Consider the following 144,179-nt stretch of genomic DNA (forward strand, 5'->3'; position numbering starts at 1 on the left):
AGTGTTGGAACAGACTACTTCTCTTTCAGAGAAACAGATATGAGTTTTTTGTGAATGCTTGTAAGTAGCTTAAGGCACTTTCAAAGGAAAGTGATTTCCCCTGAAAGGACAGCATTTAGAAAGTGAAGCAACAGTCCATTCAATTCGCACAGTGAATTGAAGTGTTGGAACAGACTGCTTCTCTTTCAGTGAAACGCATGTGAGTTTCTTGTGAATGCTTGTAAGTAGCTTAAGGCACTTTCAAAGGAAAGTGATTTTCTCTGAAAGGACAGAATTTACAAAGTGAAGCAACACTCCATTCACTTCGCACTGTGAATTGAAGTGTTGGAACAGACTGCTTCTCTTTCAGAGAAACGCATGTGTATTTCTGTTGAATGCTTATGAGTAGCTTAAGGCACTTTCAAAGGAAAGTGATTTTCTCTGAAAGGACAGCATTTAGAAAGTGAAGCAACACTCCATTCACAACGCACAGTGAATTGAAGTGTTGGAACAGACTACTTCTCTTTCAGAGAAACAGATATGAGTTTTTTGTGAATGTTTGTAAGTAGCTTAAGGCACTTTCAAAGGAAAGTGATTTTCTCTGAAAGGACAGCATTTAGAAAGTGAAGCAACACTCCATTCACTTCCCCCAGTGAATTGAAGTGTTGTAACAGACTGCTTCTCTTTCAGTGAAAGGCATGTGAATTTCTGTTGAATGCTTGTAAGTAGCTTAAGGCACTTTCAAAGGAAAGTGATTTTCTCTGAAAGGACAGCATTTACAAAGTGAAGCAACAGTCCATTCACTTCGCACTGTGAATTGAAGTGTTGGAACAGACTGCTTCTCTTTCAGAGAAACGAATGTGAATTTCTGTTGCATGCTTGTAAGTAGATTAAGGAACTTTCATAGGAAAGTGATTTTCTCTGAAAGGACAGCATTTATAAAGTGAAGCAACAGTCCATTCACTTCGCACTGTGAATTGAAGTGTTGGAACAGACTGCTTCTCTTTCAGAGAAACGCATGTGTATTTCTGTTGAATGCTTATGAGTAACTTAAGGCACTTTCAAAGGAAAGTGATTTTCTCTGAAAGGACAGCATTTAGAAAGTGATGCAACACTCCATTCACAACGCACAGTGAATTGAAGTGTTGGAACAGACTACTTCTCTTTCAGAGAAACAGATATGAGTTTTTTGTGAATGCTTGTAAGTAGCTTAAGGCACTTTCAAAAGAAAGTGATTTTCTCTGAAAGGACAGCATTTAGAAAGTGAAGCAACAGTCCATTCAATTCGCACAGTGAATTGAAGTGTTGGAACAGACTGCTTCTCTTTCAGTGAAACGCATGTGAGTTTCTTGTGAATGCTTGTAAGTAGCTTAAGGCACTTTCAAAGGAAAGTGATTTTCTCTGAAAGGACAGAATTTACAAAGTGAAGCAACACTCCATTCACTTCGCACTGTGAATTGAAGTGTTGGAACAGACTGCTTCTCTTTCAGAGAAACACATGTGTATTTCTGTTGAATGCTTATGAGTAGCTTAAGGCACTTTCAAAGGAAAGTGATTTTCTCTGAAAGGACAGCATTTAGAAAGTGAAGCAACACTCCATTCACAACGCACAGTGAATTGAAGTGTTGGAACAGACTACTTCTCTTTCAGAGAAACAGATATAAGTTTTTTGTGAATGTTTGTAAGTAGCTTAAGGCACTTTCAAAGGAAAGTGATTTTCTCTGAAAGGACAGCATTTAGAAAGTGAAGCAACACTCCATTCACTTCCCCCAGTGAATTGAAGTGTTGGAACAGACTACTTCTCTTTCAGTGAAAGGCATGTGAATTTCTGTTGAATGCTTGTAAGTAGCTTAAGGCACTTTCAAAGGAAAGTGATTTTCTCTGAAAGGACAGCATTTACAAAGTGAAGCAACAGTCCATTCACTTCGCACTGTGAATTGAAGTGTTGGAACAGACTGCTTCTCTTTCAGAGAAACGAATGTGAATTTCTGTTGAATGCTTGTAAGTAGATTAAGGAACTTTCAAAGGAAAGTGATTTTCTCTGAAAGGACAGCATTTATAAAGTGAAGCAACAGTCCATTCACTTCGCATTGTGAATTGAAGTGTTGGAACAGACTGCTTCTATTTCAGAGAAACGCATGTGTATTTCTGTTGAATGCTTATGAGTAGCTTAAGGCACTTTCAAAGGAAAGTGATTTTCTCTGAAAGGACAGCATTTAGAAAGTGATGCAACACTCCATTCACAACGCACAGTGAATTAAAGTGTTGGAACAGACTACTTCTCTTTCAGAGAAATAGATATGAGTTTTTTGTGAATGCTTGTAAGTAGCTTAAAGCACTTTCAAAGGAAAGTGATTTTCTCTGAAAGGACAGCATTTAGAAAGTGAAGCAACACTCCATTCACTTCGCACAGTGAATTAAAATGTTGGAACAGACTACTTCTCTTTCAGTGAAATGCATGTGAATTTCTGTTGAATGCTTGTAAGTAGCTTAAGGCACTTTCGAAGGAAAGTGATTTTCTCTGAAAGGACAGCATTTAGAAAGTGAAGCAACACTCCATTCACTTCACACAGTGAATTGAAGTGTTGGAACAGACTACTTCTCTTTCAGTGAAACGCATGTGAATTTCTGTTGAATGCTTGAAAGTATCTTAAGGCACTTTCAAGGGAAAGTGATTTTCTCTGAAAGGACAGCATTTAGAAAGTGAAGCAACACTCCATTCACAACGCACAGTGAATTGAGGTGTTGGAAGAGACTACTTCTCTTTCAGAGAAACAGATATGAGTTTTTTGTGAATGCTTGTAAGTAGCATAAAGCACTTTCAAAGGAAAGTGATTTTCTCTGAAAGGACAGCATTTAGAAAGTGAAGCAACACTCCATTCACTTCGCACAGTGAATTGAATTGTTGGAACAGACTGCTTCACTTTCAGTGAAACGCATGTGAATTTCGGTTGAATGCTTGTATGTAGCTTAAGGCACTTTCAAAGGAAAGTGATTTTCTCTGAAAGGGCAGCATTTACAAAGTGAAGCAACAGTCCATTCACTTCGCACTATGAATTGAAGTGTAGGAACAGACTGCTTCTCTTTCAGAGAAACGCATGTGTATTTCTGTTGAATGCTTATTAGTAGCTTAAGGCACTTTCAAAGGAAAGTGATTTTCTCTGAAAGGACAGCATTTAGAAAGTGAAGCAACACTCCATTCACAACGCACAGTGAATTGAAGTGTTGAAACAGACTACTTCTCTTTCAGAGAAACAGATATGAGTTTTTTGTGAATGCTTGTAAGTAGCTTAAGGCACTTTCAAAGGAAAGTGATTTTCTCTGAAAGGACAGCATTTAGAAAGTGAAGAAACACTCCATTCACTTCGCACAGTGAATTGAAGTGTTGGAACAGACTGCTTCTCTTTCAGTGAAATGCATGTGAATTTCTGTTGAATGCTTGTAAGTAGCTTAAGGCACTTTCAAAGGAAAGTGATTTTCTCTGAAAGGACAGCATTTAGAAAGTGAAGCAACACTCCATTCACTTCGCACTGTGAATTGAAGTGTTGGAACAGACTGCTTCTCTCAGAGAAATGCATGTGAATTTCTGTTGAATGCTTGTAAGTAGCTTAAGGCACTTTCAAAGGAAAGTAATTTTCTCTGAAAGGACAGCATTTAGAAAGTGAAGCAACACTCCATTCAATTCGCACAGTGAATTGAAGTGTTGGAACAGACTGCTTCTCTTTCAGTGAAACGCATGTGAATTTCTGTTGAATGCTTGTAAGTAGCTTAAGGCACTTTCAAAGGAAAGTGATTTTCTCTGAAAGGACAGCATTTAGAAAGTGAAGCAACACTCCATTCACTTCGCACAGTGAATTGAAGTGTTGGAACAGACTGCTTCTCTTTCAGAGAAACGCATGTGTATTTCTGTTGAATGCTTATGAGTAGCTTAAGGCACTTTCAAAGGAAAGTGATTTTCTCTGAAAGGACAGCATTTAGAAAGTGAAGCAACACTCCATTCACAACGCAGAGTGAATTGAAGTGTTGGAACAGACTACTTTTCTTTCAGAGAAACAGATATGAGTTTTTTGTGAATGCTTGTAAGTAGCTTAAGGCACTTACAAAGGAAAGTGATTTTCTCTGAAAGGACAGCATTTAGAAAGTGAAGTAACACTCCATTCACTTCGCCCAGTGAATTGAAGTGTTGGAACAGACTGCTTTTCTTTCAGTGAAAGGCATGTGAATTTCTGTTGAATGCTGGTAAGTAGCTTAAGGCACTTTCAAAGGAAAGTGATTTTCTCTGAAAGGACAGCATTTACAAAGTGAAGCAACAGTCCATTCACTTCGCACTGTGAATTGAAGTGTTGGAACAGACTGCTTCTCTTTCAGAGAAACGAATGTGAATTTCTGTTGAATGCTTGTAAGTAGATTAAGGAACTTTCAAAGGAAAGTGATTTTCTCTGAAAGGACAGCATTTATAAAGTGAAGCAACAGTCCATTCACTTCGCACTGTGAATTGAAGTGTTGGAACAGATTGATTCTCTTTCAGAGAAACGCATGTGTATTTCTGTTGAATGCTTATTAGTAGCTTAAGGCACTTTCAAAGGAAAGTGATTTTCTCTGAAAGGACAGCATTTAGAAAGTGATGCAACACTCCATTCACAACGCACAGTGAATTGAAGTGTTGGAACAGACTACTTCTCTTTCAGAGAAACAGATATGAGTTTTTTGTGAATGCTTGTAAGTAGCTTAAGGCACTTTCAAAGGAAAGTGATTTCCCCTGAAAGGACAGCATTTAGAAAGTGAAGCAACAGTCCATTCAATTCGCACAGTGAATTGAAGTGTTGGAACAGACTGCTTCTCTTTCAGTGAAACGCATGTGAGTTTCTTGTGAATGCTTGTAAGTAGCTTAAGGCACTTTCAAAGGAAAGTGATTTTCTCTGAAAGGACAGAATTTACAAAGTGAAGCAACACTCCATTCACTTCGCACTGTGAATTGAAGTGTTGGAACAGACTGCTTCTCTTTCAGAGAAACGCATGTGTATTTCTGTTGAATGCTTATGAGTAGCTTAAGGCACTTTCAAAGGAAAGTGATTTTCTCTGAAAGGACAGCATTTAGAAAGTGAAGCAACACTCCATTCACAACGCACAGTGAATTGAAGTGTTGGAACAGACTACTTCTCTTTCAGAGAAACAGATATGGGTTTTTTGTGAATGTTTGTAAGTAGCTTAAGGCACTTTCAAAGGAAAGTGATTTTCTCTGAAAGGACAGCATTTAGAAAGTGAAGCAACACTCCATTCACTTCCCCCAGTGAATTGAAGTGTTGTAACAGACTGCTTCTCTTTCAGTGAAAGGCATGTGAATTTCTGTTGAATGCTTGTAAGTAGCTTAAGGCACTTTCAAAGGAAAGTGATTTTCTCTGAAAGGACAGCATTTACAAAGTGAAGCAACAGTCCATTCACTTCGCACTGTGAATTGAAGTGTTGGAACAGACTGCTTCTCTTTCAGAGAAACGAATGTGAATTTCTGTTGCATGCTTGTAAGTAGATTAAGGAACTTTCATAGGAAAGTGATTTTCTCTGAAAGGACAGCATTTATAAAGTGAAGCAACAGTCCATTCACTTCGCACTGTGAATTGAAGTGTTGGAACAGACTGCTTCTCTTTCAGAGAAACGCATGTGTATTTCTGTTGAATGCTTATGAGTAACTTAAGGCACTTTCAAAGGAAAGTGATTTTCTCTGAAAAGACAGCATTTAGAAAGTGATGCAACACTCCATTCACAACGCACAGTGAATTGAAGTGTTGGAACAGACTACTTCTCTTTCAGAGAAACAGATATGAGTTTTTTGTGAATGCTTGTAAGTAGCTTAAGGCACTTTCAAAAGAAAGTGATTTTCTCTGAAAGGACAGCATTTAGAAAGTGAAGCAACAGTCTATTCAATTCGCACAGTGAATTGAAGTGTTGGAACAGACTGCTTCTCTTTCAGTGAAACGCATGTGAGTTTCTTGTGAATGCTTGTAAGTAGCTTAAGGCACTTTCAAAGGAAAGTGATTTTCTCTGAAAGGACAGAATTTACAAAGTGAAGCAACACTCCATTCACTTCGCACTGTGAATTGAAGTGTTGGAACAGACTGCTTCTCTTTCAGAGAAACACATGTGTATTTCTGTTGAATGCTTATGAGTAGCTTAAGGCACTTTCAAAGGAAAGTGATTTTCTCTGAAAGGACAGCATTTAGAAAGTGAAGCAACACTCCATTCACTTCGCACAGTGAATTGAAGTGTTGGAACAGACTGCTTCTCTTTCAGTGAAATGCATGTGAATTTCTGTTGAATGCTTGTAAGTAGCTTAAGGCACTTTCAAAGGAAAGTGATTTTCTCTGAAAGGACAGCATTTAGAAAGTGAAGCAACACTCCATTCACTTCGCACTGTGAATTGAAGTGTTGGAACAGACTGCTTCTCTCAGAGAAATGCATGTGAATTTCTGTTGAATGCTTGTAAGTAGCTTAAGGCACTTTCAAAGGAAAGTAATTTTCTCTGAAAGGACAGCATTTAGAAAGTGAAGCAACACTCCATTCAATTCGCACAGTGAATTGAAGTGTTGGAACAGACTGCTTCTCTTTCAGTGAAACGCATGTGAATTTCTGTTGAATGCTTGTAAGTAGCTTAAGGCACTTTCAAAGGAAAGTGATTTTCTCTGAAAGGACAGCATTTAGAAAGTGAAGCAACACTCCATTCACTTCGCACAGTGAATTGAAGTGTTGGAACAGACTGCTTCTCTTTCAGAGAAACGCATGTGTATTTCTGTTGAATGCTTATGAGTAGCTTAAGGCACTTTCAAAGGAAAGTGATTTTCTCTGAAAGGACAGCATTTAGAAAGTGAAGCAACACTCCATTCACAACGCAGAGTGAATTGAAGTGTTGGAACAGACTACTTTTCTTTCAGAGAAACAGATATGAGTTTTTTGTGAATGCTTGTAAGTAGCTTAAGGCACTTACAAAGGAAAGTGATTTTCTCTGAAAGGACAGCATTTAGAAAGTGAAGTAACACTCCATTCACTTCGCCCAGTGAATTGAAGTGTTGGAACAGACTGCTTTTCTTTCAGTGAAAGGCATGTGAATTTCTGTTGAATGCTGGTAAGTAGCTTAAGGCACTTTCAAAGGAAAGTGATTTTCTCTGAAAGGACAGCATTTACAAAGTGAAGCAACAGTCCATTCACTTCGCACTGTGAATTGAAGTGTTGGAACAGACTGCTTCTCTTTCAGAGAAACGAATGTGAATTTCTGTTGAATGCTTGTAAGTAGATTAAGGAACTTTCAAAGGAAAGTGATTTTCTCTGAAAGGACAGCATTTATAAAGTGAAGCAACAGTCCATTCACTTCGCACTGTGAATTGAAGTGTTGGAACAGATTGATTCTCTTTCAGAGAAACGCATGTGTATTTCTGTTGAATGCTTATTAGTAGCTTAAGGCACTTTCAAAGGAAAGTGATTTTCTCTGAAAGGACAGCATTTAGAAAGTGATGCAACACTCCATTCACAACGCACAGTGAATTGAAGTGTTGGAACAGACTACTTCTCTTTCAGAGAAACAGATATGAGTTTTTTGTGAATGCTTGTAAGTAGCTTAAGGCACTTTCAAAGGAAAGTGATTTCCCCTGAAAGGACAGCATTTAGAAAGTGAAGCAACAGTCCATTCAATTCGCACAGTGAATTGAAGTGTTGGAACAGACTGCTTCTCTTTCAGTGAAACGCATGTGAGTTTCTTGTGAATGCTTGTAAGTAGCTTAAGGCACTTTCAAAGGAAAGTGATTTTCTCTGAAAGGACAGAATTTACAAAGTGAAGCAACACTCCATTCACTTCGCACTGTGAATTGAAGTGTTGGAACAGACTGCTTCTCTTTCAGAGAAACGCATGTGTATTTCTGTTGAATGCTTATGAGTAGCTTAAGGCACTTTCAAAGGAAAGTGATTTTCTCTGAAAGGACAGCATTTAGAAAGTGAAGCAACACTCCATTCACAACGCACAGTGAATTGAAGTGTTGGAACAGACTACTTCTCTTTCAGAGAAACAGATATGAGTTTTTTGTGAATGTTTGTAAGTAGCTTAAGGCACTTTCAAAGGAAAGTGATTTTCTCTGAAAGGACAGCATTTAGAAAGTGAAGCAACACTCCATTCACTTCCCCCAGTGAATTGAAGTGTTGTAACAGACTGCTTCTCTTTCAGTGAAAGGCATGTGAATTTCTGTTGAATGCTTGTAAGTAGCTTAAGGCACTTTCAAAGGAAAGTGATTTTCTCTGAAAGGACAGCATTTACAAAGTGAAGCAACAGTCCATTCACTTCGCACTGTGAATTGAAGTGTTGGAACAGACTGCTTCTCTTTCAGAGAAACGAATGTGAATTTCTGTTGCATGCTTGTAAGTAGATTAAGGAACTTTCATAGGAAAGTGATTTTCTCTGAAAGGACAGCATTTATAAAGTGAAGCAACAGTCCATTCACTTCGCACTGTGAATTGAAGTGTTGGAACAGACTGCTTCTCTTTCAGAGAAACGCATGTGTATTTCTGTTGAATGCTTATGAGTAACTTAAGGCACTTTCAAAGGAAAGTGATTTTCTCTGAAAGGACAGCATTTAGAAAGTGATGCAACACTCCATTCACAACGCACAGTGAATTGAAGTGTTGGAACAGACTACTTCTCTTTCAGAGAAACAGATATGAGTTTTTTGTGAATGCTTGTAAGTAGCTTAAGGCACTTTCAAAAGAAAGTGATTTTCTCTGAAAGGACAGCATTTAGAAAGTGAAGCAACAGTCTATTCAATTCGCACAGTGAATTGAAGTGTTGGAACAGACTGCTTCTCTTTCAGTGAAACGCATGTGAGTTTCTTGTGAATGCTTGTAAGTAGCTTAAGGCACTTTCAAAGGAAAGTGATTTTCTCTGAAAGGACAGAATTTACAAAGTGAAGCAACACTCCATTCACTTCGCACTGTGAATTGAAGTGTTGGAACAGACTGCTTCTCTTTCAGAGAAACACATGTGTATTTCTGTTGAATGCTTATGAGTAGCTTAAGGCACTTTCAAAGGAAAGTGATTTTCTCTGAAAGGACAGCATTTAGAAAGTGAAGCAACACTCCATTCACAACGCACAGTGAATTGAAGTGTTGGAACAGACTACTTCTCTTTCAGAGAAACAGATATAAGTTTTTTGTGAATGTTTGTAAGTAGCTTAAGGCACTTTCAAAGGAAAGTGATTTTCTCTGAAAGGACAGCATTTAGAAAGTGAATCAACACTCCATTCACTTCCCCCAGTGAATTGAAGTGTTGGAACAGACTACTTCTCTTTCAGTGAAAGGCATGTGAATTTCTGTTGAATGCTTGTAAGTAGCTTAAGGCACTTTCAAAGGAAAGTGATTTTCTCTGAAAGGACAGCATTTACAAAGTGAAGCAACAGTCCATTCACTTCGCACTGTGAATTGAAGTGTTGGAACAGACTGCTTCTCTTTCAGAGAAAAGAATGTGAATTTCTGTTGAATGCTTGTAAGTAGATTAAGGAACTTTCAAAGGAAAGTGATTTTCTCTGAAAGGACAGCATTTATAAAGTGAAGCAACAGTCCATTCACTTCGCATTGTGAATTGAAGTGTTGGAACACACTGCTTCTCTTTCAGAGAAACGCATGTGTATTTCTGTTGAATGCTTATGAGTAGCTTAAGGCACTTTCAAAGGAAAGTGATTTTCTCTGAAAGGACAGCATTTAGAAAGTGATGCAACACTCCATTCACAACGCACAGTGAATTAAAGTGTTGGAACAGACTACTTCTCTTTCAGAGAAATAGATATGAGTTTTTTGTGAATGCTTGTAAGTAGCTTAAAGCACTTTCAAAGGAAAGTGATTTGCTCTGAAAGGACAGCATTTAGAAAGTGAAGCAACACTCCATTCACTTCGCACAGTGAATTAAAATGTTGGAACAGACTACTTCTCTTTCAGTGAAATGCATGTGAATTTCTGTTGAATGCTTGTAAGTAGCTTAAGGCACTTTCGAAGGAAAGTGATTTTCTCTGAAAGGACAGCATTTAGAAAGTGAAGCAACACTCCATTCACTTCACACAGTGAATTGAAGTGTTGGAACAGACTGCTTCTCTTTCAGTGAAACGCATGTGAATTTCTGTTGAATGCTTGAAAGTATCTTAAGGCACTTTCAAGGGAAAGTGATTTTCTCTGAAAGGACAGCATTTACAAAGTGAAGCAACACTCCATTCACTTCACATAGTGAATTGAAGTGTTGGAACAGACTGCTTCTCTTTCAGAGAAATGCATGTGAATTTCTGTTGAATGCTTGTAAGTAGCTTAAGGCACTTTCAAAGGAAAGTGATTTTCTCTGAAAGGACAGCATTTAGAAAGTGAAGCAACACTCCATTCACAACGCACAGTGAATTGAAGTGTTGGAACAGACTACTTCTCTTTCAGAGAAACAGATATGAGTTTTTTGTGAATGCTTTTAAGTAGCTTAAGGCACTTTAAAAGGAAAGTGATTTTCTCTGAAAGGACAGCATTTAGAAAGTGAAGCAACACTCCATTCACTTCGCACAGTGAATTGAAGTGTTGGAACAGACTGCTTCTCTTTCAGTGAAACGCATGTGAATTTCTGTCGAATGCTTGTAAGTAGCTTAAGGCACTTTCAAAGGAAAGTGATTTTCTCTGAAAGGACAGCATTTACAAAGTGAAGCAACAGTCCATTCATTTCGCACTGTGAATTGAAGTGTTGGAACAGACTGCTTCTCTTTCAGAGAAATGCATGTGTATTTCTCTTGAATGCTTATTAATAGCTTAAGGCACTTTCTAAGGAAAGTGATTTTCTCTGAAAGGACAGCATTTAGAAAGTGAAGCAACACTCCATTCACAACGCACAGTGAATTGAAGTGTTGGAACAGACTACTTCTCTTTCAGAGAAACAGATATGAGCTTTTTGTGAATGCTTGTAAGTAGCTTAAGGCACTTTCAGAGGAAAGTGATTTTCTCTGAAAGGACAGCATTTAGAAAGTGAAGCAACACTCCATTCACTTCGCACAGTGAATTGAAGTGTTGGAAAAGACTGCTTCTCTTTCAGTGAAACGCATGTGAATTTCTGTTGAATGCTTGTAAGTAGCTTAAGGCACTTTCAAAGGAAAGTGATTTTCTCTGAAAGGACAGCATTTACAAAGTGAAGCAACAGTCCATTCACTTCGCACTGTGAATTGAAGTGTTGGAACAGACTGCTTCTCTTTCAGAGAAACGAATGTGTATTTCTGTTGAATGCTTATGCGTAGCTTAAGGCAATTTCAGAGGAAAGTGATTTTCTCTGAAAGGACAGCATTTAGAAAGTGAAGCAACACTCCATTCACAACGCACAGTCAATTGAAGTGTTGGAACAGACTACTTCTCTTTCAGAAAAACAGATATGAGTTTTTTGTGAATGCTTGTAAGTAGCTTAAGGCACTTTCAAAGGAAAGTGATTTTCTCTGAAAGGACAGCATTTAGAAAGGGAAGCAACACTCCATTCATTTCGCACAGTAAATTGCAGTGTTGGAACAGACTGCTTCTCTTTCAGTGAAACGCATGTGAATTTCTGCTGAATGCTTGTAATTAGATTAAGGCTCTTTCAAAGGAAAGCGATTTTCTCTGAAAGGACAGCATTTAGAAAGTGAAGCAACACTCCATTCACTTCGCGCAGTGAATTGAAGTGTTGGAACAGATTGCTTCTCTTTCAGCGAAACGCATGTGAATTTCTGTTGAATGCTTGTAAGTAGCTTAAGGCACTTTCAAAGGAAAGTGATTTTCTCTGAAAGGACAGCATTTACAAAGGGAAGCAACAGTCCATTCACTTCGCACTGTGAATTGAAGTGTTGGAACAGACTGCTTCTCTTTCAGAGAAACGCATGTGAATTTTTGTTGAATGCTTATTAATAGCTTAAGGCACTTTCAAAGGAAAGTGATTTTCTCTAAAAGGACAGCATTTAGAAAGTGAAGCAACACTCCGTTCACAACGCACAGTGAATTGAAGTGTTGGAACAGACTGCTTCTCTTTCAGAGAAACAGATATGAGCTTTTTGTGAATGCTTGTTAGTAGCTTAAGGCACTTTCAAAGGAAAGTGATTTTCTCTGAAAGGACAGCATTTAGAAAGTGATGCAACACTCCATTCACAACGCACAGTGAATTGAAGTGTTGGAACAGACTACTTCTCTTTCAGAGAAACAGATATGAGTTTTTTGTGAATGCTTGTAAGTAGCTTAAGGCACTTTCAAAGGAAAGTGATTTTCTCTGAAAGGACAGCATTTAGAAAGTGAAGCAACAGTCCATTCACTTCGCACTGTGAATTGAAGTGTAGGAACAGACTGCTTCTCTTTCAGAGAAACGCATGCGTATTTCTGTTGAATGCTTATTAGTAGCTTAAGGCACTTTCAAAGGAAAGTGATTTTCTCTGAAAGGACAGCATTTAGAAAGTGAAGCAACACTCCATTCACAACGCACAGTGAATTGAAGTGTTGAAACAGACTACTTCTCTTTCAGAGAAACAGATATGAGTTTTTTGTGAATGCTTGTAAGTAGCTTAACTCACTTTCAAAGGAAAGTGATTTTCTCTGAAAGGACAGCATTTAGAAAGTGAAGAAACACTCCATTCACTTCGCACAGTGAATTGAAGTGTTGGAACAGACTGCTTCTCTTTCAGTGAAATGCATGTGAATTTCTGTTGAATGCTTGTAAGTAGCTTAAGGCACTTTCAAAGGAAAGTGATTTTCTCTGAAAGGACAGCATTTAGAAAGTGAAGCAACACTCCATTCACTTCACACTGTGAATTGAAGTGTTGGAACAGACTACTTCTCTCAGTGAAATGCATGTGAATTTCTGTTGAATGCTTGTAAGTCGCTTAAGGTACTTTCAAAGGAAAGTGATTTTCTCTGAAAGGACAGCATTTAGAAAGTGAAGCAACACTCCATTCAATTCGCACAGTGAATTGAAGTGTTGGAACAGACTGCTTCTCTTTCAGTGAAACGCATGTGAGTTTCTTGTGAATGCTTGTAAGTAGCTTAAGGCACTTTCAAAGGAAAGTGATTTTCTCTGAAAGGACAGAATTTACAAAGTGAAGCAGCACTCCATTCACTTCGCACTGTGAATTGAAGTGTTGGAACAGACTGCTTCTCTTTCAGAGAAACGCATGTGTATTTCTGTTGAATGCTTATGAGTAGCTTAAGGCACTTTCAAAGGAAAGTGATTTTCTCTGAAAGGACAGCATTTAGAAAGTGAAGCAACACTCCATTCACAATGCACAGTGAATTGAAGTGTTGGAACAGACTACTTCTCTTTCAGAGAAACAGATATGAGTTTTTTGTGAATGTTTGTAAGTAGCTTAAGGCACTTTCAAAGGAAAGTGATTTTCTCTGAAAGGACAGCATTTAGAAAGTGAAGCAACACTCCATTCACTTCGCTCAGTGAATTGAAGTGTTGGAACAGACTGCTTCTCTTTCAGTGAAAGGCATGTGAATTTCTGTTGAATGCTTGTAAGTAGCTTAAGGCACTTTCAAAGGAAAGTGATTTTCTCTGAAAGGACAGCATTTACAAAGTGAAGCAACAGTCCATTCACTTCGCACTGTGAATTGAAGTGTTGGAACAGACTGCTTCTCTTTCAGAGAAACGAATGTGAATTTCTGTTGAATGCTTGTAAGTAGATTAAGGAACTTTCAAAGGAAAGTGATTTTCTCTGAAAGGACAGCATTTATAAAGTGAAGCAACAGTCCATTCACTTCGCACTGTGAATTGAAGTGTTGGAACAGACTGCTTCTCTTTCAGAGAAACGCATGTGTATTTCTGTTGAATGCTTATGAGTAGCTTAAGGCACTTTCAAAGGAAAGTGATTTTCTCTGAAAGGACAGCATTTAGAAAGTGATGCAACACTCCATTCACAACGCACAGTGAATTAAAGTGTTGGAACAGACTACTTCTCTTTCAGAGAAACAGATATGAGTTTTTTGTGAATGCTTGTAAGAAGCTTAAAGCACTTTCAAAGGAAAGTGATTTTCTCTGAAAGGACAGCATTTAGAAAGTGAAGCAACACTCCATTCACTTCGCACAGTAAATTAAAATGTTGGAACAGACTACTTCTCTTTCAGTGAAATGCATGTGAATTTCTGTTGAATGCTTGTAAGTAGCTTAAGGCACTTTCGAAGGAAAGTGATTTTCTCTGAAAGGACAGCATTTAGAAAGTGAAGCAACACTCCATTCACTTCACACAGTGAATTGAAGTGTTGGAACAGACTGCTTCTCTTTCAGTGAAACGCATGTGAATTTCTGTTGAATGCTTGAAAGTAGCTTAAGGCACTTTCAAGGGAAAGTGATTTTCTCTGAAAGGACAGCATTTACAAAGTGAAGCAACACTCCATTCACTTCACATAGTGAATTGAAGTGTTGGAACAGACTGCTTCTCTTTCAGAGAAATGCATGTGAATTTCTGTTGAATGCTTGTAAGTAGCTTAAAGCACTTTCAAAGGAAAGTGATTTTCTCTGAAAGGACAGCATTTAGAAAGTGAAGCAACACTCCATTCACAACGCACAGTGAATTGAAGTGTTGGAACAGACTACTTCTCTTTCAGAGAAACAGATATGAGTTTTTTGTGAATGCTTGTAAGTAGCTTAAGGCACTTTAAAAGGAAAGTGATTTTCTCTGAAAGGACAGCATTTAGAAAGTGAAGCAACACTCCATTCACTTCGCACAGTGAATTGAAGTGTTGGAACAGACTGCTTCTCTTTCAGTGAAACGCATGTGAATTTCTGTCGAATGCTTGTAAGTAGCTTAAGGCACTTTCAAAGGAAAGTGATTTTCTCTGAAAGGACAGCATTTACAAAGTGAAGCAACAGTCCATTCATTTCGCACTGTGAATTGAAGTGTTGGAACAGACTGCTTCTCTTTCAGAGAAATGCATGTGTATTTCTGTTGAATGCTTATTAATAGCTTAAGGCACTTTCTAAGGAAAGTGATTTTCTCTGAAAGGACAGCATTTAGAAAGTGAAGCAACACTCCATTCACAACGCACAGTGAATTGAAGTGTTGGAACAGACTACTTCTCTTTCAGAGAAACAGATATGAGCTTTTTGTGAATGCTTGTAAGTAGCTTAAGGCACTTTCAGAGGAAAGTGATTTTCCCTGAAAGGACAGCATTTAGAAAGTGAAGCAACACTCCATTCACTTCGCACAGTGAATTGAAGTGTTGGAAAAGACTGCTTCTCTTTCAGTGAAACGCATGTGAATTTCTGTTGAATGCTTGTAAGTAGCTTAAGGCACTTTCAAAGGAAAGTGATTTTCTCTGAAAGGACAGCATTTACAAAGTGAAGCAACAGTCCATTCACTTCGCACTGTGAATTGAAGTGTTGGAACAGACTGCTTCTCTTTCAGAGAAACGAATGTGTATTTCTGTTGAATGCTTATGCGTAGCTTAAGGCACATTCAAAGGAAAGTGATTTTCTCTGAAAGGACAGCATTTAGAAAGTGAAGCAACACTCCATTCACAACGCACAGTGAATTGAAGTGTTGGAACAGACTACTTCTCTTTCAGAAAAACAGATATGAGTTTTTTGTGAATGCTTGTAAGTAGCTTAAGGCACTTTCAAAGGAAAGTGATTTTCTCTGAAAGGACAGCATTTAGAAAGTGAAGCAACACTCCATTCATTTCGCACAGTAAATTACAGTGTTGGAACAGACTGCTTCTCTTTCAGTGAAACGCATGTTAATTTCGGTTGAATGCTTGTAATTAGATTAAGGCACTTTCAAAGGAAAGTGATTTTCTCTGAAAGGACAGCATTTAGAAAGTGAAGCAACAATCCATTCACTTCGCGCAGTGAATTGAAGTGTTGGAACAGATTGCTTCTCTTTCAGTGAAACGCATGTGAATTTCTGTTGAATGCTTGTAAGTAGCTTAAGGCACTTTCAAAGGAAGGTGATTTTCTCTGAAAGGACAGCATTTACAAAGGGAAGCAACAGTCCATTCACTTCGCACTGTGAATTGAAGTATTGGAACAGACTGCTTCTCTTTCAGAGAAACGCATGTGAATTTTTGTTGAATGCTTATTAATAGCTTAAGGCACTTTCAAAGGAAAGTGATTTTCTCTAAAAGGACAGCATTTAGAAAGTGAAGCAACACTCCGTTCACAACGCACAGTGAATTGAAGTGTTGGAACAGACTACTTCTCTTTCAGAGAAACAGATATGAGCTTTTTGTGAATGCTTGTAAGTAGCTTAAGGCACTTTCAAAGGAAAGTGATTTTCTCTGAAAGGACAGCATTTAGAAAGTGAAGCAACACTCCATTCACTTCGCTCAGTGAATTGAAGTGTTGGAACAGACTGCTTCTCTTTCAGTGAAAGGCATGTGAATTTCTGTTGAATGCTTGTAAGTAGCTTAAGGCACTTTCAGAGGAAAGTGATTTTCTCTGAAAGGACAGCATTTACAAAGTGAAGCAACAGTCCATTCACTTCGCACTGTGAATTGAAGTGTTGGAACAGACTGCTTCTCTTTCAGAGAAACGAATGTGAATTTCTGTTGAATGCTTGTAAGTAGATTAAGGAACTTTCAAAGGAAAGTGATTTTCTCTGAAAGGACAGCATTTATAAAGTGAAGCAACAGTCCATTCACTTCGCACTGTGAATTGAAGTGTTGGAACAGACTGCTTCTCTTTCAGAGAAACGCATGTGTATTTCTGTTGAATGCTTATGAGTAGCTTAAGGCACTTTCAAAGGAAAGTGATTTTCTCTGAAAGGACAGCATTTAGAAAGTGATGCAACACTCCATTCACAACGCACAGTGAATTAAAGTGTTGGAACAGACTACTTCTCTTTCAGAGAAACAGATATGAGTTTTTTGTGAATGCTTGTAAGAAACTTAAAGCACTTTCAAAGGAAAGTGATTTTCTCTGAAAGGACAGCATTTAGAAAGTGAAGCAACACTCCATTCACTTCGCACAGTAAATTAAAATGTTGGAACAGACTACTTCTCTTTCAGTGAAATGCATGTGAATTTCTGTTGAATGCTTGTAAGTAGCTTAAGGCACTTTCGAAGGAAAGTGATTTTCTCTGAAAGGACAGCATTTAGAAAGTGAAGCAACACTCCATTCACTTCACACAGTGAATTGAAGTGTTGGAACAGACTGCTTCTCTTTCAGTGAAACGCATGTGAATTTCTGTTGAATGCTTGAAAGTAGCTTAAGGCACTTTCAAGGGAAAGTGATTTTCTCTGAAAGGACAGCATTTACAAAGTGAAGCAACACTCCATTCACTTCACATAGTGAATTGAAGTGTTGGAACAGACTGCTTCTCTTTCAGAGAAATGCATGTGAATTTCTGTTGAATGCTTGTAAGTAGCTTAAAGCACTTTCAAAGGAAAGTGATTTTCTCTGAAAGGACAGCATTTAGAAAGTGAAGCAACACTCCATTCACAACGCACAGTGAATTGAAGTGTTGGAACAGACTACTTCTCTTTCAGAGAAACAGATATGAGTTTTTTGTGAATGCTTGTAAGTAGCTTAAGGCACTTTAAAAGGAAAGTGATTTTCTCTGAAAGGACAGCATTTAGAAAGTGAAGCAACACTCCATTCACTTCGCACAGTGAATTGAAGTGTTGGAACAGACTGCTTCTCTTTCAGTGAAACGCATGTGAATTTCTGTCGAATGCTTGTAAGTAGCTTAAGGCACTTTCAAAGGAAAGTGATTTTCTCTGAAAGGACAGCATTTACAAAGTGAAGCAACAGTCCATTCATTTCGCACTGTGAATTGAAGTGTTGGAACAGACTGCTTCTCTTTCAGAGAAATGCATGTGTATTTCTGTTGAATGCTTATTAATAGCTTAAGGCACTTTCTAAGGAAAGTGATTTTCTCTGAAAGGACAGCATTTAGAAAGTGAAGCAACACTCCATTCACAACGCACAGTGAATTGAAGTGTTGGAACAGACTACTTCTCTTTCAGAGAAACAGATATGAGCTTTTTGTGAATGCTTGTAAGTAGCTTAAGGCACTTTCAGAGGAAAGTGATTTTCCCTGAAAGGACAGCATTTAGAAAGTGAAGCAACACTCCATTCACTTCGCACAGTGAATTGAAGTGTTGGAAAAGACTGCTTCTCTTTCAGTGAAACGCATGTGAATTTCTGTTGAATGCTTGTAAGTAGCTTAAGGCACTTTCAAAGGAAAGTGATTTTCTCTGAAAGGACAGCATTTACAAAGTGAAGCAACAGTCCATTCACTTCGCACTGTGAATTGAAGTGTTGGAACAGACTGCTTCTCTTTCAGAGAAACGAATGTGTATTTCTGTTGAATGCTTATGCGTAGCTTAAGGCACATTCAAAGGAAAGTGATTTTCTCTGAAAGGACAGCATTTAGAAAGTGAAGCAACACTCCATTCACAACGCACAGTGAATTGAAGTGTTGGAACAGACTACTTCTCTTTCAGAAAAACAGATATGAGTTTTTTGTGAATGCTTGTAAGTAGCTTAAGGCACTTTCAAAGGAAAGTGATTTTCTCTGAAAGGACAGCATTTAGAAAGTGAAGCAACACTCCATTCATTTCGCACAGTAAATTACAGTGTTGGAACAGACTGCTTCTCTTTCAGTGAAACGCATGTTAATTTCGGTTGAATGCTTGTAATTAGATTAAGGCACTTTCAAAGGAAAGTGATTTTCTCTGAAAGGACAGCATTTAGAAAGTGAAGCAACAATCCATTCACTTCGCGCAGTGAATTGAAGTGTTGGAACAGATTGCTTCTCTTTCAGTGAAACGCATGTGAATTTCTGTTGAATGCTTGTAAGTAGCTTAAGGCACTTTCAAAGGAAGGTGATTTTCTCTGAAAGGACAGCATTTACAAAGGGAAGCAACAGTCCATTCACTTCGCACTGTGAATTGAAGTGTTGGAACAGACTGCTTCTCTTTCAGAGAAACGCATGTGAATTTTTGTTGAATGCTTATTAATAGCTTAAGGCACTTTCAAAGGAAAGTGATTTTCTCTAAAAGGACAGCATTTAGAAAGTGAAGCAACACTCCGTTCACAACGCACAGTGAATTGAAGTGTTGGAACAGACTACTTCTCTTTCAGAGAAACAGATATGAGCTTTTTGTGAATGCTTGTAAGTAGCTTAAGGCACTTTCAAAGGAAAGTGATTTTCTCTGAAAGGACAGCATTTAGAAAGTGAAGCAACACTCCATTCACTTCGCACAGTGAATTGAAGTGTTGGAACAGACTGCTTCTCTTTCAATGAAACGCATGTGAATTTCTGTTGAATGCTTGTAAGTAGCTTAAGGCACTTTCAAAGGAAAGTGATTTTCTCTGAAAGGACAGCATTTACAAAGTGAAGCAACATTCCATTCACTTCGCACTGTGAATTGAAGTGTTGGAACAGACTGCTTCTCTTTCAGAGAAACGAATGTGTATTTCTGGTGAATGCTTATGCATAGCTTAAGGCACATTCAAAGGAAAGTGATTTTCTCTGAAAGGACAGCATTTAGAAAGTGAAGCAACACTCCATTCACAACGCACAGTGAATTGAAGTGTTGGAACAGACTACTTCTCTTTCAGAGAAACAGATATGAGTTTTTTGTGAATGCTTGTAATAGCTTAAGGCACTTTCAAAGGAAAGTGATTTTCTCTGAAAGGACAGCATTTAGAAAGTGAAGCAACACCCCATTCACTTTGCACAGTGAATTGAAGTGTTGGAACAGACTGCTTCTCTTTCAGTGAAATGCATGTGAATTTCTGTTGAATGCTTGTAAGTAGCTTAAGGCACTTTCAAAGGAAAGTGATTTTATCTGAAAGGACAGCATTTAGAAAGTGAAGCAACAGTCCATTCACTTTGCACTGTGAATTGAAGTGTTGGAAGAGACTGCTTCTCTTTCAGAGAAACGCATGTGAAATTCTGTTGAATGCTTGTAAGTAGATTAAGGCACTTTCAAAGGAAAGTGATTTTCTCTGAAAGGACAGCATTTAGAAAGTGAAGCAACACTCCATTCACAACGCACAGTGAATTGAAGTGTTGGAACAGACTACTTCTCTTTCAGAGAAACAGATATGAGTTTTTTGTGAATGCTTGTAAGTAGCTTAAGGCACTTTCAAAGGAAAGTTATTTTCTCTGAAATGACAGCATTTAGAAAGTGAAGCAACACTCCATTCACTTCGCACAGTGAATTGAATTGTTGGAACAGACTGCTTCTCTTTCAGTGAAATGCATGTGAATTTCTGTTGAATGCTTGTAATTAGCTTAAGGCACATTCAAAGGAAAGTGATTTTCTCTGAAAGGACAGCATTTAGAAAGTGAAGCAACACTCCATTCACTTTGCACAGTGAATTGAAGTGTTGGAACAGACTGCTTCTCTTTCAGTGAAACGCATGTGAATTTCTGTTGAATGCTTGTAAGTAGCTTAAGGCACTTTCAAAGGAAAGTGATTTTCTCTGAAAGGACAGCATTTAGAAAGTGAAGCAGCACTCCATTAACAACGCACAGTGAATTGAAGTGTTGGAACAGACTACTTCTCTTTCAGAGAAACAGATATGAGTTTTTTGTGAATGCTTGTAAGTAGCATAAAGCACTTTCAAAGGAAAGTGATTTTCTCTGAAAGGACAGCATTTAGAAAGTGAAGCAACACTCCATTCACTTCGCACAGTGAATTGAAGTGTTGGAACAGACTGCTTCTCTTTCAGTGAAATGCATGTGAATTTCTGTTGAATGCTTGTAAGTAGCTTAAGGCACTTTCAAAGGAAAGTGATTTTCTCTGAAAGGACAGAATTTAGAAAGTGAAGCAACACTCCATTCACTTCGCACAGTGAATTGAAGTGTTGGAACAGACTGCTTCTCTTTTAGTGAAATGCATGTGAATTTCTTTTGAATGCTTGTAAGTAACTTAAGGCACTTTCAAAGGAAAGTGATTTTCTCTGAAAGGACAGCATTTAGAAAGTGAAGCAACACTCCATTCACTTCGCACAGTGAATTGAATTGTTGGAACAGACTGCTTCTCTTTCAGTGAAACGCATGTGAATTTCTGTTGAATGCTTGTAAGTAGCTTAAGGCACTTTCAAAGGAAAGTGATTTTCTCTGAAAGGACAGCATTTACAAAGTGAAGCAATAGTCCATTCACTTCGCACTGTGAATTGAAGTGTTGGAACAGACTGCTTCTCTTTCAGAGAAACGCATGTGTATTTCTTTTGAATGCTTATGAGTAGCTTAAGGCACTTTCAAAGGAAAGTGATTTTCTCTGAAAGGACAGCATTTAGAAAGTGAAGCAACACTCCATTCACAACGCACAGTGAATTGAAGTGTTGAAACAGACTACTTCTCTTTCAGAGAAACAGATATGAGTTTTTTGTGAATGCTTGTAATAGCTTAAGGCACTTTCAAAGGAAAGTGATTTTCTCTGAAAGGACAGCATTTAGAAAGTGAAGCAACACCCCATTCACTTCGCACAGTGAATTGAAGTGTTGGAACAGACTGCTTCTCTTTCAGTGAAATGCATGTGAATTTCTGTTGAATGCTTGTAAGTAGCTTAAGGCACTTTCAAAGGAAAGTGATTTTCTCTGAAAGGACAGCATTTACAAAGTGAAGCAACAGTCCATTCACTTTGCACTGTGAATTGTAGTGTTGGAAGAGACTGCTAATCTTTCAGAGAAACGCATGTGAATTTCTGTTGAATGCTTGTACGTAGATTAAGGAACTTTCAAAGGAAAGTGATTTTCTCTGAAAGGACAGCATTTAGAAAGTGAAGCAACACTCCATTCACAACGCACAGTGAATTGAAGTGTTGGAACAGACTACTTCTCTTTCAGAGAAACAGATATGAGTTTTTTGTGAATGCTTGTAAGTAGCTTAAGGCACTTTCAAAGGAAAGTTATTTTCTCTGAAAGGACAGCATTTAGAAAGTGAATCAACACTCCATTCACTTCGCACAGTGAATTGAATTGTTGGAACAGACTGCTTCTCTTTCAGTGAAATGCATGTGAATTTCTGTTGAATGCTTGTAATTAGCTTAAGGCATATTCAAAGGAAAGTGATTTTCTCTGAAAGGACAGCATTTAGAAAGTGAAGCAACACTCCATTCACTTTGCACAGTGAATTGAAGTGTTGGAACAGACTGCTTCTCTTTCAGTGAAACGCATGTGAAATTCTGTTGAATGCTTGTAAGTAGCTTAAGGCACTTTCAAAGGAAAGTGATTTTCTCTGAAAGGACAGCATTTAGAAAGTGAAGCAGCACTCCATTAACAACGCACAGCGAATTGAAGTGTTGGAACAGACTACTTCTCTTTCAGAGAAACAGATATGAGTTTTTTGTGAATGCTTGTAAGTAGCATAAAGCACTTTCAAAGGAAAGTGATTTTCTCTGAAAGGACAGCATTTAGAAAGTGAAGCAACACTCCATTCACTTCGCACAGTGAATTGAAGTGTTGGAACAGACTGCTTCTCTTTCAGTGAAATGCATGTGAATTTCTGTTGAATGCTTGTAAGTAGCTTAAGGCACTTTCAAAGGAAAGTGATTTTCTCTGAAAGAACAGCATTTAGAAAGTGAAGCAACACTCCATTCACTTCGCACAGTGAATTGAAGTGTTGGAACAGTCTGCTTCTCTTTTAGTGAAATGCATGTGAATTTCTTTTGAATGCTTGTAAGTAACTTAAGGCACTTTCAAAGGAAAGTGATTTTCTCTGAAAGGACAACATTTAGAAAGTGAAGCAACACTCCATTCACTTCGCACAGTGAATTGAATTGTTGGAACAGACTGCTTCTCTTTCAGTGAAACGCATGTGAATTTCTGTTGAATGCTTGTAAGTAGCTTAAGGCACTTTCAAAGGAAAGTGATTTTCTCTAAAAGGACAGCATTTACAAAGTGAAGTAACACTCCATTCACTTCGCCCAGTGAATTGAAGTGTTGGAACAGACTGCTTCTCTTTCAGTGAAAGGCATGTGAATTTCTGTTGAATGCTGGTAAGTAGCTTAAGGCACTTTCAAAGGAAAGTGATTTTCTCTGAAAGGACAGCATTTACAAAGTGAAGCAACAGTCCATTCACTTCGCACTGTGAATTGAAGTGTTGGAACAGACTGCTTCTCTTTCAGAGAAACGAATGTGAATTTCTGTTGAATGCTTGTAAGTAGATTAAGGAACTTTCAAAGGAAAGTGATTTTCTCTGAAAGGACAGCATTTATAAAGCGAAGCAACAGTCCATTCACTTCGCACTGTGAATTGAAGTGTTGGAACAGACTACTTCTCTTTCAGAGAAACAGATATGAGTTTTTTGTGAATGCTTGAAAGTAGCTTAAGGCACTTTCAAAGGAAAGTGATTTTCTCTGAAAGGACAGCATTTAGAAAGTGAAGAAACACTCCATTCACTTCGCACAGTGAATTGAAGTGTTGGAACAGACTGCTTCTCTTTCAGTGAAATGCATGTGAATTTCTGTTGAATGCTTGTAAGTAGCTTAAGGCACTTTCAAAGGAAAATGATTTTCTCTGAAAGGACAGCATTTAGAAAGTGAAGCAACACTCCATTCACTTCGCACTGTGAATTGAAGTGTTGGAACAGACTGCTTCTCTCAGTGAAATGCATGTGAATTTCTGTTGAATGCTTGTAAGTCGCTTAAGGCACTTTCAAAGGAAAGTGATTTTCTCTGAAAGGACAGCATTTAGAAAGTGAAGCAACACTCCATTCAATTCGCACAGTGAATTGAAGTGTTGGAACAGACTGCTTCTCTTTCAGTGAAACGCATGTGAGTTTCTTGTGAATGCTTGTAAGTAGCTTAAGGCACTTTCAAAGGAAAGTGATTTTCTCTGAAAGGACAGCATTTACAAAGTGAAGCAACACTCCATTCACTTCGCACAGTGAATTGAAGTGTTGGAACAGACTGCTTCTCTTTCAGAGAAACGCATGTGAATTTCTGTTGAATGCTTATGAGTAGCTTAAGGCACTTTCAAAGGAAAGTGATTTTCTCTGAAAGGACAGCATTTAGAAAGTGAAGCAACACTCCATTCACAACGCACAGTGAATTGAAGTGTTGGAACAGACTACTTCTCTTTCAGAGAAACAGATATGAGTTTTTTGTGAATGTTTGTAAGTAGCTTAAGGCACTTTCAAAGGAAAGTGATTTTCTCTGAAAGGACAGCATTTAGAAAGTGAAGCAACACTCCATTCACTTCGCACAGTGAATTGAAGTGTTGGAACAGACTGCTTCTCTTTCAGTGAAAGGCATGTGAATTTCTGTTGAATGCTTGTAAGTAGCTTAAGGCACTTTCAAAGGAAAGTGATTTTCTCTGAAAGGACAGCATTTACAAAGTGAAGCAACAGTCCATTCACTTCGCACTGTGAATTGAAGTGTTGGAACAGACTGCTTCTCTTTCAGAGAAACGAATGTGAATTTCTGTTGAATGCTTGTAAGTAGATTAAGGAACTTTCAAAGGAAAGTGATTTTCTCTGAAAGGACAGCATTTATAAAGTGAAGCAACAGTCCATTCACTTCGCACTGTGAATTGAAGTGTTGGAACAGACTGCTTCTCTTTAAGAGAAACGCATGTGTATTTCTGTTGAATGCTTATGAGTAGCTTAAGGCACTTTCAAAGGAAAGTGATTTTCACTGAAAGGACAGCATTTAGAAAGTGATGCAACACTCCATTCACAACGCACAGTGAATTAAAGTGTTGGAACAGACTACTTCTCTTTCAGAGAAACAGATATGAGTTTTTTTGTGAATGCTTGTAAGTAGCTTAAGGCACTTTCAAAGGAAAGTGATTTTCTCTGAAAGGACAGCATTTAGAAAGTGAAGCAACACTCCATTCACTTCGCACAGTGAATTAAAGTGTTGGAACAGACTACTTCTCTTTCAGTGAAATGCATGTGAATTTCTGTTGAATGCTTGTAAGTAGCTTAAGGCACTTTCGAAGGAAAGTGATTTTCTCTGAAAGGACAGCATTTAGAAAGTGAAGCAACACTCCATTCACTTCGCACAGAGAATTGAAGTGTTGGAACAGACTGCTTCTCTTTCAGTGAAACGCATGTGAATTTCTGTTGAATGCTTGTAAGTAGCTTAAGGCACTTTCAAAGGAAAGTGATTTTCTCTGAAAGGACAGCATTTACAAAGTGAAGCAACAGTCCATTCACTTCGCACTGTGAATTGAAGTGTTGGAACAGACTGCTTCTCTTTCAGAGAAACGCATGTGTATTTCTGTTGAATGCTTATTAATAGCTTAAGGCACTTTCAAAGGAAAGTGATTTTCTCTGAAAGGACAGCATTTAGAAAGTGAAGCAACACTTCATTCACAACGCACAGTGAATTGAAGTGTTGGAACAGACTACTTCTCTTTCAGAGAAACAGATATGAGCTTTTTGTGAATGCTTGTAAGTAGCTTAAGGCACTTTCAAAGGAAAGTGATTTTCTCTGAAAGGACAGCATTTAGAAAGTGAAACAACACTCCATTCACTTCGCACAGTGAATTGAAGTGTTGGAACAGACTGCTTCTCTTTCAGTGAAACGCATGTGAATTTCTGTTGAATGCTTGTAAGTAGCTTAAGGAACTTTCAAAGGAAAGTGATTTTCTCTGAAAGGACAGCATTTACAAAGTGAAGCAACAGTCCATTCACTTCGCACTGTGAATTGAAGTGTTGGAACAGACTGCTTCTCTTTCAGAGAAACGAATGTGTATTTCTGTTGAATGCTTATGCGTAGCTTAAGGCACATTCAAAGGAAAGTGATTTTCTCTGAAAGGACAGCATTTACAAAGGGAAGCAACAGTCCATTCACTTCGCACTGTGAATTGAAGTGTTGGAACAGACTGCATCTCTTTCAGAGAAACGCAAGTGAATTTCTGTTGAATGCTTATTAATAGCTTAAGCACTTTCAAAGGAAAGTGATTTTCTCTGAAAGGACAGCATTTAGAAAGTGAAGCAACACTCCGTTCACAACGCACAGTGAATTGAAGTGTTGGAACAGACTACTTCTCTTTCAGAGAAACAGATATGAGTTTTTTGTGAATGCTTGAAAGTAGCTTAAGGCACTTTCAAAGGAAAGTGATTTTCTCTGAAAGGACAGCATTAGAAAGTGAAGCAACACTCCATTCACTTCGCACAGTGAATTGAAGTGTTGGAACAGACTGCTTCTCTTTCAGTGAAACGCATGTGAATTTCTGTTGAATGCTTGTAAGTAGCTTAAGGCACTTTCAAAGGAAAGTGATTTTCTCTGAAAGGACAGCATTTACAAAGTGAAGCAACAGTCCATTCACTTCGCACTGTGAATTGAAGTGTTGGAACAGACTGCTTCTCTTTCAGAGAAACGAATGTGTATTTCTGTTGAATGCTTATGCGTAGCTTAAGGCACATTCAAAGGAAAGTGATTTTCTCTGAAAGGACAGCATTTAGAAAGTGAAGCAACACTCCATTCACAACGCACAGTGAATTGAAGTGTTGGAACAGACTACTTCTCTTTCAGAAAAACAGATATGAATTTTTTGTGAATGCTTGTAAGTAGCTTAAGGCACTTTCAAAGGAAAGTGATTTTCTCTGAAAGGACAGCATTTAGAAAGTGAAGCAACACTCCATTCATTTCGCACAGTAAATTGAAGTGTTGGAACAGACTGCTTCTCTTTCAGTGAAACGCATGTGAATTTCTGTTGAATGCTTGTTAGTAGCTTAAGGCACTTTCAAAGGAAAGTGATTTTCTCTGAAAGGACAGCATTTAGATTGTGAAGCAACACTCCATTCACTTCGCACAGTGAATTGAAGTGTTGGAACAGACTGCTTCTCTTTCAGTGAAACGCATGTGAATTTCTGTTGAATGCTTGTAAGTAGCTTAAGGCACTTTCAAAGGAAAGTGATTTTCTCTGAAAGGACAGCATTTACAATGGGAAGCAACAGTCCATTCACTTCGGACTATGAATTGAAGTGTTGGAACAGACTGCTTCTCTTTCAGAGAAACGCATGTGAATATCTGTTGAATGATTGTAAGTAGAATAAGGAACTTTCAAAGGAAAGTGATTTTCTCTGAAAGGACAGCATTTACAAAGTGAAGCAACAGTCCATTCACTTCGCACAGTGAATTGAAGTGTTGGAACAGACTACTTCTCTTTCAGAGAAACAGATATGAGTTTTTTGTGAATGCTTGTAAGTAGCTTAAGGCACTTTCAAAGGAAAGTGATTTTCTCTGAAAGGACAGCATTTAGAAAGTGAAGCAACACCCCATTCACTTCGCACAGTGAATTGAAGTGTTGGAACAGACTGCTTCTCTTTCAGTGAAATGCATGTGAATTTCTGTTGAATGCTTGTAAGTAGCTTAAGGAACTTTCAAAGGAAAGTGATTTTCTCTGAAAGGACAGCATTTAGAAAGTGAAGCAACACTTCATTCACTTCGCAGCGTGAACTGAAGTGTTGGAACAGACTGCTTCTCTTTCAGTGAAATGCATGTGAATTTCTGTTTAATGCTGGAAAGTAGCTTAAGGCACTTTCAAAGGAAAGTGATTTTCTCTGAAAGGACATCATTTAGAACGTGAAGCAACACTCCATTCATTCCACATAGTGAATTGAAGTGTTGGAACAGACTGCTTCTCTTTCAGAGAAACGCATGTGAATTTCTGTTGAATGCTTGTAAGTAGCTTAAGGCACTTTCAAAGGAAAGTGATTTTCCCTGAAAGGACAGCATTTAGAAAGTGAAGCAACACTCCATTCACTTCGCACAGTGAATTGAAGTGTTGGAACAGACTGCTTCTCTTTCAGTGAAATGCATGTGAATTTCTGTAGAATGCTTGTAAGTAGCTTAAGGCACTTTCAAAGGAAAGTGATTTTCTCTGAAAGGACAGCATTTAGAAAGTGAAGCAACACTCCATTCATTTCGCACAGTGAATTGATGTGTTAGAACAGACTGCTTCTCTTTCATTGAAATGCATGTGAATTTCTGTTGAATGCTTGTAAGTAGCTTAAGGCACTTTCAAAGGAAAGTGATTTTCTCTGAAAGGACAGCATTTAGAAAGTGAAGCAACACTCCATTCACTTCGCACAGTGAATTGAAGTGTTGGAACAGACTGCTTCTCTTTCAGTGAAACGCATATGAATTTCTGTTGAATGCTTGTAAGTAGCTTAAGGCACTTTCAAAGGAAAGTGATTTTCTCTGAAAGGACAGCATTTAGAAAGTGAAGCAACACTCCATTCACTTCACACAGTGAATTGAAGTGTTGGAACAGACTGCATCTCTTTCAGAGAAACAGATGTGAGTTTCTTGTGAATGCTTGTAAGTAGCTTAAGGCAGTTTCAAAAGAGAGTGATTTTCTCTAAAAGGAGAGCATTTAGAAATTGAAGCAACACTCTATTCACTTCGCACAGTGAATTGAAGTGTTGGAACAGACTGCTTCTCTTTCAGAGAAAAAGATGTGAGTTTCTTGTGAATGCTTGTAAGTAGCTTAAGGCAGTTTCAAAAGAGAGTGATTTTCTCTAACAGGAGAGCATATAGAAAGTGAAGCAACACTCCATTCACTTCGCACAGTGAATTGAAGTGTTGGAACAAACTGCTTCTCTTTCAGAAAAATGCATGTGAGTTTCTTGTGAATGCTTGTAAGTAGCTTAAGGCACTTTCAAAGGAAAGTGATTTTCTCTGAAATGACAGCATTTAGAAAGTGAAGCAACACTCCATTCACTTCGCACAGTGAATTGAAGTGTTGGAACAGACTGCTTCTCTTTCAGTGAAACGCATGTGAATTTCTGTTGAATGCTTGTAAGTAGCTTAAAGCACTTTCAAAGGAAAGTGATTTTCTCTGAAAGGACAGCATTTACAAAGTGAAGCAACAGTCCATTCACTTCGCACTGTGAATTGAAATGTTGGAACAGAATGCTTCTCTTTCAGAGAAACGCATGTGTATTTCTGTTGAATGCTTATGAGTAGCTGAAGGCACTTTCAAAGGAAAGTGATTTTCTCTGAAAGGACAGCATTTAGAAAGTGAAGCAACAATCCATTCACTTCGCACAGTGAATTGAAGTGTTGGAACAGACTGCTTCTCTTTCAGAGAAACAGATGTGAGTTTCTTGTGAATGCTTGGAAGTAGCTTAAGGCAGTTTCAAAAGAGAGTGATTTTCTCTAAAAGGAGAGCATTTAGAACGTGAAGCAACAATCCATTCACTTCGCACTCTGAATTGAAGTGTTGGAACAGACTGCTTCTCTTTCAGTGAAATGCATGTGAATTTCTGTTTAATGCTTGAAAGTAGCTTAAGGCACTTTCAAAGGAAAGTGATTTTCTCTGAAAGGACATCATTTAGAACGTGAAGCAACACTCCATTCATTCCACATAGTGAATTGAAGTGTTGGAACAGACTGCTTTTCTTTCAGAGAAACGCATGTGAATTTCTGTTGAATGCTTGTAAGTAGCTTAAGGCACTTTCAAAGGAAAGTGATTTTCTCTGAAAGGACAGCATTTAGAAAGTGAAGCAACACTCCATTCACTTCGCACAGTGAATTGATGTGTTAGAACAGACTGCTTCTCTTTCATTGAAATGCATGTGAATTTCTGTTGAATGCTTGTAAGTAGCTTAAGGCACTTTCAAAGGAAAGTGATTTTCTCTGAAAGGACAGCATTTAGAAAGTGAAGCAACACTCCATTCACTTCGCACAGTGAATTGAAGTGTTGGAACAGACTGCTTCTCTTTCAGTGAAACGCATATGAATTTCTGTTGAATACTTGTAAGTAGCTTAAGGCACTTTCAAAGGAAAGTGATTTTCTCTGAAATGACAGCATTTAGAAAGTGAAGCAACACTCCATTCACTTCGCACAGTGAATTGAAGTGTTGGAACAGACTGCTTCTCTTTCAGTGAAACGCATATGAATTTCTGTTGAATGCTTGTAAGTAGCTTAAGGCACTTTCAAAGGAAAGTGATTTTCTCTGAAATGACAGCATTTAGAAAGTGAAGCAACACTCCATTCACTTCGCACAGTGAATTGAAGTGTTCAACAGACTGCTTCTCTTTCAGTGAAACGCATGTGAATTTCTGTTGAATGCTTGTAAGTAGCTTAAAGCACTTTCAAAGGAAAGTGATTTTCTCTGAAAGGACAGCATTTACAAAGTGAAGCAACAGTCCATTCACTTCGCACTGTGAATTGAAATGTTGGAACAGACTGCTTCTCTTTCAGAGAAACGCATGTGTATTTCTGTTGAATGCTTATGAGTAGCTGAAGGCACTTTCAAAGGAAAGTGATTTTCTCTGAAAGGACAGCATTTAGAAAGTGAAGCAACACTCCATTCACTTCGCACAGTGAATTGAAGTGTTGGAACAGACTGCTTCTCTTTCAGAGAAACAGATGTGAGTTTCTTGTGAATGCTTGGAAGTAGCTTAAGGCAGTTTGAAAAGAGAGTGATTTTCTCTAAAAGGAGAGCATTTAGAAAGTGAAGCAACACTCCATTCACTTCGCACTGTGAATTGAAGTGTTGGAACAGACTGCTTCTCTTTCAGTGAAATGCATGTGAATTTCTGTTTAATGCTTGAAAGTAGCTTAAGGCACTTTCAAAGGAAAGTGATTTTCTCTGAAAGGACATCATTTAGAACGTGAAGCAACACTCCATTCATTCCACATAGTGAATTGAAGTGTTGGAACAGACTGCTTTTCTTTCAGAGAAACGCATGTGAATTTCTGTTGAATGCTTGTAAGTAGCTTAAGGCACTTTCAAAGGAAAGTGATTTTCTCTGAAAGGACAGCATTTAGAAAGTGAAGCAACACTCCATTCACTTCGCACAGTGAATTGAAGTGTTGGAACAGACTGCTTCTCTTTCAGTGAAATGCATGTGAATTTCTGTAGAATGCTTGTACGTAACTTAAGGCACTTTCAAAGGAAAGTGATTTTCTCTGAAAGGACAGCATTTAGAAAGTGAAGCAACACTCCATTCACTTCGCACAGTGAATTGATGTGTTAGAACAGACTGCTTACCTTTCATTGAAATGCATGTGAATTTCTGTTGAATGCTTGTAAGTAGCTTAAGGCACTTTCAAAGGAAAGTGATATTCTCTGAAAGGACAGCATTTAGAAAGTGAAGCAACACTCCATTCACTTCGCACAGTGAATTGAAGTGTTGGAACAGACTGCTTTTCTTTCAGAGAAACGCATGTGAATTTCTGTTGAATGCTTGTAAGTAGCTTAAGGCACTTTCAAAGGAAAGTGATTTTCTCTGAAAGGACAGCATTTAGAAAGTGAAGCAACACTCCATTCACTTCGCACAGTGAATTGAAGTGTTGGAACAGACTGCTTCTCTTTCAGTGAAATGCATGTGAATTTCTGTAGAATGCTTGTAAGTAGCTTAAGGCACTTTCAAACGAAAGTGATTTTCTCTGAAAGGACAGCATTTAGAAAGTGAAGCAACACTCCATTCACTTCGCACAGTGAATTGATGTGTTAGAACAGACTGCTTCTCTTTCATTGAAATGCATGTGAGTTTCTTGTGAATGCTTGTAAGTAGCTTAAGGCACTTTCAAAGGAAAGTGATTTTCTCTGAAAGGACAGCATTTAGAAAGTGAAGCAACACTCCATTCACTTCGCACAGTGAATTGAAGTGTTGGAACAGACTGCTTCTCTTTCAGTGAAACGCATATGAATTTCTGTTGAATACTTGTAAGTAGCTTAAGGCACTTTCAAAGGAAAGTGATTTTCTCTGAAAGGACAGCATTTAGAAAGTGAAGCAACACTCCATTCACTTCGCACAGTGAATTGAAGTGTTGGAACAGACTGCATCTCTTTCAGAGACACAGATGTGAGTTTCTTGTGAATGCTTGTAAGCAGCTTAAGGCAGTTTCAAAAGAGAGTGATTTTCTCTAAAAGGAGAGCATTTAGAAAGTGAAGCAACACTCTATTCACTTCGCACAGTGAATTGAAGTGTTGGAACAGACTGCTTCTCTATTAGAGAAAAAGATGTGAGTTTCTTGTGAATGCTTGAAAGTAGCTTAAGGCAGTTTCAAAAGAGAGTGATTTTCTCTAACAGGAGAGCATATAGAATGTGAAGCAACACTCCATTCACTTCGCACAGTGAATTGAAGTGTTGGAACAAACTGCTTCTCTTTCAGAAAAATGCATGTGAGTTTCTTGTGAATGCTTGTAAGTAGCTTAAGGCACTTTCAAAGGAAAGTGATTTTCTCTGAAAGGACATCATTTAGAAAGTGAAACAACAGTCCATTCATTTCGCACAGTGAATTGAAGTGTTGGAACAGACTGCTTCTCTTTCAGAGAAACGCATGTGAATTTCTGTTGAATGCTTGTAAGTAGCTTAAGGCACGTTCAAAGGAAAGTGATTTTCTCTGAAAGGACAGCATTTAGAAAGTGAAGCAACACTCCATTCACTTCGCACAGTGAATTGAAGTGTTGGAACAGACTGCTTCTCTTTCAGTGAAACGCATGTGAATTTCTGTTGAATGCTTGTAAGTAGCTTAAAGCACTTTCAAAGGAAAGTGATTTTATCTGAAAGGACAGCATTTACAAAGTGAAGCAACAGTCCATTCACTTCGCACTGTGAATTGAAATGTTGGAACAGACTGCTTCTCTTTCAGAGAAACGCATGTGTATTTCTGTTGAATGCTTATGAGTAGCTTAAGGCACTTTCAAAGGGAAGTGATTTTCTCTGAAAGGACAGCATTTAGAAAGTGAAGCAACACTACATTCACTTCGCACAGTGAATTGAAGTGTTGGAACAGACTGCTTCTCTTGCAGAGAAACAGATGTGAGTTTCTTGTGAATGCTTGGAAGTAGCTTATGGCAGTTTCAAAAGAGAGTGATTTTCTCTAAAAGGAGAGCATTTAGAAAGTGAAGCAACACTCCATTCACTTCGCACAGTGAATTGAAGTGTTGGAACAGACTGCTCCTCTTTCAGTGAAATGCATGTGAATTTCTGTTGAATGCTTGTAATTATCTTAAGGCACGTTCAAAGGAAAGTGATTTTCTCTGAAAGGACAGCATTTAGAAAGTGAAGCAACACTCCTTTCACTTCGCACAGTGAATTGAAGTGTTGGAACAGACTGCTTCTCTTTCAGTGAAATGCATGTGAATTTCTGTTGAATGCTTGTAAGAAGCTTAAGGCACTTTCAAAGGAAAGTGATTTTCTCTGCAAGGACAGCATTTAGAAAGTGAAGCAACACTCCATTCACTTCGCACAGTGAATTGAAGTGTTGGAACAGACTGCTTCTCTTTCAGTGAAACGCATGTGAATTTCTGTTGAATGCTTGTAAGTAGCTTAAGGCACTTTCATAGGAAAGTGATTTTCTCTGAAAGGACAGCATTTACAAAGTGAAGCAACAGTCCATTCACTTCGCACTGTGAATTGAAGTGTTGGAACAGACTGCTTCTCTTTCAGAGAAACGCATGTGTATTTCTGTTGAATGCTTATGAGTAGCTTAAGGCACTTTCAAAGGAAAGTGATTTTCTCTGAAAGGACAGCATTTAGAAAGTGAAGCAACACTCCATTCACTTCGCACTGTGAATTGAAGTGTTGGAACAGACTGCTTCTCTTTCAGAGAAACGCATGTGTATTTCTGTTGAATGCTTGTAAGTAGCTTGAGGCACTTTCAAAGGAAAGTGATTTTCTCTGAAAGGACATCATTTAGAACGTGAAGCAACACTCCATTCATTCCACATAGTGAATGGAAGTGTTGGAACAGACTGCTTCTCTTTCAGAGAAACGCATGTGAATTTCTGTTGAATGCTTGTAAGTAGCTTGAGGCACTTTCAAAGGAAAGTGATTTTCTCTGAAAGGACAGCATTTAGAAAGTGAAGCAACACTCCATTCACTTCGCACAGTGAATTGAAGTGTTGGAACAGACTGCTTCTCTTTCAGTGAAATGCATGTGAATTTCTGTAGAATGCTTGTAAGTAGCTTAAGGCACTTTCAAAGGAAAGTGATTTTCTCTGAAAGGACAGCATTTACAGAGTGAAGCAACAGTCCATTCACTTCGCACTGTGAATTGAAGTGTTGGAACAGACTGCTTCTCTTTCAGAGAAACGCATGTGTATTTCTGTTGAATGCTTATGAGTAGCTTAAGGCACTTTCAAGGGAAAGTGATTTTCTCTGAAAGGACAGCATTTAGAATGTGAAGCAACACTCCTTTCACAATGCACAGTGAATTGAAGTGTTGGAACAGACTACTTCTCTTTCAGAGAAACAGATATGAGTTTTTTGTGAATGCTTGTAAGTAGCTTAAGGAACTTTCAAAGGAAAGTGATTTTCTCTGAAAGGACAGCATTTAGAAAGTGAAGCAACACTCCATTCACTTCGCACTGTGAATTGAAGTGTTGGAACAGACTGCTTCTCTTTCAGAAAAATACATGCGAGTTTCTTGTGAATGCTTGTAAGTAGCTTAAGGCACTTTTAAAGGAAAGCGATTTTCTCGGAAAGGACATCATTTAGAAAGTGAAACAACACTCCATTCATTTCGCACAGTGAATTGAAGTGTTGGAACAGACTGCTTCTTTTTCAGAGAAACACATGTAAATTTATGTTGAATGCTTGTAAGTAACTTAAGGCACTTGCAAAGGAAAGTGATTTTCTCTGAAAGGACGGCATTTAGAAAGTGAAGCAACACTCCCTTCACAACGCACAGTGAATTCAAGTGTTGGAACAGACAGCTTCTCTTTTATAGAACCACATTTAATATTCCTGTGAATGCTTGTAAGTAGCTTAAGGCACTTTCAAAGGAAAGTGATTTTCTCTGAAAGGACAGCATTTACAAAGTGATGCAACACTCCATTCACTTCGCACAGTGAATTGATGTGTTAGAACAGACTGCTTCTCTTTCATTGAAATGCATGTGAATTTCTGTTGAATGCTTGTAAGTAGCTTGAGGCACTTTCAAAGGAAAGTGATTTTCTCTGAAAGGACAGCATTTAGAAAGTGAAGCAACACTCCATTCACTTCGCACAGTAAATTGAAGTGTTGGAACAGACTGCTTCTTTTCAGTGAAACGCATATGAATTTCTGTTGAATGCTTGTAAGTAGCTTAAGGCACTTTCAAAGGAAAGTGATTTTCTCTGAAAGGACAGCATTTAGAAAGTGAAGCAACACTCCATTCACTTCGCACAGTGAATTGAAGTGTTGGAACAGACTGCATCTCTTTCAGAGAAACAGATGTGAGTTTCTTGTGAATGCTTGTAAGTAACTTAAGGCAGTTTCAAAAGAGAGTGATTTTCTCTAAAAGGAGAGCATTTAGAAAGTGAAGCAACACTCTATTCACTTCGCACAGTGAATTGAAGTGTTGGAACAGACTGCTTCTCTTTCAGAGAAAAAGATTTGAGTTTCTTGTGAATGCTTGTAAGTAGCTTAAGGCAGTTTCAAAGGAGAGTGATTTTCTCTAACAGGAGAGCATATAGAAAGTGAAGCAACACTCCATTCACGTCGCACAGTGAATTGAAGTGTTGGAACAAACTGCTTCTCTTTCAGAAAAATGCATGTGAGTTTCTTGTGAATGCTTGTAAGTAGCTTAAGGCACTTTCAAAGGAAAGTGATTTTCTCTGAAAGGACATCATTTAGGAAGTGAAACAACAGTCCATTCATTTCGCACAGTGAATTGAAGTGTTGGAACAGACTGCTTCTCTTTCAGAGAAACGCATGTGAATTTCTGTTGAATGCTTGTAAGTAGCTTAAGGTACTTTCAAAGGAACGTGATTTTCTCTGAAAGGACAGCATTTAGAAAGTGAAGCAACACTCCATTCACTTCGCACAGTGAATTGAAGTGTTGGAACAGACTGCTTCTCTTTCAGTGAAACGCATGTGAGTTTCTTGTGAATGCATGTAAGTAGCTTAAGGCACTTTCAAAGGAAAGTGATTTTCTCTGAAAGGACAGCATTTACAAAGTGAAGCAACAGTCCATTCACTTCGCACTGTGAATTGAAGTGTTGGAACAGACTGCTTCTCTTTCAGTGAAATGCATGTGAATTTCTGTTTAATGCTTGAAAGTAGCTTAAGGCACTTTCAAAGGAAAGTGATTTTCTCTGAAAGGACATCATTTAGAACGTGAAGCAACACTCCATTCATTCCACATAGTGAATTGAAGTGTTGGAACAGACTGCTTCTCTTTCAGAGAAACGCATGTGAATTTCTGTTGAATGCTTGTAAGTAGCTTAAGGCACTTTCAAAGGAAAATGATTTTCTCTGAAAGGACAGCATTTAGAAAGTGAAGCAACACTCTATTCACTTCGCACAGTGATTTGAAGTGTTGGAACAGACTGCTTCTCTTTCAGAGAAAAAGATGTGAGTTTCTTGTGAATGCTTGTAAGTAGCTTAAGGCAGTTTCAAAAGAGAGTGATTTTCTCTAACAGGAGAGCATATAGAAAGTGAAGCAACACTCCATTCACTTCGCACAGTGAATTGAAGTGTTGGAACAAACTGCTTCTCTTTCAGAAAAATGCATGTGAGTTTCTTGTGAATGCTTGTAAGTAGCTTAAGGCACTTTCAAAGGAAAGTGATTTTCTCTGAAAGGACATCATTTAGAAAGTGAAACAACAGTCCATTCATTTCGCACAGTGAATTGAAGTGTTGGAACAGACTGCTTCTCTTTCAGAGAAACGCATGTGAATTTCTGTTGAATGCTTGTAAGTAGCTTAAGGCACTTTCAAATGAAACTGATTTTCTCTGAAAGGACAGCATTTAGAAAGTGAAGCAACACTCCATTCACTTCGCACAGTGAATTGAAGTGTTGGAACAGACTGCTTCTCTTTCAGTGAAACGCATGTGAATTTCTGTTGAATGCTTGTAAGTAGCTTAAGGCACTTTCGAAGGAAAGTGATTTTCTCTGAAAGGACAGCATTTAGAAAGTGAAGCAACACTCCATTCACTTCACACAGTGAATTGAAGTGTTGGAACAGACTGCTTCTCTTTCAGTGAAACGCATGTGAATTTCTGTTGAATGCTTGAAAGTAGCTTAAGGCACTTTCAAGGGAAAATGATTTTCTCTGAAAGGACAGCATTTAGAAAGTGAAGCAACACTCCATTCACTTCGCACAGTGAATTGAAGTGTTGGAACAGACTGCTTCTCTTTCAGTGAAATGCATGTGAATTTCTGTAGAATGCTTGTAAGTAGCTTAAGGCACTTTCAAAGGAAAGTGATTTTCTCTGAAAGGACAGCATTTACAGAGTGAAGCAACAGTCCATTCACTTCGCACAGTGAATTGAAGTGTTGGAACAGACTGCTTCTCTTTCAGTGAAACGCATGTGAATTTCTGTTGAATGCTTGTAAGTAGCTTAAGGCACTTTCGAAGGAAAGTGATTTTCTCTGAAAGGACAGCATTTAGAAAGTGAAGCAACACTCCATTCACTTCGCACAGTGAATTGAAGTGTTGGTACAGACTGCTTCTCTTTCAGAGAAACAGATGTGAGTTTCTTGTGAATGCTTGGAAGTAGCTTAAGGCAGTTTCAAAAGAGAGTGATTTTCTCTAAAAGGAGAGCATTTAGAAAGTGAAGCAACACTCCATTCACTTCGCACAGTGAATTGAAGTGTTGGAACAGACTGCTCCTCTTTCAGTGAAATGCATGTGAATTTCTGTTGAATGCTTGTAAATAGCTTAAGGCGCTTTCAAAGGAAAGTGATTTTCTCTGAAAGGACAGCATTTGGAAAGTGAAGCAACACTCCTTTCACTTCGCACAGTGAATTGAAGTGTTGGAACAGACTGCTTCTCTTTCAGTGAAATGCATGTGAATTTCTTTTAAATGCTTGTAAGTAGCTTAAGGCACTTTCAAAGGAAAGTGATTTTCTCTGCAAGGACAGCATTTAGAAAGTGAAGCAACACTCCATTCACTTTGCACAGTGAATTGAAGTGTTGGAACAGACTGCTTCTCTTTCAGTGAAACGCATGTGAATTTCTGTTGAATGCTTGTAAGTAGCTTAAGGCACTTTCAAAGGAAAGTGATTTTCTCTGAAAGGACAGCATTTAGAATGTGAAGCAACACTCCATTCACAATGCACAGTGAATTGAAGTGTTGGAACAGACTACTTCTCTTTCAGAGAAACAGAGATGAGTTTTTTGTGAATGCTTGTAAGTAGCTTAAGGAACTTTCAAAGGAAAGTGATTTTCTCTGAAAGGACAGCATTTAGAAAGTGAAGCAACACTCCATTCACGTCGCACTGTGAATTGAAGTGTTGGAACAGACTGCTTCTCTTTCAGAAAAATACATGTGAGTTTCTTGTGAATGCTTGTAAGTAGCTTAAGGCACTTTCAAAGGAAAGCGATTTTCTCTGAAAGGACATCATTTAGAAAGTGAAACAACACTCCATTCATTTCGCACAGTGAATTGAAGTGTTGGAACAGACTGCTTCTTTTTCAGAGAAACGCATGTGAATTTATGTTGAATGCTTGTAAGTAGCTTAAGGCACTTTCAAAGGAAAGTGATTTTCTCTGAAAGGACGGCATTTAGAAAGTGAAGCAACACTCCCTTCACAACGCACAGTGAATTCAAGTGTTAGAACAGACAGCTTCTCTTTTATAGAACCACATTTGATATTCCTGTGAATGCTTGTAAGTAGCTTAAGGCACTTTCAAAGGAAAGTGATTTTCTCTGAAAGGACAGCATTTAGAAAGTGAAGCAACACTCCATTCACTTTGCACAGTGAATTGAAGTGTTGGAACAGACTGCTTCTCTTTCAGTGAAATGCATGTGAATTTCTGTTGAATGCTTGTAAGTAGCTTAAGGCACTTTCAAAGGAAAGTGATTTTCTCTGAAAGGACAGCATTTAGAAAGTGAAGCAACACTCCATTCACTTCGCACAGTGAATTGATGTGTTAGAACAGACTGCTTCTCTTTCATTGAAATGCATGTGAATTTCTGTTGAATGCTTGTAAGTAGCTTGAGGCACTTTCAAAGGAAAGTGATTTTCTCTGAAAGGACAGCATTTAGAAAGTGAAGCAACACTCCATTCACTTCGCACAGTGAATTGAAGTGTTGGAACAGACTGCTTCTCTTTCAGTGAAACGCATATGAATTTCTGTTGAATGCTTGTAAGTAGCTTAAGGCACTTTCAAAGGAAAGTGATTTTCTCTGAAAGGACAGCATTTAGAAAGTGAAGCAACACTCCATTCACTTCGCACAGTGAATTGAAGTGTTGGAACAGACTGCATCTCTTTCAGAGAAACAGATGTGAGTTTCTTGTGAATGCTTGTAAGTTGCTTAAGGCAGTTTCAAAAAAGAGTGATTTTCTCTAAAAGGAGAGCATGTAGAAAGTGAAGCAACACTCTATTCACTTCGCACAGTGAATTGAAGTGTTGGAACCGACTGCTTCTCTTTCAGAGAAAAAGATGTGAGTTTCTTGTGAATGCTTGTAAGTAGCTTAAGGCAGTTTCAAAAGAGAGTGATTTTCTCTAACAGGAGAGCATATAGAAAGTGAAGCAACACTCCATTCACTTCGCACAGTGAATTGAAGTGTTGGAACAAACTGCTTCTCTTTCAGAAAAATGCATGTGAGTTTCTTGTGAATGCTTGTAAGTAGCTTAAGGCACTTTCAAAGGAAAGTGATTTTCTCTGAAAGGACATCATTTAGAAAGTGAAACAACAGTCCATTCATTTCGCACAGTGAATTGAAGTGTTGGAACAGACTGCTTCTCTTTCAGTGAAACGCATGTGAATTTCTGTTGAATGCTTGTAAGTAGCTTAAGGTACTTTCAAAGGAAAGTGATTTTCTCTGAAAGGACAGCATTTAGAAAGTGAAGCAACACTCCATTCACTTCGCACAGTGAATTGAAGTGTTGGAACAGACTGCTTCTCTTTCAGTGAAACGCATGTGAATTTCTGTTGAATGCTTGTAAGTAGCTTAAGGCACTTTCAAAGGAAAGTGATTTTCTCTGAAAGGACAGCATTTACAAAGTGAAGCAACAGTCCATTCACTTCGCACTGTGAATTGAATTGTTGGAACAGACTGCTTCTCTTTCAGAGAAACGCATGTGTATTTCTGTTGAATGCTTATGAGTAGCTTAAGGCACTTTCAAAGGAAAGTGATTTTCTCTGAAAGGACAGCATTTAGAAAGTGAAGCAACACTCCATTCACTTCGCACAGTGAATTGAAGTGTTGGAACAGACTGCTTCTCTTTCAGAGAAACAGATGTGAGTTTCTTGTGAATGCTTGGAAGTAGCTTAAGGCAGTTTCAAAAGAGAGTGATTTTCTCTAAAAGGAGAGCATTTAGAAAGTGAAGCAACACTCCATTCACTTCGCACAGTGAATTGAAGTGTTGGAACAGACTGCTCCTCTTTCAGTGAAATGCATGTGAATTTCTGTTGAATGCTTGTAAGTAGCTTAAGGCACTTTCAAAGGAAAGTGATTTTCTCTGAAAGGACAGCATTTAGAAAGTGAAGCAACACTCCTTTCACTTCGCACAGTGAATTGAAGTGTTGGAACAGACTGCTTCTCTTTCAGTGAAATGCATGTGAATTTCTGTTGAATGCTTGTAAGTAGCTTAAGGCACTTTCAAAGGAAAGTGATTTTCTCTGCAAGGACAGCATTTAGAAAGTGAAGCAACACTCCATTCACAACGCAATGTGAATTCAAGTGTTGGAACAGACAACTTCTCTTTTATAGAACCACATTTGATATTCCTGTGAAAGCTTGTAAGAAGCTTAAGGCACTTTCAGAGGAAAGTGATTTTCTCTGAAAGGACAGCATTTAGAAAGTGAAGCAACACTCCATTCACTTCGGACAGTGAATTGAATTTTTGGAACAGACTGCTTCTCTTTCAGTGAAATGCATGTGAATTTCTGTTGAATGCTTGTAAGTAGCTTAAGGCACTTTCAAAGGAAAGTGATTTTCTCTGAATGGACAGCATTTAGAAAGTGAAGCAACACTCCATTCACTTCGCACAGTGAATTGAAGTGTTGGAACAGACTGCTTCTCTCAGTGAAACGCATGTGAATTTCTGTTGAATGCTTGTAAGTAGCTTAAGGCACTTTCAAAGGAAACTGATTTTCTCTGAAAGGACAGCATTTAGAAAGTGAAGCAACACTCCATTCACTTCGCACAGTGAATTGAAGTGTTGGAACAGACTGCTTCACTTTCAGTGAAACGCATGTGAATTTCTGTTGAATGCTTGTAAGTAGCTTAAGGCACTTTCAAAGGAAAGTGATTTTCTCTGAAAGGACAGCATTTAGAAAGTGAAGCAACACTCCATTCACTTCACATAGTGAATTGAAGTGTTGGAACAGACTGCTTCTCTTTTAGAGAAACGCATGTGAATTTCTGTTGAATGCTTGTAAGTGGCTAAAGGCACTTTCAAAGGAAACTGATTTTCTCTGAAAGGACAGCATTTAGAAAGTGAAGCAACACTCCATTCACTTCTCACAGTGAATTGAAGTGTTGGAACAGACTGCTTCTTTTTCAGAGAAACGCATGTGAATTTCTGTTAAATGTTTGTAAGTAGCTTAAGGCACTTTCAAAGGAAAGTGATTTTCTCTGAAAGGACAGCATTTAGAAAGTGAAGCAACACTCCATTCACTTCGCACAGTGAATTGAAGTGTTGGAACAGACTGCTTCTCTTTCAGAGAAACAGATGTGAGTTTCTTGAGAATGCTTGTAAGTAGCTTAAGGTAGTTTCAAAAGAGAGTGATTTTCTCTAAAAGGAGAGCATTTAGAAAGTGAAGCAACACTCCATTCACTTCACACAGTGAATTGAAGTGTTGGAACAGACTGCTTCTCTTTCAGTGAAATGCATGTGAATTTCTGTTGAATGCTTGTAAGTAGCTTAAGGCACTTTCAAAGGAAAGTGATTTTCTCTGAAAGGACAGCATTTACAAAGTGAAGCAAGAGACCATTCACTTCGTACTGTGAATTGAAGTGTTGGAACAGACTGCTTCACTTTCAGAGAAACGCATGTGTATTTCTGTTGAATGCTTATGAGTAGCTTAAGGCACTTTCAAAGGAAAGTGATTTTCTCTGAAAGGACAGCATTTAGAAGGTAAAGCAACACTCCATTCACAACGCACAGTGAATTGAAGTGTTGGAACAGACTACAACTCTTTCAGAGAAACAGATATGAGTTTTTTGTGAAGGCTTGTAAGTAGCTTAAGGCACTTTCAAAGGAAAGTGATTTTCTCTGAAAGGATATCATTTAGAAAGTGAAACAACACTCATTCATTTTGCACAGTGAATTGAAGTGTTGGAACAGACTGCTTCTTTTTCAGAGAAACGCGTGTGAATTTCTGTTGAAAGCTTGTAAGTAGCTTAAGGCACTTTCAAACGAAAGTGATTTTCTCTGAAAGGACAGCATTTAGAAAGTGAAGCAACACTCCATTCACAACGCAATGTGAATTCAAGTGTTGGAACAGACAGCTTCTCTTTTATAGAACCACATTTGATATTCCTGTGAATGCTTGTAAGTAGCTTAAGGCACTTTCAAAGGAAAGTGATTTTCTCTGAAAGGAGAGCATTTAGAAAGTGAAGCAACACTCCATTAACTTCACATAGTGAATTGAAGTGTTGGAACAGACTGCTTCTCTTTCAGAGACACGCATGTGAATTTCTGTTGAATGCTTGTAAATAGCTTAAGGCACTTTCAAAGGAAACTGATTTTCTCTGAAAGGACAGCATTTAGAAAGTGAAGCAACACTCCATTCACTTCACATAGTGAATTGAAGTGTTGGAACAGACTGCTTCTCTTTCAGAGAAACGCATGTGAATTTCTGTTGAATGCTTGTAAGTAGCTTAAGGCACTTTCAAAGGAAACTGATTGTCTCTGAAAGGACAGCATTTAGAAAGTGAAGCAATACTCCATTCACTTCGCACAGTGAATTGAAGTGTTGGAACAGACTGCTTCTCTTTCAGTGAAATGCATGTGAATTTCTGTTGAATGCTTGTAAGTAGCTTAAGGCACTTTCAAAGGAAAGTGATTTTCTCTGAAAGGTCAGCATTTAGAAAGTGAAGCAACACTCCATTCACTTCGCACAGTGAAATGAAGTGTTGGAACAGACTGCTTCTCTTTCAGTGAAACGCATGTGAATTTCTGTTGAATGCTTGTAAGTAGCTTAAGGCACTTTCAAAGGAAAGTGATTTTCTCTGAAAGGACAGCATTTAGAAAGTGAAGCAACACTCCATTCACTTCGCACAGTGAATTGAAGTGTTGGAACAGACTGCTTCTCTTTCAGTGAAACGCATATGAATTTCTGTTGAATGCTTGTAAGTAGCTTAAGGCACTTTCAAAGGAAAGTGATTTTCTCTGAAAGGACAGCATTTACAAAGTGAAGCAACAGTCCATTCACTTCGCACAGTGAATTGAAGTGTTGGAACAGACTGCTTCTCTTTTAGAGAAACGCATGTGTATTTCTGTTCAATGCTTATTAATAGCTTAAGGCACTTTCAAAGGAAAGTGATTTTCTCTGAAAGGACAGCATTTAGAAAGTGAAGCAACACTCCATTCACTTCGCACAGTGAATTGAAGTGTTGGAACAGACTGCTTCTCTTTCAGAGAAACAGATGTGAGTTTCTTGTGAATGCTTGGAAGTAGCTTAAGGCAGTTTCAAAAGAGAGTGATTTTCTCTAAAAGGAGAGCATTTAGAAAGTGAAGCAACACTCCATTCACTTCGCACAGTGAATTGAAGTGTTGGAACAGACTGCTCCTCTTTCAGTGAAATGCATGTGAATTTCTGTTGAATGCTTGTAAGTAGCTTAAGGCACTTTCAAAGGAAAGTGATTTTCTCTGAAAGGACAGCATTTAGAAAGTGAAGCAACACTCCTTTCACTTCGCACAGTGAATTGAAGTGTTGGAACAGACTGCTTCTCTTTCAGTGAAATGCATGTGAATTTCTGTTGAATGCTTGTAAGTAGCTTAAGGCACTTTCAAAGGAAAGTGATTTTCTCTGCAAGGACAGCATTTAGAAAGTGAAGCAACACTCCATTCACAACGCAATGTGAATTCAAGTGTTGGAACAGACAACTTCTCTTTTATAGAACCACATTTGATATTCCTGTGAAAGCTTGTAAGAAGCTTAAGGCACTTTCAGAGGAAAGTGATTTTCTCTGAAAGGACAGCATTTAGAAAGTGAAGCAACACTCCATTCACTTCGGACAGTGAATTGAATTTTTGGAACAGACTGCTTCTCTTTCAGTGAAATGCATGTGAATTTCTGTTGAATGCTTGTAAGTAGCTTAAGGCACTTTCAAAGGAAAGTGATTTTCTCTGAATGGACAGCATTTAGAAAGTGAAGCAACACTCCATTCACTTCGCACAGTGAATTGAAGTGTTGGAACAGACTGCTTCTCTCAGTGAAACGCATGTGAATTTCTGTTGAATGCTTGTAAGTAGCTTAAGGCACTTTCAAAGGAAACTGATTTTCTCTGAAAGGACAGCATTTAGAAAGTGAAGCAACACTCCATTCACTTCGCACAGTGAATTGAAGTGTTGGAACAGACTGCTTCACTTTCAGTGAAACGCATGTGAATTTCTGTTGAATGCTTGTAAGTAGCTTAAGGCACTTTCAAAGGAAAGTGATTTTCTCTGAAAGGACAGCATTTAGAAAGTGAAGCAACACTCCATTCACTTCACATAGTGAATTGAAGTGTTGGAACAGACTGCTTCTCTTTTAGAGAAACGCATGTGAATTTCTGTTGAATGCTTGTAAGTGGCTAAAGGCACTTTCAAAGGAAACTGATTTTCTCTGAAAGGACAGCATTTAGAAAGTGAAGCAACACTCCATTCACTTCTCACAGTGAATTGAAGTGTTGGAACAGACTGCTTCTTTTTCAGAGAAACGCATGTGAATTTCTGTTAAATGTTTGTAAGTAGCTTAAGGCACTTTCAAAGGAAAGTGATTTTCTCTGAAAGGACAGCATTTAGAAAGTGAAGCAACACTCCATTCACTTCGCACAGTGAATTGAAGTGTTGGAACAGACTGCTTCTCTTTCAGAGAAACAGATGTGAGTTTCTTGAGAATGCTTGTAAGTAGCTTAAGGTAGTTTCAAAAGAGAGTGATTTTCTCTAAAAGGAGAGCATTTAGAAAGTGAAGCAACACTCCATTCACTTCACACAGTGAATTGAAGTGTTGGAACAGACTGCTTCTCTTTCAGTGAAATGCATGTGAATTTCTGTTGAATGCTTGTAAGTAGCTTAAGGCACTTTCAAAGGAAAGTGATTTTCTCTGAAAGGACAGCATTTACAAAGTGAAGCAAGAGACCATTCACTTCGTACTGTGAATTGAAGTGTTGGAACAGACTGCTTCACTTTCAGAGAAACGCATGTGTATTTCTGTTGAATGCTTATGAGTAGCTTAAGGCACTTTCAAAGGAAAGTGATTTTCTCTGAAAGGACAGCATTTAGAAGGTAAAGCAACACTCCATTCACAACGCACAGTGAATTGAAGTGTTGGAACAGACTACAACTCTTTCAGAGAAACAGATATGAGTTTTTTGTGAATGCTTGTAAGTAGCTTAAGGCACTTTCAAAGGAAAGTGATTTTCTCAGAAAAGACAGCATTTAGAAAGTGAAGCAACACTCCATTCACTTCGCACTGTGAATTGAAGTGTTGGAACAGACTGCTTCTCTTTCAGAAAAATGCATGTGAGTTTCTTGTGAAGGCTTGTAAGTAGCTTAAGGCACTTTCAAAGGAAAGTGATTTTCTCTGAAAGGATATCATTTAGAAAGTGAAACAACACTCATTCATTTTGCACAGTGAATTGAAGTGTTGGAACAGACTGCTTCTTTTTCAGAGAAACGCGTGTGAATTTCTGTTGAAAGCTTGTAAGTAGCTTAAGGCACTTTCAAACGAAAGTGATTTTCTCTGAAAGGACAGCATTTAGAAAGTGAAGCAACACTCCATTCACAACGCAATGTGAATTCAAGTGTTGGAACAGACAGCTTCTCTTTTATAGAACCACATTTGATATTCCTGTGAATGCTTGTAAGTAGCTTAAGGCACTTTCAAAGGAAAGTGATTTTCTCTGAAAGGAGAGCATTTAGAAAGTGAAGCAACACTCCATTAACTTCACATAGTGAATTGAAGTGTTGGAACAGACTGCTTCTCTTTCAGAGACACGCATGTGAATTTCTGTTGAATGCTTGTAAATAGCTTAAGGCACTTTCAAAGGAAACTGATTTTCTCTGAAAGGACAGCATTTAGAAAGTGAAGCAACACTCCATTCACTTCACATAGTGAATTGAAGTGTTGGAACAGACTGCTTCTCTTTCAGAGAAACGCATGTGAATTTCTGTTGAATGCTTGTAAGTAGCTTAAGGCACTTTCAAAGGAAACTGATTGTCTCTGAAAGGACAGCATTTAGAAAGTGAAGCAATACTCCATTCACTTCGCACAGTGAATTGAAGTGTTGGAACAGACTGCTTCTCTTTCAGTGAAATGCATGTGAATTTCTGTTGAATGCTTGTAAGTAGCTTAAGGCACTTTCAAAGGAAAGTGATTTTCTCTGAAAGGTCAGCATTTAGAAAGTGAAGCAACACTCCATTCACTTCGCACAGTGAAATGAAGTGTTGGAACAGACTGCTTCTCTTTCAGTGAAACGCATGTGAATTTCTGTTGAATGCTTGTAAGTAGCTTAAGGCACTTTCAAAGGAAAGTGATTTTCTCTGAAAGGACAGCATTTAGAAAGTGAAGCAACACTCCATTCACTTCGCACAGTGAATTGAAGTGTTGGAACAGACTGCTTCTCTTTCAGTGAAACGCATATGAATTTCTGTTGAATGCTTGTAAGTAGCTTAAGGCACTTTCAAAGGAAAGTGATTTTCTCTGAAAGGACAGCATTTACAAAGTGAAGCAACAGTCCATTCACTTCGGACAGTGAATTGAAGTGTTGGAACAGACTGCTTCTCTTTTAGAGAAACGCATGTGTATTTCTGTTCAATGCTTATTAATAGCTTAAGGCACTTTCAAAGGAAAGTGATTTTCTCTGAAAGGACAGCATTTAGAAAGTGAAGCAACACTCCATTCACAAGGCACAGTGAATTGAAGTGTTGGAACAGACTACTTCTCTTTCAGAGAAACAGATATGAGTTTCTTGTGAATGCTTGTAAGTAGCTTAAGGCACTTTCAAAGGAAAGTGATTTTCTCTGAAAGGACAGCATTTACAAAGTGAAGCAACACTCCATTCACTTCGCACAGTGAATTGAAGTGTTGGAACAGACTGCTTCTCTTTCAGTGAAACGCATGTGAATTTCTGTTGAATGCTTGTAAGTAGCTTAAGGCACTTTCAAAGGAAAGTGATTTTCTCTGAAAGGACAGCATTTCAAAGTGAAGCAACAGTCCATTCACTTCGCACTGTGAATTGAAGTGTAGGAACAGACTACTTCTCTTTCAGAGAAACAGATATGAGTTTTTTGTGAATGCTTGTAAGTACCTTAAGGCACTTTCAAAGGAAAGTGATTTTCTCTGAAAGGACAGCATTTAGAAGGTGAAGCAACACTCCATTCACTTCGCACAGTGAATTGAAGTGTTGGAACAGAGTGCTTCTCTTTCAGTGAAATGCATGTGAATTTCTGTTGAATGCTTGTAAGTAGCTTAAGGCACTTTCAAAGGAAAGTGATTTTCTCTGAAAGGACAGCATTTACAAAGTGAAGAAACACTCCATTCACTTCGCACAATGAATTGAAGTGTTGGAACAGACTGCTTCTCTTTCAGTGAAATGCATGTGAATTTCTGTTGAATGCTTGTAAGTAGCTTAAGGCACTTTCAAAGGAAAGTAATTTTCTCTGAAAGGACAGCATTTAGAAAGTGAAGCAACACTCCATTCACTTCGCACAGTGAATTGAAGTGTTGGAACAGACTGCTTCTCTTTCAGTGAAACGCATGTGAATTTCTGTTAAATGCTTGTAAGTAGCTTAAGGCACTTTCAAAGGAAAGTGATTTTCTCTGAAAGGACAGCATTTACAAAGTGAAGTAACAGTCCATTCACTTCGCACTGTGAATTGAAGTGTTGGAACAGACTGCTTCTCTTTCAGAGAAACGCATGTGTATTTCTGTTGAATGCTTATGAGTAGCTTAAGGCACTTTCAAAGGAAAGTGATTTTCTCTGAAAGGACAGCATTTAGAAAGTGAAGCAACACTCCATTCACAATGCAGAGTGAATTGAAGTGTTGGAACAGACTACTTCTCTTTCAGAGAAACAGATATGAGTTTTTGTGAATGCTTGTAAGTAGCTTAAAGCACTTTCAAAGGAAAGTGATTTTCTCTGAAAGGACAGCATTTAGAAAGTGAAGCAACACTCCATTCACTTTGCACAGTGAATTGAAGTGTTGGAACAGACTGCTTCTCTTTCAGTGAAATGCATGTGAATTTCTGTTGAATGCTTGTAAGTAGCTTAAGGCACTTTCAAAGGAAAGTGATTTTCTCTGAAAGGACAGCATTTAGAAAGTGAAGCAACACTCCATTCACTTCGCACTGTGAATTGAAGTGTTGGAACAGACTGCTTCTCTCAGTGAAATGCATGTGAATTTCTGTTGAATGCTTGTAAGTAGCTTAAGGCACTTTCAAAGGAAAGTGATTTTCTCTGAAAGGACAGCATTTACAAAGTGAAGCAACAGTCCATTCACTTCGCACTGTGAATTGAAGTGTTGGAACAGACTGCTTCTCTTTCAGAGAAACGCATGTGTATTTCTGTTGAATGCTTATGAGTAGCTTAAGGCACTTTCAAAGGAAAGTGATTTTCTCTGAAAGGACAGCATTTAGAAAGTGAAGCAACACTCCATTCACAACGCACAGTGAATTGAAGTGTTGGAACAGACTACTTCTCCTTCAGAGAAACAGATATGAGTTTTTTGTGAATGCTTGTAAGTAGCTTAAGGCACTTTCAAAGGAAAGTGATTTTCTCTGAAAGGACAGCATTTAGAAAGCGAAGTAACACTCCATTCACTTCGCCCAGTGAATTGAAGAGTTGGAACACACTGCTTCTCTTTCAGTGAAAGGCATGTCAATTTCTGTTGAATGCTTGTAAGTAGCTTAAGGCACTTTCAAAGGAAAGTGATTTTCTCTGAAAGGACAGCATTTACAAAGTGAAGCAACAGTCCATTCACTTCGCACTGTGAATTGAAGTGTTGGAACAGACTGCTTCTCTTTCAGAGAAACGCATGTGTATTTCTGTTGAATGCTTATGAGTAGCTTAAGGCACTTTCAAAGGAAAGTGATTTTCTCTGAAAGGACAGCATTTAGAACGTAAAGCAACACTCCATTCACAACGCACAGTGAATTGAAGTGTTGGAACAGACTACTTCTCTTTCAGAGAATCAGATATGAGTTTTTTGTGAATGCTTTTAAGTAGTAAGGCACTTTCAAAGGAAAGTGATTTTCTCTGAAAGGACAGCATTTAGAAAGTGAAGCAACACTCCATTCACTTCGCACTGTGAATTGAAGTGTTGGAACAGACTGCTTCTCTTTCAGAAAAATGCTTGTGAGTTTCTTGTGAATGCTTGTAAGTAGCTTAAGGCACTTTCAAAGGAAAGTGATTTTCTCTGAAAGGACATCATTTAGAAAGTGAAACAACACTCCATTCATTTTGCACAGTGAATTGAAGTGTTGGAACAGACTGCTTCTCTTTCAGAGAAACGCATGTGAATTTCTGTTGAATGCTTGTAAGTAGCTTAAGGCACTTTCAAAGGAAACTGATTTTCTCTGAAAGGACAGCATTTAGAAAGTGAAGCAACACTCCATTCACTTCGCACAGTGAATTGAAGTGTTGGAACAGACTGCTTCTTTTTCAGAGAAACGCATGTGAATTTCTGTTAAATGCTTGTAAGTAGCTTAAGGCACTTTCAAAGGAAAGTGATTTTCTCTGAAAGGACAGCATTTAGAAAGTGAAGCAACACTCCATTCACTTCGCACAGTGAATTGAAGTGTTGGAACAGACTGCTTCTCTTTCAGAGAAACAGATGTGAGTTTCTTGTGAATGCTTGTAAGTAGCTTAAGGCAGTTTCAAAAGAGAGTGATTTTCTCTAAAAGGAGAGCATTTAGAAAGTGAAGCAACACTCCATTCACTTCGCACAGTGAATTGAAGTGTTGGAACAGACTGCTTCTCTTTCAGTGAAATGCATGTGAATTTCTGTTGAATGCTTGTAAGTAGCTTCAGGCACTTTCAAAGGAAAGTGATTTTCTCTGAAAGGAGAGCATTTAGAAAGTGAAGCAACACTCCATTCACTTCGCACAGCGAATTGATGTGTTAGAACAGACTGCTTCTCTTTCATTGAAATGCATGTGAATTTCTGTTGAATGCTTGTAAGTAGCTTAAGGCACTTTCAAAGGAAAGTGATTTTCTCTGAAAGGACAGCATTTAGAAAGTGAAGCAACACTCCGTTCACTTCGCACACTGAATTGAAGTGTTGGAACAGACTGCTTCTCTTTCAGTGAAACGCATATGAATTTCTGTTGAATGCTTGTAAGTAGCTTAAGGCACTTTCAAAGGAAAGTGATTTTCTCTGAAAGGACAGCATTTACAAAGTGAAGCAACAGTCCATTCACTTCGCACAGTGAATTGAAGTGTTGGAACAGACTGCTTCTCTTTCAGAGAAACGCATGTGTATTTCTGTTCAATGCTTATTAGTAGCTTAAGGCACTTTCAAAGGAAAGTGATTTTCTCTGAAAGGACAGCGTTTAGAAAGTGAATCAACACTCCATTCACTTCGCACAGTGAATTGAAGTGTTGGAACAGACTACTTCTCTTTCAGAGAAACAGATATGAGTTTCTTGTGAATGCTTGTAAGTAGCTTAAGGCACTTTCAAAGGAAAGTGATTTTCTCTGAACGGACAGCATTTATAAAGTGAAGCAACACTCCATTCACTTCGCACAGTGAATTGAAGTGTTGGAACAGACTGCTTCTCTTTCAGTGAAACGCATGTGAATTTCTGTTGAATGCTTGTAAGTAGCTTAAGGCACTTTCAAAGGAAAGTGATTTTCTCTGAAAGGACAGCATTTACAAAGTGAAGCAACACTCCATTCACTTCGCACTGTGAATTGAAGTGTAGGAACAGACTGCTTCTCTTTCAGAGAAACGCATGTGTATTTCTGTTGAATGCTTATGAGTAGCTTAAGGCACTTTCAAAAGAAAGTGATTTTCTCTGAAAGGACAGTATTTAGAAGGTGAAGCAACACTCCATTCACTTCGCACAGTAAATTGAAGTGTTGGAACAGACTGCTTCTCTTTCAGTGAAATGCATGTGAATTTCTGTTGAATGCTTATAAGTAGCTTAAGGCACCTTCAAAGGAAAGTGATTTTCTCTGAAAGGACAGCATTTAGAAAGTGAAGCAACACTCCATTCACTTCGCACAGTGAATTGAAGTGTTGGAACAGACTGCTTCTCTTTCAGTGAAACGCATGTGAATTTCTGTTGAATGCTTGTAAGTAGCTTAAGGCACTTTCAAAGGAAAGTGATTTTCTCTGAAAGGACAGCATTTACAAAGTTTAGCAACAGTCCATTCACTTCGCACTGTGAATTGAAGTGTTGGAACAGACTGCTTCTCTTTCAGAGAAACGCATGTGTATTTCTGTTGAATGCTTATGAGTAGCTTAAGGCACTTTCAAAGGAAAGTGATTTTCTCTGAAAGGACAGCATTTAGAAAGTGAAGCAACACTCCATTCACAATGCACAGTGAATTGAAGTGTTGGAACAGACTACTTCTCTTTCAGAGAAACAGATATGAGTTTTTTGTGAATGCTTGTAAGTAGCTTAAAGCACTTTCAAAGGAAAGTGATTTTCTCTGAAAGGACAGCATTTAGAAAGTGAAGCAACACTCCATTCACTTCTCACAGTGAATTGAAGTGTTGGAACAGACTGCTTCTCTTTCAGTGAAATGCATGTGAATTTCTGTTGAATGCTTGTAAGTAGCTTAAGGCACTTTCAAAGGAAAGTGATTTTCTCTGAAAGGACAGCATTCAGAAAGTGAAGGAACACTCCATTCACTTCGCACTGTGAATTGAAGTGTTGGAACAGACTGCTTCTCTCAGTGAAATGCATGTGAATTTCTGTTGAATGCTTGTAAGTAGCTTAAGGCACTTTCAAAGGAAAGTGATTTTCTCTGAAAGGACAGCATTTAGAAAGTGAAGCAACACTCCATTCAATTCGCACAGTGAATTGAAGTGTTGGAACAGACTGCTTCTCTTTCAGTGAAACGCATGTGAATTTCTGTTGAATGCTTGTAAGTAGCTTAAGGCACTTTCAAAGGAAAGTGATTTTCTCTGAAAGGACAGCATTTACAAAGTGAAGCAACAGTCCATTCACTTCGCACTGTGAATTGAAGTGTTGGAACAGACTGCTTCTATTTCAGAGAAACGCATGTGTATTTCTGTTGAATGCTTATTAGTAGCTTAAGGCACTTTCAAAGGAAAGTGATTTTCTCTGAAAGGACAGCATTTAGAAAGTGAAGCAACACTCCATTCACAACGCACAGTGAATTGAAGTGTTGGAACAGACTACTTCTCTTTCAGAGAAACAGATATGAGTTTTTTGTGAATGCTTGTAAGTAGCTTAAGGCACTTTCAAAGGAAAGTGATTTACTCTGAAAGGACAGCATTTAGAAAGTGAAGCAACACTCCATTCACTTCGCACAGTGAATTGAAGTGTTGGAACAGACTACTTCTCTTTCAGTGAAATGCATGTGAATTTCTGTTGAATGCTTGTAAGTAGCTTAAGGCACTTTCAAAGGAAAGTGATTTTCTCTGAAAGGACAGCATTTACAAAGTGAAGCAACACTCCATTCACTTCGCACAGTGAATTGAAGTGTTGGAACAGACTGCTTCTCTTTCAGTGAAACGCATGTGAATTTCTGTTGAATGCTTGAAAGTAGCTTAAGGCACTTTCAAAGGAAAGTGATTTTCTCTGAAAGGACATCATTAAAAAGTGAAGGAACACTCCATTCACTTCACATAGTGAATTGAAGTGTTGGAACAGACTGCTTCTCTTTCAGAGAAACGCATGTGAATTTCTGTTGAATGCTTGTAAGTAGCTTAAGTCACTTTCAAAGGAAAGTGATTTTCTCTGAAAGGACAGCATTTAGAAAGTGAAGCAACACTCCATTCACAACGCACAGTGAATTGAAGTGTTGAAACAGACTACTTCTCTTTCAGAGAAACAGATATGAGTTTTTTGTGAATGCTTGTAAGTAGCTTAAGGCACTTTCAAAGGAAAGTGATTTTCTCTGAAAGGACAGCATTTAGAAAGTGAAGCAACACTCCATTCACTTCGCACAGTGAATTGAAGTGTTGGAACAGACTGCTTCTCTTTCAGTGAAACGCATGTGAATTTCTGTTGAATGCTTGTAAGTAGCTTAAGGCACTTTCAAAGGAAAGTGATTTTCTCTGAAAAAACAGCATTTACAAAGTGAAGCAACAGTCCATTCACTTCGCACTGTGAATTGAAGTGTTGGAACAGACTGCTTCTCTTTCAGAGAAACGCATGTGTATTTCTGTTGAATGCTTATTAATAGCTTAAGGCACTTTCAAAGGAAAGTGATTTTCTCTGAAAGGACAGCATTTAGAAAGTGAAGCAACACTCCATTCACAACGCACAGTAAATTGAAGTGTTGGAACAGACTGCTTCTCTTTCAGTGAAACGCATGTGAATTTCTGTTGAATGCTTGTAAGTAGCTTAAGGCACTTTCAAAGGAAAGTGATTTTCTCTGAAAGGACAGCATTTACAAAGTGAAGCAACAGTCCATTCACTTCGCACTGTGAATTGAAGTGTTGGAACAGACTGCTTCTCTTTCAGAGAAACGCATGTGAATTTCTGTTGAATGCTTGTAAGTAGAATAAGGAACTTTCAAAGGAAAGTGATTTTCTCTGAAAGGACAGCATTTACAAAGTGAAGCAACAGTCCATTCCCTTCGCACAGTGAATTGAAGTGTTGGAACAGACTGCTTCTCTTTCAGAGAAACGCATGTGTATTTCTGTTGAATGCTTGTAAGTTGCTTAAGGCACTTTCAAAGGAAAGTGATTTTCTCTGAAAGGACAGCATTTAGAAAGTGATGCAACACTCCATTCACAACGCACAGTGAATTGAAGTGTTGGAACAGACTACTTCTCATTCAGAGAAACACATATGGGTTTTTTGTGAATGCTTGTAAGTAGCTTAAGGCACTTTCAAAGGAAAGTGATTTTCTCTGAAAGGACAGCATTGAGAAAGTGAAGCAACACTCCATTCACTTCGCACAGTGAATTCAAGTGTTGGAACAGACTACTTCTCTTTCACTGAAAGGCATGTGAATTTCTGTTGAATGCTTGTAAGTAGATTAAGGCACTTTCGAAGGAAAGTGATTTTCTCTGAAAGGACAGCATTTAGAAAGTGAAGCAACAATCCATTCACTTCGCACAGTGAATTGAAGTGTTGGAACAGACTGCTTCTCTTTCAGTGAAACGCATGTGAATTTCTGTTGAATGCTTGAAAGTAGCTTAAGGCACTTCCAATGGAAAGTGATTTTCTCTGAAAGGACATCATTAAAAAGTGAAGCAACACTCCATTCACTTCACATAGTGAATTGAAGTGTTGGAACAGACTGCTTCTCTTTCAGAGAAACGAATGTGAATTTCTGTTGAAAGCTTGTAAGTAGATTAAGGAACTTTCAAGGAAAGTGATTTTATCTGAAAGGACAGCATTTATAAAGTGAAGCAACAGTCCATTCACTTCGCACTGTGAATTGAAGTGTTGGAACAGACTGCTTCTCTTTCAGAGAAACGCATGTGTATTTCTGTTGAATGCTTGTAAGTAGCTTAAGGCACTTTCAAAGGAAAGTGATTTTCTCTGAAAGGACAGCATTTAGAAAGTGATGCAACACTACATTCACAACGCACAGTGAATTGAAGTGTTGGAACAGACTACTTCTCTTTCAGAGAAACAGATATGAGTTTTTTGTGATTGCTTGTAAGTAGCTTAAGGCACTTTCAAAGGAAAGTGATTTTCTCTGAAAGGACAGCATTTAGAAAGTGAAGTAACACTCCATTCACTTCGCCCAGTGAATTGAAGTGTTGGAACAGACTGCTTCTCTATCAGTGAAAAGCATGTGAATTTCTGTTGAATGCTTGTAAGTAGCTTAAGGCACTTTCAAAGGAAAGTGATTTTCTCAGAAAGGACAGCATTTACAAAGTGAAGCAACAGTCCACTCACTTCGCACTGTGAATTGAAGTGTTGGAACAGACTGCTTCTCTTTCAGAGAAACGAATGTGAATTTCTGTTGAAAGCTTGTAAGTAGATTAAGGAACTTTCAAGGAAAGTGATTTTATCTGAAAGGACAGCATTTATAAAGTGAAGCAACAGTCCATTCACTTCGCACTGTGAATTGAAGTGTTGGAACAGACTGCTTCTCTTTCAGAGAAACGCATGTGTATTTCTGTTGAATGCTTGTAAGTTGCTTAAGGCACTTTCAAAGGAAAGTGATTTTCTCTGAAAGGACAGCATTTAGAAAGTGATGCAACACTCCATTCACAACGCACAGTGAATTGAAGTGTTGGAACAGACTACTTCTCATTCAGAGAAACACATATGGGTTTTTTGTGAATGCTTGTAAGTAGCTTAAGGCACTTTCAAAGGAAAGTGATTTTCTCTGAAAGGACAGCATTGAGAAAGTGAAGCAACACTCCATTCACTTCGCACAGTGAATTGAAGTGTTGGAACAGACTACTTCTCTTTCACTGAAATGCATGTGAATTTCTGTTGAATGCTTGTAAGTAGCTTAAGGCACTTTCAAAGGAAAGTGATTTTCTCTGAAAGGACAGCATTTACAAAGTGAAGCAACAGTCCATTCACTTCACATAGTGAATTGAAGTGTTGGAACAGACTGCTTCTCTTTCAGAGAAACGCATGTGAATTTCTGTTGAATGCTTGTAAGTAGCTTAAGGCACTTTCAAAGGAAAGTGATTTTCTCTGAAAGGACAGCATTTAGAAAGTGAAGCAACACTCCATTTACTTCGCACTGTGAATTGAAGTGTTGGAACAGACTGCTTCTCTTTCAGAGAAACAGATATGAGTTTTTTGTGAATGCTTGTAAGTAGCTTAAGGCACTTTCAAAGGAAAGTGATTTTCTCTGAAAGGACAGCATTTAGAGAGTGAAGCAACACCCCATTCACTTCGCACAGTGAATTGAATTGTTGGAACAGACTGCTTCTCTTTCAGTGAAATGCATGTGAATTTCTGTTGAATGCTTGTAAGTAGATTAAGGCACTTTCGAAGGAAAGTGATTTTCTCTGAAAGGACAGCATTTAGAAAGTGAAGCAACACTTCATTCACTTCGTACAGTGAACTGAAGTGTTGGAACAGACTGCTTCTCTTTCAGTGAAATTCATGTGAATTTCTGTTTAATGCTTGAAAGTAGCTGAAGGCACTTTCAAAGGAAAGTGATTTTCTCTGAAAGGACATCATTTAGAAAGTGAAGCAACACTCCATTCATTCCACATAGTGAATTGAAGTGTTGGAACAGACAGCTTCTCTTTCAGAGAAACGCATGTGAATTTCTGTTGACTGCTTGTAAGTAGCTTAAGGCACATTCAAAGAAAGTGATTTTCTCTGAAAGGACAGCATTTAGAAAGTGAAGCAACACTCCATTCACTTTGCACAGTGAATTGAAGTGTTGGAACAGACTGCTTCTCTTTCAGTGAAATGCATGTGAATTTCTGTAGAATGCTTGTAAGTAGCTTAAGGCACTTTCAAAGGAAAGTGATTTTCTCTGAAAGGACAGCATTTACAAAGTGAAGCAACAGTCCATTCACTTCGCACAGTGAATTGAAGTGTTGGAACAGACTGCTTCTCTTTCAGAGAAACGCATGTGTATTTCTGTTGAATGCTTGTAAGTAGATTAAGGCACTTTCAAAAGAAAGTGATTTTCTCTGAAAGGACAGCATTTAGAAAGTGAAGCAACACTCCATTCACTTCGCACAGTGAATTGAAGTGTTGGAACAGACTGCTTCTCTTTCAGAGAAACAGATGTGAGTTTCTTGTGAATGCTTGTAAGTAGCTTAAGGCAGTTTCCAAAGAGAGTGATTTTCTCTAAGAAAAGAGCATTTACAAAGTGAAGCAACACTCCATTCACTTCGCACAGTGAATTGATGTGTTAGAACAGACTGCTTCTCTTTCATTGAAATGCATGGGAATTTCTGTTGAATGCTTGTAAGTAGCTTAAGGCACTTTCAAAGGAAACTGATTTTCTCTGAAAGGACAGCATTTAGAAAGTGAAGCAACACTCCATTCACTTCGCACAGTGAATTGAAGTGTTGGAACAGACTGCATCTCTTTCAGAGAAACAGAAGTGAGTTTCTTGTGAATGCTTGTAAGTAGCTTAAGGCAGTTTCAAAGAGAGTGATTTTCTCTAAAAGGAGAGCCTATAGAAAGTGAAGCAACACTCCATTCACTTCGCACAGTGAATTGAAGTGTTGAAACAAACTGCTTCTCTTTCAGAAAAATGCATGTGAGTTTCTTGTGAATGCTTGTAAGTAGTTTAAGGCACTTTCAAAGGAAAGTGATTTTCTCTGAAAGGACATCATTTAGAAAGTGAAACAACTGTCCATTCACTTCGCACAGTGAATTGAAGTGTTGGAACACACTGCTTCTCTTTCAGTGAAACGCATGTGAATTTCTGTTGAATGCTTGTAAGTAGCTTAAGGCACTTTCAAAGGAAAGTGATTTTCTCTGAAAGGACAGCATTTAGAAAGTGAAGCAACACTCCATTCACTTCGCACAGTGAATTGAATTGTTGGAACAGACTGCTTCTCTTTCAGAGAAACAGATGTGAGTTTCTTGTGAATGCTTGGAAGTAGCTTAAGGCAGTTTCAAAAGAGAGTGATTTTCTCTAAAATGAGAGCATTTAGAAAGTGAAGCAACACTCCATTCACTTCGCACAGTGAATTGAAGTGTTGGAACAGACTGCTCCTCTTTCAGAGAAACGCATGTGAATTTCTGTTGAATGCTTGTAAGTAGCTTAAGGCACTTTCAAAGGAAAGTGATTTTCTCTGAAAGGACAGCATTTACAAAGTGAAGCAACACTCCTTTCACTTCGCACAGTGAATTGAAGTGTTGGAACAGACTGCTTCTCTTTCAGTGAAATGCATGTAAATTTCTGTTGAATGCTTGTAAGTAGCTTAAGGCACTTTCAAAGGAAAGTGATTTTCTCTGCAAGGACAGCATTTCGAAAGTGAAGCAACACTCCATTCACTTCGCACAGTGAATTGAAGTGTTGGAACAGACTGCTTCTCTTTCAGTGAAACGCATGTGAATTACTGTTGAATGCTTGTAAGTAGCTTAAGGCACTTTCAAAGGAAAGTGATTTTCTCTGAAAGGACAGCATTTCGAAAGTGAAGCAACACTCCATTCACTTCGCACAGTGAATTGAAGTGTTGGAACAGACTGCTTCTCTTTCAGTGAAACGCATGTGAATTACTGTTGAATGCTTGTAAGTAGCTTAAGGCACTTTCAAAGGAAAGTGATTTTCTCTGAAAGGACAGCATTTATAAAGTGAAGCAACACTCCATTCACTTCGCACAGTGAAGTGAAGTGTTGGAACAGACTGCTTCTCTTTCAGTGAAACGCATGTGAATTTCTGTTGAATGCTTGTAAGTAGCTTAAGGCACTTTCAAAGGAAAGTGATTTTCTCTGAAAGGACAGCATTTACAAAGTGAAGCAACAGTCCATTCACTTCGCACTGTGAATTGAAGTGTTGGAACAGACTGCTTCTCTTTCAGAGAAATGCATGTGAATTTATGTTGAATGCTTGTAAGTAGCTTAAGGCACTTTCAAAGGAAAGTGATTTTCTCTGAAAGGACGGCATTTAGAAAGTGAAGCAACACTCCCTTCACAACGCACAGTGAATTCAAGTGTTCGAACAGACAGCTTCTCTTTTATAGAACCACATTTGATATTCCTGTGAATGCTTGTAAGTAGCTTAAGGCACTTTCAGAGGAAAGTGATTTTCTCTGAAAGGACAGCATTTAGAAAGTGAAGCAACACTCCATTCACTTCGCACAGTGAATTGAAGTGTTGGAACAGACTGCTTCTCTTTCAGTGAAACGCATGTGAATTTCTGTTGAATGCTTGTAAGTAGCTTAAGGCACTTTCAAAGGAAAGCGATTTTCTCTGAAAGGACAGCATTTACAAAGTGAAGCAACAGTCCATTCACTTCGCACTGTGAATTGAAGTGTTGGAACAGACTGCTTCTCTTTCAGAGAAACGCATGTGAATTTATGTTGAATGCTTGTAAGTAGCTTAAGGCACTTTCAAAGGAAAGTGATTTTCTCTGAAAGGACGGTATTTAGAAAGTGAAGCAACACTCCCTTCACAACGCACAGTGAATTCAAGTGTTCAAACAGACAGCTTCTCTTTTATAGAACCACATTTGATATTCCTGTGAATGCTTGTAAGTAGTTTAAGGCACTTTCAAAGGAAAGTGATTTTCTCTGAAAGGACAGCATTTAGAACGTAAAGCAACACTCCATTCACAAGGCACAGTGAATTGAAATGTTGGAACAGACTACTTCTCTTTCAGAGAACAGATATGAGTTTTTTGTGAATGCTTGTAAGTAGCTTAAGGCACTTTCAAAGGAAGTGATTTTCTCTGAAAGGACAGCATTTAGAAAGTGAAGCCACACTCAGTTCACTTCGCACAGTGAATTGAAGTGTTGGAACAGACTGCTTCTCTTTCAGTGAAATGCATGTGAATTTCTGTTGAATGCTTATGAGTAGCTTAAGGCACTTTCAAAGGAAAGTGATTTTCTCTGAAAGGACAGCATTTAGAACGGAAAGCAACACTCCATTCACAAGGCACAGTGAATTGAAGTGTTGGAACAGACTGCTTCTCTTTCAGTGAAACGCATGTGAATTTCTGTTGAATGCTTGTAAGTAGCTTAAGGCACTTTCAAAGGAAATTGATTTTCTCTGAAAGGACAGCATTTAGAAAGTGAAGCCACACTCAGTTCACTTCGCACAGTGAATTGAAGTGTTGGAACAGACTGCTTCTCTTTCAGTGAAATGCATGTGAATTTCTGTTGAATGCTAGTAAGTAACTTAAGGCACTTTCAAAGGAAAGTGATTTTCTCTGAAAGGACAGCATTTAGAAAGTGAAGCAACACTCCATTCACTTCGCACAGTGAATTGAAGTGTTGGAACAGACTGCTTCTCTTTCAGTGAAACGCATGTGAATTTCTGTTGAATGCTTGTAAGTAGCTTAAGGCACTTTCAAAGGAAAGTGATTTTCTCTGAAAGGACAGCATTTACAAAGTGAAGCAACAGTCCATTCACTTCGCACTGTGAATTGAAGTGTTGGAACAGACTGCTTCTCTTTCAGAGAAACGCATGTGTATTTCTGTTGAATGCTTATGAGTAGCTTAAGGCACTTTCAAAGGAAAGTGATTTTCTCTGAAAGGTCATCATTTAGAAAGTGAAACAACACTCCATTCATTTTGCACAGTGAATTGAAGTGTTGGAACAGACTGCTTCTTTTTCAGAGAAACGCATGTGAATTTCTGTTGAATGCTTGTAAGTAGCTTAAGGCACTTTCAAACGAAAGTGATTTTCTCGGAAAGGACAGCATTTAGAATGTGAAGCAACACTCCATTCACAACGCACAGTGAATTCAAGTGTTGGAACAGACAGCTTCTCTTTTATAGAACCACATTTGATATTCCTGTGAATGCTTGTAAGTACCTTAAGGCACTTTCAAAGGAAAGTGATTTTCTCTGAAAGGAGAGCATTTAGAAAGTGAAGCAACACTCCATTAACTTCACATAGTGAATTGAAGTGTTGGAACAGACTGCTTCTCTTTCAGAGAAACGCATGTGAATTTCTGTTGAGTGCTTGTAAGTAGCTTAAGGCACTTTCAAAGCAAACTGATTTTCTCTGAAAGGACAGAATTTAGAAAGTGAAGCAACACTCCATTCACTTCACATAGTGAATTGAAGTGTTGGAACAGACTGCTTCTCTTTCAGAGAAACGCATGTGAATTTCTGTTGAATGCTTGTAAGTAGCTTAAGGCACTTTCAAAGGAAAGTGATTTTCTCTGAAAGGACAGCATTTACAAAGTGAAGCAACAGTCCATTCACTTCGCACTGTGAATTGAAGTGTTGGAACAGACTGCTTCTCTTTCAGAGAAATGCATGTGAATTTATGTTGAATGCTTGTAAGTAGCTTAAGGCACTTTCAAAGGAAAGTGATTTTCTCTGAAAGGACGGCATTTAGAAAGTGAAGCAACACTCCCTTCACAACGCACAGTGAATTCAAGTGTTCGAACAGACAGCTTCTCTTTTATAGAACCACATTTGATATTCCTGTGAATGCTTGTAAGTAGCTTAAGGCACTTTCAGAGGAAAGTGATTTTCTCTGAAAGGACAGCATTTAGAAAGTGAAGCAACACTCCATTCACTTCGCACAGTGAATTGAAGTGTTGGAACAGACTGCTTCTCTTTCAGTGAAACGCATGTGAATTTCTGTTGAATGCTTGTAAGTAGCTTAAGGCACTTTCAAAGGAAAGCGATTTTCTCTGAAAGGACAGCATTTACAAAGTGAAGCAACAGTCCATTCACTTCGCACTGTGAATTGAAGTGTTGGAACAGACTGCTTCTCTTTCAGAGAAACGCATGTGAATTTATGTTGAATGCTTGTAAGTAGCTTAAGGCACTTTCAAAGGAAAGTGATTTTCTCTGAAAGGACGGTATTTAGAAAGTGAAGCAACACTCCCTTCACAACGCACAGTGAATTCAAGTGTTCAAACAGACAGCTTCTCTTTTATAGAACCACATTTGATATTCCTGTGAATGCTTGTAAGTAGTTTAAGGCACTTTCAAAGGAAAGTGATTTTCTCTGAAAGGACAGCATTTAGAACGTAAAGCAACACTCCATTCACAAGGCACAGTGAATTGAAATGTTGGAACAGACTACTTCTCTTTCAGAGAACAGATATGAGTTTTTTGTGAATGCTTGTAAGTAGCTTAAGGCACTTTCAAAGGAAGTGATTTTCTCTGAAAGGACAGCATTTAGAAAGTGAAGCCACACTCAGTTCACTTCGCACAGTGAATTGAAGTGTTGGAACAGACTGCTTCTCTTTCAGTGAAATGCATGTGAATTTCTGTTGAATGCTTATGAGTAGCTTAAGGCACTTTCAAAGGAAAGTGATTTTCTCTGAAAGGACAGCATTTAGAACGGAAAGCAACACTCCATTCACAAGGCACAGTGAATTGAAGTGTTGGAACAGACTGCTTCTCTTTCAGTGAAACGCATGTGAATTTCTGTTGAATGCTTGTAAGTAGCTTAAGGCACTTTCAAAGGAAATTGATTTTCTCTGAAAGGACAGCATTTAGAAAGTGAAGCCACACTCAGTTCACTTCGCACAGTGAATTGAAGTGTTGGAACAGACTGCTTCTCTTTCAGTGAAATGCATGTGAATTTCTGTTGAATGCTAGTAAGTAACTTAAGGCACTTTCAAAGGAAAGTGATTTTCTCTGAAAGGACAGCATTTAGAAAGTGAAGCAACACTCCATTCACTTCGCACAGTGAATTGAAGTGTTGGAACAGACTGCTTCTCTTTCAGTGAAACGCATGTGAATTTCTGTTGAATGCTTGTAAGTAGCTTAAGGCACTTTCAAAGGAAAGTGATTTTCTCTGAAAGGACAGCATTTACAAAGTGAAGCAACAGTCCATTCACTTCGCACTGTGAATTGAAGTGTTGGAACAGACTGCTTCTCTTTCAGAGAAACGCATGTGTATTTCTGTTGAATGCTTATGAGTAGCTTAAGGCACTTTCAAAGGAAAGTGATTTTCTCTGAAAGGTCATCATTTAGAAAGTGAAACAACACTCCATTCATTTTGCACAGTGAATTGAAGTGTTGGAACAGACTGCTTCTTTTTCAGAGAAACGCATGTGAATTTCTGTTGAATGCTTGTAAGTAGCTTAAGGCACTTTCAAACGAAAGTGATTTTCTCGGAAAGGACAGCATTTAGAATGTGAAGCAACACTCCATTCACAACGCACAGTGAATTCAAGTGTTGGAACAGACAGCTTCTCTTTTATAGAACCACATTTGATATTCCTGTGAATGCTTGTAAGTACCTTAAGGCACTTTCAAAGGAAAGTGATTTTCTCTGAAAGGAGAGCATTTAGAAAGTGAAGCAACACTCCATTAACTTCACATAGTGAATTGAAGTGTTGGAACAGACTGCTTCTCTTTCAGAGAAACGCATGTGAATTTCTGTTGAGTGCTTGTAAGTAGCTTAAGGCACTTTCAAAGCAAACTGATTTTCTCTGAAAGGACAGAATTTAGAAAGTGAAGCAACACTCCATTCACTTCACATAGTGAATTGAAGTGTTGGAACAGACTGCTTCTCTTTCAGAGAAACGCATGTGAATTTCTGTTGAATGCTTGTAAGTAGCTTAAGGCACTTTCAAAGGAAACTGATTTTCTCTGAAAGGACAGCATTTAGAAAGTGAAGCAACACTCCATTCACTTCGCACAGTGAATTGAAGTGTTGGAACAGACTGCTTCTCTTTCAGATAAACGCATGTGAATTTCTGTTGAATGCTTGTAAGTAGCTTAAGGCACTTTCAAAAGAAACTGATTTTCTCTGAAATGACAGCATTTAGAAAGTGAAGAAACACTCCATTCACTTCTCACAGTGAATTGAAGTGTTGGAACAGACTGCTTCTTTTTCAGAGAAACGCATGTGAATTTCTGTTAAATGTTTGTAAGTAGCTTAAGGCACTTTCAGAGGAAAGTGATTTTCTCTGAAAGGACAGCATTTAGAAAGTGAAGCAACACTCCATTCACTTCGCACAGTGAATTGAAGTGTTGGAACAGACTGCTTCTCTTTCAGAGAAACAGATGTGAGTTTCTTGAGAATGCTTGTAAGTAGCTTAAGGTAATTTCAAAAGAGAGTGATTTTCTCTAAAAGGAGAGCATTTAGAAAGTGAAGCAACACTCCATTCTCTTCGCACAGTGAATTGAAGTGCTGGAACAGACTGCTTCTCTTTCAGAGAAACGCATGTGTATTTCTGTTGAATGCTTATTAGTAGCTTAAGGCACTTTCAAAGGAAAGTGATTTTCTCTGAAAGGACAGCATTTAGAAAGTGAAGCCACACTCCTTTCACTTCGCACAGTGAATTGAAGTGTTGGAACAGACTGCTTCTCTTTCAGTGAAATGCATGTGAATTTCTGTTGAATGCTTGTAAGTAGCTTAAGGCACTTTCAAAGGAAAGTGATTTTCTCTGAAAGGACAGCATTTAGAAAGTGAAGCAACACTCCATTTACTTCGCACAGTGAATTGAAGTGTTGGAACAGACTGCTTCTCTTTCAGTGAAATGCATGTGAATTTCTGTTGAATGCTTGTAAGTAGCTTAAGGCACTTTCAATGGAAATTGATTTTCTCTGAAAGGACAGCATTTAGAAAGTGAAGCCACACTCAGTTCACTTCGCACAGTGAATTGAAGTGTTGGAACAGACTGCTTCTCTTTCAGTGAAATGCATGTGAATTTCTGTTGAATGCTTGTAAGTAGCTTAAGGCACTTTCAAAGGAAAGTGATTTTCTCTGAAAGGACAGCATTTAGAAAGTGAAGCAACACTCCATTCACTTCGCACAGTGAATTGAAGTGTTGGAACAGACTGCTTCTCTTTCAGTGAAACGCATGTGAATTTCTGTTGAATGCTTGTAAGAAGCTTAAGGCACTTTCAAAGGAAAGTGATTTTCTCTGAAAGGACAGCATTTACAAAGTGAAGCAACAGTCCATTCACTTCGCACTGTGAATTGAAGTGTTGAAACAGACTGCTTCTCTTTCAGAGAAACGCATGTGTATTTCTGTTGAATGCTTATGAGTAGCTTAAGGCACTTTCAAAGGAAAGTGATTTTCTCTGAAAGGTCATCATTTAGAAAGTGAAACAACACTCCATTCATTTTGCACAGTGAATTGAAGTGTGGGAACAGACTGCTTCTTTTTCAGAGAAACGCATGTGAATTTCTGTTGAATGCTTGTAAGTAGCTTAAGGCACTTTCAAAGGAAAGTGATTTTCTCTGAAAGGACAGCATTTAGAAAGTGAAGCAACACTCCATTCACAACGCACAGTGAATTCAAGTGTTGGAACAGACAGCTTCTCTCTTATAGAACCACATTTGATATTCCTGTGAATGCTTGTAAGTAGCTTAAGGCGCTTTCAAAGGAAAGTGATTTTCTCTGAAAGGAGAGCATTTAGAAAGTGAAGCAACACTCCATTAACTTCACATAGTGAATTGAAGTGTTGGAACAGACTGCTTCTCTTTCAGAGAAACGCATGTGAATTTCTGTTGAATGCTTGTAAGTAGCTTAAGGCACTTTCAAAGGAAACTGATTTTCTCTGAAAGGACAGCATTTAGAAAGTGAAGCAACACTCCATTCACTTCACATAGTGAATTGAAGTGTTGGAACAGACTGCTTCTCTTTCAGAGAAACAGATGTGAGTTTCTTGAGAATGCTTGTAAGTAGCTTAAGGTAATTTCAAAAGAGAGTGATTTTCTCTAAAAGGAGAGCATTTAGAAAGTGAAGCAACACTCCATTCTCTTCGCACAGTGAATTGAAGTGCTGGAACAGACTGCTTCTCTTTCAGAGAAACGCATGTGTATTTCTGTTGAATGCTTATTAGTAGCTTAAGGCACTTTCAAAGGAAAGTGATTTTCTCTGAAAGGACAGCATTTAGAAAGTGAAGCCACACTCAGTTCACTTCGCACAGTGAATTGAAGTGTTGGAACAGACTGCTTCTCTTTCAGTGAAATGCATGTGAATTTCTGTTGAATGCTTGTAAGTAGCTTAAGGCACTTTCAAAGGAAAGTGATTTTCTCTGAAAGGACAGCATTTAGAAAGTGAAGCAACACTCCATTTACTTCGCACAGTGAATTGAAGTGTTGGAACAGACTGCTTCTCTTTCAGTGAAATGCATGTGAATTTCTGTTGAATGCTTGTAAGTAGCTTAAGGCACTTTCAAAGGAAATTGATTTTCTCTGAAAGGACAGCATTTAGAAAGTGAAGCCACACTCAGTTCACTTCGCACAGTGAATTGAAGTGTTGGAACAGACTGCTTCTCTTTCAGTGAAATGCATGTGAATTTCTGTTGAATGCTTGTAAGTAGCTTAAGGCACTTTCAAAGGAAAGTGATTTTCTCTGAAAGGACAGCATTTAGAAAATGAAGCAACACTCCATTCACTTCGCACAGTGAATTGAAGTGTTGGAACAGACTGCTTCTCTTTCAGTGAAACGCATGTGAATTTCTGTTGAATGCTTGTAAGAAGCTTAAGGCACTTTCAAAGGAAAGTGATTTTCTCTGAAAGGACAGCATTTACAAAGTGAAGCAACAGTCCATTCACTTCGCACTGTGAATTGAAGTGTTGAAACAGACTGCTTCTCTTTCAGAGAAACGCATGTGTATTTCTGTTGAATGCTTATGAGTAGCTTAAGGCACTTTCAAAGGAAAGTGATTTTCTCTGAAAGGACATCATTTAGAAAGTGAAACAACACTCCATTCATTTTGCACAGTGAATTGAAGTGTGGGAACAGACTGCTTCTTTTTCAGAGAAACGCATGTGAATTTCTGTTGAATGCTTGTAAGTAGCTTAAGGCACTTTCAAAGGAAAGTGATTTTCTCTGAAAGGACAGCATTTAGAAAGTGAAGCAACACTCCATTCACAACGCACAGTGAATTCAAGTGTTGGAACAGACAGCTTCTCTCTTATAGAACCACATTTGATATTCCTGTGAATGCTTGTAAGTAGCTTAAGGCGCTTTCAAAGGAAAGTGATTTTCTCTGAAAGGAGAGCATTTAGAAAGTGAAGCAACACTCCATTAACTTCACATAGTGAATTGAAGTGTTGGAACAGACTGCTTCTCTTTCAGAGAAACGCATGTGAATTTCTGTTGAATGCTTGTAAGTAGCTTAAGGCACTTTCAAAGGAAACTGATTTTCTCTGAAAGGACAGCATTTAGAAAGTGAAGCAACACTCCATTCACTTCACATAGTGAATTGAAGTGTTGGAAGAGACTGCTTCTCTTTCAGAGAAACAGATGTGAGTTTCTTGAGAATGCTTGTAAGTAGCTTAAGGTAATTTCAAAAGAGAGTGATTTTCTCTAAAAGGAGAGCATTTAGAAAGTGAAGCAACACTCCATTCTCTTCGCACAGTGAATTGAAGTGCTGGAACAGACTGCTTCTCTTTCAGAGAAACGCATGTGTATTTCTGTTGAATGCTTATTAGTAGCTTAAGGCACTTTCAAAGGAAAGTGATTTTCTCTGAAAGGACAGCATTTAGAAAGTGAAGCCACACTCCTTTCACTTCGCACAGTGAATTGAAGTGTTGGAACAGACTGCTTCTCTTTCAGTGAAATGCATGTGAATTTCTGTTGAATGCTTGTAAGTAGCTTAAGGCACTTTCAAAGGAAAGTGATTTTCTCTGAAAGGACAGCATTTAGAAAGTGAAGCAACACTCCATTTACTTCGCACAGTGAATTGAAGTGTTGGAACAGACTGCTTCTCTTTCAGTGAAATGCATGTGAATTTCTGTTGAATGCTTGTAAGTAGCTTAAGGCACTTTCAAAGGAAATTGATTTTCTCTGAAAGGACAGCATTTAGAAAGTGAAGCCACACTCAGTTCACTTCGCACAGTGAATTGAAGTGTTGGAACAGACTGCTTCTCTTTCAGTGAAATGCATGTGAATTTCTGTTGAATGCTTGTAAGTAGCTTAAGGCACTTTCAAAGGAAAGTGATTTTCTCTGAAAGGACAGCATTTAGAAAGTGAAGCAACACTCCATTCACTTCGCACAGTGAATTGAAGTGTTGGAACAGACTGCTTCTCTTTCAGTGAAACGCATGTGAATTTCTGTTGAATGCTTGTAAGAAGCTTAAGGCACTTTCAAAGGAAAGTGATTTTCTCTGAAAGGACAGCATTTACAAAGTGAAGCAACAGTCCATTCACTTCGCACTGTGAATTGAAGTGTTGAAACAGACTGCTTCTCTTTCAGAGAAACGCATGTGTATTTCTGTTGAATGCTTATGAGTAGCTTAAGGCACTTTCAAAGGAAAGTGATTTTCTCTGAAAGGACATCATTTAGAAAGTGAAACAACACTCCATTCATTTTGCACAGTGAATTGAAGTGTGGGAACAGACTGCTTCTTTTTCAGAGAAACGCATGTGAATTTCTGTTGAATGCTTGTAAGTAGCTTAAGGCACTTTCAAAGGAAAGTGATTTTCTCTGAAAGGACAGCATTTAGAAAGTGAAGCAACACTCCATTCACAACGCACAGTGAATTCAAGTGTTGGAACAGACAGCTTCTCTCTTATAGAACCACATTTGATATTCCTGTGAATGCTTGTAAGTAGCTTAAGGCGCTTTCAAAGGAAAGTGATTTTCTCTGAAAGGAGAGCATTTAGAAAGTGAAGCAACACTCCATTAACTTCACATAGTGAATTGAAGTGTTGGAACAGACTGCTTCTCTTTCAGAGAAACGCATGTGAATTTCTGTTGAATGCTTGTAAGTAGCTTAAGGCACTTTCAAAGGAAACTGATTTTCTCTGAAAGGACAGCATTTAGAAAGTGAAGCAACACTCCATTCACTTCACATAGTGAATTGAAGTGTTGGAACAGACTGCTTCTCTTTCAGAGAAACGCATGTGAATTTCTGTTGAATGCTTGTAAGTAGCTTAAGGCACTTTCAAAGGAAACTGATTTTCTCTGAAAGGACAGCATTTAGAAAGTGAAGCAACACTCCATTCACTTCGCACAGTGAATTGAAGTGTTGGAACAGACTGCTTCTTTTTCAGAGAAACGCATGTGAATTTCTGTTAAATGCTTGTAAGTAGCTTAAGGCACTTTCAAAGGAAAGTGATTTTCTCTGAAAGGACAGCATTTAGAAAGTGAAGCAACACTCCATTCACTTCGCACAGTGAATTGAACTGTTGGAACAGACTGCTTCTCTTTCAGAGAAACAGATGTGAGTTCCTTGTGAATGCTTGTAAGTAGCTTAAGGCAGTTTCAAAAGAGAGTGATTTTCTCTAAAAGGAGAGCATTTAGAAAGTGAAGCAACACTCCATTCACTTCGCACAGTGAATTGATGTGTTAGAACAGACTGCTTCTCTTTCATTGAAATGCATGTGAATTTCTGTTGAATGCTTGTAAGTAGCTTAAGGCACTTTCAAAGGAAAGTGATTTTCTCTGAAAGGACAGCATTTAGAAAGTGAAGCAACACTCCATTCACTTCGCACAGTGAACTGAAGTGTTGGAACAGACTGCTTCTCTTTCAGTGAAACGCATATGAATTTCTGTTAAATGCTTGTAAGTAGCTTAAGGCACTTTCAAAGGAAAGTGATTTTCTCTGAAAGGACAGCATTTACAAAGTGAAGCACCAGTCCATTCACTTCGCACAGTGAATTGAAGTGTTGGAACAGACTGCTTCTCTTTCAGAGAAACGCATGTGTATTTCTGTTCAATGCTTATTAGTAGCTTAAGGCACTTTCAAAGGAAAGTGATTTTCTCTGAAAGGACAGCATTTAGAAAGTGAAGCAACACTCCATTCACTTCGCACAGTGAATTGAAGTGTTGGAACAGACTGCTTCTCTTTCAGAGAAACAGATGTGAGTTTCTTGTGAATGCTTGTAAGTAGCTTAAGGCAGTTTCAAAAGAGAGTGATTTTCTCTAAGAAAAGAGCATTTACAAAGTGAAGCAACACTCCATTCACTTCGCACAGTGAATTGAAGTGTTGGAACAGACTGCTTCTCTTTCAGAAAAATGCATGTGAGTTTCTTGTGAATGCTTGTAAGTATCTGAAGGCACTTTTAAAGGAAAGTGATTTTTTCTGAAAGGACAGCATTTAGGACGGGAAGCAACACTCCTTTCACTACGCACAGTGAATTGAAATGTTGGAACAGACTACTTCTCTTTCAGAGAATCAGATATGAGTTTTTTGTGAATGCGTGTAAGTAGCTTAAGGCACTTTCAAAGGAAAGTGATTTTCTCTGAAAGGACAGCATTTAGAAAGTGAAGCAACAGTCCATTCACTTCCCACTGTGAATTGAAGTGTTGGAACAGACTGCTTCTCTTTCAGAGAAACGCATGTGTATTTCTGTTGAATGCTTATGAGTAGCTTAAGGCACTTTCAAAGGAAAGTGATTTTCTCTGAAAGGACAGCATTTAGAAAGTGAAGCAACACTCCATTCACAACGCACAGTGAATTGAAGTGTTGGAACAGACTACTTCTCTTTCAGAGAAACAGATATGAATTTTTTGTGAATGCTTGTAAGTAGCTTAAGGCACTTTCAAAGGAAAGTGATTTTCTCTGAAAGGACAGCATTTAGAAAGTGAAGCAACACTCCATTCACTTCGCACAGTAAATTGAAATGTTTGAACAGACTGCTTCTCTTTCAGTGAAGTGCATGTGAATTTCTGTTGAATGCTTGTAAGTAGCTTAAGGCACTTTCAAAGGAAAGTGATTTTCTCGGAAAGGAGAGCATTTAGAAAGTGAAGCAACACTCCATTCACTTCGCACAGTGAATTGAAGTGTTGGAACAGACTGCTTCTCTTTCAGTGAAACGCATGTGAATTTCTGTTTAATGCTTGAAAGTAGCTTAAGGCACTTTCAAAGGAAAGTGATTTTCTCTGAAAGGACATCATTTAGAAAGTGAAGCAACACTCCATTCATTCCACATAGTGAATTGAAGTGTTGGAACAGACTGCTTCTCTTTCAGAGAAACGCATGTGAATTTCTGTTGAATGCTTGTAAGTAGCTTAAGGCACTTTCAAAGAAAAGTGATTTTCTCTGAAAGGACAGCATTTAGAAAGTGAAGCAACACTCCATTCACGTCGCACAGTGAATTGAAGTGTTGGAACAGACTGCTTCTCTTTCAGTGAAATGCATGTGAAATTCCGTTGAATGCTTGTAAGTAGCTTAAGGCACTTTCAAAGGAAAGTGATTTTCTCGGAAAGGACAGCATTTAGAAAGTGAAGCAACACTCCATTCACTTCGCACTGTGAATTGATATGTTAGAACAGACTGATTCTTTCATTGAAATGCATGTGAATTTCTGTTGAATGCTTGTAAGTAGCTTAAGGCACTTTCAAAGGAAAGTGATTTTCTCTGAAAGGACAGCATTTAGAAAGTGAATTCACTTCGCACAGTGAATTGAAGTGTTGGAACAGACTGCTTCTCTTTCAGTGAAACGCATATGAATTTCTGTTGAATGCTTGTAAGTAGCTTAAGGCACTTTCAAAGGAAAGTGATTTTCTCTGAAAGGACAGCATTTACAAAGTGAAGCAACAGTCCATTCACTTCGCCCAGTGAATTGAAGTGTTGGAACAGACTGCTTCTCTTTCAGAGAAACGCATGTGTATTTCGGTTCAATGCTTATTAGTAGCTTAAGGCACTTTCAAAGGAAAGTGATTTTCTCTGAAAGGACATCATTTAGAAAGTGAAACAACAGTCCATTCATCTCGCACGGTGAATTGAAGTGTTGGGACAGACTGCTTCTCTTTCAGAGAAACGCGTGTGAATTTCTGTTGAATGCTTGTAAGTAGCTTAAGGCACTTTCAAAGGAAAGTGATTTTCTCTGAAAGGACAGCATTTAGAAAGTGAAGCAACACTCCATTCACTTCGCACAGTGAATTGAAGTGTTGGAACAGACTGCTTCTCTTTCAGTGAAACGCATGTGAATTTCTGTTGAATACTTGTAAGTAGCTTAAGGCACTTTCAAAGGAAAGTGATTTTCTCTGAAAGGACAGCATTTACAAAGTGAAGCAACAGTCCATTCACTTCGCACTGTGAATTGAAGTGTTGGAACAGACTGCTTCTCTTTCAGAGAAACGCATGTGTATTTCTGTTGAATGCTTATGAGTAGCTTAAGGCACTTTCAAAGGAAAGTGATTTTCTCTGAAAGGACAGTATTTAGAAAGTGAAGCAACACTCCATTCACTTCGCACAGTGAATTGAAGTGTTGGAACAGACTGCTTCACTTTGAGAGAAACAGATGTGAGTTTCTTGTGAATGCTTGTAAGTAGCTTAAGGCAGTTTCAAAAGAGAGTGATATTCTCTAAAAGGAGAGCATTTAGAAAGTGAAGCAACACTCTATTCACTTCGCACAGTGAATTGAAGTGTTGGAACAAACTGCTTCTCTTTCAGAGAAACAGATGTGAGTTTCTTGTGAATGCTTGTAAGTATTTTTAGGCAGTTTCAAAAGAGAGTGATTTTCTCTAACAGGAGAGCATATAGAAAGTGAAGCAACACTCCATTCACTTCGCACAGTGAATTGAAGTGTTGGAACAAACTGCTTCTCTTTCAGAAAAATGCATGTGAGTTTCTGGTGAATGCTTGCAAGTAGCTTAAGGCACTTTCAAAGGAAAGTGATTTTCTCTGTAAGGACATCATTTAGAAAGTGAAACAACACTTCATTCATTTCGCACAGTGAATTGAAATGTTGGAACAGTCTGCTTCTCTTTCAGTGAAATGCATGTGAATTTCTGTTGAATGCTTGTAAGTAGCTTAAGGCACTTTCAAAGTAAATTGATTTTCTCTGAAAGGACAGCATTTAGAAAGTGAAGCAACACTCCATTCACTTCGCACAGTGAATTGAAGTGTTGGAACAGACTGCTTCTCTTTCAGAGAAACGCATGTGTATTTCTGTTGAATGCTTATGAGTAGCTTAAGGCACTTTGAAAGGAAAGTGATTTTCTCTGAAAGGACAGCATTTAAAAAGTGAAGCAACACTCCATTCACTTCACACAGTGAATTGAAGTGTTGGAACAGACTGCTTCTCTTTCAGAGAAACAGATGTGAGTTTCTTGTGAATGCTTGTAAGTAGCTTAAGGCAGTTTCAAAAGAGAGTGATATTCTCTAAAAGGAGAGCATTTAGAAAGTGAAGCAACACTCTATTCACTTCGCACAGTGAATTGAAGTGTTGGAACAGACTGCTTCTCTTTCAGTGAAATGCATGTGAATTTCTGTTGAATGCTTGTAAGTAGCTTAAGGCACTTTCAAAGTAAATTGATTTTCTCTGAAAGGACAGCATTTAGAAAGTGAAGCAACACTCCATTCACTTCGCACAGTGAATTGAAGTGTTGGAACAGACTGCTTCTCTTTCAGAGAAACGCATGTGTATTTCTGTTGAATGCTTATGAGTAGCTTAAGGCACTTTGAAAGGAAAGTGATTTTCTCTGAAAGGACAGCATTTAAAAAGTGAAGCAACACTCCATTCACTTCACACAGTGAATTGAAGTGTTGGAACAGACTGCTTCTCTTTCAGAGAAACAGATGTGAGTTTCTTGTGAATGCTTGTAAGTAGCTTAAGGCAGTTTCAAAAGAGAGTGATATTCTCTAAAAGGAGAGCATTTAGAAAGTGAAGCAACACTCTATTCACTTCGCACAGTGAATTGAAGTGTTGGAACAGACTGCTTCTCTTTCAGAGAAACAGATGTGAGTTTCTTGTGAATGCTTGTAAGTAGCTTAAGGCAGTTTCAAAAGAGAGTGATTTTCTCTAAGAAAAGAGCATTTAGAAAGTGAAACAACACTCCATTCACTTCGCACAGTGAATTGAAGTGTTGGAACAGACTGCATCTCTTTCAGAAAAATGCATGTGAGTTTCTTGTGAATGCTTGTAAGTAGCTGAAGGCACTTTCAAAGGAAAGTGATTTTTTCTGAAAGGACAGCATTTAGGACGGGAAGCAACACTCCATTCACTACGCACAGTGAATTGTAATGTTGGAACAGACTACTTCTCTTTCAGAGAAACAGATATGAGTTTTTTGTGAATACTTGTAAGTAGCTGAAGGCACTTTCAAAGGAAAGTGATTTTCTCTGAAAGTATAGCATTTAGAAAGTGAAGCAACACTCCATTCACTTCGCACCGTTAATTGAAATGTTTGAACAGACTGCTTCTCTTTCAGTGAAGTGCATGTGAATTTCTGTTGAATGCTTGTAAGTAGCTTAAGGCACTTTCAAAGGAAAGTGATTTTCTCTGAAAGGACAGCATTTAGAAAGTGAAGCAACACTCCATTAACTTCGCACAGTGAATTGAAGTGTTGGAAAAGACTGCTTCTCTTTCAGTGAAACACATGTGAATTTCTGTTTAATGCTTGAAAGTAGCTTAAGGCACTTTCAAAGGAAAGTGATTTTCTCTGAAAGGACATCATTTAGAAAGTGAAGCAACACTCCATTCATTCCATATAGTGAATTGAAGTGTTGGAACAGACTGCTTCTCTTTTAAAGAAACGCACGTGAATTTCTGTTGAATGCTTGTAAGTAGCTTAAGGCACTTTCAAAGGAAAGTGATTTTCTCTGAAAGGACAGCATTTAGAAAGTGAAGCAACACTCCATTCACTTCGCACAGTGAATTGAAGTGTTGGAACAGACTGCTTCTCTTTCAGTGAAATGCATGTGAATTTCTGTTGAATGCTTGTAAGTAGCTTAAGGCACTTTCAAAGGAAAGTGATTTTCTCTGAAAGGACAGCATTTAGAAAGTGAAGCAACACTCCGTTCACTTCGCACAGTGAATTGATGTGTTAGAACAGACTGCTTCTCTTTCATTGAAATGCATGTGAATTTCTGTTGAATGCTTGTAAGTAGCTTAAGGCACTTTCAAAGGAAAGTGATTTTCTCTGAAAGGACAGCATTTAGAAAGTGAAGCAACACTCCATTCACTTCGCACAGTGAATTGAAGTGTTGGAACAGACTGCTTCTCTTTCAGTGAAACGCATATGAATTTCTGTTGAATGCTTGTAAGTAGCTTAAGGCACTTTCAAAGGAAAGTGATTTTCTCTGAAAGGACAGCATTTACAAAGTGAAGCAACAGTCCATTCACTTCGCCCAGTGAATTGAAGTGTTGGAACAGACTGCTTCTCTTTCAGAGAAACGCATGTGTATTTCGGTTCAATGCTTGTTAGTAGCTTAAGGCACTTTCAAAGGAAAGTGATTTTCTCTGAAAGGACATCATTTAGAAAGTGAAACAACAGTCCATTCATTTCGCACGGTGAATAGAAGTGTTGGAACAGACTGCTTCTCTTTCAGAGTAACGCGTGTGAATTTCTGTTGAATGCTTGTAAGTAGCTTAAGGTACTTTCAAAGGAAAGTGATTTTCTCTGAAAGGACAGCATTTAGAAAGTGAAGCAACACTCCATTCACTTCGCACAGTGAATTGAAGTGTTGGAACAGACTGCTTCTCTTTCAGTGAAACGCATGTGAATTTCTGTTGAATGCTTGTAAGTAGCTTAAGGCACTTTCAAAGGAAAGTGATTTTCTCTGAAAGGACAGCATTTACAAAGTGAAGCAACAGTCCATTCACTTCGCACTGTGAATTGAAGTGTTGGAACAGACTGCTTCTCTTTCAGAGAAACGCATGTGTATTTCTGTTGAATGCTGATGAGTAGCTTAAGGCACTTTCAAAGGAAAGTGATTTTCTCTGAAAGGACAGCATTTAGAAAGTGAAGCAACACTCCATTCACTTCGCACAGTGAATTGAAGTGTTGGAACAGACTGCTTCACTTTGAGAGAAACAGATGTGAGTTTCTTGTGAATGCTTGTAAGTAGCTTAAGGCAGTTTCAAAAGAGAGTGATATTCTCTAAAAGGAGAGCATTTAGAAAGTGAAGCAACACTCTATTCACTTCGCACAGTGAATTGAAGTGTTGGAACAAACTGCTTCTCTTTCAGAGAAACAGATGTGAGTTTCTTGTGAATGCTTGTAAGTATTTTTAGGCAGTTTCAAAAGAGAGTGATTTTCTCTAACAGGAGAGCATATAGAAAGTGAAGCAACACTCCATTCACTTCGCACAGTGAATTGAAGTGTTGGAACAAACTGCTTCTCTTTCAGAAAAATGCATGTGAGTTTCTGGTGAATGCTTGCAAGTAGCTTAAGGCACTTTCAAAGGAAAGTGATTTTCTCTGTAAGGACATCATTTAGAAAGTGAAACAACACTTCATTCATTTCGCACAGTGAATTGAAATGTTGGAACAGTCTGCTTCTCTTTCAGTGAAATGCATGTGAATTTCTGTTGAATGCTTGTAAGTAGCTTAAGGCACTTTCAAAGTAAATTGATTTTCTCTGAAAGGACAGCATTTAGAAAGTGAAGCAACACTCCATTCACTTCGCACAGTGAATTGAAGTGTTGGAACAGACTGCTTCTCTTTCAGAGAAACGCATGTGTATTTCTGTTGAATGCTTATGAGTAGCTTAAGGCACTTTGAAAGGAAAGTGATTTTCTCTGAAAGGACAGCATTTAAAAAGTGAAGCAACACTCCATTCACTTCACACAGTGAATTGAAGTGTTGGAACAGACTGCTTCTCTTTCAGAGAAACAGATGTGAGTTTCTTGTGAATGCTTGTAAGTAGCTTAAGGCAGTTTCAAAAGAGAGTGATATTCTCTAAAAGGAGAGCATTTAGAAAGTGAAGCAACACTCTATTCACTTCGCACAGTGAATTGAAGTGTTGGAACAGACTGCTTCTCTTTCAGTGAAATGCATGTGAATTTCTGTTGAATGCTTGTAAGTAGCTTAAGGCACTTTCAAAGTAAATTGATTTTCTCTGAAAGGACAGCATTTAGAAAGTGAAGCAACACTCCATTCACTTCGCACAGTGAATTGAAGTGTTGGAACAGACTGCTTCTCTTTCAGAGAAACGCATGTGTATTTCTGTTGAATGCTTATGAGTAGCTTAAGGCACTTTGAAAGGAAAGTGATTTTCTCTGAAAGGACAGCATTTAAAAAGTGAAGCAACACTCCATTCACTTCACACAGTGAATTGAAGTGTTGGAACAGACTGCTTCTCTTTCAGAGAAACAGATGTGAGTTTCTTGTGAATGCTTGTAAGTAGCTTAAGGCAGTTTCAAAAGAGAGTGATATTCTCTAAAAGGAGAGCATTTAGAAAGTGAAGCAACACTCTATTCACTTCGCACAGTGAATTGAAGTGTTGGAACAGACTGCTTCTCTTTCAGAGAAACAGATGTGAGTTTCTTGTGAATGCTTGTAAGTAGCTTAAGGCAGTTTCAAAAGAGAGTGATTTTCTCTAAGAAAAGAGCATTTAGAAAGTGAAACAACACTCCATTCACTTCGCACAGTGAATTGAAGTGTTGGAACAGACTGCATCTCTTTCAGAAAAATGCATGTGAGTTTCTTGTGAATGCTTGTAAGTAGCTGAAGGCACTTTCAAAGGAAAGTGATTTTTTCTGAAAGGACAGCATTTAGGACGGGAAGCAACACTCCATTCACTACGCACAGTGAATTGTAATGTTGGAACAGACTACTTCTCTTTCAGAGAAACAGATATGAGTTTTTTGTGAATACTTGTAAGTAGCTGAAGGCACTTTCAAAGGAAAGTGATTTTCTCTGAAAGTATAGCATTTAGAAAGTGAAGCAACACTCCATTCACTTCGCACAGTTAATTGAAATGTTTGAACAGACTGCTTCTCTTTCAGTGAAGTGCATGTGAATTTCTGTTGAATGCTTGTAAGTAGCTTAAGGCACTTTCAAAGGAAAGTGATTTTCTCTGAAAGGACAGCATTTAGAAAGTGAAGCAACACTCCATTAACTTCGCACAGTGAATTGAAGTGTTGGAAAAGACTGCTTCTCTTTCAGTGAAACACATGTGAATTTCTGTTTAATGCTTGAAAGTAGCTTAAGGCACTTTCAAAGGAAAGTGATTTTCTCTGAAAGGACATCATTTAGAAAGTGAAGCAACACTCCATTCATTCCATATAGTGAATTGAAGTGTTGGAACAGACTGCTTCTCTTTTAAAGAAACGCACGTGAATTTCTGTTGAATGCTTGTAAGTAGCTTAAGGCACTTTCAAAGGAAAGTGATTTTCTCTGAAAGGACAGCATTTAGAAAGTGAAGCAACACTCCATTCACTTCGCACAGTGAATTGAAGTGTTGGAACAGACTGCTTCTCTTTCAGTGAAATGCATGTGAATTTCTGTTGAATGCTTGTAAGTAGCTTAAGGCACTTTCAAAGGAAAGTGATTTTCTCTGAAAGGACAGCATTTAGAAAGTGAAGCAACACTCCATTCACTTCGCACAGTGAATTGATGTGTTAGAACAGACTGCTTCTCTTTCATTGAAATGCATGTGAATTTCTGTTGAATGCTTGTAAGTAGCTTAAGGCACTTTCAAAGGAAAGTGATTTTCTCTGAAAGGACAGCATTTAGAAAGTGAAGCAACACTCCATTCACTTCGCACAGTGAATTGAAGTGTTGGAACAGACTGCTTCTCTTTCAGTGAAACGCATATGAATTTCTGTTGAATGCTTGTAAGTAGCTTAAGGCACTTTCAAAGGAAAGTGATTTTCTCTGAAAGGACAGCATTTACAAAGTGAAGCAACAGTCCATTCACTTCGCCCAGTGAATTGAAGTGTTGGAACAGACTGCTTCTCTTTCAGAGAAACGCATGTGTATTTCGGTTCAATGCTTGTTAGTAGCTTAAGGCACTTTCAAAGGAAAGTGATTTTCTCTGAAAGGACATCATTTAGAAAGTGAAACAACAGTCCATTCATTTCGCACGGTGAATAGAAGTGTTGGAACAGACTGCTTCTCTTTCAGAGTAACGCGTGTGAATTTCTGTTGAATGCTTGTAAGTAGCTTAAGGTACTTTCAAAGGAAAGTGATTTTCTCTGAAAGGACAGCATTTAGAAAGTGAAGCAACACTCCATTCACTTCGCACAGTGAATTGAAGTGTTGGAACAGACTGCTTCTCTTTCAGTGAAACGCATGTGAATTTCTGTTGAATGCTTGTAAGTAGCTTAAGGCACTTTCAAAGGAAAGTGATTTTCTCTGAAAGGACAGCATTTACAAAGTGAAGCAACAGTCCATTCACTTCGCACTGTGAATTGAAGTGTTGGAACAGACTGCTTCTCTTTCAGAGAAACGCATGTGTATTTCTGTTGAATGCTGATGAGTAGCTTAAGGCACTTTCAAAGGAAAGTGATTTTCTCTGAAAGGACAGCATTTAGAAAGTGAAGCAACACTCCATTCACTTCGCACAGTGAATTGAAGTGTTGGAACAGACTGCTTCACTTTGAGAGAAACAGATGTGAGTTTCTTGTGAATGCTTGTAAGTAGCTTAAGGCAGTTTCAAAAGAGAGTGATATTCTCTAAAAGGAGAGCATTTAGAAAGTGAAGCAACACTCTATTCACTTCGCACAGTGAATTGAAGTGTTGGAACAAACTGCTTCTCTTTCAGAGAAACAGATGTGAATTTCTTGTGAATGCTTGTAAGTAGTTTAACGCAGTTTCAAAAGAGAGTGATTTTCTCTAACAGGAGAGCATATAGAAAGTGAAGCAACACTCCATTCACTTCGCACAGTGAATTGAAGTGTTGGAACAAACTGCTTCTCTTTCAGAAAAATGTATGTGAGTTTCTTGTGAATGCTTGCAAGTAGCTTAAGGCACTTTCAAAGGAAAGTGATTTTCTCTGTAAGGACATCATTTAGAAAGTGAAACAACACTTCATTCATTTCGCACAGTGAATTGAAGTGTTGGAACAGTCTGCTTCTCTTTCAGTGAAATGCATGTGAATTTCTGTTGAATGCTTGTAAGTAGCTTAAGGCACTTTCAAAGTAAATTGATTTTCTCTGAAAGGACAGCATTTAGAAAGTGAAGCAACACTCCATTCACTTCGCACAGTGAATTGAAGTGTTGGAACAGACTGCTTCTCTTTCAGAGAAACGCATGTGAATTTCTGTTGAATGCTTGTAAGTAGCTTAAGGCACTTTCAAAGGAAAGTGATTTTCTCTGAAAGGACAGCATTTACAAAGTGAAGCAACAGTCCATTCACTTCGCCCAGTGAATTGAAGTGTTGGAACAGACTGCTTCTCTTTCAGAGAAACGCATGTGTATTTCGGTTCAATGCTTGTTAGTAGCTTAAGGCACTTTCAAAGGAAAGTGATTTTCTCTGAAAGGACATCATTTAGAAAGTGAAGCAACACTCCATTCACTTCGCACAGTGAATTGAAGTGTTGGAACAGACTGCTTCTCTTTCAGAGAAACAGATGTGAGTTTCTTGTGAATGCTTGTAAGTAGCTTAAGGCAGTTTCAAAAGAGAGTGATTTTCTCTAAAAGGAGAGAATTTAGAAAGTGAAGCAACACTCCATTCACTTCGCAGAGTGAATTGAAGTGTTGGAACAGACTGCTTCTCTTTCAGTGAAACGCATGTGAATTTCTGTTGAATGCTTGTAAGTAGCTTAAGGCACTTTCAAAGGAAAGTGATTTTCTCTGAAAGGACAGCATTTACAAAGTGAAGCAACAGTCCATTCACTTCGCACTGTGAATTGAAGTGTTGGAACAGACTGCTTCTCTTTCAGAGAAACGCATGTGTATTTATGTTGAATGCTGATGAGTAGCTTAAGGCACTTTCAAAGGAAAGTGATTTTCTCTGAAAGGACAGCATTTAGAAAGTGAAGCAACACTCCATTCACTTCGCACAGTGAATTGAAGTGTTGGAACAGACTGCTTCACTTTGAGAGAAACAGATGTGAGTTTCTTGTGAATGCTTGTAAGTAGCTTAAGGCAGTTTCAAAAGAGAGTGATATTCTCTAAAAGGAGAGCATTTAGAAAGTGAAGCAACACTCTATTCACTTCGCACAGTGAATTGAAGTGTTGGAACAAACTGCTTCTCTTTCAGAGAAACAGATGTGAATTTCTTGTGAATGCTTGTAAGTAGTTTAACGCAGTTTCAAAAGAGAGTGATTTTCTCTAACAGGAGAGCATATAGAAAGTGAAGCAACACTCCATTCACTTCGCACAGTGAATTGAAGTGTTGGAACAAACTGCTTCTCTTTCAGAAAAATGCATGTGAGTTTCTTGTGAATGCTTGCAAGTAGCTTAAGGCACTTTCAAAGGAAAGTGATTTTCTCTGTAAGGACATCATTTAGAAAGTGAAACAACACTTCATTCATTTCGCACAGTGAATTGAAGTGTTGGAACAGTCTGCTTCTCTTTCAGTGAAATGCATGTGAATTTCTGTTGAATGCTTGTAAGTAGCTTAAGGCACTTTCAAAGTAAATTGATTTTCTCTGAAAGGACAGCATTTAGAAAGTGAAGCAACACTCCATTCACTTCGCACAGTGAATTGAAGTGTTGGAACAGACTGCTTCTCTTTCAGAGAAACGCATGTGAATTTCTGTTGAATGCTTGTAAGTAGCTTAAGGCACTTTCAAAGGAAAGTGATTTTCTCTGAAAGGACAGCATTTACAAAGTGAAGCAACAGTCCATTCACTTCGCCCAGTGAATTGAAGTGTTGGAACAGACTGCTTCCCTTTCAGAGAAACGCATGTGTATTTCGGTTCAATGCTTGTTAGTAGCTTAAGGCACTTTCAAAGGAAAGTGATTTTCTCTGAAAGGACATCATTTAGAAAGTGAAGCAACACTCCATGCACTTCGCACAGTGAATTGAAGTGTTGGAACAGACTGCTTCTCTTTCAGAGAAACAGATGTGAGTTTCTTGTGAATGCTTGTAAGTAGCTTAAGGCAGTTTCAAAAGAGAGTGATTTTCTCTAAAAGCAGAGAATTTAGAAAGTGAAGCAACACTCCATTCACTTCGCACAGTGAATTGAAGTGTTGGAACAGACTGCTTCTCTTTCAGTGAAACGCATGTGAATTTCTGTTGAATGCTTGTAAGTAGCTTAAGGCACTTTCAAAGGATAGTGATTTTCTCTGAAAGGACAGCATTTACAAAGTGAAGCAACAGTCCATTCACTTCGCACTGTGAATTGAAGTGTTGGAACAGACTGCTTCTCTTTCAGAGAAACGCATGTGTATTTCTGTTGAATGCTTATGAGTAGCTTAAGGCACTTTGAAAGGAAAGTGATTTTCTCTGAAAGGACAGCATTTAGAAAGTGAAGCAACACTCCATTCACTTCGCACAGTGAATTGAAGTGTTGGAACAGACTGCTTCTCTTTCAGAGAAACAGATGTGAGTTTCTTGTGAATGCTTGTAAGTAGCTTAAGGCAGTTTCAAAAGAGAGTGATATTCTCTAAAAGGAGAGCATTTAGAAAGTGAAGCAACACTCTATTCACTTCGCACAGTGAATTGAAGTGTTGGAACAGACTGCTTCTCTTTCAGAAAAACAGATGTGAGTTTCTTGTGAATGCTTGTAAGTAGTTTAAGGCAGTTTCAAAAGAGAGTGATTTTCTCTAACAGGAGAGCATATAGAAAGTGAAGCAACACTCCATTCACTTCGCACAGTGAATTGAAGTGTTGGAACAAACTGCTTCTCTTTCAGAAAAATGCATGTGAGTTTCTTGTGAATGCTTGCAAGTAGCTTAAGGCACTTTCAAAGGAAAGTGATTTTCTCTGTAAGGACATCATTTAGAAAGTGAAACAACACTTAATTCATTTCGCACAGTGAATTGAAGTGTTGGAACAGTCTGCTTCTCTTTCAGTGAAATGCATGTGAATTTCTGTTGAATGCTTGTAAGTAGCTTAAGGCACTTTCAAAGGAAAGTGATTTTCTCTGAAAGGACAGCATTTAGAAAGTGAAGCAACACTCCATTCACTTCGCACAGTGAATTGAAGTGTTGGAACAGACTGCTTCTCTTTCAGAGAAACGCATGTGTATTTCTGTTGAATGCTGATGATTAGCTTAAGGCACTTTCAAAGGAAAGTGATTTTCTCTGAAAGGACAGCATTTAGAAAGTGAAGCAACACTCCATTCACAACGCACAGTGAATTGAAGTGTTGGAACAGACTACTTCTCTTTCAAAGTAACAGATATGAGTTTTTTGTGAATGCTTGTAAGTAGCTTAAGGAACTTTCAAAGGAAAGTGATTTTCTCTGAAAGGACAGCATTTAGAAAGTGAAGCAACACTCCATTCACTTCGCACAGTGAATTGAAGTGTTGGAAGAGACTACTTCTCTTTCAGAGAAACAGATATGAGTTTTTTGTGAATGCTTATGAGTAGCTTAAGGCACTTTCAAAGGAAAGTGATTTTCTCTGAAAGGACAGCATTTAGAAAGTGAAGCAACACTCCATTCACTTCGCACAGTGAATTGAAGTGTTGGAACAGACTGCTTCTCTTTCAGTGAAACGCATGTGAATTTCTGTTGAATGCTTGTAAGTAGCTTAAGGCACTTTCAAAGGAAAGTGATTTTCTCTGAAAGGACAGCATTTACAAAGAGAAGCAACAGTCCATTCATTTCGCACTGTGAATTGAAGTGTTGGAACAGACTGCTTGTCTTTCAGAGAAACGCATGTGAATTTCTGTTGAATGCTTATGAGTAGCTTAAGGCACTTTCAAAGGAAAGTGATTTTCTCTGAAAGGACAGTATTTAGAAAGTGAAGCAACACTCCATTCACTTCGCACATTGAATTGAAGTGTTGGAACAGACTGCTTCACTTTGAGAGAAACAGATGTGAGTTTCTTGTGAATGCTTGTAAGTAGCTTAAGGCAGTTTCAAAAGAGAGTGATATTCTCTAAAAGGAGAGCATTTAGAAAGTGAAGCAACACTCTATTCACTTCGCACAGTGAATTGAAGTGTTGGAACAAACTGCTTCTCTTTCAGAGAAACAGATGTGAGTTTCTTGTGAATGCTTGTAAGTATTTTTAGGCAGTTTCAAAAGAGAGTGATTTTCTCTAACAGGAGAGCATATAGAAAGTGAAGCAACACTCCATTCACTTCGCACAGTGAATTGAAGTGTTGGAACAAACTGCTTCTCTTTCAGAAAAATGCATGTGAGTTTCTTGTGAATGCTTGCAAGTAGCTTAAGGCACTTTCAAAGGAAAGTGATTTTCTCTGTAAGGACATCATTTAGAAAGTGAAACAACACTTCATTCATTTCGCACAGTGAATTGAAATGTTGGAACAGTCTGCTTCTTTTTCAGTGAAATGCATGTGAATTTCTGTTGAATGCTTGTAAATAGCTTAAGGCACTTTCAAAGTAAATTGATTTTCTCTGAAAGGACAGCATTTAGAAAGTGAAGCAACACTCCATTCACTTCGCACAGTGAATTGAAGTGTTGGAACAGACTGCTTCTCTTTCAGAGAAACGCATGAGTATTTCTGTTGAATGCTTATGAGTAGCTTAAGGCACTTTCAAAGGAAAGTGATTTTCTCTGAAAGGACAGCATTTAAAAAGTGAAGCAACACTCCATTCACTTCGCACAGTGAATTGAAGTGTTGGAACAGACTGCTTCTCTTTCAGAGAAACAGATGTGAGTTTCTTGTGAATGCTTGTAAGTAGCTTAAGGCAGTTTCAAAAGAGAGTGATATTCTCTAAAAGGAGAACATTTAGAAAGTGAAGCAACACTCTATTCACTTCGCACAGTGAATTGAAGTGTTGGAACAGACTGCTTCTCTTTCAGAGAAACAGATGTGAGTTTCTTGTGAATGCTTGTAAGTAGCTTAAGGCAGTTTCAAAAGAGAGTGATTTTCTCTAAGAAAAGAGCATTTAGAAAGTGAAACAACACTCCATTCACTTCGCACAGTGAATTGAAGTGTTGGAACAGACTGCATCTCTTTCAGAAAAATGCATTTGAGTTTCTTGTGAATGCTTGTAAGTAGCTGAAGGCACTTTCAAAGGAAAGTGATTTTTTCTGAAAGGACAGCATTTAGGACGGGAAGCAACACTCCATTCACTACGCACAGTGAATTGAAATCTTGGAACAGACTACTTCTCTTTCAGAGAAACAGATATGAGTTTTTTGTGAATACTTGTAAGTAGCTTAAGGCACTTTCAAAGGAAAGTGATTTTCTCTGAAAGGACAGCATTTAGAAAGTGAAGCAACACTCCATTCACTTCGCACAGTTAATTGAAATGTTTGAACAGACTGCTTCACTTTCAGTGAAGTGCATGTGAATTTCTGTTGAATGCTTGTAAGTAGCTTAAGGCACTTTCAAAGGAAAGTGATTTTCTCTGAAAGGACAGCATTTAGAAAGTGAAGCAACACTCCATTAACTTCGCACAGTGAATTGAAGTGTTGGAACAGACTGCTTCTCTTTCAGTGAAACGCATGTGAATTTCTGTTTAATGCTTGAAAGTAGCTTAAGGCACTTTCAAAGGAAAGTGATTTTCTCTGAAAGGACATCATTTAGAAAGTGAAGCAACACTCCATTCATTCCATATAGTGAATTGAAGTGTTGGAACAGACTGCTTCTCTTTCAAAGAAACGCATGTGAATTTTCCGTTGAATGCTTGTAAGAAGTTTAAGGCACTTTCAAAGGAAAGTGATTTTCTCTGAAAGGACAGCATTTAGAAAGTGAAGCAACACTCCATTCACTTCGCACAGTGAATTGAAGTGTTGGAACAGACTGCTTCTCTTTCAGTGAAATGCATGTGAATTTCTGTTGAATGCTTGTAAGTAGCTTAAGGCACTTTCAAAGGAAAGTGATTTTCTCTGAAAGGACAGCATTTAGAAAGTGAAGCAACACTCCATTCACTTCGCACAGTGAATTGATGTGTTAGAACAGACTGCTAATCTTTCATTGAAATGCATGTGAATTTCTGTTGAATGCTTGTAAGTAGCTTAAGGCACTTTCAAAGGAAAGTGATTTTCTCTGAAAGGACAGCATTTAGAAAGTGAAGCAACACTCCATTCACTTCGCACAGTGAATTGAAGTGTTGGAACAGACTGCTTCTCTTTCAGTGAAACGCATATGAATTTCTGTTGAATGCTTGTAAGTAGCTTAAGGCACTTTCAAAGGAAAGTGATTTTCTCTGAAAGGACAGCATTTACAAAGTGAAGCAACAGTCCATTCACTTCGCCCAGTGAATTGAAGTGTTGGAACAGACTGCTTCTCTTTCAGAGTAACGCATGTGTATTTCGGTTCAATGCTTGTTAGTAGCTTAAGGCACTTTCATAGAAAGTGATTTTCTCTGAAAGGACATCATTTAGAAAGTGAAACAACAGTCCATTCATTTCGCACGGTGAATTGAAGTGTTGGAACAGACTGCTTCTCTTTCAGAGAAACGCGTATGAATTTCTGTTGAATGCTTGTAAGTAGCTTAAGGCACTTTCAAAGGAAAGTGATTTTCTCTGAAAGGACAGCATTTAGAAAGTGAAGCAACACTCCATTCACTTCGCACAGTGAATTGAAGTGTTGGAACAGACTGCTTCTCTTTCAATGAAACACATGTTAATTTATGTTGAATGCTTGTAAGTAGATTAAGGCACTTTCAAAGGAAAGTGATTTTCTCTGAAAGGACAGCATTTACAAAGTGAAGCAACAGTCCATTCACTTCGCACTGTGAATTGAAGTGTTGGAACAGACTGCTTCTCTGTCAGAGAAACGCATGTGTATTTCTGTTGAATGCTGATGAGTAGCTTAAGGCACTTTCAAAGGAAAGTGATTTTCTCTGAAAGGACAGCATTTAGAAAGTGAAGCAACACTCCTTTCACTTCGCACAGTGAATTGAAGTGTTGGAACAGACTGCTTCACTTTGAGAGAAACAGATGTGAGTTTCTTGTGAATGCTTGTAAGTAGCTTAAGGCAGTTTCAAAAGAGAGTGATATTCTCTAAAAGGAGAGCATTTAGAAAGTGAAGCAACACTCTATTCACTTCGCACAGTGAATTGAAGTGTTGGAACAAACTGCTTCTCTTTCAGAGAAACAGATGTGAATTTCTTGTGAATGCTTGTAAGTAGTTTAACGCAGTTTCAAAAGAGAGTGATTTTCTCTAACAGGAGAGCATATAGAAAGTGAAGCAACACTCCATTCACTTCGCACAGTGAATTGAAGTGTTGGAACAAACTGCTTCTCTTTCAGAAAAATGCATGTGAGTTTCTTGTGAATTCTTGCAAGTAGCTTAAGGCACATTCAAAGGAAAGTGATTTTCTCTGTAAGGACATCATTTAGAAAGTGAAACAACACTTCATTCATTTCGCACAGTGAATTGAAGTGTTGGAACAGTCTGCTTCTCTTTCAGTGAAATGCATGTGAATTTCTGTTGAATGCTTGTAAGTAGCTTAAGGCACTTTCAAAGTAAATTGATTTTCTCTGAAAGGACAGCATTTAGAAAGTGAAGCAACACTCCATTCACTTCGCACAGTGAATTGAAGTGTTGGAACAGACTGCTTCTCTTTCAGAGAAACGCATGTGAATTTCTGTTGAAAGCTTGTAAGTAGCTTAAGGCACTTTCAAAGGAAAGTGATTTTCTCTGAAAGGACAGCATTTAGGAAGGGAAGCAACACTCCATTCACTACGCACAGTGAATTGAAATGTTGGAACAGACTACTTCTCTTTCAGAGAAACTGATATGAGTTTTTTGTGAATTCTTGTAAGTAGCTTAAGGCACTTTCAAAGGATAGTGATTTTCTCTGAAAGGACATCATTTAGAAAGTGAAACAACAGTCCATTCATTTCGCACGGTGAATTGAAGTGTTGGAACAGACTGCTTCTCTTTCAGAGAAACGCGTATGAATTTCTGTTGAATGCTTGTAAGTAGCTTAAGGCACTTTCAAAGGAAAGTGATTTTCTCTGAAAGGACAGCATTTAGAAAGTGAAGCAACACTCCATTCACTTCGCACAGTGAATTGAAGTGTTGGAACAGACTGCTTCTCTTTCAATGAAACACATGTGAATTTATGTTGAATGCTTGTAAGTAGATTAAGGCACTTTCAAAGGAAAGTGATTTTCTCTGAAAGGACAGCATTTACAAAGTGAAGCAACAGTCCATTCACTTCGCACTGTGAATTGAAGTGTTGGAACAGACTGCTTCTCTGTCAGAGAAACGCATGTGTATTTCTGTTGAATGCTGATGAGTAGCTTAAGGCACTTTCAAAGGAAAGTGATTTTCTCTGAAAGGACAGCATTTAGAAAGTGAAGCAACACTCCATTCACTTCGCACAGTGAATTGAAGTGTTGGAACAGACTGCTTCACTTTGAGAGAAACAGATGTGAGTTTCTTGTGAATGCTTGTAAGTAGCTTAAGGCAGTTTCAAAAGAGAGTGATATTCTCTAAAAGGAGAGCATTTAGAAAGTGAAGCAACACCCTATTCACAACGCACAGTGAATTGAAGTGTTGGAACAAACTGCTTCTCTTTCAGAGAAACAGATGTGAATTTCTTGTGAATGCTTGTAAGTAGTTTAACGCAGTTTCAAAAGAGAGTGATTTTCTCTAACAGGAGAGCATATAGAAAGTGAAGCAACACTCCATTCACTTCGCACAGTGAATTGAAGTGTTGGAACAAACTGCTTCTCTTTCAGAAAAATGCATGTGAGTTTCTTGTGAATGCTTGCAAGTAGCTTAAGGCACTTTCAAAGGAAAGTGATTTTCTCTGTAAGGACATCATTTAGAAAGTGAAACAACACTTCATTCATTTCGCACAGTGAATTGAAGTGTTGGAACAGTCTGCTTCTCTTTCAGTGAAATGCATGTGAATTTCTGTTGAATGCTTGTAAGTAGCTTAAGGCACTTTCAAAGTAAATTGATTTTCTCTGAAAGGACAGCATTTAGAAAGTGAAGCAACACTCCATTCACTTCGCACAGTGAATTGAAGTGTTGGAACAGACTGCTTCTCTTTCAGAGAAACGCATGTGAATTTCTGTTGAAAGCTTGTAAGTAGCTTAAGGCACTTTCAAAGGAAAGTGATTTTCTCTGAAAGGACAGCATTTAGGAAGGGAAGCAACACTCCATTCACTACGCACAGTGAATTGAAATGTTGGAACAGACTACTTCTCTTTCAGAGAAACTGATATGAGTTTTTTGTGAATGCTTGTAAGTAGCTTAAGGCACTTTCAAAGGATAGTGATTTTCTCTGAAAGGACAGCATTTAGAAAGTGAAGCAACACTCCATTCATTCGCACAGTTAATTGAAGTGTTGGAACAGACTGCTTCTCTTTCAGTGAAACGCATGTGAATTTCTGTTGAATGCTCTTAAGTAGCTTAAGGCACTTTCAAAGGAAAGTGATTTTCTCTGAAAGGACAGCATTTAGAAAGTGAAGCAACACTCCATTCACTTCGCACAGTGAATTGAAGTGTTGGAACACACTGCTTCTCTCAGTGAAACGCATGTGAATTTCTGTTGAATACTTGTAAGTAGCTTAAGGCACTTTCAAAGGAAACTGATTTTCTCTGAAAGGACAGCATTTAGAAAGTGAAGCAACACTCCATTCACTTCGCACAGTGAATTGAAGTGTTGGAACAGACTGCTTCTCTTTCAGAGAAACGCATGTGAATTTATGTTGAATGCTTTTAAGTAGCTTAAGGCGCTTTCAAAGGAAACTGATTTTCTCTGAAAGGACAGCATTTAGAAAGTGAAGCAACACTCCATTCACTTCGCACAGTGAATTGAAGTGTTGGAACAGACTGCTTCTTTTTCAGAGAAACGCATGTGAATTTCTGTTAAATGCTTGTAAGTAGCTTAAGGCACTTTCAAAGGAAAGTGATTTTCTCTGAAAGAACAGCATTTAGAAAGTGAAGCAACACTCTATTCACTTCGCACAGTGAATTGAAGTGTTGGAACAGACTGCTTCTCTTTCAGAGAAACAGATGTGAGTTTCTTGTGAATGCTTGTAAGTAGCTTAAGGCACTTTCAAAAGAGAGTGATTTTATATAAAAGGAGAGCATTTAGAAAGTGAAGCAACACTCCATTCACTTCGCACAGTGAATTGAAGTGTTGGAACAGACTGCTTCTCTTTCAGTGAAATGCATGTGATTTTCTGTTGAATGCTTGTAAGTAGCTTAAGGCACTTTCAAAGGAAAGTGATTTTCTCTGAAAGGACAGCATTTAGAAAGTGAAGCCACACTCCTTTCACTTCGCACAGTGAATTGAAGTGTTGGAACAGACTGCTTCTCTTTCAGTGAAATGCATGTGAATTTCTGTTGAATGCTTGTAAGTAGCTTAAGGCACTTTCAAAGGAAAGTGATTTTCTCTGAAAGGACAGCATTTAGAAAGTGAAGCAACACTCCATTCACTTCGCACTGTGAATTGAAGTGTTGGAACAGACTGCTTCTCTTTCAGTGAAACGCTTGTGAATTTCTGTTGAATGCTTGTAAGTAGCTTAAGGCACTTTCAAAGGAAAGTGATTTTCTCTGAAAGGACAGCATTTAGAAAGTGAAGCAACACTCCATTCACTTCGCACAGTGAATTGAAGTGTTGGAACAGACTGCTTCTCTTTCAGAGAAATGCATGTGTATTTCTGTTAAATGCTTATGAGTAGCTTAAGGCACTTTCAAAGGAAAGTGATTTTCTCTGAAAGGACAGCATTTAGAAAGTGAAGCAACACTCCATTCACAACACACAGTGAATTGAAGTGTTGGAACAGACTACTTCTCTTTCAGAGAAACAGATATGAGTTTTTTGTGAATGCTTATACGTAGCTTAAGGCACTTTCAAAGGAAAGTGATTTTCTCTGAAAGGACAGCATTTAGAAAGTGAAGCAACACTCCATTCACAACGCACAGTGAATTGAAGTGTTGGAACAGACTCCTTCTCTTTCAGTGAAATGCATGTGAGTTTCTTGTGAATGCTTGTAAGTAGCTTAAGGCACTTTCAAAGGAAAGTGATTTTCTCTGAAAGGACAGCATTTAGAAAGTGAAGCAACACTCCATTCACTTCGCACAGTGAATTGAAGTGTTGGAACAGACTGCTTCTCTTTCAGTGAAACGCATGTGAATTTCTGTTGAATGCTTGTAAGTAGCTTAAGGCACTTTCAAAGGAAAGTGATTTTCTCTGAAAGGACAGCATTTACAAAGTGAACCAACAGTCCATTCACTTCGCACTGTGAATTGAAGTGTTGGAACAGACTGCTTCTCTTTCAGAGAAACGCATGTGTATTTCTGTTGAATGTTTATAAGTAGCTTAAGGCACTTTCAAAGGAAAGTGATTTTCTCTGAAAGGACAGCATTTAGAAAGTGAAGCAACACTCCATTCACTTCGCACTGTGAATTGAAGTGTTGGAACAGACTGCTTCTCTTTCAGAGAAACAGATGTGAGTTTCTTGTGAATGCTTGTAAGTAGCTTAAGGCAGTTTCAAAAGAGAGTGATTTTCTCTAAAAGGAGAGCATTTAGAAAGTGAAGCAACACTCTATTCACTTCGCACAGTGAATTGAAGTGTTGGAACAGACTGCTTCTCTTTCAGAGAAACAGATGTGAGTTTCTTGTGAATGCTTGTAAGTAGCTTAAGGCAGTTTCAAAAGAGAGTGATTTTCTCTAACAGGAGAGCATATAGAAAGTGAAGTAACACTCCATTCATTTCGCACAGTGAATTGAAGTGTTGGAACAGACTGCTTCTTTTTCAGAGAAACGCATGTGAATCTGTTGAATGCTTGTAAGTAGCTTAAGGCAGTTTCAAAGGAGAGTGATTTTCTCTGAAAGGACAGCATTTAGAAAGTGAAGCAACACTCCATTCACTTCGCACAGTGAATTGAAGTGTTGGAACAGACTGCTTCTCTTTCAGTGAAACGCATGTGAATTTATGGTGAATGCTTGTAAGTAGCTTAAGGTACTTTCAAAGGAAAGTGATTTTCTCTGAAAGGACAGCATTTACAAAGTGAAGCAACAGTCCATTCACTTCGCATTGTGAATTGAAGTGTTCGAACAGACTGCTTCTCTTTCAGAGTAACGCATGTGTATTTCTGTTGAATGCTTATGAGTACCTTAAGGCACTTTCAAAAGAAAGTGATTTTCTCTGAAATGACAGCATTTAGAAAGTGAAGCAACACTCCATTCACTTCGCACAGTGAATTGAAGTGTTGGAACAGACTGCTTCTCTTTTAGAGAAACAGATCTGAGTTTCTTGTGAATGCTTGTAAGTAGCTTAAGGCAGTTTCAAAAGAGAGTGATTTTCTCTAAAAGGAGAGCATTTAGAAAGTGAAGCAACACTCTATTCACTTCGCACAGTGTATTGAAGTGTTGGAACAGCCTGCTTCTCTTTCAGAGAAACAGATGTGAGTTTCTTGTGAATCCTTGTAAGTAGCTTAAGGCAGTTTCAAAAGAGAGTGATTTTCTCTAACAGGAGAGCATATAGAAAGTGAAGCAACACTCCATTCACTTCGCACAGTGAATTGAAGTGTTGGAACAAACTGCTTCTCTTTCTGAAAAATGCATGTGAGTTTCGTGTGAATGCTTGTAAGTAGCTTAAGGCACTTTCAAAGGAAAGTGATTTTCTCTGAAAGGAAATCATTTAGAAAGTGAAACAACACTCCATTCACTTCGCACAGTGAATTGAAGTGTTGGAACAGACTGCTTCTCTTTCAGTGAAATGCATGTGAATTTCTGTTGAATGCTTGTAAGTAGCTTAAGGCACTTTCAAAGGAACCTGATTTTCTCTGAAAGGACAGCATTTAGAAAGTGAAGCAACACTCCATTCACTTCGCACAGTGAATTGAAGTGTTGGAACAGACTGCTTCTCTATCAGTGAAACGAAAGTGAATTTCTGTTGAATGCTTGTAAGTAGCTTAAGGAACTTTCCAAGGAAAGTGCTTTTCTCTGAAAAGACATCATTTCGAAAGTGAAGCAACACTCCATTCACTTCGCACAGTGAATTGAAGTGTTGGAACAGACTGCTTCTCTTTCAGTGAAACGCATGTGAATTTCTGTTGAATGCTTGTAAGTAGCTTAAGGCACTTTCAAAGGAAAGTGATTTTCTCTGAAAGGACAGCATTTACAAAGTGAAGCAACAGTCCATTCACTTCGCACTGTGAATTGAAGTGTTGGCACAGACTTCTTCTCTTTCAGAGAAACGCATGTGTATTTCTGTTGAATGTTTATAAGTAGCTTAAGGCACTTTCAAAGGAAAGTGATTTTCTCTGAAAGGACAGCATTTAGAAAGTGAAGCAACACTCCATTCACTTCGCACTGTGAATTGAAGTGTTGGAACAGACTGCTTCTCTTTCAGAGAAACAGATGTGAGTTTCTTGTGAATGCTTGTAAGTAGCTTAAGGCAGTTTCAAAAGAGAGTGATTTTCTCTAACAGGAGAGCATATAGAAAGTGAAGCAACACTCCATTCATTTCGCACAGTGAATTGAAGTGTTGGAACAGACTGCTTCTTTTTCAGAGAAACGCATGTGAATCTGTTGAATGCTTGTAAGTAGCTTAAGGCAGTTTCAAAGGAGAGTGATTTTCTCTGAAAGGACAGCATTTAGAAAGTGAAGCAACACTCCATTCACTTCGCACAGTGAATTGAAGTGTTGGAACAGACTGCTTCTCTTTCAGTGAAACGCATGTGAATTTATGTTGAATGCTTGTAAGTAGCTTAAGGCACTTTCAAAGGAAAGTGATTTTCTCTGAAAGGACAGCATTTACAAAGTGAAGCAACAGTCCATTCACTTCGCATTGTGAATTGAAGTGTTCGAACAGACTGCTTCTCTTTCAGAGTAACGCATGTGTATTTCTGTTGAATGCTTATGAGTAGCTTAAGGCACTTTCAAAAGAACGTGATTTTCTCTGAAATGACAGCATTTAGAAAGTGAAGCAACAATCCATTCACTTCGCACAGTGAATTGAAGTGTTGGAACAGACTGCTTCTCTTTCAGAGAAATGCATGTGTATTTCTGTTAAATGCTTATGAGTAGCTTAAGGCACTTTCAAAGGAAAGTGATTTTCTCTGAAAGGACAGCATTTAGAAAGTGAAGCAACACTCCATTCACAACACACAGTGAATTGAAGTGTTGGAACAGACTACTTCTCTTTCAGAGAAACAGATATGAGTTTTTTGTGAATGCTTATAAGTAGCTTAAGGCACTTTCAAAGGAAAGTGATTTTCTCTGAAAGGACAGCATTTAGAAAGTGAAGCAACACTCCATTCACAACGCACAGTGAATTGAAGTGTTGGAACAGACTCCTTCTCTTTCAGTGAAATGCATGTGAGTTTCTTGTGAATGCTTGTAAGTAGCTTAAGGCACTTTCAAAGGAAAGTGATTTTCTCTGAAAGGACAGCATTTAGAAAGTGAAGCAACACTCCATTCACTTCGCACAGTGAATTGAAGTGTTGGAACAGACTGCTTCTCTTTCAGTGAAACGCATGTGAATTTCTGTTGAATGCTTGTAAGTAGCTTAAGGCACTTTCAAAGGAAAGTGATTTTCTCTGAAAGGACAGCATTTACAAAGTGAACCAACAGTCCATTCACTTCGCACTGTGAATTGAAGTGTTGGAACAGACTGCTTCTCTTTCAGAGAAACGCATGTGTATTTCTGTTGAATGTTTATAAGTAGCTTAAGGCACTTTCAAAGGAAAGTGATTTTCTCTGAAAGGACAGCATTTAGAAAGTGAAGCAACACTCCATTCACTTCGCACTGTGAATTGAAGTGTTGGAACAGACTGCTTCTCTTTCAGAGAAACAGATGTGAGTTTCTTGTGAATGCTTGTAAGTAGCTTAAGGCAGTTTCAAAAGAGAGTGATTTTCTCTAAAAGGAGAGCATTTAGAAAGTGAAGCAACACTCTATTCACTTCGCACAGTGAATTGAAGTGTTGGAACAGACTGCTTCTCTTTCAGAGAAACAGATGTGAGTTTCTTGTGAATGCTTGTAAGTAGCTTAAGGCAGTTTCAAAAGAGAGTGATTTTCTCTAACAGGAGAGCATATAGAAAGTGAAGTAACACTCCATTCATTTCGCACAGTGAATTGAAGTGTTGGAACAGACTGCTTCTTTTTCAGAGAAACGCATGTGAATCTGTTGAATGCTTGTAAGTAGCTTAAGGCAGTTTCAAAGGAGAGTGATTTTCTCTGAAAGGACAGCATTTAGAAAGTGAAGCAACACTCCATTCACTTCGCACAGTGAATTGAAGTGTTGGAACAGACTGCTTCTCTTTCAGTGAAACGCATGTGAATTTATGGTGAATGCTTGTAAGTAGCTTAAGGTACTTTCAAAGGAAAGTGATTTTCTCTGAAAGGACAGCATTTACAAAGTGAAGCAACAGTCCATTCACTTCGCATTGTGAATTGAAGTGTTCGAACAGACTGCTTCTCTTTCAGAGTAACGCATGTGTATTTCTGTTGAATGCTTATGAGTAGCTTAAGGCACTTTCAAAAGAAAGTGATTTTCTCTGAAATGACAGCATTTAGAAAGTGAAGCAACACTCCATTCACTTCGCACAGTGAATTGAAGTGTTGGAACAGACTGCTTCTCTTTCAGAGAAACAGATCTGAGTTTCTTGTGAATGCTTGTAAGTAGCTTAAGGCAGTTTCAAAAGAGAGTGATTTTCTCTAAAAGGAGAGCATTTAGAAAGTGAAGCAACACTCTATTCACTTCGCACAGTGAATTGAAGTGTTGGAACAGCCTGCTTCTCTTTCAGAGAAACAGATGTGAGTTTCTTGTGAATCCTTGTAAGTAGCTTAAGGCAGTTTCAAAAGAGAGTGATTTTCTCTAACAGGAGAGCATATAGAAAGTGAAGCAACACTCCATTCACTTCGCACAGTGAATTGAAGTGTTGGAACAAACTGCTTCTCTTTCTGAAAAATGCATGTGAGTTTCGTGTGAATGCTTGTAAGTAGCTTAAGGCACTTTCAAAGGAAAGTGATTTTCTCTGAAAGGAAATCATTTAGAAAGTGAAACAACACTCCATTCACTTCGCACAGTGAATTGAAGTGTTGGAACAGACTGCTTCTCTTTCAGTGAAATGCATGTGAATTTCTGTTGAATGCTTGTAAGTAGCTTAAGGCACTTTCAAAGGAACCTGATTTTCTCTGAAAGGACAGCATTTAGAAAGTGAAGCAACACTCCATTCACTTCGCACAGTGAATTGAAGTGTTGGAACAGACTGCTTCTCTATCAGTGAAACGAAAGTGAATTTCTGTTGAATGCTTGTAAGTAGCTTAAGGAACTTTCCAAGGAAAGTGCTTTTCTCTGAAAAGACATCATTTCGAAAGTGAAGCAACACTCCATTCACTTCGCACAGTGAATTGAAGTGTTGGAACAGACTGCTTCTCTTTCAGTGAAACGCATGTGAATTTCTGTTGAATGCTTGTAAGTAGCTTAAGGCACTTTCAAAGGAAAGTGATTTTCTCTGAAAGGACAGCATTTACAAAGTGAAGCAACAGTCCATTCACTTCGCACTGTGAATTGAAGTGTTGGCACAGACTTCTTCTCTTTCAGAGAAACGCATGTGTATTTCTGTTGAATGTTTATAAGTAGCTTAAGGCACTTTCAAAGGAAAGTGATTTTCTCTGAAAGGACAGCATTTAGAAAGTGAAGCAACACTCCATTCACTTCGCACTGTGAATTGAAGTGTTGGAACAGACTGCTTCTCTTTCAGAGAAACAGATGTGAGTTTCTTGTGAATGCTTGTAAGTAGCTTAAGGCAGTTTCAAAAGAGAGTGATTTTCTCTAACAGGAGAGCATATAGAAAGTGAAGCAACACTCCATTCATTTCGCACAGTGAATTGAAGTGTTGGAACAGACTGCTTCTTTTTCAGAGAAACGCATGTGAATCTGTTGAATGCTTGTAAGTAGCTTAAGGCAGTTTCAAAGGAGAGTGATTTTCTCTGAAAGGACAGCATTTAGAAAGTGAAGCAACACTCCATTCACTTCGCACAGTGAATTGAAGTGTTGGAACAGACTGCTTCTCTTTCAGTGAAACGCATGTGAATTTATGTTGAATGCTTGTAAGTAGCTTAAGGCACTTTCAAAGGAAAGTGATTTTCTCTGAAAGGACAGCATTTACAAAGTGAAGCAACAGTCCATTCACTTCGCATTGTGAATTGAAGTGTTCGAACAGACTGCTTCTCTTTCAGAGTAACGCATGTGTATTTCTGTTGAATGCTTATGAGTAGCTTAAGGCACTTTCAAAAGAACGTGATTTTCTCTGAAATGACAGCATTTAGAAAGTGAAGCAACAATCCATTCACTTCGCACAGTGAATTGAAGTGTTGGAACAGACTGCTTCTCTTTCAGAGAAACAGATCTGAGTTTCTTGTAAATGCTTGTAAGTAGCTTAAGGCAGTTTCAAAAGAGAGTGATTTTCTCTAAAAGGAGAGCATTTAGAAAGTGAAGACACTCTATTCACTTCGCACAGTGAATTGAAGTGTTGGAACAGCCTGCTTCTCTTTCAGAGAAACAGATGTGAGTTTCTTGTGAATGCTTGTAAGTAGCTTAAGGCAGTTTCAAAAGAGAGTGATTTTCTCTAACAGGAGAGCATATAGAAAGTGAAGCAACACTCCATTGACTTCGCACAGTGAATTGAAGTGTTGGAACAAACTGCTTCTCTTTCAGAAAAATGCATGTGAGTTTCGTGTGAATGCTTGTAAGTAGCTTAAGGCACTTTCAAAGGAAAGTGATTTTCTCTGAAAGGAAATCATTTAGAAAGTGAAACAACACTCCATTCACTTCGCACAGTGAATTGAAGTGTTGGAACAGACTGCTTCTCTTTCAGTGAAATGCATGTGAATTTCTGTTGAATGCTTGTAAGTAGCTTAAGGCACTTTCAAAGGAACCTGATTTTCTCTGAAAGGACAGCATTTAGAAAGTGAAGCAACACTCCATTCACTTCGCACAGTGAATTGAAGTGTTGGAACAGACTGCTTCTCTATCAGTGAAACGAATGTGAATTTCTGTTGAATGCTTGTAAGTAGCTTAAGGAACTTTCAAAGGAAAGTGCTTTCCTCTGAAAAGACATCATTTCGAAAGTGAAGCAACACTCCATTCACTTCGCACAGTGAATTGAAGTGTTGGAACAGACTGCTTCTCTTTCAGTGAAACGCATATGAATTTCTGTTGAATGCTTGTAAGTAGCTTAAGGCACTTTCAAAGGAAAGTGATTTTCTCTGAAAGGACAGCATTTACAATGTGAAGCTACAGTCCATTCACTTCGCACTGTGAATTGAAGTGTTGGCACAGACTGCTTCTCTTTCAGAGAAACGCATGTGTATTTCTGTTGAATGCTTATGAGTAGCTTAAGGCACTTTCAAAGGAAAGTGATTTTCTCTGAAAGGACAGCATTTAGGAAGTGAAGCAACACTCCATTCACTTCGCACAGTGAATTGAAGTGTTGGAAGAGACTGCTTCTCTTTCAGAAAAATGCATGTGAGTTTCTTGTGAATGCTTGTAAGTAGCTGAAGGCACTTTCAAAGGAAAGTGATTTTTTCTGAAAGGACAGCATTTAATAAGGGAAGCAACACTCCATTCACTACGCACAGTGAATTGAAATGTTGGAACAGACTACTTCTCTTTCAGAGAAACAGATATGAGTTTTTTGTGAATGCTTGTAAGTAGCTTAAGGCACTTTCAAAGGAAAGTGATTTTCTCTGAAAGGACAGCATTTAGAAAGTGAAGCAACACTCCATTCACTTCGCACTGTGAATTGAAGTGTTGGAACAGACTGCTTCTCTTTCAGTGAAATGCATGTGAATTTCTGTTGAATGCTTGTAAGTAGCTTAAGGCACTTTCAACGGAAAGTGATTTCCTCTGAAAGGACAGCATTTAGAAAGTGAAGCAACACTCCATTCACTTCGCACAGTGAATTGAAGTGTTGGAACAGACTGCTTCTCTTTCAGTGAAACGCATGTGAATTTCTGTTGAATGCTTGTAAGTAGCTTAAGGCACTTTCAAAGGAAAGTGATTTTCTCTGAAAGGACAGCATTTACAAAGTGAAGCAACAGTCCATTCACTTCGCACTGTGAATTGAAGTGTTGGCACAGACTGCTTCTGTTTCAGAGAAACGCATGTGTATTTCTGTTGAATGCTTATGAGTAGCTTAAGGCACTTTCAAAGGAAAGTGATTTTCTCTGAAAGGACAGCATTTAGAACGTGAAGCAACACTCCATTCACTTCGCACAGTGAATTGAAGTGTTGGGACAGACTGCTTCTTATTCAGAGAAACGTATGTGAATTTCTGTTAAATGCTTGTAAGTAGCTTAAGGCACTTTCAAAAGAAAGTGATTTTCTCTGAAAGGACAGCATTTAGAAAGTGAAGCAACACTCCATTCACTTCGCACAGTGAATTGAAGTGTTGGAACAGACTGCTTCTCTTTCAGAAAAATGCATGTGAGTTTCTTGTGAATGCTTGTAAGTAGCTGAAGGCACATTCAATGGAAAGTGATTTTTCCTGAAAGGACAGCATTTAATAAGGGAAGCAACACTCCATTCACTACGCACAGTGAATTGAAGTGTTGGAACAGACTACTTGTCTTTCAAAGAAACAGATATGAGTTTTTTGTGAATGCTTGTAAGTAGCTTAAGGCACTTTCAAAGGAAAGTGATTTTCTCTGAAAGGACAGCATTTAGAAAGTGAAGCAACACTCCATTCACTTCGCACAGTGAATTGAAGTGTTGGAACAGACTGCTTCTCTTTCAGAGAAACGCATGTGTATTTCTGTTGAATGCTTATGAGTAGCTTAAGGCACTTTCAAAGGAAAGTGATTTTCTCTGAAAGGACAGCATTTAGAAAGTGAAGCAACACTCCATTCACAACGCACAGTGAATTGAAGTGTTGGAACAGACTGCTTCTCTTTCAGAGAAACAGATATGAGTTTTGTGAATGCTTATAAGTAGCTTAAGGCACTTTCAAAGGAAAGTGATTTTCTCTGAAAGGACAGCATTTAGAAAGTGAAGCAACACTCCATTCACAACGCACAGTGAATTGAAGTGTTGGAACAGACTGCTTCTCTTTCAGTGAAATGCATGTGAATTTCTGTTGAATGCTTGTAAGTAGCTTAAGGCACTTTCAAAGGAAAGGGATTTTCTCTGAAAGGACAGCATTTAGGAAGTGAAGCAACACTCCATTCACTTCGCACAGTGAATTGAAGTGTTGGAAGAGACTGCTTCTCTTTCAGTGAAATGCATGTGAGTTTCTTGTGAATGCTTTTAAGTAGCTTAAGGCACTTTCAAAGGAAAGTGATTTTCTCTGAAAGGACAGCATTTAGAAAGTGAAGCAACACTCCATTCACTTCGCACTGTGAATTGAAGTGTTGGAACAGACTGCTTCTCTTTCAGTGAAACGCATGTGAATTTCTGTTGAATGCTTGTAAGTAGCTTAAGGCACTTTCAAAGGAAAGTGATTTTCTCTGAAAGGACAGCATTTACAAAGTGAAGCAACAGTCCATTCCTTCGCACTGTGAATTGAAGTGTTGGACAGACTGCTTCTGTTTCAGAGAAACGCATGTGTATTTCTGTTGAATGTTATGAGTAGCTTAAGGCACTTTCAAAGGAAAGTGATTTTCTCTGAAAGGACAGCATTTAGAAAGTGAAGCAACACTCCATTCACTTCGCACTGTGAATTGAATTGTTGCAACAGACTGCTTCTCTTTCAGAGAAACAGATGTGAGTTTCTTGTGAATGCTTGTAAGTAGCTTAAGGCAGTTTCAAAAGAGAGTGATTTTCTCTAACAGGAGAGCATATAGAAAGTGAAGCAACACTCCATTCATTTCGCACAGTGAATTGAAGTGTTGGAACAGACTGCTTCTTTTTCAGAGAAACGCATGTGAATCTGTTGAATGCTTGTAAGTAGCTTAAGGCAGTTTCAAAAGAGAGTGATTTTCTCTAACAGGAGAGCATATAGAAAGTGAAGCAACACTCCATTCACTTCGCACAGTGAATTGAAGTGTTGGAACAAACTGCTTCTCTTTCAGAAAAATGCATGTGAGTTTCGTGTGAATGCTTGTAAGTAGCTTAAGGCACTTTCAAAGGAAAGTGATTTTCTCTGAAAGGAAATCATTTAGAAAGTGAAACAACACTCCATTCATTTCGCACAGTGAATTGAAGTGTTGGAACAGACTGCTTCTCTTTCAGTGAAATGCATGTGAATTTCTGTTGAATGCTTGTAAGTAGCTTAAGGCACTTTCAAAGGAAACTGATTTTCTCTGAAAGGACAGCATTTAGAAAGTGAAGCAACACTCCATTCACTTCGCAGAGTGAATTGAAGTGTTGGAACAGACTGCTTCTCTATCAGTGAAACGAATGTGAATTTCTGTTGAATGCTTGTAAGTAGCTTAAGGAACTTTCAAAGGAAAGTGCTTTTCTCTGAAAAGACATCATTTCGAAAGTGAAGCAACACTCCATTCACTTCACATAGTGAATTGAAGTGTTGGAACAGACTGCTTCTCTTTCAGAGAAACGCATGTGAATTTTTGTTGAATGCTTGTAAGTAGCTTAAGGCACTTTCAAAGGATACTGATTTTCTCTGAAAGGACAGCATTTAGAAAGTGAAGCAACACTCCATTCACAACGCACAGTGAATTGAAGTGTTGGAACAGACTACTTCTCTTTCAGAGAAACAGATATGAGTTTTTTGTGAATGCTTGTAAGTAGCTTAAGGAACTTTCAAAGGAAAGTGATTTTCTCTGAAAGGATAGCATTTAGAAAGTGAAGCAACACTCCATTCACTTCGCACAGTGAATTGAAGTGTTGGAACAGACTGCTTCTCTTTCAGTGAAACGCATGTGAATTTCTGTTGAATGCTTGTAAGTAGCTTAAGGCACTTTCAAAGGAAAGTGATTTTCTCTGAAAGGACAGCATTTACAAAGTGAAGCAACACTCCATTCACTTCGCACAGTGAATTGAAGTGTTGGAACAGACTGCTTCTCTTTCAGAGAAACGCATGTGTATTTCTGTTGAATGCTTATGAGTAGCTTAAGGCACTGTCAAAGGAAAATGATTTTCTCTGAATGGACAGCATTTAGAAAGTGAAGCAACACTCCATTCACAACGCACAGTGAATTGAAGTGTTGGAACAGACTGCTTCTCTTTCAGTGAAATGCATGTGAATTTCTCTTGAATGCTTGTAAGTAGCTTAAGGCAGTTTCAAAGGAAAGTGATTTTCTCTGAAAGGACAGCATTTAGGAAGTGAAGCAACACTCCATTCACTTCACACAGTGAATTGAAGTGTTGGAACAGACTGCTTCTCTTTCAGTGAAATGTATGTGAGTTTCTTGTGAATGCTTGTAAGTAGCTTAAGGCACTTTCAAAGGAAAGTGATTTTCTCTGAAAGGACAGCGTTTAGAAAGTGAATCAACAGTCCATTCACTTCGCACTGTGAATTGAAGTGTTGGAACAGACTGCTTCTCTTTCAGTGAAACGCATGTGAATTTCTGTTGAATGCTTGTAAGTAGCTTAAGGCACTTTCAAAGGAAAGTGATTTTCTCTGAAAGGACAGCATTTACAAAGTGAAGCAACAGTCCATTCACTTCGCACTGTGAATTGAAGTGTTGGACAGACTGCTTCTGTTTCAGAGAAACGCATGTGTATTTCTGTTGAATGTTATGAGTAGCTTAAGGCACTTTCAAAGGAAAGTGATTTTCTCTGAAAGGACAGCATTTAGAAAGTGAAGCAACAGTCCATTCACTTCGCACTGTGAATTGAAGTGTTGGAACAGACTGCTTCTCTTTCAGAGATACAGATGTGAGTTTCTTGTGAATGCTTGTAAGTAGCTTAAGGCAGTTTCAAAAGAGAGTGGCTTTCTCTAACAGGAGAGCATATAGAAAGTGAAGCAACACTCCATTCATTTCGCACAGTGAATTGAAGTGTTGGAACAGACTGCTTCTTTTTCAGAAAAACGCATGTGAATCTGTTGAATGCTTGTAAGTAGCTTAAGGCACTTTCAAAGGAAAGTGATTTTCTCTGAAAGGACAGCATTTAGAAAGTGAAGAAACACTCCATTCACTTCGCACAGTAAATTGAAGTGTTGGAACATACTGCTTCTCTTTCAGTGAAACGCATGTGAATTTCTGTTGAATGCTTGTAAGTAGCTTAAGGCACTTTCAAAGGAAAGTGATTTTCTCTGAAAGGACAGCATTTACAAAGTGAAGCAACAGTCCATTCACTTCGCACTGTGAATTGAAGTGTTGGAACAGACTGCTTCTCTTTCAGAGAAACGCATGTGTATTTCTGTTGAATGTTTATGAGTAGCTTAAGGCACTTTCAAAGGAAAGTGATTTTCTCTGAAAGGACAGCATTTAGAAAGTGAAGCAACACTCCATTCGCTTCGCACTGTGAATTGAAGTGTTGGAACAGACTGCTTCTCTTTCAGAGAAAGAGATGTGAGTTTCTTGTGAATGCTTGTAAGTAGCTTAAGGCAGTTTCAAAAGAGAGTGATTTTCTCTAAAAGGAGAGCATTTAGAAAGTGAAGCAACACTCTATTCACTTCGCACAGTGAATTGAAGTGTTGGAACAGACTGCTTCTCTTTCAGAGAAACAGATGTGAGTTTCTTGTGCATGCTTGTAAGTAGCTTAAGGCAGTTTCAAAAGAGAGTGATTTTCTCTAACAGGAGAGCATATAGAAAGTGAAGCAACACTCCATTCATTTCGCACAGTGAAATGAAGTGTTGGAACAGACTGCTTCTTTTTCAGAGAAACGCATGTGAATCTGTTGAATGCTTGTAAGTAGCTTAAGGCACTTTCAAAGGAAAGTGATTTTCTCTGAAAGGACAGCATTTAGAAAGTGAAGCAACACTCCATTCACTTCGCACAGTGAATTGAAGTGTTGGAACAGACTGCTTCTCTTTCAGTGAAACGCATGTGAATTACTGTTGAAAGCTTGTAAGTAGCTTAAGGCACTTTCAAAGGAAAGTGATTTTCTCTGAAAGGACAGCATTTACAAAGTGAAGCAACAGTCCATTCACTTCGCATTGTGAATTGAAGTGTTGGAACAGACTGCTTCTCTTTCAGAGTAACGCATGTGTATTTCTGTTGAATGCTTATGAGTAGCTTAAGGCACTTTCAAAAGAAGGTGATTTTCTCTGAAAGGACAGCATTTAGAAAGTGAAGCAACACTCCATTCACAACGCACAATGAATTGAAGTGTTGGAACAGACTACTTCTCTTTCAGAGAAACAGATATGAGTTTTTTGTGAATGCTTGTAAGTAGCTTAAGGAACTTTCAAAGGATACTGATTTTCTCTGAAAGGACAGCATTTAGAAAGTGAAGCAACACTCCATTCACAACGCACAGTGAATTGAAGTGTTGGAACAGACTACTTCTCTTTCAGAGAAACAGATATGAGTTTTTTGTGAATGCTTGTAAGTAGCTTAAGGAACTTTCAAAGGAAAGTGATTTTCTCTGAAAGGATAGCATTTAGAAAGTGAAGCAACACTCCATTCACTTCGCACAGTGAATTGAAGTGTTGGAACAGACTGCTTCTCTTTCAGTGAAACGCATGTGAATTTCTGTTGAATGCTTGTAAGTAGCTTAAGGCACTTTCAAAGGAAAGTGATTTTCTCTGAAAGGACAGCATTTACAAAGTGAAGCAACACTCCATTCACTTCGCACAGTGAATTGAAGTGTTGGAACAGACTGCTTCTCTTTCAGAGAAACGCATGTGTATTTCTGTTGAATGCTTATGAGTAGCTTAAGGCACTTTCAAAGGAAAATGATTTTCTCTGAATGGACAGCATTTAGAAAGTGAAGCAACACTCCATTCACAACGCACAATGAATTGAAGTGTTGGAACAGACTGCTTCTCTTTCAGAGAAACAGATGTGAGTTTTTTGTGAATGCTTATAAGTAGCTTAAGGCACTTTCAAAGGAAAGTTATTTTCTCTGAAAGGACAGCATTTAGAAAGTGAAGCAACACTCCATTCACAACGCACAGTGAATTGAAGTGTTGGAACAGACTGCTTCTCTTTCAGTGAAATGCATGTGAATTTCTGTTGAATGCTTGTAAGTAGCTTAAGGCAGTTTCAAAGGAAAGTGATTTTCTCTGAAAGGACAGCATTTAGGAAGTGAAGCAACACTCCATTCTCTTCGCACAGTGAATTGAAGTGTTGGAACAGACTGCTTCTCTTTCAGTGAAATGTATGTGAGTTTCTTGTGAATGCTTGTAAGTAGCTTAAGGCACTTTCAAAGGAAAGTGATTTTCTCTGAAAGGACAGCGTTTAGAAAGTGAAGCAACAGTTCATTCACTTCGCACTGTGAATTGAAGTGTTGGAACAGACTGCTTCTCTCTCAGTGAAACGCATGTGAATTTCTGTTGAATGCTTGTAAGTAGCTTAAGGCACTTTCAAAGGAAAGTGATTTTCTCTGAAAGGACAGCATTTACAAAGTGAAGCAACAGTCCATTCACTTCGCACTGTGAATTGAAGTGTTGGACAGACTGCTTCTGTTTCAGAGAAACGCATGTGTATTTCTGTTGAATGTTATGAGTAGTTTAAGGCACTTTCAAAGGAAAGTGATTTTCTCTGAAAGGACAGCATTTAGAAAGTGAAGCAACAGTCCATTCACTTCGCACTGTCAATTGAAGTGTTGGAACAGACTGCTTCTCTTTCAGAGAAACAGATGTGAGTTTCTTGTGAATGCTTGTAAGTAGCTTAAGGCAGTTTCAAAAGAGAGTGGCTTTCTCTAACAGGAGAGCATATAGAAAGTGAAGCAACACTCCATTCATTTCGCACAGTGAATTGAAGTGTTGGAACAGACTGCTTCTTTTTCAGAGAAACGCATGTGAATCTGTTGAATGCTTGTAAGTAGCTTAAGGCACTTTCAAAGGAAAGTGATTTTCTCTGAAAGGACAGCATTTAGAAAGTGAAGCAACACTCCATTCACTTCGCACAGTGAATTGAAGTGTTGGAACAGACTGCTTCTCTTTCAGTGAAACGCATGTGAATTTCTGTTGAATGCTTGTAAGTAGCTTAAGGCACTTTCAAAGGAAAGTGATTTTCTCTGAAAGGACAGCATTTACAAAGTGAAGCAACAGTCCATTCACTTCGCACTGTGAATTGAAGTGTTGGAACAGACTGCTTCTGTTTCCGAGAAACGCATGTGTATTTCTGTTGAATGTTTATGAGTAGCTTAAGGCACGTTCAAAGGAAAGTGATTTTCTCTGAAAGGACAGCATTTAGAAAGTGAAGCAACACTCCATTCACTTCGCACTGTGAATTGAAGTGTTGGAACAGACTGCTTCTCTTTCAGAGAAACAGATGTGAGTTTCTTGTGAATGCTTGTAAGTAGCTTAAGGCAGTTTCAAAAGAGAGTGATTTTCTCTAAAAGGAGAGCATTTAGAAAGTGAAGCAACACTCTATTCACTTCGCACAGTGAATTGAAGTGTTGGAACAGACTGCTTCTCTTTCAGAGAAACAGATGTGAGTTTCTTGTGAATGCTTGCAAGTAGCTTAAGGCAGTTTCAAAAGAGAGTGATTTTCTCTAACAGGAGAGCATATAGAAAGTGAAGCAACACTCCATTCATTTCGCACAGTGAAATGAAGCGTTGGAACAGACTGCTTCTTTTTCAGAGAAACGCATGTGAATCTGTTGAATGCTTGTAAGTAGCTTAAGGCACTTTCAAAGGAAAGTGATTTTCTCTGAAAGGACAGCATTTAGAAAGTGAAGCAACACTCCATTCACTTCGCACAGTGAATTGAAGTGTTGGAACAGACTGCTTCTCTTTCAGTGAAACGCATGTGAATTTCTGTTGAAAGCTTGTAAGTAGCTTAAGGCACTTTCAAAGGAAAGTGATTTTCTCTGAAAGGACAGCATTTACAAAGTGAAGCAACACTCCATTCACTTCGCATTGTGAATTGAAGTGTTGGAACAGACTGCTTCTCTTTCAGAGTAACGCATGTGTATTTCTGTTGAATGCTTATGAGTAGCTTAAGGCACTTTCAAAGGAAACTGATTTTCTCTGAAAGGACAGCATTTAGAAAGTGAAGCAACACTCCATTCACTTCGCAGAGTTAATTGAAGTGTTGGAACAGACTGCTTCTCTATCTGTGAAACGAATGTGAATTTCTGTTGAATGCTTGTAAGTAGCTTAAGGAACTTTCAAAGGAAAGTGCTTTTCTCTGAAAAGACATCATTTCGAAAGTGAAGCAACACTCCATTCACTTCACATAGTGAATTGAAGTGTTGGAACAGACTGCTTCTCTTTCAGAGAAATGCATGTGAATTTTTGTTGAATGCTTGTAAGTGGCTTAAGGCACTTTCAAAGGATACTGATTTTCTCTGAAAGGACAGCATTTAGAAAGTGAAGCAACACTCCATTCACAACGCACAGTGAATTGAAGTGTTGGAACAGACTACTTCTCTTTCAGAGAAACAGATATGAGTTTTTTGTGAATGCTTGTAAGTAGCTTAAGGCACTTTCAAAGGAAAGTGATTTTCTCTGAAAGGATAGCATTTAGAAAGTGAAGCAACACTCCATTCACTTCGCACAGTGAATTGAAGTGTTGGAACAGACTGCTTCTCTTTCAGTGAAACGCATGTGAATTTCTGTTGAATGCTTGTAAGTAGCTTAAGGCACTTTCAAAGGAAAGTGATTTTCTCTGAAAGGACAGCATTTAGAAAGTGAAGCAACACTCCATTCACTTCGCACAGTGAATTGAAGTGTTGGAACAGACTGCTTCTCTTTCAGAGAAACGCATGTGTATTTCTGTTGAATGCTTATGAGTAGCTTAAGGCACTTTCAAAGGAAAATGATTTTCTCTGAAAGGACAGCATTTAGAAAGTGAAGCAACACTCCATTCACAACGCACAATGAATTGAAGTGTTGGAACAGACTGCTTCTCTTTCAGAGAAACAGATATGAGTTTTTTGTGAATGCTTATAAGTAGCTTAAGGCACTTTCAAAGGAAAGTTATTTTCTCTGAAAGGACAGCATTTAGAAAGTGAAGCAACACTCCATTCACAACGCACAGTGAATTGAAGTGTTGGAACAGACTGCTTCTCTTTCAGTGAAATGCATGTGAATTTCTCTTGAATGCTTGTAAGTAGCTTAAGGCAGTTTCAAAGGAAAGTGATTTTCTCTGAAAGGACAGCATTTAGGAAGTGAAGCAACACTCCATTCACTTCACACAGTGAATTGAAGTGTTGGAACAGACTGCTTCTCTTTCAGTGAAATGTATGTGAGTTTCTTGTGAATGCTTGTAAGTAGCTTAAGGCACTTTCAAAGGAAAGTGATTTTCTCTGAAAGGACAGCGTTTAGAAAGTGAAGCAACAGTCCATTCACTTCGCACTGTGAATTGAAGTGTTGGAACAGACTGCTTCTCTTTCAGTGAAACACATGTGAATTTCTGTTGAATGCTTGTAAGTAGCTTAAGGCACTTTCAAAGGAAAGTGATTTTCTCTGAAAGGACAGCATTTACAAAGTGAAGCAACAGTCCATTCACTTCGCACTGTGAATTGAAGTGTTGGACAGACTGCTTCTGTTTCAGAGAAACGCATGTGTATTTCTGTTGAATGTTATGAGTAGCTTAAGGCACTTTCAAAGGAAAGTGATTTTCTCTGAAAGGACAGCATTTAGAAAGTGAAGCAACAGTCCATTCACTTCGCACTGTGAATTGAAGTGTTGGAACAGACTGCTTCTCTTTCAGAGATACAGATGTGAGTTTCTTGTGAATGCTTGTAAGTACCTTAAGGCAGTTTCAAAAGAGAGTGGCTTTCTCTAACAGGAGAGCATATAGAAAGTGAAGCAACACTCCATTCATTTCGCACAGTGAATTGAAGTGTTGGAACAGACTGCTTCTTTTTCAGAAAAACGCATGTGAATCTGTTGAATGCTTGTAAGTAGCTTAAGGCACTTTCAAAGGAAAGTGATTTTCTCTGAAAGGACAGCATTTAGAAAGTGAAGCAACACTCCATTCACTTCGCACAGTGAATTGAAGTGTTGGAACAGACTGCTTCTCTTTCAGTGAAACGCATGTGAATTTCTGTTGAATGCTTTTAAGTAGCTTAAGGCACTTTCAAAGGAAAGTGATTTTCTCTGAAAGGACAGCATTTACAAAGTGAAGCAACAGTCCATTCACTTCGCACTGTGAATTGAAGTGTTCGAACAGACTGCTTCTCTTTCAGAGAAACGCATGTGTATTTCTGTTGAATGTTTATGAGTAGCTTAAGGCACTTTCAAAGGAAAGTGATTTTCTCTGAAAGGACAGCATTTAGAAAGTGAAGCAACACTCCATTCGCTTCGCACTGTGAATTGAAGTGTTGGAACAGACTGCTTCTCTTTCAGAGAAAGAGATGTGAGTTTCTTGTGAATGCTTGTAAGTAGCTTAAGGCAGTTTCAAAAGAGAGTGATTTTCTCTAAAAGGAGAGCATTTAGAAAGTGAAGCAACACTCTATTCACTTCGCACAGTGAATTGAAGTGTTGGAACAGACTGCTTCTCTTTCAGAGAAACAGATGTGAGTTTCTTGTGAATGCTTGTAAGTAGCTTAAGGCAGTTTCAAAAGAGAGTGATTTTCTCTAACAGGAGAGCATATAGAAAGTGAAGCAACACTCCATTCATTTCGCACAGTGAAATGAAGTGTTGGAACAGACTGCTTCTTTTTCAGAGAAACGCATGTGAATCTGTTGAATGCTTGTAAGTAGCTTAAGGCACTTTCAAAGGAAAGTGATTTTCTCTGAAAGGACAGCATTTAGAAAGTGAAGCAACACTCCATTCACTTCGCACAGTGAATTGAAGTGTTGGAACAGACTGCTTCTCTTTCAGTGAAACGCATGTGAATTTCTGTTGAATGCTTGTAAGTAGCTTAAGGCACTTTCAAAGGAAAGAGATTTTCTCTGAAAGGACAGCATTTACAAAGTGAAGCAACACTCCATTCACTTCGCACAGTGAATTGAAGTGTTGGAACAGACTGCTTCTCTTTCAGAGAAACGCATGTGTATTTCTGTTGAATGCTTATGTTTAGCTTAAGGCACTTTCAAAGGAAAATGATTTTCTCTGAAAGGACAGCATTTAGAAAGTGAAGCAACACTCCATTCACAACGCACAATGAACTGAAGTGTTGGAACAGACTGCTTCTCTTTCAGAGAAACAGATGTGAGTTTTTTGTGAATGCTTATAAGTAGCTTAAGGCACTTTCAAAGGAAAGTTATTTTCTCTGAAAGGACAGCATTTAGAAAGTGAAGCAACACTCCATTCACAACGCACAGTGAATTGAAGTGTTGGAACAGACTGCTTCTCTTTCAGTGAAATGCATGTGAATTTCTGTTGAATGCTTGTAAGTAGCTTAAGGCAGTTTCAAAGGAAAGTGATTTTCTCTGAAAGGACAGCATTTAGGAAGTGAAGCAACACTCCATTCACTTCGCACAGTGAATTGAAGTGTTGGAACAGACTGCTTCTCTTTCAGTGAAATGTATGTGAGTTTCTTGTGAATGCTTGTAAGTAGCTTAAGGCACTTTCAAAGGAAAGTGATTTTCTCTGAAAGGACAGCGTTTAGAAAGTGAAGCAACAGTCCATTCACTTCGCACTGTGAATTGAAGTGTTGGAACAGACTGCTTCTCTTTCAGTGAAACGCATGTGAATTTCTGTTGAATGCTTGTAAGTAGCTTAAGGCACTTTCAAAGGAAAGTGATTTTCTCTGAAAGGACAGCATTTACAAAGTGAAGCAAGAGTCCATTCACTTCGCACTGTGAATTGAAGTGTTGGACAGACTGCTTCTGTTTCAGAGAAACGCATGTGTATTTCTGTTGAATGTTATGAGTAGTTTAAGGCACTTTCAAAGGAAAGTGATTTTCTCTGAAAGGACAGCATTTAGAAAGTGAAGCAACAGTCCATTCACTTCGCACTGTCAATTGAAGTGTTGGAACAGACTGCTTCTCTTTCAGAGAAACAGATGTGAGTTTCTTGTGAATGCTTGTAAGTAGCTTAACGCAGTTTCAAAAGAGAGTGGCTTTCTCTAACAGGAGAGCATATAGAAAGTGAAGCAACACTCCATTTATTTCGCACAGTGAATTGAAGTGTTGGAACAGACTGCTTCTTTTTCAGAGAAACGCATGTGAATCTGTTGAATGCTTGTAAGTAGCTTAAGGCACTTTCAAAGGAAAGTGATTTTCTCTGAAAGGACAGCATTTAGAAAGTGAAGCAACACTCCATTCACTTCGCACAGTGAATTGAAGTGTTGGAACAGACTGCTTCTCTTTCAGTGAAACGCATGTGAATTTCTGTTGAATGCTTGTAAGTAGCTTAAGGCACTTTCAAAGGAAAGTGATTTTCTCTGAAAGGACAGCATTTACAAAGTGAAGCAACAGTCCATTCACTTCGCACTGTGAATTGAAGTGTTGGAACAGACTGCTTCTTTTTCAGAGAAACGCATGTGTATTTCTGTTGAATGTTTATGAGTAGCTTAAGGCACTTTCAAAGGAAAGTGATTTTCTCTGAAAGGACAGCATTTAGAAAGTGAAGTAACACTCCATTCACTTCGCACTGTGAATTGAAGTGTTGGAACAGACTGCTTCTCTTTCAGAGAAACAGATGTGAGTTTCTTGTGAATGCTTGTAAGTAGCTTAAGGCAGTTTCAAAAGAGAGTGATTTTCTCTAAAAGGAGAGCATTTAGAAAGTGAAGCAACACTCTATTCACTTCGCACAGTGAATTGAAGTGTTGGAACAGACTGCTTCTCTTTCAGAGAAACAGATGTGAGTTTCTCGTGAATGCTTGTAAGTAGCTTAAGGCAGTTTCAAAAGAGAGTGATTTTCTCTAACAGGAGAGCATATAGAAAGTGAAGCAACACTCCATTCATTTCGCACAGTGAAATGAAGTGTTGGAACAGACTGCTTCTTTTTCAGAGAAACGCATGTGAATCTGTTGAATGCTTGTAAGTAGCTTAAGGCACTTTCAAAGGAAAGTGATTTTCTCTGAAAGGACAGCATTTAGAAAGTGAAGCAACACTCCATTCACTTCGCACAGTGAATTGAAGTGTTGGAACAGACTGCTTCTCTTTCAGTGAAACGCATGTGAATTTCTGTTGAAAGCTTGTAAGTAGCTTAAGGCACTTTCAAAGGAAAGTGATTTTCTCTGAAAGGACAGCATTTACAAAGTGAAGCAACAGTCCATTCACTTCGCATTGTGAATTGAAGTGTTGGAACAGACTGCTTCTCTTTCAGAGTAACGCATGTGTATTTCTGTTGAATGCTTATGAGTAGCTTAAGGCACTTTCAAAGGAAACTGATTTTCTCTGAAAGGACAGCATTTAGAAAGTGAAGCAACACTCCATTCACTTCGCAGAGTGAATTGAAGTGTTGGAACAGACTGCTTCTCTATCAGTGAAACGAATGTGAATTTCTGTTGAATGCTTGTAAGTAGCTTAAGGAACTTTCAAAGGAAAGTGCTTTTCTCTGAAAAGACATCATTTCGAAAGTGAAGCAACACTCCATTCACTTCACATAGTGAATTGAAGTGTTGGAACAGACTGCTTCTCTTTCAGAGAAACGCATGTGAATTTTTGTTGAATGCTTGTAAGTAGCTTAAGGCACTTTCAAAGGATACTGATTTTCTCTGAAAGGACAGCATTTAGAAAGTGAAGCAACACTCCATTCACAACGCACAGTGAATTGAAGTTTTGGAACAGACTACTTCTCTTTCAGAGAAACAGATATGAGTTTTTTGTGAATGCTTGTAAGTAGCTTAAGGCACTTTCAAAGGAAAGTGATTTTCTCTGAAAGGATAGCATTTAGAAAGTGAAGCAACACTCCATTCACTTCGCACAGTGAATTGAAGTGTTGGAACAGACTGCTTCTCTTTCAGTGAAACGCATGTGAATTTCTGTTGAATGCTTGTAAGTAGCTTAAGGCACTTTCAAAGGAAAGTGATTTTCTCTGAAAGGACAGCATTTACAAAGTGAAGCAACACTCCATTCACTTCGCACAGTGAATTGAAGTGTTGGAACAGACTGCTTCTCTTTCAGAGAAACGCATGTGTATTTCTGTTGAATGCTTATGAGTAGCTTAAGGCACTTTCAAAGGAAAATGATTTTCTCTGAAAGGACAGCATTTAGAAAGTGAAGCAACACTCCATTCACAACGCACAATGAATTGAAGTGTTGGAACAGACTGCTTCTCTTTCAGAGAAACAGATATGAGTTTTTTGTGAATGCTTATAAGTAGCTTAAGGCACTTTCAAAGGAAAGTTATTTTCTCTGAAAGGACAGCATTTAGAAAGTGAAGCAACACTCCATTCACAACGCACAATGAATTGAAGTGTTGGAACAGACTGCTTCTCTTTCAGTGAAATGCATGTGAATTTCTCTTGAATGCTTGTAAGTAGCTTAAGGCAGTTTCAAAGGAAAGTGATTTTCTCTGAAAGGACAGCATTTAGGAAGTGAAGCAACACTCCATTCACTTCGCACAGTGAATTGAAGTGTTGGAACAGACTGCTTCTCTTTCAGTGAAATGTATGTGAGTTTCTTGTGAATGCTTGTAAGTAGCTTAAGGCACTTTCAAAGGAAAGTGATTTTCTCTGAAAGGACAGCGTTTAGAAAGTGAAGCAACAGTCCATTCACTTCGCACTGTGAATTGAAGTGTTGGAACAGACTGCTTCTTTTTCAGTGAAACGCATGTGAATTTCTGTTGAATGCTTGTAAGTAGCTTAAGGCACTTTCAAAGGAAAGTGATTTTCTCTGAAAGGACAGCATTTACAAAGTGAAGCAACAGTCCATTCACTTCGCACTGTGAATTGAAGTGTTGGACAGACTGCTTCTGTTTCAGAGAAACGCATGTGTATTTCTGTTGAATGTTATGAGTAGCTTAAGGCACTTTCAAAGGAAAGTGATTTTCTCTGAAAGGACAGCATTTAGAAAGTGAAGCAACAGTCCATTCACTTCGCACTGTGAATTGAAGTGTTGGAACAGACTGCTTCTCTTTCAGAGATACAGATGTGAGTTTCTTGTGAATGCTTGTAAGTAGCTTAAGGCAGTTTCAAAAGAGAGTGGCTTTCTCTAACAGGAGAGCATATAGAAAGTGAAGCAACACTCCATTCATTCCGCACAGTGATTTGAAGTGTTGGAACAGACTGCTTCTTTTTCAGAGAAACGCATGTGAATCTGTTGAATGCTTGAAAGTAGCTTAAGGCACTTTCAAAGGAAAGTGATTTTCTCTGAAAGGACAGCATTTAGAAAGTGAAGCAACACTCCATTCACTTCGCACAGTGAATTGAAGTGTTGGAACAGACTGCTTCTCTTTCAGTGAAACGCATGTGAATTTCTGTTGAATGCTTGTAAGTAGCTTAAGGCACTTTCAAAGGAAAGTGATTTTCTCTGAAAGGACAGCATTTACAAAGTGAAGCAACAGTCCATTCACTTCGCACTGTGAATTGAAGTGTTGGAACAGACTGCTTCTCTTTCAGAGAAACGCATGTGTATTTCTGTTGAATGTTTATGAGTAGCTTAAGGCACTTTCAAAGGAAAGTGATTTTCTCTGAAAGGACAGCATTTAGAAAGTGAAGCAACACTCCATTCGCTTCGCACTGTGAATTGAAGTGTTGGAACAGACTGCTTCTCTTTCAGAGAAAGAGATGTGAGTTTCTTGTGAATGCTTGTAAGTAGCTTAAGGCAGTTTCAAAAGAGAGTGATTTTCTCTAAAAGGAGAGCATTTAGAAAGTGAAGCAACACTCCATTCACTTCGCACAGTGAATTGAAGTGTTGGAACAGACTGCTTCTCTTTCAGAGAAACAGATGTGAGTTTCTTGTGAATGCTTGTAAGTAGCTTAAGGCAGTTTCAAAAGAGAGTGATTTTCTCTAACAGGAGAGCATATAGAAAGTGAAGCAACACTCCATTCATTTCGCACAGTGAAATGAAGTGTTGGAACAGACTGCTTCTTTTTCAGAGAAACGCATGTGAATCTGTTGAATGCTTGTAAGTAGCTTAAGGCACTTTCAAAGGAAAGTGATTTTCTCTGAAAGGACAGCATTTAGAAAGTGAAGCAACACTCCATTCACTTCGCACAGTGAATTGAAGTGTTGGAACAGACTGCTTCTCTTTCAGTGAAACGCATGTGAATTACTGTTGAAAGCTTGTAAGTAGCTTAAGGCACTTTCAAAGGAAAGTGATTTTCTCTGAAAGGACAGCATTTACAAAGTGAAGCAACAGTCCATTCACTTCGCATTGTGAATTGAAGTGTTGGAACAGACTGCTTCTCTTTCAGAGTAACGCATGTGTATTTCTGTTGAATGCTTTGAGTAGCTTAAGGCACTTTCAAAAGAAAGTGATTTTCTCTGAAATGACAGCATTTAGAAAGTGAAGCAACACTCCATTGACTTCGCACAGTGAATTGAAGTGTTGGAACAGACTGCTTCTCTTTCAGAGAAACAGATGTGAGTTTCTTGTCAATGCTTGTAAGTAGCTTAATGCAGTTTCAAAAGAGAGTGATTTTCTCTAACAGGAGAGCATATAGTAAGTGAAGCAACACTCCATTCACTTCGCACAGTGAATTGAAGTGTTGGAACAAACTGCTTCTCTTTCAGAAAAATGCATGTGAGTTTCTTGTGAATGCTTGTAAGTAGCTTAAGGCACATTCAAAGGAAAGTGATTTTCTCTGAAAGGAAATCATTTAGAAAGTGAAACAACACTCCATTCATTTCGCACAGTGAATTGAAGTGTTGGAACAGACTGCTTCTTTTTCAGAGAAACGCATGTGAATCTGTTGAATGCTTGTAAGTAGCTTAAGGCACTTTCAAAGGAAAGTGATTTTCTCTGAAATGACAGCATTTACAAAGTGAAGCAACACTCCATTCACTTCACACAGTGAATTGAAGTGTTGGAACAGACTGCTTCTCTTTCAGAGAAACGCATGTGAATTTTTGTTGAATGCTTGTAAGTAGCTTAAGGCAATTTCAAAGGAAACTGATTTTCTCTGAAAGGACAGCATTTAGAAAGTGAAGCAACAGTCCATTCACAACGCACAGTGAATTGAAGTGTTGGAACAGACTACTTCTCTTTCAGAGAAACAGATATGAGTTTTTTGTGAATGCTTGTAAGTAGCTTAAGGCACTTTCAAAGGAAAGTGATTTTCTCTGAAAAGACAGCATTTAGAAAGTGAAGCAACACTCCATTCACTTCGCACAGTGAATTGAAATGTTGGAACAGACTGCTTCTCTTTCAATGAAATGCATGTGAATTTCTGTTGAATGCTTGTAAGTAGCTTAAGGCACTTTCAAAGGAAAGTGATTTTCGCTGAAAGGACAGCATTTAGAAAGTGAAGCAACAGTCCATTCACTTCGCACTGTGAATTGAAGTGTTGGAACAGACTGCTTCTCTTTCAGTGAAACGCATGTGAATTTCTGTTGAATGCTTGTAAGTAGCTTAAGGCACTTTCAAAGAAAAGTGATTTTCTCTGAAAGGACAGCATTTGGAAAGTGAAGCAACACTCCATTCACTTCGCACTGTGAATTGCAGTGTTGGAACAGACTGCTTCTCTTTCAGAGAAACGCATGTGTATTTCTGTTGAATGCTTATGAGTAGCTTAAGGCACTTTCAAAGGAAAGTGATTTTCTCTGAAAGGACAGCATTTAGAAAGTGAAGCAACACTCCATTCACTTCGCACAGTGAATTGAAGTGTTGGAACAGACTGCTTCTCTTTCAGTGAAACGCATGTGAATTACTGTTGAAAGCTTGTAAGTAGCTTAAGGCACTTTCAAAGGAAACTGATTTTCTCTGAAAGGACAGCATTTACAAAGTGAAGCAACAGTCCATTCACTTCGCATTGTGAATTGAAGTGTTGGAACAGACTGCTTCTCTTTCAGAGTAACGCATGTGTATTTCTGTTGAATGCTTATGAGTAGCTTAAGGCACTTTCAAAAGAAAGTGATTTTCTCTGAAATGACAGCATTTAGAAAGTGAAGCAACACTCCATTGACTTCGCACAGTGAATTGAAGTGTTGGAACAGACTGCTTCTCTTTCAGAGAAACAGATGTGAGTTTCTTGTCAATGCTTGTAAGTAGCTTAATGCAGTTTCAAAAGAGAGTCATTTTCTCGAACAGGAGAGCATATAGTAAGTGAAGCAACACTCCATTCACTTCGCACAGTGAATTGAAGTGTTGGAACAAACTGCTTCTCTTTCAGAAAAATGCATGTGAGTTTCTTGTGAATGCTTGTAAGTAGCTTAAGGCACATTCAAAGGAAAGTGATTTTCTCTGAAAGGAAATCATTTAGAAAGTGAAACAACACTCCATTCATTTCGCACAGTGAATTGAAGTGTTGGAACAGACTGGTTCTTTTTCAGAGAAACGCATGTGAATCTGTTGAATGCTTGTAAGTAGCTTAAGGCACTTTCAAAGGAAAGTGATTTTCTCTGAAATGACAGCATTTACAAAGTGAAGCAACACTCCATTCACTTCACACAGTGAATTGAAGTGTTGGAACAGACTGCTTCTCTTTCAGAGAAACGCATGTGAATTTTTGTTGAATGCTTGTAAGTAGCTTAAGGCAATTTCAAAGGAAACTGATTTTCTCTGAAAGGACAGCATTTAGAAAGTGAAGCAACAGTCCATTCACAACGCACAGTGAATTGAAGTGTTGGAACAGACTACTTTTCTTTCAGAGAAACAGATATGAGTTTTTTGTGAATGCTTGTAAGTAGCTTAAGGCACTTTCAAAGGAAAGTGATTTTCTCTGAAAAGACAGCATTTAGAAAGTGAAGCAACACTCCATTCACTTCGCACAGTGAATTGAAATGTTGGAACAGACTGCTTCTCTTTCAATGAAATGCATGTGAATTTCTGTTGAATGCTTGTAAGTAGCTTAAGGCACTTTCAAAGGAAAGTGATTTTCGCTGAAAGGACAGCATTTAGAAAGTGAAGCAACAGTCCATTCACTTCGCACTGTGAATTGAAGTGTTGGAACAGACTGCTTCTCTTTCAGTGAAACGCATGTGAATTTCTGTTGAATGCTTGTAAGTAGCTTAAGGCACTTTCAAAGAAAAGTGATTTTCTCTGAAAGGACAGCATTTAGAAAGTGAAGCAACACTCCATTCACTTCGCACTGTGAATTGCAGTGTTGGAACAGACTGCTTCTCTTTCAGAGAAACGCATGTGTATTTCTGTTGAATGCTTATGAGTAGCTTAAGGCACTTTCAAAGGAAAGTGATTTTCTCTGAAAGGACAGCATTTAGAAAGTGAAGCAACACTCCATTCACTTCACATAGTGAATTGAAGTGTTGGAACAGACTGCTTCTCTTTCAGAGAAACGCATGTGAATTTCTGTTGAATGCTTGTAAGTAGCTTAAGGCACTTTCAAAGGAAACTGATTTTCTCTGAAAGGACACCATTTAGAAAGTGAAGCAACACTCCATTCACAACGCACAGTGAATTGAAGTGTTGGAACAGACTGCTTCTTTTTCAGAGAAAAGCATGTGAATTTATGTTCAATGCTTGTAAGTAGCTTAAGGCACTTTCAAACGAAAGTGATTTTCTCTGAAAGGACAGCATTTAGAAAGTGAAGCAACACTCCATTCACAACGCACAGTGAATTCAAGTTTTGGAACAGACAGCTTCTCTTTTATAGAACCACATTTGATATTCCTGTGAATGCTTGTAAGTAGCTTAAAGCACTTTCAAAGGAAAGTGATTTTCTCTGAAAGGACAGAATTTAGAAAGTGAAGCAACACTCCATTCACTTCACATAGTGAATTGAATTGTTGGAACAGACTGCTTCTCTTTCAGAGAAACGCATGTGAATTTCTGTTGAATCCTTGTAAGTAGCTTAAGGCACTTTCAAAGGAAAGTGATTTTCTCTAAAAGGACAGCATTTAGAAAGTGAAGCAACACTCCATTCATTTCACATAGTGAATTGAAGTGTTGGAACAGACTGCTTCTCTTTCAGAGAAACGCATGTGAATTTCTGTTGAATGCTTGTAAGTAGCTTAAGGCACTTTCAAAGGAAACTGATTTTGTCTGAAAGGACAGCATTTAGAAAGTGAAGCAACACTCCATTCACTTCGCACAGTGAATTGAAGTGTTGGAACAGACTGCTTCTTTTTCAGAGAAACGCATGTGAATTTCTGTTAAATGGTTGTAAGTAGCTTAAGGCACATTCAAAAGAAAGTGATTTTCTCTGAAAGGACAGCATTTAGAAAGTGAAGCAACACTCCATTCATTTCACATAGTGAATTGAAGTGTTGGAACAGACTGCTTCTCTTTCAGAGAAATAGATGTGAGTTTCTTGTGAATGCTTGTAAGTAGCTTAAGGCAGTTTCAAAAGAGAGTGATTTTCTCTAAAAGGAGAGCATTTAGAAAGGGAAGCAACACTCCATTCACTTCGCACAGTTAATTGAAGTGTTGGAAAAGACTGCTTCTCTTTCAGAAAAATGCATGTGAGTTTCTTGTGAATGCTTGTAAGTAGCTTAAGGCACTTTCAAAGGAAAGTGATTTTCTTTGAAAGGACAGCATTTAGGAAGGGAAGCAACACTCCATTCACTACGCACAGTGAATTGAAATGGTGGAACAGACTGCTTCTCTTTCAGACAAACGCATGTGAATTTCTGTTGAATGCTTATGAGTAGCTTAAGGCACTTTCAAAGGAAAGTGATTTTCTCTGAAAGGACAGCATTTAGAAAGTGAAGCAACATTCCATTCACAACACACAGTGAATTGAAGTGTTGGAACAGACTACTTATCTTTCAGAGAAACTGATATGAGTTTTTTGTGAATGCTTGTAAGTAGCTTAAGGCACTTTCAAAGGAAAGTGATTTTCTCTGAAAGGACAGCATTTAGAAAGTGAAGCAAATCTCCATTCACAACGCACAGTGAATTCAAGTGTTGGAACAGACAGCTTCTCTTTTATAGAACTACATTTGATATTCCTGTGAATGCTTGTAAGTAGCTTAAGGCACTTTCAGAGTAGAGTGATTTTCTCTGAAAGGACAGCATTTAGAAAGTGAAGCAACACTCCATTAACTTCGCACAGTGAATTGAAGTGCTGGAACAGACTGCTTCTCTTTCAGAGAAACACATGTGAATTTCTGTTGAATGCTTTTAAGTAGCTTAAGGCACTTTCAAAGGAAAGTGATTTTCTCTGAAAGTACAGCATTTACAAAGTGAAGCAACACTCCATTCACTTCGCACAGTGAATTGAAGTGTTGGAACAGACTGCTTCTCTTTCAGTGAAACGCTTGTGAATTTCTGTTGAATGCTTGTAAGTAGCTTAAGGCACTTTCAAAGGAAAGTGATTTTCTCTGAAAGGACAGCATTTAGAAAGTGAAGCAACACTCCATTCACTTCACATAGTGAATTGAAGTGCTGGAACAGACTGCTTCTCTTTCAGAGAAACACATGTGAATTTCTGTTGAATGCTTGTAAGTAGCTTAAGGCACTTTCAAAGGAAAGTGATTTTCTCTGAAAGGACAGCATTTAGAAAGTGAAGCAACACTCCATTCACTTCGCACAGTGAATTGAAGTGTTGGAACAGACTGCTTCTTTTTCAGAGAAACGCATGTGAATTTCTGTTAAATGCTTGTAAGTAGCTTAAGGCACTTTCAAAGGAAAGTGATTTTCTCTGAAAGGACAGCATTTAGAAAGTGAAGCAACACTCCATTCACAACGCACAGTGAATTCAAGTGTTGGAACAGACAGCTTCTCTTTTATAGAACTACATTTGATATTCCTGTGAATGCTTGTATGTAGCTTAAGGCACTTTCAGAGGAGAGTGATTTTCTCTAAAAGGACAGCATTTAGAAAGTGTAGCAACACTCCATTAACTTCGCACAGTGAATTGAAGTGTTGGAACAGACTGCTTCTCTTTCAGTGAAATGCATGCGAATTTCTGTTGAATGCTTTTAAGTAGCTTAAGGCAATTTCAAAGGAAAGTGATTTTCTCTGAAAGGACAGCATTTAGAAAGTGAAGCAACACTCCATTCACTTCGCACAGTGAATTGAAGTGTTGGAACAGACTGCTTCTCTTTCAGTGAAACACATGTGAATTTCTGTTGAATGCTTGTTAGTAGCTTAAGGCACTTTCAAAGGAAAGTGATTTTCTCTGAAAGGACAGCATTTAGAAAGTGAAGCAACACTCCATTCACTTCACATAGTGAATTGAAGTGTTGGAACAGACTGCTTCTCTTTCAGTGAAACGCATGTGAATTTCTGTTGAATGCTTGTAAGTAGCTTAAGGCACTTTCAAAGGAAAGTGATTTTCTCTGAAAGGACAGCATTTAAAAAGTGAAGCAACACTCCATTCACTTCGCACAGTGAATTGAAGTGTTGGAACAGACTGCTTTTTTTTCAGAGAAACGCATGTGAATTTCTGTTGAATGCTTGTAAGTAGCTTAAGGCACTTTCAAAAGAAAGTGATTTTCTCTGAAAGGACAGCATTTAGAAAGTGAAGCAACACTCCATTCACTTCGCACAGTGAATTGAAGTGTTGGAACAGACTGCTTCTCTTTCAGAGAAACAGATGTGAGTTTCTTGTGAATGCTTGTAAGTAGCTTAAGGCAGTTTCAAAAGAGAGTGATTTTCTCTAACAGGAGAGCATTTAGAAAGTGAATCAACACTCCATTCACTTCGCACAGTGAATTGAAGTGTTGGAACAGACTGCTTCTCTTTCAGAAAAATGCATGTGAGTTTCTGTTGAATGCTTGTAAGTAGCTTAAGGCACTTTCAAAGGAAAGTGATTTTCTCTGAAAGGACAGCATTTAGGAAGGGAAGCAACACTCCATTCACTACGCACAGTGAATTGAAATGTTGGAACAGACCACTTCCCTTTCAGAGAAACAGATATGAGTTTTTTGTGAATGCTTGTAAGTAGCTTAAGGCACTTTAAAAGGAAAGTGATTTTCTCTGAAAGGACAGCATTTAGAAAGTGAAGCAACACTCCATTCACTTCGCACTGTGAAGTGAAGTGTTGGAACAGACTGCTTCTCTTTCAGAAAAATGCATGTGAGTGTCTTGTGAATGCTTGTAAGTAGCTTAAGGCACTTTCAAAGGAAAGTGATTTTCTCTGAAAGGACATCATTTAGAAAGTGAAACAACACTCCATTCATTTCGCACAGTGAATTGAAGTCTTGGAACAGACTGCTTCTTTTTCAGAGAAACGCATGTGAATTTATGTTGAATGCTTGTAAGTAGCTTAAGGCACTTTCAAATGAAAGTGATTTTCTCTGAAAGGACAGCATTTAGAAAGTGAAGCAACACTCCATTCACAACGCACAGTGAATTCAAGTGTTGGAACAGACAACTTCTCTTTTATAGAACCACATTTGATATTCCTGTGAATGCTTGTAAGTAGCTTAAGGCACTTTCAGAGGAAAGTGATTTTCTCTGAAAGAACAGCATTTAGAACATGAAGCAACACTCCATTCACAACGCACAGTGAATTGAAGTGTTGGAACAGACTACTTCTCTTTCAGAGAAACAGATATGAGTTTTTTGTGAATGCTTGTAAGTAGCTTAAGGCATTTTCAAAGGAAACTGATTTTCTCTGAAAGGACAGCATTTAGAACGTGAAGCAACACTCCATTCACTTCACATAGCAAATTGAAGTGTTGGAACAGACTGCTTCTCTTTCAGAGAAACGCATGTGAATTTCAGTTGAATGCTTGTAAGTAGCTTAAGGCACTTTCAAAAGAAAGTGATTTTCTCTGAAAGGACAGCATTTAGAAAGTGAAGCAACACTCCATTCACTTCGCACAGTGAATTGAAGTGTTGGAACAGACTGCTTCTCTTTCAGAGAAATAGATGTGAGTTTCTTGTGAATGCTTGCAAGTAGCTTAAGGCAGTTTCAAAAGAGAGTGATTTTCTCTAAAAGGAGAGCATTTAGAAAGTGAAGCAACACTCCATTCACTTCGCACAGTGAATTGAAGTTTTGGAACAGACTGCTTCTCTTTCAGTGAAATGCATGTGAATTTCTGTTGAATGCTTTTAAGTAGCTTAAGGCACTTTCAAAGGAAAGTGATTTTCTCTGAAAGGACAGCATTTAGAAAGTGAAGCAACAGTCCATTCACTTCGCACTGTGAATTGAAGTGTTGAAACAGACTGCTTCTCTTTCAGAGAAACGCATGTGTATTTCTGTTGAATGCTTATGAGTAGCTTAAGGCACTTTCAAAGGAAAGTGATTTTCTCTGAAAGTATAGCATTTAGAAAGTGAAGCAACACTCCATTCACAACGCACAGTGAATTGGAGTGTTGGAACAGACTGCTTCTCTTTCAGAGAAACTGATATGAGTTTTTTGTGAATGCTTGTAAGTAGCATAAGGCACTTTCAAAGGAACGTGATTTTCTCTGAAAGGACAGCATTTAGAAAGTGAAGCAAAAACTCCATTCATTCGCACAGTGAATTGAAGTGTTGGAACAGACTGCTTCTCTTTCAGTGAAACGCATGTGAATTTCGGTTGAATGCTTGTAAGTAGCTTAAGGCACTTTCAAAGGAAAGTGATTTTCTCTGAAAGGACAGCATTTACAAAGTGACGCAACAGTCCATTCACTTCGCACTGTGAATTGAAGTGTTGGAACAGACTGCTTCTCTTTCAGAGAAACGCATGTGTATTTCTGTTGAATGCTTATGAGTAGCTTAAGGCACTTTCAAAGGAAAGTGATTTTCTCTGAAAGGACAGCATTTAGAACGTGAAGCAACACTCCATTCACTTCGCACAGTGAATTGAAGTGTTGGAACAGACTGCTTCTCTTTCAGTGAAATGCATGTGAATTTCTGTTGAATGCTTGTAAGTAGCTTAAGGCACTTTCAAAGGAAAGTGATTTTCTCTGAAAGGACAGCATTTAGAAAGTGAAGCAACAGTCCATTCACTTCGCACAGTGAATTGAAGTGTTGGAACAGACAGCTTCTCTTTTATAGAACCACATTTGATATTCCTGTGAATGCTTGTAAGTAGCTTAAGGCACTTTCAAAGGAAAGTGATTTTCTCTGAAAGGACAGCATTTAAAAAGTGAAGCAACACTCCATTCATTTCTCACAGTGAATTGAAGTGTTGGAACAGACTGCTTCTTTTTCAGAGAAACGCATTTGAATTTCTGTTAAATGCTTGTAAGTAGCTTAAGGCACTTTCAAAGGAAAGTGATTTTCTCTGAAAGGACAGCATTTAGAAAGTGAAGCAACACTCCATTCACTTCGCACAGTGAATTGAAGTGTTGGAACAGACTGCTTCTCTTTCAGAAAAACAGATGTGAGTTTCTTGTGAATGCTTGTAAGTAGCTTAAGGCAGTTTCAAAAGAGAGTGATTTTCTCTAAAAGGAGAGCATTTAGAAAGTGAAGCAACACTCCATTCACTTCGCACAGTGAATTGAAGTGTTGGAACAGACTGCTTCTCTTTCAGAGAAACGCATGTGAATTTCTGTTGAATCCTTGTAAGTAGCTTAAGGCACTTTCAAAGGAAAGTGATTTTCTCTAAAAGGACAGCATTTAGAAAGTGAAGCAACACTCCATTCATTTCACATAGTGAATTGAAGTGTTGGAACAGACTGCTTCTCTTTCAGAGAAACGCATGTGAATTTCTGTTGAATGCTTGTAAGTAGCTTAAGGCACTTTCAAAGGAAACTGATTTTGTCTGAAAGGACAGCATTTAGAAAGTGAAGCAACACTCCATTCACTTCGCACAGTGAATTGAAGTGTTGGAACAGACTGCTTCTTTTTCAGAGAAACGCATGTGAATTTCTGTTAAATGGTTGTAAGTAGCTTAAGGCACATTCAAAAGAAAGTGATTTTCTCTGAAAGGACAGCATTTAGAAAGTGAAGCAACACTCCATTCATTTCACATAGTGAATTGAAGTGTTGGAACAGACTGCTTCTCTTTCAGAGAAATAGATGTGAGTTTCTTGTGAATGCTTGTAAGTAGCTTAAGGCAGTTTCAAAAGAGAGTGATTTTCTCTAAAAGGAGAGCATTTAGAAAGGGAAGCAACACTCCATTCACTTCGCACAGTGAATTGAAGTGTTGGAAAAGACTGCTTCTCTTTCAGAAAAATGCATGTGAGTTTCTTGTGAATGCTTGTAAGTAGCTTAAGGCACTTTCAAAGGAAAGTGATTTTCTTTGAAAGGACAGCATTTAGGAAGGGAAGCAACACTCCATTCACTACGCACAGTGAATTGAAATGGTGGAACAGACTGCTTCTCTTTCAGACAAACGCATGTGAATTTCTGTTGAATGCTTATGAGTAGCTTAAGGCACTTTCAAAGGAAAGTGATTTTCTCTGAAAGGACAGCATTTAGAAAGTGAAGCAACATTCCATTCACAACACACAGTGAATTGAAGTGTTGGAACAGACTACTTATCTTTCAGAGAAACTGATATGAGTTTTTTGTGAATGCTTGTAAGTAGCTTAAGGCACTTTCAAAGGAAAGTGATTTTCTCTGAAAGGACAGCATTTAGAAAGTGAAGCAAATCTCCATTCACAACGCACAGTGAATTCAGGTGTTGGAACAGACAGCTTCTCTTTTATAGAACTACATTTGATATTCCTGTGAATGCTTGTAAGTAGCTTAAGGCACTTTCAGAGTAGAGTGATTTTCTCTGAAAGGACAGCATTTAGAAAGTGAAGCAACACTCCATTAACTTCGCACAGTGAATTGAAGTGCTGGAACAGACTGCTTCTCTTTCAGAGAAACACATGTGAATTTCTGTTGAATGCTTTTAAGTAGCTTAAGGCACTTTCAAAGGAAAGTGATTTTCTCTGAAAGTACAGCATTTACAAAGTGAAGCAACACTCCATTCACTTCGCACAGTGAATTGAAGTGTTGGAACAGACTGCTTCTCTTTCAGTGAAACGCTTGTGAATTTCTGTTGAATGCTTGTAAGTAGCTTAAGGCACTTTCAAAGGAAAGTGATTTTCTCTGAAAGGACAGCATTTAGAAAGTGAAGCAACACTCCATTCACTTCACATAGTGAATTGAAGTGCTGGAACAGACTGCTTCTCTTTCAGAGAAACACATGTGAATTTCTGTTGAATGCTTGTAAGTAGCTTAAGGCACTTTCAAAGGAAAGTGATTTTCTCTGAAAGGACAGCATTTAGAAAGTGAAGCAACACTCCATTCACTTCGCACAGTGAATTGAAGTGTTGGAACAGACTGCTTCTTTTTCAGAGAAACGCATGTGAATTTCTGTTAAATGCTTGTAAGTAGCTTAAGGCACTTTCAAAGGAAAGTGATTTTCTCTGAAAGGACAGCATTTAGAAAGTGAAGCAACACTCCATTCACAACGCACAGTGAATTCAAGTGTTGGAACAGACAGCTTCTCTTTTATAGAACTACATTTGATATTCCTGTGAATGCTTGTATGTAGCTTAAGGCACTTTCAGAGGAGAGTGATTTTCTCTAAAAGGACAGCATTTAGAAAGTGTAGCAACACTCCATTAACTTCGCACAGTGAATTGAAGTGTTGGAACAGACTGCTTCTCTTTCAGTGAAATGCATGCGAATTTCTGTTGAATGCTTTTAAGTAGCTTAAGGCAATTTCAAAGGAAAGTGATTTTCTCTGAAAGGACAGCATTTAGAAAGTGAAGCAACACTCCATTCACTTCGCACAGTGAATTGAAGTGTTGGAACAGACTGCTTCTCTTTCAGTGAAACACATGTGAATTTCTGTTGAATGCTTGTTAGTAGCTTAAGGCACTTTCAAAGGAAAGTGATTTTCTCTGAAAGGACAGCATTTAGAAAGTGAAGCAACACTCCATTCACTTCACATAGTGAATTGAAGTGTTGGAACAGACTGCTTCTCTTTCAGTGAAACGCATGTGAATTTCTGTTGAATGCTTGTAAGTAGCTTAAGGCACTTTCAAAGGAAAGTGATTTTCTCTGAAAGGACAGCATTTAAAAAGTGAAGCAACACTCCATTCACTTCGCACAGTGAATTGAAGTGTTGGAACAGACTGCTTTTTTTTCAGAGAAACGCATGTGAATTTCTGTTGAATGCTTGTAAGTAGCTTAAGGCACTTTCAAAAGAAAGTGATTTTCTCTGAAAGGACAGCATTTAGAAAGTGAAGCAACACTCCATTCACTTCGCACAGTGAATTGAAGTGTTGGAACAGACTGCTTCTCTTTCAGAGAAACAGATGTGAGTTTCTTGTGAATGCTTGTAAGTAGCTTAAGGCAGTTTCAAAAGAGAGTGATTTTCTCTAACAGGAGAGCATTTAGAAAGTGAATCAACACTCCATTCACTTCGCACAGTGAATTGAAGTGTTGGAACAGACTGCTTCTCTTTCAGAAAAATGCATGTGAGTTTCTGTTGAATGCTTGTAAGTAGCTTAAGGCACTTTCAAAGGAAAGTGATTTTCTCTGAAAGGACAGCATTTAGGAAGGGAAGCAACACTCCATTCACTACGCACAGTGAATTGAAATGTTGGAACAGACCACTTCCCTTTCAGAGAAACAGATATGAGTTTTTTGTGAATGCTTGTAAGTAGCTTAAGGCACTTTAAAAGGAAAGTGATTTTCTCTGAAAGGACAGCATTTAGAAAGTGAAGCAACACTCCATTCACTTCGCACTGTGAAGTGAAGTGTTGGAACAGACTGCTTCTCTTTCAGAAAAATGCATGTGAGTGTCTTGTGAATGCTTGTAAGTAGCTTAAGGCACTTTCAAAGGAAAGTGATTTTCTCTGAAAGGACATCATTTAGAAAGTGAAACAACACTCCATTCATTTCGCACAGTGAATTGAAGTCTTGGAACAGACTGCTTCTTTTTCAGAGAAACGCATGTGAATTTATGTTGAATGCTTGTAAGTAGCTTAAGGCACTTTCAAATGAAAGTGATTTTCTCTGAAAGGACAGCATTTAGAAAGTGAAGCAACACTCCATTCACAACGCACAGTGAATTCAAGTGTTGGAACAGACAACTTCTCTTTTATAGAACCACATTTGATATTCCTGTGAATGCTTGTAAGTAGCTTAAGGCACTTTCAGAGGAAAGTGATTTTCTCTGAAAGAACAGCATTTAGAACATGAAGCAACACTCCATTCACAACGCACAGTGAATTGAAGTGTTGGAACAGACTACTTCTCTTTCAGAGAAACAGATATGAGTTTTTTGTGAATGCTTGTAAGTAGCTTAAGGCATTTTCAAAGGAAACTGATTTTCTCTGAAAGGACAGCATTTAGAACGTGAAGCAACACTCCATTCACTTCACATAGCAAATTGAAGTGTTGGAACAGACTGCTTCTCTTTCAGAGAAAACGCATGTGAATTTCAGTTGAATGCTTGTAAGTAGCTTAAGGCACTTTCAAAAGAAAGTGATTTTCTCTGAAAGGACAGCATTTAGAAAGTGAAGCAACACTCCATTCACTTCGCACAGTGAATTGAAGTGTTGGAACAGACTGCTTCTCTTTCAGAGAAATAGATGTGAGTTTCTTGTGAATGCTTGCAAGTAGCTTAAGGCAGTTTCAAAAGAGAGTGATTTTCTCTAAAAGGAGAGCATTTAGAAAGTGAAGCAACACTCCATTCACTTCGCACAGTGAATTGAAGTTTTGGAACAGACTGCTTCTCTTTCAGTGAAATGCATGTGAATTTCTGTTGAATGCTTTTAAGTAGCTTAAGGCACTTTCAAAGGAAAGTGATTTTCTCTGAAAGGACAGCATTTAGAAAGTGAAGCAACAGTCCATTCACTTCGCACTGTGAATTGAAGTGTTGAAACAGACTGCTTCTCTTTCAGAGAAACGCATGTGTATTTCTGTTGAATGCTTATGAGTAGCTTAAGGCACTTTCAAAGGAAAGTGATTTTCTCTGAAAGTATAGCATTTAGAAAGTGAAGCAACACTCCATTCACAACGCACAGTGAATTGGAGTGTTGGAACAGACTGCTTCTCTTTCAGAGAAACTGATATGAGTTTTTTGTGAATGCTTGTAAGTAGCATAAGGCACTTTCAAAGGAACGTGATTTTCTCTGAAAGGACAGCATTTAGAAAGTGAAGCAAAAACTCCATTCATTCGCACAGTGAATTGAAGTGTTGGAACAGACTGCTTCTCTTTCAGTGAAACGCATGTGAATTTCGGTTGAATGCTTGTAAGTAGCTTAAGGCACTTTCAAAGGAAAGTGATTTTCTCTGAAAGGACAGCATTTACAAAGTGACGCAACAGTCCATTCACTTCGCACTGTGAATTGAAGTGTTGGAACAGACTGCTTCTCTTTCAGAGAAACGCATGTGTATTTCTGTTGAATGCTTATGAGTAGCTTAAGGCACTTTCAAAGGAAAGTGATTTTCTCTGAAAGGACAGCATTTAGAACGTGAAGCAACACTCCATTCACTTCGCACAGTGAATTGAAGTGTTGGAACAGACTGCTTCTCTTTCAGTGAAATGCATGTGAATTTCTGTTGAATGCTTGTAAGTAGCTTAAGGCACTTTCAAAGGAAAGTGATTTTCTCTGAAAGGACAGCATTTAGAAAGTGAAGCAACAGTCCATTCACTTCGCACAGTGAATTGAAGTGTTGGAACAGACAGCTTCTCTTTTATAGAACCACATTTGATATTCCTGTGAATGCTTGTAAGTAGCTTAAGGCACTTTCAAAGGAAAGTGATTTTCTCTGAAAGGACAGCATTTAAAAAGTGAAGCAACACTCCATTCATTTCTCACAGTGAATTGAAGTGTTGGAACAGACTGCTTCTTTTTCAGAGAAACGCATTTGAATTTCTGTTAAATGCTTGTAAGTAGCTTAAGGCACTTTCAAAGGAAAGTGATTTTCTCTGAAAGGACAGCATTTAGAAAGTGAAGCAACACTCCATTCACTTCGCACAGTGAATTGAAGTGTTGGAACAGACTGCTTCTCTTTCAGAAAAACAGATGTGAGTTTCTTGTGAATGCTTGTAAGTAGCTTAAGGCAGTTTCAAAAGAGAGTGATTTTCTCTAAAAGGAGAGCATTTAGAAAGTGAAGCAACACTCCATTCACTTCGCACAGTGAATTGAAGTGTTGGAACAGACTGCTTCTCTTTCAGAGAAACGCATGTGAATTTCTGTTGAATCCTTGTAAGTAGCTTAAGGCACTTTCAAAGGAAAGTGATTTTCTCTAAAAGGACAGCATTTAGAAAGTGAAGCAACACTCCATTCATTTCACATAGTGAATTGAAGTGTTGGAACAGACTGCTTCTCTTTCAGAGAAACGCATGTGAATTTCTGTTGAATGCTTGTAAGTAGCTTAAGGCACTTTCAAAGGAAACTGATTTTGTCTGAAAGGACAGCATTTAGAAAGTGAAGCAACACTCCATTCACTTCGCACAGTGAATTGAAGTGTTGGAACAGACTGCTTCTTTTTCAGAGAAACGCATGTGAATTTCTGTTAAATGGTTGTAAGTAGCTTAAGGCACATTCAAAAGAAAGTGATTTTCTCTGAAAGGACAGCATTTAGAAAGTGAAGCAACACTCCATTCATTTCACATAGTGAATTGAAGTGTTGGAACAGACTGCTTCTCTTTCAGAGAAATAGATGTGAGTTTCTTGTGAATGCTTGTAAGTAGCTTAAGGCAGTTTCAAAAGAGAGTGATTTTCTCTAAAAGGAGAGCATTTAGAAAGGGAAGCAACACTCCATTCACTTCGCACAGTGAATTGAAGTGTTGGAAAAGACTGCTTCTCTTTCAGAAAAATGCATGTGAGTTTCTTGTGAATGCTTGTAAGTAGCTTAAGGCACTTTCAAAGGAAAGTGATTTTCTTTGAAAGGACAGCATTTAGGAAGGGAAGCAACACTCCATTCACTACGCACAGTGAATTGAAATGGTGGAACAGACTGCTTCTCTTTCAGACAAACGCATGTGAATTTCTGTTGAATGCTTATGAGTAGCTTAAGGCACTTTCAAAGGAAAGTGATTTTCTCTGAAAGGACAGCATTTAGAAAGTGAAGCAACATTCCATTCACAACACACAGTGAATTGAAGTGTTGGAACAGACTACTTATCTTTCAGAGAAACTGATATGAGTTTTTTGTGAATGCTTGTAAGTAGCTTAAGGCACTTTCAAAGGAAAGTGATTTTCTCTGAAAGGACAGCATTTAGAAAGTGAAGCAAATCTCCATTCACAACGCACAGTGAATTCAAGTGTTGGAACAGACAGCTTCTCTTTTATAGAACTACATTTGATATTCCTGTGAATGCTTGTAAGTAGCTTAAGGCACTTTCAGAGTAGAGTGATTTTCTCTGAAAGGACAGCATTTAGAAAGTGAAGCAACACTCCATTAACTTCGCACAGTGAATTGAAGTGCTGGAACAGACTGCTTCTCTTTCAGAGAAACACATGTGAATTTCTGTTGAATGCTTTTAAGTAGCTTAAGGCACTTTCAAAGGAAAGTGATTTTCTCTGAAAGTACAGCATTTACAAAGTGAAGCAACACTCCATTCACTTCGCACAGTGAATTGAAGTGTTGGAACAGACTGCTTCTCTTTCAGTGAAACGCTTGTGAATTTCTGTTGAATGCTTGTAAGTAGCTTAAGGCACTTTCAAAGGAAAGTGATTTTCTCTGAAAGGACAGCATTTAGAAAGTGAAGCAACACTCCATTCACTTCACATAGTGAATTGAAGTGCTGGAACAGACTGCTTCTCTTTCAGAGAAACACATGTGAATTTCTGTTGAATGCTTGTAAGTAGCTTAAGGCACTTTCAAAGGAAAGTGATTTTCTCTGAAAGGACAGCATTTAGAAAGTGAAGCAACACTCCATTCACTTCGCACAGTGAATTGAAGTGTTGGAACAGACTGCTTCTTTTTCAGAGAAACGCATGTGAATTTCTGTTAAATGCTTGTAAGTAGCTTAAGGCACTTTCAAAGGAAAGTGATTTTCTCTGAAAGGACAGCATTTAGAAAGTGAAGCAACACTCCATTCACAACGCACAGTGAATTCAAGTGTTGGAACAGACAGCTTCTCTTTTATAGAACTACATTTGATATTCCTGTGAATGCTTGTAAGTAGCTTAAGGCACTTTCAGAGGAGAGTGATTTTCTCTAAAAGGACAGCATTTAGAAAGTGTAGCAACACTCCATTAACTTCGCACAGTGAATTGAAGTGTTGGAACAGACTGCTTCTCTTTCAGTGAAATGCATGTGAATTTCTGTTGAATGCTTTTAAGTAGCTTAAGGCAATTTCAAAGGAAAGTGATTTTCTCTGAAAGGACAGCATTTAGAAAGTGAAGCAACACTCCATTCACTTCGCACAGTGAATTGAAGTGTTGGAACAGACTGCTTCTCTTTCAGTGAAACACATGTGAATTTCTGTTGAATGCTTGTTAGTAGCTTAAGGCACTTTCAAAGGAAAGTGATTTTCTCTGAAAGGACAGCATTTAGAAAGTGAAGCAACACTCCATTTACTTCACATAGTGAATTGAAGTGTTGGAACAGACTGCTTCTCTTTCAGTGAAACGCATGTGAATTTCTGTTGAATGCTTGTAAGTAGCTTAAGGCACTTTCAAAGGAAAGTGATTTTCTCTGAAAGGACAGCATTTAAAAAGTGAAGCAACACTCCATTCACTTCGCACAGTGAATTGAAGTGTTGGAACAGACTGCTTTTTTTTCAGAGAAACGCATGTGAATTTCTGTTGAATGCTTGTAAGTAGCTTAAGTCACTTTCAAAAGAAAGTGATTTTCTCTGAAAGGACAGCATTTAGAAAGTGAAGCAACACTCCATTCACTTCGCACAGTGAATTGAAGTGTTGGAACAGACTGCTTCTCTTTCAGAGAAACAGATGTGAGTTTCTTGTGAATGCTTGTAAGTAGCTTAAGGCAGTTTCAAAAGAGAGTGATTTTCTCTAACAGGAGAGCATTTAGAAAGTGAATCAACACTCCATTCACTTCGCACAGTGAATTGAAGTGTTGGAACAGACTGCTTCTCTTTCAGAAAAATGCATGTGAGTTTCTGTTGAATGCTTGTAAGTAGCTTAAGGCACTTTCAAAGGAAAGTGATTTTCTCTGAAAGGACAGCATTTAGGAAGGGAAGCAACACTCCATTCACTACGCACAGTGAATTGAAATGTTGGAACAGACCACTTCCCTTTCAGAGAAACAGATATGAGTTTTTTGTGAATGCTTGTAAGTAGCTTAAGGCACTTTAAAAGGAAAGTGATTTTCTCTGAAAGGACAGCATTTAGAAAGTGAAGCAACACTCCATTCACTTCGCACTGTGAAGTGAAGTGTTGGAACAGACTCCTTCTCTTTCAGAAAAATGCATGTGAGTGTCTTGTGAATGCTTGTAAGTAGCTTAAGGCACTTTCAAAGGAAAGTGATTTTCTCTGAAAGGACATCATTTAGAAAGTGAAACAACACTCCATTCATTTCGCACAGTGAATTGAAGTCTTGGAACAGACTGCTTCTTTTTCAGAGAAACGCATGTGAATTTATGTTGAATGCTTGTAAGTAGCTTAAGGCACTTTCAAACGAAAGTGATTTTCTCTGAAAGGACAGCATTTAGAAAGTGAAGCAACACTCCATTCACAACGCACAGTGAATTCAAGTGTTGGAACAGACAACTTCTCTTTTATAGAACCACATTTGATATTCCTGTGAATGCTTGTAAGTAGCTTAAGGCACTTTCAGAGGAAAGTGATTTTCTCTGAAAGAACAGCATTTAGAACGTGAAGCAACACTCCATTCACAACGCACAGTGAATTGAAGTGTTGGAACAGACTACTTCTCTTTCAGAGAAACAGATATGAGTTTTTTGTGAATGCTTGTAAGTAGCTTAAGGCATTTTCAAAGGAAACTGATTTTCTCTGAAAGGACAGCATTTAGAAAGTGAAGCAACACTCCATTCACTTCACATAGCAAATTGAAGTGTTGGAACAGACTGCTTCTCTTTCAGAGAAACGCATGTGAATTTCAGTTGAATGCTTGTAAGTAGCTTAAGGCACTTTCAAAAGAAAGTGATTTTCTCTGAAAGGACAGCATTTAGAAAGTGAAGCAACACTCCATTCACTTCGCACAGTGAATTGAAGTGTTGGAACAGACTGCTTCTCTTTCAGAGAAATAGATGTGAGTTTCTTGTGAATGCTTGCAAGTAGCTTAAGGCAGTTTCAAAAGAGAGTGATTTTCTCTAAAAGGAGAGCATTTAGAAAGTGAAGCAACACTCCATTCACTTCGCACAGTGAATTGAAGTTTTGGAACAGACTGCTTCTCTTTCAGTGAAATGCATGTGAATTTCTGTTGAATGCTTTTAAGTAGCTTAAGGCACTTTCAAAGGAAAGTGATTTTCTCTGAAAGGACAGCATTTAGAAAGTGAAGCAACAGTCCATTCACTTCGCACTGTGAATTGAAGTGTTGAAACAGACTGCTTCTCTTTCAGAGAAACGCATGTGTATTTCTGTTGAATGCTTATGAGTAGCTTAAGGCACTTTCAAAGGAAAGTGATTTTCTCTGAAAGTATAGCATTTAGAAAGTGAAGCAACACTCCATTCACAACGCACAGTGAATTGGAGTGTTGGAACAGACTGCTTCTCTTTCAGAGAAACTGATATGAGTTTTTTGTGAATGCTTGTAAGTAGCTTAAGGCACTTTCAAAGGAACGTGATTTTCTCTGAAAGGACAGCATTTAGAAAGTGAAGCAAAAACTCCATTCATTCGCACAGTGAATTGAAGTGTTGGAACAGACTGCTTCTCTTTCAGTGAAACGCATGTGAATTTCGGTTGAATGCTTGTAAGTAGCTTAAGGCACTTTCAAAGGAAAGTGATTTTCTCTGAAAGGACAGCATTTACAAAGTGACGCAACAGTCCATTCACTTCGCACTGTGAATTGAAGTGTTGGAACAGACTGCTTCTCTTTCAGAGAAACGCATGTGTATTTCTGTTGAATGCTTATGAGTAGCTTAAGGCACTTTCAAAGGAAAGTGATTTTCTCTGAAAGGACAGCATTTAGAACGTGAAGCAACACTCCATTCACTTCGCACAGTGAATTGAAGTGTTGGAACAGACTGCTTCTCTTTCAGTGAAATGCATGTGAATTTCTGTTGAATGCTTGTAAGTAGCTTAAGGCACTTTCAAAGGAAAGTGATTTTCTCTGAAAGGACAGCATTTAGAAAGTGAAGCAACAGTCCATTCACTTCGCACAGTGAATTGAAGTGTTGGAACAGACAGCTTCTCTTTTATAGAACCACATTTGATATTCCTGTGAATGCTTGTAAGTAGCTTAAGGCACTTTCAAAGGAAAGTGATTTTCTCTGAAAGGACAGCATTTAAAAAGTGAAGCAACACTCCATTCATTTCTCACAGTGAATTGAAGTGTTGGAACAGACTGCTTCTTTTTCAGAGAAACGCATTTGAATTTCTGTTAAATGCTTTTAAGTAGCTTAAGGCACTTTCAAAGGAAAGTGATTTTCTCTGAAAGGACAGCATTTAGAAAGTGAAGCAACACTCCATTCACTTCGCACAGTGAATTGAAGTGTTGGAACAGACTGCTTCTCTTTCAGAAAAACAGATGTGAGTTTCTTGTGAATGCTTGTAAGTAGCTTAAGGCAGTTTCAAAAGAGAGTGATTTTCTCTAAAAGGAGAGCATTTAGAAAGTGAAGCAACACTCCATTCACTTCGCACAGTGAATTGAAGTGTTGGAACAGACTGCTTCTCTTTCAGAGAAACGCATGTGAATTTCTGTTGAATGCTTGTAAGTAGCTTAAGGCACTTTCAAAGGAAACTGATTTTGTCTGAAAGGACAGCATTTAGAAAGTGAAGCAACACTCCATTCACTTCGCACAGTGAATTGAAGTGTTGGAACAGACTGCTTCTTTTTCAGAGAAACGCATGTGAATTTCTGTTAAATGGTTGTAAGTAGCTTAAGGCACATTCAAAAGAAAGTGATTTTCTCTGAAAGGACAGCATTTAGAAAGTGAAGCAACACTCCATTCATTTCACATAGTGAATTGAAGTGTTGGAACAGACTGCTTCTCTTTCAGAGAAATAGATGTGAGTTTCTTGTGAATGCTTGTAAGTAGCTTAAGGCACTTTCAAAGGAAAGTGATTTTCTCTGAAAGGACAGCATTTAGAAAGTGAAGCAACACTCCATTCTCTTCGCACTGTGAAGTGAAGTGTTGGAACAGACTGCTTCTCTTTCAGAAAAATGCATGTGAGTGTCTTGTGAATGCTTGTAAGTAGCTTAAGGCACTTTCAAAGGAAAGTGATTTTCTCTGAAAGGACATCATTTAGAAAGTGAAACAACACTCCATTCATTTCGCAGAGTGAATTGAAGTCTTGGAACAGACTGCTTCTTTTTCAGAGAAACGCATGTGAATTTATGTTGAATGCTTGTAAGTAGCTTAAGGCACTTTCAAACGAAACTGATTTTATCTGAAAGGACAGCATTTACAAAGTGACGCAACAGTCCATTCACTTCGCACAGTGAATTGAAGTGTTGGGACAGACTGCTTCTTTTTCAGAGAAACGCATGTGAATTTCTGTTAAATGCTTGTAAGTAGCTTAAGGCACTTTCAAAGGAAAGTGATTTTCTCAGAAAGGACAGCATTTAGAAAGTGAAGCAACACTCTATTCACTTCGCACAATGAATTGAAGTGTTGGAACAGACTGCTTCTCTTTCAGAGAAATAGATGTGAGTTTCTTGTGAATGCTTGTAAGTAGCTTAAGGCAGTTTCAAAAGAGAGTGATTTTCTCTAAAAGGAGAGCATTTAGAAAGTGAAGCAACACTCCATTCACTTCGCACAGTGAATTGAAGTGTTGGAACAGACTGCTTCTCTTTCAGTGAAATGCATGTGAATTTCTGTTGAATGCTTTTAAGTAGCTTAAGGCACTTTCAAAGGAAAGTGATTTTCTCTGAAAGGACAGCATTTAGAAAGTGAAGCAACAGTCCATTCACTTCGCACAGTGAATTGAAGTGTTGGAACAGACAGCTTCTCTTTTATAGAACCACATTTGATATTCCTGTGAATGCTTGTAAGTAGCTTAAGGCACTTTCAAAGGAAAGTGAATTTCTCTGAAAGGACAGCATTTAAAAAGTGAAGCAACACTCCATTCATTTCTCACAGTGAATTGAAGTGTTGGAACAGACTGCTTCTTTTTCAGAGAAACGCATTTGAATTTCTGTTAAATGCTTGTAAGTAGCTTAAGGCACTTTCAAAGGAAAGTGATTTTCTCTGAAAGGACAGCATTTAGAAAGTGAAGCAACACTCCATTCACTTTGCACAGTGAATTGAAGTGTTGGAACAGACTGCTTCTCTTTCAGAAAAACAGATGTGAGTTTCTTGTGAATGCTTGTAAGTAGCTTAAGGCAGTTTCAAAAGAGAGTGATTTTCTCTAAAAGGAGAGCATTTAGAAAGTGAAGCAACACTCCATTCACTTCGCACAGTGAATTGAAGTGTTGGAACAGACTGCTTCCCTTTCAGTGAAACGCATGTGAATTTCGGTTGAATGCTTGTAAGTAGCTTAAGGCACTTTCAAAGGAAAGTGATTTTCTCTGAAAGGACAGCATTTAGAAAGTGAAGCAACACTCCATTCACTTCGCACTGTGAATTGAAGTGTTGTAACAGACTTCTTCTCTTTCAGAAAAATGCATGTGATTTTCTTGTGAATGCTTGTAAGTAGCTTAAGGCACTTTCAAAGGAATGTGATTTTCTCTAAAAGGACATCATTTAGAAAGTGAAACAACACTCCATTCATTTCGCACAGTGAATTGAAGTCTTGGAACAGACTGCTTCTTTTTCAGAGAAACGCATGTGAATTTATGTTGAATGCTTGTAAGTAGCTTAAGGCACTTTCAAACGAAAGTGATTTTCTCTGAAAGGACAGCATTTAGAAAGTGAAGCAACACTCCATTCACAACGCACAGTGAATTCAAGTGTTGGAACAGACAACTTCTCTTTTATAGAACCACATTTGATATTCCTGTGAATGCTTGTAAGTAGCTTAAGGCACTTTCAGAGGAAAGTGATTTTCTCTGAAAGAACAGCATTTAGAACGTGAAGCAACACTCCATTCACAACGCACAGTGAATTGAAGTGTTGGAACAGACTACTTCTCTTTCAGAGAAACAGATATGAGTTTTTTGTGAATGCTTGTAAGTAGCTTAAGGCATTTTCAAAGGAAACTGATTTTCTCTGAAAGGACAGCATTTAGAGAGTGAAGCAACACTCCATTCACTTCACATAGCAAATTGAAGTGTTGGAACAGACTGCTTCTCTTTCAGAGAAACGCATGTGAATTTCAGTTGAATGCTTGTAAGTAGCTTAAGGCACTTTCAAAGGAAAGTGATTTTCTCTGAAAGGACAGCATTTAGAAAGTGAAGCAACACTCCATTCACTTCGCACAGTGAATTGAAGTGTTGGAACAGACTGCGTCTCTTTCAGAGAAATAGATGTGAGTTTCTTGTGAATGCTTGCAAGTAGCTTAAGGCAGTTTCAAAAGAGAGTGATTTTCTCTAAAAGGAGAGCATTTAGAAAGTGAAGCAACACTCCATTCACTTCGCACAGTGAATTGAAGTGTTGGAACAGACTGCTTCTCTTTCAGTGAAATGCATGTGAATTTCTGTTGAATGCTTTTAAGTAGCTTAAGGCACTTTCAAAGGAAAGTGATTTTCTCTGAAAGGACAGCATTTAGAAAGTGAAGCAACAGTCCATTCACTTCGCACTGTGAATTGAAGTGTTGAAACAGACTGCTTCTCTTTCAGAGAAACGCATGTGTATTTCTGTTGAATGCTTATGAGTAGCTTAAGGCACTTTCAAAGGAAAGTGATTTTCTCTGAAAGTATAGCATTTAGAAAGTGAAGCAACACTCCATTCACAACGCACAGTTAATTGGAGTGTTGGAACAGACTGCTTCTCTTTCAGAGAAACTGATATGAGTTTTTTGTGAATGCTTGTAAGTAGCTTAAGGCACTTTCAAAGGAACGTGATTTTCTCTGAAAGGACAGCATTTAGAAAGTGAAGCAACACTCCATTCACTTCGCACAGTGAATTGAAGTGTTGGAACAGATTGCTTCACTTTCAGTGAAATGCATGTGAATTTCTGTTGAATGCTTGGAAGTAGCTTAAGGCACTTTCAAAGGAAAGTGATTTTCTCTGAAAGGACAGCATTTAGAAAGTGAAGCAACACTCCATTCACTTCGCGCAGTGAATTGAAGTGTTGGAACAGACTGCTTCTCTTTCAGTGAAATGCATGTGAATTTCTGTTGAATGCTTGTAAGTAGCTTAAGGCACTTTCAAAGGAAAGTGATTTTCTCTGAAAGGACAGCATTTAGAAAGTGAAGCAACACTCCATTCACTTCACATAGTGAATTGAAGTGTTGGAACAGACTGCTTCTATTTCAGAGAAACGCATGTGAATTTCTGTTGAATGCTTGTAAGTAGCTTAAGGCACTTTCAAAGGAAACTGATTTTCTCTGAAAGTACAGCATTTAAAAAGTGAAGCAACACTCCATCACTTCGCACAGTGAATTGAAGTGTTGGAACAGACTGCTTCTCTTTCAGAAAAAGAGATGTGAGTTTCTTGTGAATGCTTGTAAGTAGCTTAAGGCAGTTTCAAAAGAGAGTGATTTTCTCTAAAAGGAGAGCATTTAGAAAGTGAAGCAACACTCCATTAACTTCGCACAGTGAATTGAAGTGTTGGAACAGACTGCTTCTCTTTCAGTGAAACGCATGTGAATTTCTGTTGAATGCTTGTAAGTAGCTTAAGGCACTTTCAAAGGAAAGTGATTTTCTCTGAAAGGACAGCATTTAGAACGTGAAGCAACACTCCATTCACAACGTACAGTGAATTGAAGTGTTGGAACAGACTACTTCTCTTTCAGAGAAACAGATATGAGTTTTTTGTGAATGCTTGTAAGTAGCTTAAGGCACTTTCAAAGGAAAGTGATTTTCTCTGAAAGGACAGCATTTAGAAAGTGAAGCAACACTCCATTCACTTCGCACTGTGAATTGAAGTGTTTTAACAGACTGCTTCTCTTTCAGAAAAATGCATGTGAGTTTCTTGTGAATGCTTGTAAGTAGCTTAAGGCGCTTTCAAAGAAATGTGATTTTCTCTGAAAGGACATCATTTACAAAGTGAAACAACACTCCATTCATTTCGCACAGTGAATTGAAGTGTTGGAACAGACTGCTTTTTTTTAAGAGAAACGCATGTGAATTTATGTTGAATGCTTGTAAGTAGCTTAAGGCACTTTCAAACGAAAGTGATTTTCTCTGAAAGGACAGCATTTAGAAAGTGAAGCAACACTCCCTTCACAACGCACAGTGAATTCAAGTGTTGGAACAGACAGCTTCTCTTTTATAGAACCACATTTGATATTCCTGTGAATGCTTGTAAGTTGTTTTAGGCACTTTCAGAGGAAAGTGATTTTCTCTAAAAGGAGAGCATTTAGAAAGTGAAGCAACACTCCATTCACTTCGCACAGTGAATTGAAGTGTTGGAACAGACTGCTTCTCTTTCAGTAAAATGCATGTGAATTTCTGTTGAATGCTTGTAAGTAGATTAAGGCACTTTCAAAGAAAGTGATTTTCTCTGAAAGGACAGCATTTACAAAGTGAAACAACACTTCATTCACTTCGCACAGTGAATTGAAGTGTTGGAACAGACTGCTTCTCTTTCAGAGAAACAGATGTGAGTTTCTTGTGAATGCTTGTAAGTAGCTTAAGGCAGTTTCAAAAGAGAGTGATTTTCTCTAAAAGGAGACCATTTAGAAAGTGAAGGAACATTCCATTCACTTCGCACAGTGAATTGAAGTGTTGGAACAGACTGCTTCTCTTTCAGAAAAATGCATGTGAGTTTCTTGTGAATGCTTGTAAGTAGCTTAAGGCACTTTCAAAGGAAAGAGATTTTCTCTGAAAGGACAGCATTTAGGAAGGGAAGCAACACTCCATTCACTACGCACAGTGAATTGAAGTGTTGGAACAGACTACTTCTCTTTCAGAGAAACAGATATGAGTTTTTTGTGAATGCTTGTAAGTAGCTTAAGGCACTTTCAAAGGAAAGTGATTTTCTCGGAAAGGACAGCATTTAGAAAGTGAAGCAACACTCCATTCACTCCGCACTCTGAATTGAATTGTTGGAACAGACTGCTTCTCTTTCAGAGAAACGCATGTGAATTTCTGTTGAATGCTTGTAAGTAGATTAAGGAACTTTCAAAGGAAAGTGATTTTCTCTGAAAGGACAGCATTTACAAAGTGAAGCAACAGTCCATTCACTTCGCACTGTGAATTGAAGTGTTGGAACAGACTGCTTCTCTTTCAGAGAAACGCATGTGTATTTCTGTTGAATGCTTATGAGTAGCTTAAGGCACTTTCAAAGGAAAGTGATTTTCTCTGAAAGGACAGCATTTAGAAAGTGAAGCAACACTCCATTCACAACGCACAGTGAATTGAAGTGTTGGAACAGACTACTTCTCTTTCAGAGAAACTGATATGAGTTTTTGTGAATGCTTTAAGTAGCTTAAGGCACTTTCAAAGGAAAGTGATTTTCTCTGAAAGGACAGCATTTAGAAAGTGAAGCAACACTCCATTCACTTCGCACAGTGAATTGAAGTGTTGGAACAGACTGCTTCTCTTTCAGTGAAATGCATGTGAATTTCTGTTGAATGCTTGTAAGTAGCTTAAGGCACTTTCAAAGGAAAGTGATTTTCTCTGAAAGGACAGCATTTACAAAGTGAAGCAACACTCCATTCACTTCGCACAGTGAATTGAAGTGTTGGAACAGACTGCTTCTCTTTCAGTGAAACGCATGTGAATTTCTTTTGAATGCTTGTAAGTAGCTTAAGGCACTTTCAAAGGAAAGTGATTTTCTCTGAAAGGACAGCATTTAGAAAGTGAAGCAACACTCCATTCACTTCGCACAGTGAATTGAAGTTTTGGAACAGATTGCTTCACTTTCATTGAAATGCATGTGAATTTCTGTTGAATGCTTGGAAGTAGCTTAAGGCACTTTCAAAGGAAACTGATTTTCTCTGAAAGGACAGCATTTAAAAAGTGAAGCAACACTCCATTCACTTCGCACAGTGAATTGAAGTGTTGGAACAGATTGCTTCTCTTTCAGAAAAACACATGTGAGTTTCTTCTGAATGCTTGTAAGTAGCTTAAGGCAGTTTCAAAAGAGAGTGATTTTCTCTAAAGGAGAGCATTTAGAAAGTGAAGCAACACTCCATTCACTTCGCACAGTGAATTGAAGTGTTGGAACAGACTGCTTCTCTTTCAGTGAAACGCATGTGAATTTCTGTTGAATGCTTGTAAGTAGCTTAAGGCACTTTCAAAGGAAAGTGATTTTCTCTGAAAGGACAGCATTTAGAAAGTGAAGCAACAGTCCATTCACTTCGCACTGTGAATTGAAGTGTTGGAACAGACTGCTTCTCTTTCAGAGAAACGCATGTGTATTTCTGTTGAATGCTTATGAGTAGCTTAAGGCACTTTCAAAGGAAAGTGATTTTCTCTGAAAGGACAGCATTTAGAAAGTGAAGCAACACTCCATTCACAACGCACAGTGAATTCAAGTGTTGGAACAGACAGCTTCTCTTTTATAGAACCACATTTGATATTCCTGTGAATGCTTGTAAGTAGCTTAAGGCACTTTCAGAGGAAAGTGATTTTCTCTGAAAGGACAGCATTTAGAAAGTGAAGCAACACTCCATTCACTTCGCACAGTGAATTGAAGTGTTGGAACAGACTGCTTCTCTTTCAGTAAATGCATGTGAATTTCTGTTGAATGCTTGTAATTAGCTTAAGGCACTTTCAAAGGAAAGTGATTTTCTCTGAAAGGACAGCATTTACAAAGTGAAGCAACACTTCATTCACTTCGCACAGTGAATTGAAGTGTTGGAACAGACTGCTTCTCTTTCAGAGAAACAGATGTGAGTTTCTTGTGAATGCTTGTAAGTAGCTTAAGGCAGTTTCAAAAGAGAGTGATTTTCTCTAAAAGGAGACCATTTAGAAAGTGAAGCAACACTCCATTCACTTCGCACAGTGAATTGAAGTGTTGGAACAGACTGCTTCTCTTTCAGAAAAATGCATGTGAGTTTCTTGTGAATGCTTGTAAGTAGCTTAAGTCCCTTTCAAAGGAAAGTGATTTTCTCTGAAAGGACAGCATTTAGAAAGTGAAGCAACACTCCATTCACTTCGCACAGTGAATTGAAGTGTTGGAACAGATTGCTTCACTTTCAGTGAAATGCATGTGAATTTCTGTTGAATGCTTGGAAGTAGCTTAAGGCACTTTCAAAGGAAACTGATTTTCTCTGAAAGGACAGCATTTAAAAAGTGAAGCAACACTCCATTCACTTCGCACAGTGAATTGAAGTGTTGGAACATACTGCTTCTCTTTCAGAAAAACAGATGTGAGTTTCTTGTGAATGCTTGTAAGTAGCTTAAGGCAGTTTCAAAAGAGAGTGATTTTCTCTAAAAGGAGAGCATTTAGAAAGTGAAGCAACACTCCATTCACTTCGCACAGTGAATTGAAGTGTTGGAACAGACTGCTTCTCTTTCAGTGAAACGCATGTGAATTTCTGTTGAATGCTTGTAAGTAGCTTAAGGCACTTTCATAGTAAAGTGATTTTCTCTGAAAGGACAGCATTTACAAAGTGAAGCAACAGTCCATTCACTTCGCACTGTGAATTGAAGTGTTGGAACAGACTGCTTCTCTTTCAGAGAAACGCATGTGTATTTCTGTTGAATGCTTATGAGTAGCTTAAGGCACTTTCAAAGGAAAGTGATTTTCTCTGAAAGGACAGCATTTAGAACGTGAAGCAACACTCCATTCACAACGTACAGTGAATTGAATTGTTGGAACAGATTACTTCTCTTTCAGAGAAACAGATATGAGTTTTTTGTGAATGCTTGTAAGTAGCTTAAGGCACTTTCAAAGGAAAGTGATTTTCTCTGAAAGGACAGCAATTAGAAAGTGAAGCAACACTCCATTCACTTCGCACTGTGAATTGAAGTGATGGAACAGACTGCTTCTCTTTCAGAAAAATGCATGTGAGTTTCTTGTGAATGCTTGTAAGTAGCTTAAGGCACTTTCAAAGGAATGTGATTTTCTCTGAAAGGACATCATTTAGAAAGTGAAACAACACTCCATTCATTTCGCACAGTGAATTGAAGTGTTGAAACAGACTGCTTTTTTTTAAGAGAAACGCATGTGAATTTATGTTGAATGCTTGTAAGTAGCTTAAGGCACTTTCAAACGAAAGTGATTTTCTCTGAAAGGACAGCATTTAGAAAGTGAAGCAACACTCCATTCACAACGCACAGTGAATTCAAGTGTTGGAACAGACAGCTTCTCTTTTATAGAACCACATTTGATATTCCTGTGAATGCTTGTAAGTAGCTTAAGGCACTTTCAGAGGAAAGTGATTTTCTCTGAAAGGACAGCATTTAGAAAGTGAAGCAACACTCCATTCACTTCGCACAGTGAATTGAAGTGTTGGAACAGACTGTTTCTCTTTCAGTGAAATGCATGTGAATTTCTGTTGAATGCTTGTAAGTAGCTTAAGGCACTTTCAAAGGAAAGTGATTTTCTCTGAAAGGACAGCATTTACAAAGTGAAACAACACTTCATTCACTTCGCACAGTGAATTGAAGTGTTGGAACAGACTGCTTCTCTTTCAGAGAAACAGATGTGAGTTTCTTGTGAATGCTTGTAAGTTGCTTAAGGCAGTTTCAAAAGAGAGTGATTTTCTCTAAAAGGAGACCATTTAGAAAGTGAAGCAACACTCCATTCACTTCGCACAGTGAATTGAAGTGTTGGAACAGATTGCTTCTCTTTCAGAAAAGTGCATGTGAGTTTCTTGTGAATGCTTGTAAGTAGCATGAGGCACTTTCAAAGGAAAGAGATTTTCTCTGAAAGGACAGCATTTAGGAAGGGAAGCAACACTCCATTCACTACGCACAGTGAATTGAAGTGTTGGAACAGACTACTTCTCTTTCAGAGAAACAGATATGAGTTTTTTGTGAATGCTTGTAAGTAGCTTAAGGCACTTTCAAAGGAAAGTGATTTTCTCTGAAAGGACAGCATTTAGAAAGTGAAGC

Source organism: Myodes glareolus, chromosome 12 (genome assembly GCF_982192425.1).
Source record: "Myodes glareolus chromosome 12, mMyoGla1.1, whole genome shotgun sequence".
Lineage (NCBI taxonomy): Eukaryota > Metazoa > Chordata > Mammalia > Rodentia > Cricetidae > Myodes > Myodes glareolus.